General features: G+C 45.5%; 2 protein-coding genes and 1 non-coding gene across 9 annotated transcripts; 1 reads left to right on the top strand and 2 right to left on the bottom strand.

The window, feature by feature from the left end:
* Nucleotides 1–38,013: 38,013 nt before the first annotated feature.
* Nucleotides 38,014–38,085, bottom strand: TRNAY-AUA (transfer RNA tyrosine (anticodon AUA)). The gene has a single exon. It is a non-coding gene; the product is annotated as a tRNA-Tyr (tRNA).
* A 19,901-nt stretch (nucleotides 38,086–57,986) lies between these two features.
* Nucleotides 57,987–129,329, bottom strand: P4HA2 (prolyl 4-hydroxylase subunit alpha 2). 6 transcript variants are annotated; one of them, XM_070793202.1, is made up of 17 exons: nucleotides 128,899–129,329; nucleotides 94,782–94,911; nucleotides 90,294–90,440; nucleotides 81,813–81,912; nucleotides 81,096–81,192; nucleotides 80,650–80,801; nucleotides 77,552–77,689; nucleotides 74,071–74,310; nucleotides 72,637–72,830; nucleotides 71,679–71,855; nucleotides 68,017–68,087; nucleotides 67,681–67,780; nucleotides 63,852–63,905; nucleotides 63,259–63,324; nucleotides 61,475–61,543; nucleotides 60,995–61,091; nucleotides 57,987–58,448 (listed from the first exon to the last, which is right to left on the bottom strand). In XM_070793202.1, the coding sequence occupies exons 4-17, from the start codon at nucleotides 81,892–81,894 to the stop codon at nucleotides 58,378–58,380; spliced, it is 1,608 nt and encodes a 535-aa protein (XP_070649303.1). In that variant the 5' UTR covers nucleotides 81,895–81,912; nucleotides 90,294–90,440; nucleotides 94,782–94,911; nucleotides 128,899–129,329; the 3' UTR covers nucleotides 57,987–58,377. The 6 variants fall into 6 exon arrangements, with proteins under 6 accessions (XP_070649303.1, XP_019820129.2, XP_019820126.2 ...); XM_019964570.2 differs by lacking the exons at nucleotides 63,259–63,324; nucleotides 94,782–94,911; nucleotides 128,899–129,329 and adding exons at nucleotides 63,374–63,433; nucleotides 90,933–91,078; XM_019964567.2 differs by lacking the exons at nucleotides 94,782–94,911; nucleotides 128,899–129,329 and adding an exon at nucleotides 90,933–91,078.
* Nucleotides 113,578–128,025, top strand: PDLIM4 (PDZ and LIM domain 4). Of its 2 annotated transcripts, XM_019964565.2 has the most exons (7): nucleotides 113,580–113,743; nucleotides 118,207–118,358; nucleotides 121,888–121,969; nucleotides 126,527–126,708; nucleotides 126,917–127,080; nucleotides 127,464–127,581; nucleotides 127,701–128,025. In XM_019964565.2, the coding sequence occupies exons 1-7, from the start codon at nucleotides 113,651–113,653 to the stop codon at nucleotides 127,903–127,905; spliced, it is 996 nt and encodes a 331-aa protein (XP_019820124.2). In that variant the 5' UTR covers nucleotides 113,580–113,650; the 3' UTR covers nucleotides 127,906–128,025. The 2 variants fall into 2 exon arrangements, with proteins under 2 accessions (XP_019820125.2, XP_019820124.2); XM_019964566.2 differs by lacking the exon at nucleotides 127,464–127,581 and having other exon boundaries at nucleotides 113,578–113,743; nucleotides 127,701–127,909.
* Nucleotides 129,330–144,179: the final 14,850 nt, after the last annotated feature.

Here is a 144,179-nt window from a genome sequence, read left to right as displayed (position 1 = left end):
TCAGCAGCTGCAGCAGCATGTGTGATTTAATCCTTGTAGAGGTAGACAAGAAGTGTACATGGCAAGTGCCAACTAGTAGTTAACAGTTGCAAAAACTCCTGTATATCCTGACTCCCCCTTCTCCTCCTCATAACAGTTTTCTCAGCACTATCTGAGATGCTGTCTCCCAGGCTTGAAGTCATAATAATGTATGCCCAATAAAACTCTCAATTTTTAGGTTGTGCATTAAAAAAAATTTTTTTTACCTATTTGGCTGCAATAGGTCTTAATTTAAGTATGCGGTATCTTCAATCTTCACATAGACAGGCAGGATCTTTAGATGTGGCATGTGGGATCTAGTTCCTTGATCAGGAATCGAACCCAAGCCCCCAGAATTGGGAGTTTGGAATCTTAGCCACTGTATTATCACAAGGAAGTCCTTTAGGTTGTGCCTTTTTTTTTTTTTTTTCTGTTGACAGCTTATTGGGGAAAACAATTTAATAAAGGCAATACAGATGTAAATGAACTATTAAAACATAATAAACTTCTATGGTGAAGGGAATTCAGGCTACTATGGAACTTGCAGAAGGGAAGAGGAGAATGTCAGAACAGATTTATCAGAACAGAGAATGCCTCAGTTGTGAGCCCTCTTACTTAAAGATTGATTATGCCTGAGAAAGACAATACTGACTGCTGTATCGGTAAACAAAGGATGTTGCAGTCATCAGTGATTGTAGTCACCATGGAGGGTGAGCCCTGAAGGAGTTCACAATGGAAACAAGGAATACCGACCATCAGCAACCATTAGACTGCAGCCACCCTCAATGCTATAGCCTGAAGAAACTCGGCATGAGGAAACATGGGATATTGGCCTAGATAACTGATGTGCCTATCAAAGGAATGATTTCACTGGGCCCAGACTCCCATTTCTCCATTCACAGAAAAGCACCAAATTCCTTAACTTAAAGTATATAGTTTTCTTTTATTAACAATAGCTTCTTTGGAATTTCCTGGCAGTCCAATGGTTAGGACATGGTGCTTTCACACCTGAGGGCTGGGGTTTGATCTCTGGTTGCGGAACTATGATCCCACAAGCCATGTGGTACAGCCAAAAAAAAAACCACAAAACAGTAAATTGTACATGTTGTGGTTGCAAAAATTCCCATATATCCTGGCTTCTCCTCCTTCCTTTTTGGTACAGTTTTCTCAGCATTTATCTGAGAGGCTGTCTCCCAGGCTTGAAGTTTTAAGTTCAGTTCAGTTGCTCAGTCGTGTCCGACTCTCTGTGACCCCATGAACCACAGCACACCAGGCCTCCTTGTCCATCACCAACTCCTGGAGTCCACCCAAACCCATGTCCATCGAGTTGGTGATGCCATCCAACCATCTCATCCTCTGTTGTCCCCTTCTCCTCCTGCCCTTAATCTTTCCCAGCATCAGGGTCTTTTCAAATGAGTCAGCACTTCGCATCAGGTGGCCAAAGTATTGGAGTTTCAGCGTCAACATCAGTCCTTTCAATGAACACCCAGGACTGATCTCCTTTAGGATGGACTGGTCGGATCTCCTTGCAGTCCAAGGGACTCTCAAGAGTCTTCTCCAACACCACATTACTCTGAACTTTCAGGTTTTTTGTTTCTTTCCAGTTGACATGTCCCAGTAGAATTCTTTGTTTTACCTCTTATAACTTACCTCCATCAAATTTATATGCCTATATTTTAAATACAAATATTTATCAAAAGCTTAATTTAAAAAAATGGAACCATCTATTCCCCCACACCTCCTTTCCAGTCACATGTCTCAAAAGTGGCCACTTTCTTCAGTTGTTCCCTTTCACATTTTATTGCTAAATTTATGCTTCAGAAAATGATTAGTTTATCATAAGACCTAAGTTATCATAGAGGGACTGGAAAAACAAGAAGTTTCTATAGCAACGATGTCTTCAGGAAGACAATGCATTAACTGATTATGACCATATCAAAACACATAAGACATTTTCACTGTTACACAGATCTCCTTAGTGAATTTCCACTACCATATAAAGGCTAACTAGTTGTTCATCAACCTACTTCATGCTCCTGGAAACAGAGAAACTTTGTATTTTCCAAGCCTCCCTTGAAATGAGACGGGGGCCATGATAGCTCTGACAAGAGAATGTGGACAGAAGTAATGGATGCCACTTACAGGCCTGGCCTATAACATGTATCACGAAACCCTTCACACAGCTAGCATGAAGGGACTCCAAAACAGCAGAGCCATTCTGGAGTAGAAAAAAAAAGTCTCAATTTCTTTTTTGGGGGGTGGCCATGCCACACAACTTGCGGTATCTTAGTTCCCCCACCAGGCATTGAACTCAGGCCCCCTGCAGTGGAAGTGCAGCATTCTAACCACTAGACTGCCAGGAAATTCACTAGAAAAAAATCTATATTGAGTCAACATTTAGAAAAGCCACCCAACCTGCAGGAGGACTCGGCCTGGATGCAAAGTAAAATTTCATACCTTTCTTATCTTAAAGATTTGGGAGTTTATTTGTTACCATAGTGTAGTCTTCCCTGACTAACACAACTGAGTCACAAGAACTCTATGGAATATTCCACCTAAGGCGAGGGGAGGTGGGTCAGTTGGTAAGTGGGATGAAAGAGCAGCTCAACACAGAGCAAATGACTTGCTTTCCTAGCTCCCAAGGGTATTACCAAAGAAAGCAGCTGATGGGTGAAGTCCACTGCCCTGTACAGGTCCCCAAGCCAGAAGCTGATATCACTGAGATGGTCCAGGACTTGAACCTTGGAGATAGTGCTATGCTCCCCTGCATTCAATTGCTTTAGCGCTTGCTGCATCCAAAGCACTGAATGGTGAAGGTCACTGATGCTGAGGGCTGTCTGGCCCAGCCTGAAGCAATCACCAACACTCAAGGTAGAACGATACTTGGTTCCTAGAAGTAAGAACAATGATACTTCTGATAAAGGACACAAAGGATGATCACTGAGGTCAATAAAGAGATCATTCACCCACTCTATTCCCACTATCCAAATACAACCAGTCTTAAGTTGTTTCCCTTCATATTTTATCTCTGAGTACATGCTTCAGAAAATAATCAGATTATTTTTATAACTATGTTTGGTTAAGATAAGGGGTTTACCCCATAGAAGACACTGAAATGAGTTCCCACGGACCACCTTATTAGTAGGAACATACTTTATTTTTTAAAATATAAGGCAGTATGGGGAGAACAAGCATGAATCAGGAGATCTAGGCAGGTTCTAATTCAAGATAATAATGTAAGAATGAGACACCAATAAAAGCTATATTTGATGAAGCAGGTGTAGACTTTAAAAAATATTTACAATCTAGAAGTTGAGAGTTATGTTTTATTCAAATTTTTTGGACTTAAAGCCTGGGAGGCAACACTTCAAGTAACCCCGAGAGAACCCCTCCAAGGAGGAGAGGAAGGGGAGCTAGGTTATATAGCAGTCTTGCAACAGGGCAGGTAACATGCATGTCAAAAAAAATTACTGTTAATTAAAGGAAAAATAGGTATCTCGAGTTAAGGAATTTAGCACTTTTCTATGTATGGGAAGATGCAAGAGTCTGGGCTCACTGAAATCATTCCTTTGATATGCACCTCACTTATCCAAGGCCAGTACCCTATGTTTTCAAATCCTGAGTCTCCTCAGGTCTCACTGGCTCATGTTGGAGGGCTGCAATCACTGATGACTGTGACATCTTTGTTTACTGATACGGTAGGAAATACGCCATTTCTCACAAAGTTTTGAAAGTCATCTGCCTATTATACCAAATCCACCCAGACATAACTGTTCAATTTCTCTTCTACTTCCTAAAATCAGATCCCAGTTTCCTAGAACATGAAGTCTTTCTGGTTTTTATCTCCTAAATTCCCATGAAAGGTCCAGAGTTCTCAGAACACCTCACAGCCACATGAGGTGGCTAAAAGGCAAATAGTAGTTTCTTCCTCTGTATTTCTCAAGTCCTACAGGAAAAAAATTGCAAGTTCTAAAGACAAGAAAAGCAGCTCTAAAGCAAATGTTCACAAAGGGAACCCATGCATGTTGCTTACCTGGCAGGACTCCCCTGGAAAGAGCCGTCAGATCTAGTTTTTATGTGTGCTGAAGAAGCAGCAGAGCATTAGCAGCCCCAATTACATTCTCCTCTGTAGGGAAAAACCTGTGCAATGATGTGAGCCTGGAAGTAAACACTTCCACACACCAGAGAGGCAGAAAGTTAAAGGAGAAAGAAAAAAAGATCACATGAAATTACTGATAAAAGGAAATGATCCAGTAAAGGACAGACGGCAACTTGTGGGTTAAATTCCTGTCCGGAAGATTCCCTGGAGAAGGAAACGGCAGCTCACTCCAGTATTCTTGCCTGGGAAATTCCATGAACAGAGGAGCCTGGTGGGCGACAGTCCATGGGGCTGCAAAAGAGTCAGACACGACTTAGTGACTAAACAACAACAAAGAACAGACCCGAGCATACTATCAGACCTCAGTACTTTACACAAAATTGAAGTCATCTGGAAATAGTGGGAATGGGGGTGCTGGGGCAATGACTTTCTAAAACTATCCTCCAACACAGTAACTACTGGCTACATGTGGTTATGAAACTGTAAATTTATTAAAATTAAATAAAATTTAAAATTCAGTCCCTCAATCATACTAATTAAATTACATTTCAAATGCTCAGTAGCCAGATATGGCTAATAACTACCATGTTGGATAGTGCAGATACAGAACACTTCCATCATGAACAGTTCTACTGCACATGCAGTGCTCAGTTGCTAAGTCATATTCGACTCTTTGTGACGTCCTGGATGTAGCCCATCAGGCTCCTCTGTCCATGAGATTTCCCAGACAAGAATACTGGAGTGAATTGCCATTTCCTTCTCTAGGGGAACCTTCCTGACCCAGGAATCAAACACGCACTTCCTGCATTGGTAGGCAAATTCTTTACCACTGAGCCACAGAAATGCTCTAAAATAAATCCTAGAATTGAAAACAATGGATAAAATTAATAAATCATTGGTAGTGCTGCAAGGTAGCTTATTAATGCAAATGAAAATTGTTTCTAGAGGAACTCACTTTCAAGCAGATTTCAAAGAATAATTTCCGCAAAAAGAAGTCCAAGGAAAGCAAATATTAATAGCTCTCAGGAGGAAAAAAAAAAAGCAGAAACAATCCAAAAAATTTAAAATTCAGATGTTAGAATTATATGACATGCAATATGAAAGAATATATTTAATATATCTGAAGAAATGGAATGCTGCTAAGTCCTTCAGTCGTTTCCGACTCTGTGTGACCCCATAGACGGCAGCCCACCAGGCTCCCCCATCCCTGGGATTCTCCAGGCAAGAACACTGTAGTGGGTTGCCATTGCCTTCTCCAATGCATGAAAGTGAAAAGTGAAAGTGAAGTCGCTCAGTCGTGTCTGACTCTTAGCGACGCCAAGGACTGCAGCCTACCAGGCTCCTCCGTCCATGGGATTTTCCAAACAAGAGTACTGGAGTGGGGTGCCATTGCCTTCTCCAGAAGAAATGGAATAGGGACCTGAAATATGATAAAACTACAAGAAGGTGACAAACACTATCCAAACTGAAATACATAAAAATTGAATTAAAAGTTCAATAGATTTGGGACTTCTGGGTTTGGCCATGATAAAGAAGCTTACAGTGAAGTAACTTTACCACAAAAAGCAAATATAAAATATGAACAGAATCAATAAAACAATTATTTGAAGGCATTGGATAGCAGTTAATGTAAACTGACTTGGAGGCTATACTCGTTAAAAGAAGGAAGATACTAGAGGTAAGCTCTGCACTCAACCTAAATTTTCCAAAGCCATTTAACTGTATACTTGAAATAAATGAATTTTATGGTATGCAAATAGCTCCTCAACAAAGCTGTTTTAAAAAGTCAGAGTGTTGTTCTATAAGGAATTGAGTGTCCCCATGAAAAAGACCAGATACACTGGTATTTTGATGTTTCCTAGAGTATGATTAACACCCTCCCCAACAGCTAACCCAAATTCTACCAATATAAACATTCTGCTTACATTTTCAGTATTTTCTGAGGTTTTAAGTTTTCTCCTTCAACTTAGCCTCTCTGATACCAACCCTCTCTGATATGAACAAATGATTTTTAAAAAATTCACCAAGTATATAATGAAACCCTCCAACATGAGAATCCATGATAATACAAAAATGGACAAAAAGGGTTCCTGGATAAACACATAATAATGGGAACAGACAAAACTTTCCTTAAAACTGATAAATAACACTTAAGAGATATTTAAGTTGATAGACAATACATCAAAAACACAAATGCAAAACATTTTGTAAAAAGAACAACAATCATAAAAATAAAAAAGATTTTAGAAGTTCAAAATGACCGTCAAAAAATTAAATTCAAAGTAAAATGGCCAGTTCTAGGAAGTATAAAACACAGGCAAAGAAATGAAAAATATGAGAAAAACAGGATCAATGCAGGAGATCCCCCATCCAAGTAATGTAAGCTCCAGAAAGAAAGAAGAGAGAAAATACAAGAAATTATGAGAAATACAATTTTCCAGAACTAAAGAAAAACACAATCTCTTGTATTGAATGCACTCACCAAGTGACAATCTGAGAAAATGAAACTAACAAACAAAATTCTCCCAAAGTACCATTGTGAAATCTTAGCCCGAGGATAAAGATAAGACCTTGCAAGAGAGGGAAAAAAACAGGTATTCTACAAAGAAGAGAGAATCAGTGGACACTAAACAACAAAAGTTCTGAGGAAAAATTCCTTCAATTTTTGACATGCTTGAAATAGGGCTAAAAAATGAATAAATTCTATTTGGAACAGGAAAATATATGTTTTCAGAAAGATATTTTTAAAGAAACTCATAACAACTCATTTTACTAGACATAGAAAATCAAAATAGTAATATTCTGACTTCTGCTTCTGCCCACAAATATTAAATGCTACAAGACTGTTCTCTCACACCATAAGCAGCTAGAAAACTGGACAAAATAAATCAAATTTGACAAAAAGCAGAGCAGGGCTAATCCTTAAGAACAGTAAAAGAGACAATGAGAACCCTATGATAGCCCCATATTTCTGCCTGGAGACAAATTCTTAATATCACTGTTGGGGATGCCAAGGCGGTAAGAAACTGCAGAACAGAGTATCAAAGAAGAGGGAAACATACACACACACACACACACACACACACACACACACACAAAAGGTCCTGAAATCTAAAAATGGGTCTTCTCTATTCTTTGGCTATAATACTATTCTATACTTGCATTAGGCAAAAATCCAAAAAACTAGACAAAGAAATACTGTAGAGGAAAAATAATAATCAAGAATTTTAGATCTAAACAATTCTCATCATTTACACAAGGCAGGAAATCATTTGACTTCCCACTATCAAAATGGGGAAACTATGCTCAATATACAGAGCACTCACTAGAAATCCCACCAAAAATGGGTCTTGCAGGAGGAGTTAATCCACAGAATACAGACCACTCTAGATTCACCTTAACAAAAATTAAAAGCAAGCTTCAAAGGGATAAAACTGACCTGTATTTAAATGCTTGCTAGAATAAAAACACTCTATAAAGAATATCACAAAATTCAAGGTAAAATTCATAATCCTGGCACTCAGTAAAAAACTACCAGACCTGTTCAGACAGGAAGTGGACCAGGCACAACCTTTTTAGAAGAATAAATGACACAAACTGATTAGAGCCAAAAAGGTCCAAGTCCACATCCACTAGATCTTGAGCCTCAGTACACACCTCATTATGATAACACATCAACAAGCTAAATGACATACGCATAGGCGCCATGACAGTTCCAAGGCCAACTATAAAAGTCAAAAATTGGGTGGTGGTCCAAATCCTGAAAATGCCCATCCCCTGCCACAAAAAAACTACAGGCCAATATCACTGATGAATATAGATGCAAAAATCCTTAACAAAATTCTAGCAAACAGAACCCAACAACATATTAAAAAGATCATACATCATGACCAAGTGGGCTTTATCCCAGGGATGCAAGGATTCTTTAATATCCACAAATCAATCAATGTGATACACCACATTAACAAATTGAAAGATAAAAACCATATGATTATCTCAATAGATGCAGAGAAAGCCTTTGACAAAATTCAACATCCATTTATGATAAAAAAAAAAAAAAAAACCTCCAGAAAGCAGGCATAGAAGGAACATACCTCAACATAATAAAAGCCATATACGACAAACCCACAGCAAACATTATCCTCGATGGAGAAAAATTGAAAGCATTTCCCCTGAAGTCAGGAACAAGACAAGGGTGCCACTCTCACCACTACTATTCAACATAGTTTTGGAAGTTTTAGCCACAGCAATCAGAGAAAAAAAGAAATAAAAGGAATTCAGATTGGAAAAGAAGAAGTAAAACTCTCACTGTTTGCAGATGACATGATCCTCTACACAGAAAACCCTAAAGACTCCACCAGAAAATTACTAGAGCTAATCAATGAATATAGTAAAGTTGCAGGATATAAAATCAACACACAGAAATGCCTTGCATTCCTATACGCTAACAATGAGAAAACAGAAAGAGAAATTAAGGAAACAATTTCATTTACCATTGCAACGAGAAGAATAAAACACTTATGAATAAATCTATCTAAAGAAACAAAAGACCTACATATAGAAAACTATAAAACACTGATGAAAGAAATCAAAGATGACACAAATAGATGGAGAAATATACCATGTTCATGGATCAGAAGAATCAATATAGTGAAAATGAATATACTACCCAAAGCAATCTGTAGATTCAATGTAATCCCTATCAAGCTACCAATGGTATTTTTTAGAGAACTAGAACAAATAATTTCACAATTTGTATAGAAATACAAAAAACCTCGAATAGCCAAAGCAAACTTGAGAAAGAAGAATGGACCTGGAGGAATCAACCTGCCTGACTTCAGGCTCTACTACAAAGCTACAGTCATCAAGACAGTATGGTACTGACACAAAGACAGAAATATAGATCAATGGAACAAAACAAAAAGCCCAAAGATAAATCCGTAAACCTTTGGACACCTTATCTTTGACAAAGGAGGCAAAAATATACAATGGAGAAAAGACAATCTCTCTAACAAGCAGTGCTGGGAAAACTGGTCAACCACTTGTAAAAGAATGAAACTAGAACACTTTCTAACACCATACACAAAAATAAACTCAAGATGGATTAAAGATCTAAACGTAAGACCAGAAACTATAAAACTCCTAGAGGAAAACATAGGCAAAACACTCTCTGACATAAATCACAGCAGGATCCTCTATGACCCACCTCCCAGAGTAATGGAAATAAAAGCAAAAATAAACAAATGGGACCTAATAAAACTTAAAAGCTTTTGCACAACAAAGGAAACCATACGCAAGGTGAAAAGACAGCCTTCAAAATGGGAGAAAATAATAGCAAATGAAGCAACTGACAAAGAATTAACCTCAAAAATATACAAGCAGCTCCTGAAGCTCAATTCCAGAAAAATAAATGACCCAATCAAAAAGTGGGTTGAAGAACTAAACAGACATTTCTCCAAAGAAGACATACAGATGGCTAACAAACACATACAAAGATGCTCAACATCACTCATTATCAGAGAAATGCAAATCAAAACCACAATGAGGTACCATCTCACGCTAGTCAGAATGGCTGCGATCCAAAAGTCTACAAACAATGAATGCTGGAAAGGGTGTGGAGAAAAGGGAACCCTCTTACACTGTAGGTGGGAATGCAAACTAGTACAGCCACTATGGAGAACAGTGTGGAGATTCCTTAAAAAACTGGAAACAGAACTGCCATATGACCCAGCAATCCCATTGCTGGGCATACACACCGAGGAAACTAGAACTGAAAGAGACATGTGTACCCCAATGTTCATCGCAGCACTGTTTATGATAGGCAGGACATGGAAGCAACCTAGATGCCCATCAGTAGACGAATGAATAAGAAAGCTGTGGTACATATACACAATGGAATATTACTCAGCCATTAAAAAGAATGCATTTGGATCAGTTCTAATGAGGTTGATGAAACTGGAGCCTATTAAGTCAGAAAGAAAAACACCAATACAGTATACTAACACATATATATAGAATTTAGAAAGATGGTAACAATGACTCTATATGCGAGACAGCAAAAAAGACACAGATATAAAGAACAGTCTTTTGGAATCTGTGGGAAAAGGCAAGGGTGGGATGATTTGAGAGAATAGCACTGAATCACGTATATTATCAAATGTGAAACAGATTGCCAGTCCAGGTTCGATACATGATCAGGATGCTCAGGGGTGGTGCACTGGGAAGACCCTGAGGGATGGGATGGGGAGGAAGGTGGGAGGAGTATTCAGGATGGGGAACACATGTACACCCATGGCTGATTCATGTCAATGTATGGCAAAACCCACTATAATAATGTAATTAGCCTCCAATTAAAATTAATTTAATTTAAAAAAATAAAATAAAAACTAAAAAAAAGAGAAAATTCCCATCCCTTCCCCAAAATAGCTAAAATATTCCTCCCACTCATTAGCCAATGAAATTACCTACCTATCCCTATAAAAACTGACAACCCCATACCCTGGTGCCTCTCTCACCTTCTGAGATGGCCCATACTTTATTTATGGAGTGTATATATCCCTGAATAAACCTTTCATTTTACTATGCTCACTCTTGAATTCTTTTCTGAGCTAAACCAAGAACCTACACTTGATGTATTTAATCCATTTTATCTGCACCATTGGTTTATTAGCTGTCATTTAAAAAAAAAAAGTTGTAATGGTTGCTATGGAGTTCACAATATGCATATTTAACTTACTGTGAAAGACATTATATATTATTATGTCTCCTTACTAAATGTAGATACTTTATAACACTATGCCTCCATTTTCTGAGAGCTGGGACATGACTATCCTCTCTGGTCCCATTTCTTTCCTATAACAATGTGAAGAGATCAGGAAAATATAAACCATAATCAGGAAAAAATCAATCAACAGAAAAGGACCCAACAATGATAGATTATAAACTATTAAACAAAAACTTTTAGATAGTTATTATAAATATTATGAATAAGCACAAAGATATAAAGAAAAACTTGAATATAATGAGAAACGAATATTATTTAAAAAGAACTAAGCAGGGACTTCCCTAGTGGTCTGTTATTCAGTCGCTCAGTCATGACCAAGTCTTTGTGACCCCATGGATTGCAGCATACCAGGCTTCCCTATCCTTCACTATCTTCCCAAGTTTGCTCAAACTTATGTCCATTGAGTCGACCATCCAGCCATCTTATCCTCTGTCGCTCCCTTCTTCTCCTGCCCTGAATCTTTCCCAGCATCAGGGCAGTCTGTCGTTTAATTGGTGAACTTTTTCTTCTGAGCTAAAGGCTTTATTTCCTTTTTGAATAGTTATTATTTAATTCGCTGTGTGAGGTCTTAGCTGCATGATGGGGGAACTTTTTGCACTGCAATGAGAACACACTCTCTAGTTGTGGTGCTTGGACTCAGTAGCTCTGCAGCATGTAGGATTTTAATCCCATGACCAGCGACTGAACCCAGTCCTCTGCATTGCAAGACAAATTCTTAACCACTAGACCACCAGGGAAGTCCCTAATTGGAGAATTTTGACCATTCACATTTAAAGTAATTATTAATATAGTTGAATTCAGTTCAGTTCAGTCGCTCAGTCATGTCCAACTCTTCATGACCCCATGGACCACAAAGCATGCTAGCCTCCCTGTCCATCACCAACTCCTGGAATTTACTCAAACTCATTTCCACTGAGTCGGTGGTGCCATCCAACCATCTTATCCTCTGTCATCCTCTTCTCCTCCTGCCTTAAATCTTTCCCAGCATCAGGGTTTTTTCAAATGAATCAGCTCTTCACATCAGGTGACTAAAGTACTGGAGCTTCAGCATCAGTCCTTCGAATAAACACTCATGACGGATTTCCTTTAGGATGGACTAGTTGGATCTCCTTGTTTTCCAAGGGACTCTTAAAAGTCTTATCCAACAACACAGTTCAAAAGCATCAATTCTTCAGCACTCAGCTTTCTTTATAGTCCAACTGTCACATCCATACATGACTACTGGAAAAACCATTGCTTTGATGAGACGGACTTTGTTGGCAAAGTAATATCTCTGCTTTTTAATATTCTGTCTAGGTAGGTCATAGCTTTTCTTCAAAGGAGCAAGAGTCTTTCAATTTCATGGCTGCAGTCACCATCTGCAGTGATTTTGGAGCCCAAATAAATAAAGTCTGACACTGTTTCCACTGTTTCCCCATTTGCCATAAAGTGATGGAACCAGATGCCATGATCTTAGTTTTCTGAACACTGAGCTTTAAGCCAACTTTTTCACTCTCCTCTTTCACTTTCATCAAGAAGCTCTTTAGTTCTTCTTCACTTTCTGCCATAAGGGTGGTGTCATCTGCATATCTGAGATTATTGATACTTCTCCCAGCAATCTTGATTCCAGCTTGTGCTTCTTCCAGCCCAGCATTTCTCATGATGTACTCTGCATAGAAGTTAAATAAGCAGGGTGACAATATACAGCCTTGACATACCCCTTTTCCTATTTGGAACCAGTCTGTTGTTTTATGTCCAGTTCTAACTGTTGCTTCCTAACCTGCATACAGATTTCTCAAGAGGCAGGTCAGGTGGTCTGGTATTCCCATCTCTTTCAGAATTTATATTAAAAAAATAAAATAAAATACATAGACTTCTCTCTCAAAAAAAAAAAAAAAGAATTTTCCAGTTTATTGTGATCCACACAGTCAACGGCTTTGGCATAGTCAATAAAGCAGAAAGAGATGTTTTTCTGGAACTCTCTTGCTTTGTTGATGATCCAGCGGACGTTGGCAATTTGATCTCTGGTTGGAAGTTCATGGTTCACGTATTGTTGAAGCCTGGCTTGGAGAATTTTGAGCATTACTTTACTAGCATGTGAGATGAGTGCAATTGTGTGGTAGTTTGACATTCTTTGGCATTGCCTTTCTTAGGGATTGAAATGAAAATTGACCTTTTCCAGTCCTGTGGCCACTGCTGAGTTTTCCATATTTGCTGGTTGACATATTGAGTGCAGCACTTTCATAGCATCATCTTTCAGGATGTGAAACAGCTCAACTGGAATTCCACCACCTCCACTAGCTTTGCTCGTAGTGATGCTTTCTAAGGCCCACTTGACTTCACATTCTAGGATGTATGGCTCTAGCTGAGTGATTATCTGATTCACCATCACCATCGTGATTATCTGGGTTGTGAAGATCTTTTTGTACAGTTCATCTGTGTATTCTTGTCACCTCTTCTTAATATCTTCTGCTTCTGTGAGGTCCATACAATTTCTGTCCTTTATTGAGCCCATTGTTGCATGAAATGTTCCTTTGGTATCTTTAATTTTCTTGAAGAGATCTCTAGTCTTTCCCATTCTGTTGTTTTCCTCTATTTTTTTGCATTGATCACAGAGAAAGGCTTTCTTATCTCTCCTTGCTATTCTTTGGAACTCTGCATTCCAATGGATATATCTTGCCTTTTCTCCTTTGCTTTTCACTTCTTTTCTTTCCACAGCTATTTTTAAGCCCTCCTCAGACAGCCATTTTGCTTTTTTGCATTTATTTTTCTTGGGGATGGTCTTGATCCCTGTCTCCTGTACAATGTCACAAACCTCCGTCCATCGTTCATCAGGCACTCTATCAGACCTAGGCCCTTAAATCTATTTCCCACTTCCACTGTATAATTGTAAGGGATTTGATAGGTAGATTAAGATGTATCATATTTGTTATTCTACTCATTGCCCTTGTTCTTTGTTTCTTTGTCATCTACTCTTTCTTCCTTCTCTGGTTTTAATTAAGAATTTTATATAATTTTGTATTCCAAAATTAGAATATCAACTTTTTAAAAACTTACAGTAGTTGCCCTAGAGTTTTCAATATGTTTACTTGTATATTAACACTGTACTGTTTCTTGGGTATTGCATATACCTTGTAACAGAGTATTCTCAATTTTTCCTCCAATTCCTTATAACACTGTTCTCATTCATTTGATTTGTGTGTTAACTATAATCATTTAACATATTTTTTCCATTATTATTGAACAAACTAATATCTTCCTTATTATTTATTGAACTCTTCCTTTATATACAGACCCAAGTTTCTGACACATACCATTTTACTTCTCTCTGAACAACTCCTTTTAATATTTCCTCCAAGGTAGGTCTACCAGCAACAAATTTCCTCAATTTTTATCTGAGAAAGTCTTTATTTTACTTCCCTTTGGAAGGTTAATTTCACTCGATACAGCATTATAGGTCAATGGGGTTTTTTTCAACACTTTAAATATTTCACCACTATCTTCTTGCTTGCATGACTCTGAACAAAGGCCTGAAATAACTCTCATTCTTGTTCTTCAACAAGTAAAATAGTTTTTCCTTATGTTTTCCTTCAAATTTTTTTTCTTTTTCTTTGATTTTGTGCAGTTTGGTGTAGACTTTCGGGTATTTTTCCCGCATTGTGTACTCTGAGTTGTTGGATCTGTGTGGTTTGGTGTTTGTCACTAATTTTGGAAAATTCTAAGCCATGCTTACCTTAAATCTTCTATTCCTTTCTCTCTTTTCCTTTTGGTATTTCCATTATGCATATGATACCTCTTTTGTGATTTTCTCATAATTTTTGGGTATCCTGTTCTAACATTATTTTTCTTTTCTTTTCAGCCTAAGAAGTTTCTGTTAACATATCTTCAAGTCACTGTTTCTTTCCTCATTCCTGTCCAGCTGATAAGCCCATCAAAGGTAGTCTTCATTTCTATTACAGAAGTTTTTAAATTTCTAACATTTCCTTTATTAAAATTAATTTTTATTGGAGTATAGCTGATTTACAATGTTGTGCTAGTTTCTGCTATACAGCAAAGTGAATCAACTATACATATACATATATCCACTATTTTTAAAATTTTATCAACCATATAGAGTATTGAGCAAAGTTCCTGTGCTATTCAGTAGGTTCTTATTAGTTATCTGCTTTATATATAGTAGTGTATATATGTCAATCCCAATCTCCAAATTTATCTCCTCTCCCTATTAAATCCTAGAGTTTCCATCTCTCTGCTTACATTACCCATCTGTTCCTTCATGTTGTCCACTTTCCCATCAGAGCCCTTAGCATAAAGGAAAAACTGGGGAATAAGATGTCCAGAGAGAGCTTTGAAAAGCTCTGACACAATTTCAGGCTCTAGAATGTCACTCACGTGTACAGTGCACTGTACATTCCTAGGAAAGACCTAAGAAGGCCCTAATCTCTCATTTCCCTCTGTCCTTGAGTCTCTGTACCAGCAGGATATGAAAGATAAGGCATAGTTGTAAACTCTCTGCCTGAGTATTGAAAGTATGCCCTGATATCCACACAGAGTCCCTCAGCAAAAGCTGAGAAACTTTTGTGGCAAGTTAACTAAGAAAATCTTTGTTCAAAAATTAGCTGACCAACTAACAAAGCAGAGACTTAAGAGGCTACACAAAGAACATATACACTACAGAACAGAATTACAGTGTATAAGTCATTAAACAAACAGGACCAACAACAACAAAACCTGGGAGTAAGATGAAGGGGAATCTGATTTCCAGAGTTCCCATGTTATATTACTAAAATGTCCAGTTTTCATACCTCAAAAATACAAGACATGCAAAGAAACTGGAAAGTACAGTTTTTATACAGAAGAAAAGCAACCTGGAAACCCATAAATTGGATTTACTAAGTAAGACTTTAAATCAACTATTATAAATATTTTCCAAGAATTCAGGACAATTATGTCTAAAACATAATTAAAACATTGTTTTTTTATGTCTAATATGTCTAAATTGTCTAAATATTGTCTAATTATGTCTAATATGTCTAATATGTCTAAATATGTCTAAAACATTATTAAAGAATAATCATGATGTCTCATCAAAGAGAGAATACTATAAAGAGAGTAAAGTATAAAAAAGAACCAAATAGAAATTCTGGGCTTGAAAAACACAAGAAATGTAACACAAAATTTACTAGACGGGCTCACCAACAGATGTGAACTGGCAGGTAGGTCAAATGAGGTTACTTAGTGTGAGGAACAAAGAGGAAAAAAGAATGAAACAAAGCAAACAGAGCCTGGAGTGATATCAGAGAATACAGCAGGGTAAGAATAGCCAAGAATCTCTCTCTATGTAGCTAGACAATAATTGCAGTGTCAAAAAATGTCTAAACTAACTGTTATGGAACTCCAGAGTACACTTGAAAGTTTGCAGCTTCTAAGGAAATGCTTGGTTGGTAAACTGCAGTTGATATCATTTGATTTCAGAACTCAACAGAACTCCAACTATGTCAGGTGGCAACAGGGATAGCAACCCACATTTCTGGCATGGCTGAAGCCACAGTGGATAATAAAAATCTTGTCCTGCAGGTACAGAGACTAGCTGTAATTGTTCTAATCTCCACCAGCTAAAGCAGCTTCCAGGAGATTTAAAGGAACCACCTATTTTTATGGACATCCAAAAACAATCACATATATGGTGGAATTTAGAAAGCCACTGTGAATGCCCAGGGAAAGATGTAGGCTGAGAAAAAGACAATGAGAACTTATGCTTTCATTTTAGGCTACTCCCCAGCTAAGAGATACCCTACAATAATAACAACAACAAAATCTGCTAACCCTAGGGAAGAGGGAGAACATTTATATCCAGAACTACCAAATTATAAAATTCAAATATCCAGTTTTGAGCAAGGGAAAAAATTACAAGGCATACAAAGAAACAAGAAAGTATAGCCCATACAAAAGAACAAAACAAATCAACAGAAATTATACCTGAGTAAATGCAGATATCAGACTCACTAGACTAAAACGCTTTAATACACTTAAAGAGCTAAAGTAAGACATGAACAAAACAAGAAATGATATATGAACAAAAAGAGAGTAACAATAGAGATAGATATTGTATAAAGGAGCCAAAAAGAAATTATGGAGTTGAAAAGTACAATAGCTGAAATAAAAAAAAGTATACTACAAGGGTTAAAAGCAGACTTAAGCAAGCAGAAAAAAATAGACTTTAAATCCAAATACGTTAGAACAGACTAACAAGGATATTATATATTAATAAAATGGTCAAAACAGCAAGAAGATGTAACAATTATAGACTTTTACACACACCATAAAGAAGGCTGAGCACTGAAGGATTGGCACTTCTGAACTCTGGTGCTGGGGACTTTTGAAATCCCTTGGATTGCAAGGTGATCAAATCAGTCAATCCTAAAGGAAATCAACTTTGAATATTCATTAGAAGCACTGATACTGAAGCCAAAGCTCCAATACTTTGGCCACCTGATGCAAAGAACTGACTCACTGGAAAAGATCTTGATGCTGGGAAAGACTGAGGGTAGGAGGAAAAGGTGGTGACAGGGGATGAGATTGTTGGGTGGCATCATCAATTCAATGGACATGAGTTTGAGCAAACTCTGGAAGATAGTAAAGGACAGGGAAGCCTAGCATGCTACAGCAGTCCCTGGATTGCAAAAGAGTCAGACATGACTGAGCAACTAAACAAAAACACACACCTTATAACAGATTCTCAAAATTCAGGAAGTAAAAATTCACAAAACAGAAGGGCAAAATGGATACTTCTACAGAAATAGTTGAAGATTTCAATACTCTACTTTCAATAATGAATAGATCAACCAGACAAAAGATCAATAAGGAAACAGAGCCCTTGAGAAACACAATAAATCAACTAGACCTAAGAGATATATGAAGAACAATCCATCCAACAATAGAATATTTTTTTCAAGTGCATGTCTTCTCAAGTGTACACTGGACATTCTCTAAGCTACCTCATATGCTAGGCCACAAAATAAGTCACAACATAGTTTTAAAGATACATATCATACGAAGCATCTTCTCTGACTAGAAGTTGAAGCTCACAAATATAGAGAAATTAACAACAAAGTCTTAACCAATTGGTTAAGAACAAATCAAAAGAGAAATGAGAAAATACTTAATGACAAATGAAAATAAAAATACAACATACCAAAACTTGTGGGAGTCAGTGAAAGCAGTGGTAAGAGGGAAATTTTATAGCTGTAAATGCTTTCATAAGAAAAAGAAGAAAGATTTCAAATTAACTTTACAACTTAAGGAACTAGAAAAAAAAAACAAACTAAACCCAAAGATGGTAGAAAGAAGGAACTAATAGAGACAGACCAGGGACAGACAAACAGATAACGGAAAAACAACAGAGAAAATTAATAAAACCAAAGTTGGCTCTTTGAAATGATTAACGGAACTGACAAATCTTCAGATAGGTTGACAATGAAAATAAGAGACAGAAGATAAACTACCAAAATCAGAAATGAACGTGGGGACATCACTACAAACTTTCAGCAATAAGAACATAAAAGGATTCTATGACCAACTGTTAGATAGCTTAGAAGAAAGGGACAAATGTATAAATTAACTAAACTGACTCAAGAAGAAATAGAAAATCTCAGCAGACCAATAACAAGCAAAAAGACTGAAGCGGTAATCAAAACCTTCCAAAGAACTAAAGTCCTGGACCAAATAGCTTCACTGGTGAATTTTACCAAATATTTTAAAAAGCATTAATACCAATTCTTTTCACTGGTGAATTTTACCAAATATTTTAAAAAGCATTAATACCAATTCTTTTCAACTCTGTCCAAAAAGTTGAAGGGAAGGGAACAGTTCCTATCTCATTCTATGAAGCCACTACCCTGGCAAGTACTGCCTAAAACCAAAGTCAGATAAAAGCATTACAAGAGGAAAATTAAAGACCTGTGGTGCATTCATGTTGATATATGGCAAAACCAATACAATATAGTAAAGTTAAAAATAAAATAAAATATATATTAAAAAAAGACCAATATCCCTTATAAATGTAAAAAACTCAACAAAATATTAGCAAATAAAATCCAACAGCATATTAAAAGAATTATGTACCATGACCAAGTGGGATTCAGCCCCTGAATGCAAACATAGTTCAACCTAAGAAAGTGGATCAATGCAATATATTACATTAATAGAGCAAAGGGGGAAAAAACACTTGATCATCTCAATTGATAGTGGATTCTTATTAGACATAATCCAATACCCTTTTATGATTAAAAAAAAATCTCATAAAGCTAGGAATAGAGGGGAAATTCCTCAACACAATAAAGAGTATTCACGAAAAACTCACAGTTAACATAATACTCACTGGCAAAAGACTGAAAGCTTTCCCTTGAAGATCCATAAAAAGACAAGGATTTCCACTTTGACCACTACTATTCAACGCTTTTACTGAAATTGATAGCCAGAACCATTAGACAACAAAAGAAATAAAAAGGCATCCATATAGGAAAGGAAAAAGTAAAATGGTCTCTACTCACAGACAACATGAGTCTATACAAAGAAAATCTCAAAAAATCCATAAGAAAGCTACTTCTGCTAACAAACCAAACCCCAAGTTCCTGGGTACAGTATAAACACACAAAAAGCTGTGTTTCTGTACACCAGCAATGAACAATCAGCAAAGAATATTAAGAAAGCAATTCCTTTTATAATAGCATATGAAAGAATTAAATACTTAGGTATAAATCTAGCCAAGGAGGTGAAAGACTTGTACAATGAAAACTACAAAGAATTGCTGAAGGAAATTTTAAAAGATCTAAAGAAATGGAATCGATAGGAAGACTTAAGTCACTGGTCATCTGTTAATACTACCCAAAACAATTTATAGGTTAAATGCAATTCCTATTAAAATTCCTAGAGCCTTTTTGGCAGAAATGGAAAAGTTGATGCTCAGATTCATCTAGAAGTGTAAGGGTTCCCAAACAGCTAAACAATCTTGAAAAGAAGAATAAAGTTGGGGGGACTCGCATTCTCTGACTTCAAAACTTACTACAAAACCACTACAGCAATTAAAGAGTATGAATGAACAACAACCAAAAAACCCTAAGCCTTAAAAATGAGCAAAGGATTCGAACAGACATTTGCCCAAAGAAGATATGCAAATAGCTAATAAGCAGATGAAAAGATGCTCAATATCACTAATTACTAAGGAAATGCAAACCAAAACCACAATGAGATACCACCTTATACCCATTAGGATGGCTGCTATCAAAAAAGCAAAACCAAAAACCTAGTGATGATGAGGATTTGGAGATACTAAAACTCGTGTACTGTTGGGGGTATGTAAAATAGTGTAATAAATATGGAAAAGAGGACAGAAGTTATTAAAAATTTAAAAACAGAATTGCCATATGACCCAGCAAGTCCAATTCTGGATATATATACCCTAACGAGCTGAAGGCAGGGTTTTGAAGAGTTATTTGTACACTTACATTCATAGCAGCATTAATCACAAAAGTCAAAAGTTAGAAGCAATCCAAGTATTCAAAGACAGATGAATGAGTAAACACAATATCCATATGATATGTTACATATATATAATGTAATATTATTCAGCCTTAGAAAAGATGGAAATTTTGGCATATGCTACAATGTGAATTAACTTTGAGGACAACTGTTAAGTAAAATAAGCCAGTTAACAAAAAAGGCTAATAAATTCAGAGAGACCTAAAGTAGAAGAATGGCTGCCAGGAGGAAGTGGGAAATAGAAGCTGGAGTTTCATTTTCACAAAACAAATATATTTCTAGAGATTGGTTGCACAGATGTGAAGTGTATGTAACACTATTGAACTGTATGTTAAAAAAATGGTTAGATGGCAAAATATTTTATGTTATATGTATTTAAACACTATTTAAAAAAATTTAAGTATGTAACTGGCCTAAAGACGCACATAAACCAAGAGAATAGTATAGAAAGCCCAGAAATAAATGGAATTGTACACTCACAGGTGGTTAAAATGATAAATATCATGTTATGCATATTTTACTACATTAAAGAACAGAAAAAATAAAACCAAACCTGATTCTTTAAAAATATTTTATATAGTCAAAATGGTCAAGAACAGAAGACCTAAGTTAAACAGTGAGATAAGAATAAAAATAATTCACAATGCAAAAGGTATCTAATATTATAAAAGAATAAATATGAACAAATATAGACCAATAAATTCTAAAACCTAGAAAAGACAAAATGATAAAAGTGGATACAAGAAGGATTACAAAGGCTAAATAGACCAATAAAGATTTAAGAAATAAAAATACATCAAATACTTGTCTGTAAAATATTCCCCAGGTTTTAATAGTTTTATTTGTAAGATCTATTAAACTTTCAAGGAACACACTCTCAAGTACTCTCACAAGCTCAGAAAGAGTTTCAGAAATATGAGAAAAAGCTCACAGACATATGGGTATATACCCACATGTGCACATGCACATGTAATACACACAAAGCTAGCTTACCAGTGGATGGGTCCTGACGGACGAAGCTCTCCACTAATGACCAATCTTTATTTAGATGCTTCAGTACCTTGTACACATCCACTAATTTTTCCAAACCTTCCTTATCTTCAGGGATTACAAGGTTCAGTGCATCTCTTTTTTCAGCCCAGCTATAGAATGTATTGGGTGGAAAAATGAGAAGATAAGAATAATGAATCAAATTTAAGAGATTTTATCTTAACAAGTTTAAAATGCATCTCTCAAACACTATGACTTTACTATGTACCAGGTCCCAGAATAAGGAATTAAAAAATTAACTCCACTATCTTTCCAACTATCCCATATATCAAGTATTAACACCTCCCCTACCCAAAGATAGATAAAACCAGTTCAGAAAAGTTAAGTTATATGATTTCCCGAAGTCATACAATTGATAAATTATTAACAGAGTCAGGATACAAGCCCAGATAGGTGTAACTCCCAATGCTTTTAATGTTTTTAATCACTAAGCTGTAACTGCCTCACAGATCAACAAATATACCAGTAGTATCTGGCTGAACAGGTTAGGAATGATGCTAAATACATCCACAGTCAATGTGATATAATCTTTCTGAAGGACAACCCTACAAGTCTAGGATTCAGCAACTCCATTTGTATGACAACACAATGAGGAAGTGTGCAAAGATAGAATAACAAACACGGAAGTGTTTTTCCAGATATTCAAAATGTTCAATAGGAAGAACACTGTTAAATTAATTATGATGCAGCTGCAAAATAATATAGAATAGAGCACCATTAAAATGATAATAAAATCCATATCTACTAATAGAAACACATTAGCTAGCAAACCATGTTATAACATAGTAAATATTATGATCCATATTGCTTAAAATTTAACTAAATTTGGTTAGAAGAAATACAGGCATACCTTATTTTATTGTGTTTTGCTTTCCTTCATTCAACTGTTTTTGCAAATTTAAAGTTTGTGGCAACTCTGCTGTCATGATGGTTAATACTTTTTAGCAATAAAGTAGTTTTTCATTAAGCACTTTGCTTTTTTAGATATAATGCCATTGTGTACCTGGAGCTTCCCCCTGTGGCTCAGTGGTAAAGAATCTGCCTGTAATGTAGGAGACATCAGGTTTGATCCCTGGGTCAGGAAGATCCCCTGGAGGAGGGCATGGCAATCTACTCCAGTATTCTTGCCTGGAGAATCCCATAGACAGAGAAGCCTGGAGGTCTACAGAGGTTACAAAGAGTTGGACACAGCTCAAGTGACTGACCCTGCACACATGCACATACTGCATACTTAACAGACTACAGTATAGTGTAAACATAACTTTTGTATGTACTAGAATACCAAAAAAATTCATGTGACTCATTTTATTGCAATATTTGCTTCACTGCAGTGGTCTGGAACTGAACCCACCTGTAGTATCTCTGAACTACACCTGTATAAATTTTATGCCAGTGTATTTCGGTTCAGTCGCTCAGTTGAGTCCGACTCTTTGTGACCCCATGAACAGAGCATACCAGGCCTCCTTGTCCATCACCAACTCCCAGAGTCCACCCATACCCATGTCCACTGAGTCAGTGATGCCATCCAACCATCTCATCCTCTGTCGTCCCTTCTCTTCCTGCCTTCAATCTTTCCCAGCTCAGGGTCTTTTCAAATGAGTCAGCTCTTCGCATCAGGTGACCAAAGTATTGGAGTTTCGGATTCAACATCAATCCTTCCAATGAACACCCAGGACTGATCTCCTTTAGAATAGACTGGTTGGATCTCCTTGCAGTCCAAGGGACTCTCAAGAGTCTTCTCCAACACCACAGTTCAAAAGCATCAATTCTTCGGCGCTCAGCTTTCTTCACAGTCCAACTCTCACATCCATACATGACCACTGGAAAAACCACAACCTTGACTAGACGGACCTTTGTTGAAAAAGTAATGCCTCTGCTTTTCAATGTGCTGTCTAGGTTGGTCATAACTTTCCTTCCAAGGAGTAAGCATATTTAAGGAGGGAAAAAAAGCCTGTAAACATACAGACATGACAGTTACTTCTATCGGGTAGGTTAGAGGTGGATTTCGCGTCTTTATTATGACAAGAGTCATGCTGATTGCCAACTCTGCTGTTATGTTGATAATCTTCTAGTTTCCCATGAAAATAACTCTGTTATTTTCAGGTTTCCAACCCCCTCCACGTAGAAAAATGCTTCAAGGAAAGCTAGGGGCATCTACTGATCATGCACTGACTAGTTTAAGTTAATCACAGAAGTCCTGTTCCCCTTGTTACTGATCTGCCTCAGCAAGGGCAATTTAAGCTAATGAGACATAAGTTTAGTGGGAGACATCAGAAAATATTTCTTCAGTGTTATATTAATACATAAAAGTAAGAAATAGCTCTTTAGCCAGTTATTGTGCTGTCTCTAAATATGATACCTAAAACTATTAGATATTTTAATCAGAGAAAGCTAAACTGAGGAGCAGATACATTACTAGCAGAAGAGATGAAAAGAATCTGAGTTCATAACATGGTTGAGCCTCTCAATCAAGCAGCCCTAAAACTGCCTGATCTTTGGAGGATTTCTTTTTATATGTAGTATTACATTTTCCTCATTGTTGAAGCTATTATTGTCTGCCAAAAGTATCTCTAATTAAATGTTTTTGTATAATCTTAATTTTGTTTGTAATGTTAATGTATGATTTTGACATCCCTACTTAGAAGCATAATGCTATGCTAAGTCACTTCAGTCGTGTCCGACTCTGTGCGACCCCATAGACGGCAGCCCACCAGGCTCCCCCGTCCCTGGGATTCTCCAGGCAAGAACACTGGAGTGGGTTGCCATTTCCTTCTCCAATGCATGAAAGTGAAAAGTAAAAGTGAAGTCATGTCCGACCCTCAGCGACCCCATGGACTGCAGCCTACCATGCTCCTCCATCCATGGGATTTTCCGGGCAAGAGTACTGGAGTGGGGTGCCATTGCCTTCTCCAAGAAGCATAATAGATAACTCAAATTTAACTGCCAATCTTTGCCCTCAAACATGCTCCACCCACTCACTCCCCCATGTCAGTTAACTCTATTCTTCTAACTCTTAAGGCTAAATCCCAGATTTGCTCTCATGTTCTGTCTTTCTTTCCTTCTCTACTCCATCATGAAATAACAATGGTTCTACCTTCAAAATTACACTAGAGTATAACATCGTCTCACCAACTCTGTCATGACCACTCTGGTCCAAGCTACCACATTTTCTGTTAAGATTTTTTCCAATAACTTTCCCAACAGAGAAATTTATTCCCAATATAGATCTAGAGAGATCCTTTCCAAATAAGAGCAGAAGGATGTGGAGAAAAGGGAACCCAACTGCATTGTTGGTAGGAATGTAAACTGGTATAGCCAGTACAGAGAACAGTATGGAGATTCCTTAACAAACTAGGAATAAAACTACCATATGACCTAGCATATTAGGCATATAGCATACTAGGCAAATACCTGAGAAAACCACAATTCAAAAAGACACATGCACCCCAATGTTCACTGCAGCACTATTTACAATAGCCAGGACATGGAAGCAACCTAGATGTTCACTAACCTATGAATGGATAAATAAGTTGTACATATACACAATGGAATATTACTCAGCCATTAAAAAGAACCATTTGAGTAGTAATAGTGAGGTGGATGAACCTAGAGCCTGTTATACAGAGTGAATTAAGTCAGAAAGAGAAAAACAAATATATTAACACATATATATGGAATCTAGAAAGATGGTACTGATTATTTGCAGGGCAGCAATAGAGACGCAAAAGCAGAGAACAGTCTCACGGACACAGCAGGGTAAGGAGAGGGTAGGACAAACTGAGGATAGTATCATTTACATATATTATACACACACATACACACACACACACACACCCTATCAAGTGTAAAACAGGTAAAGAGCAGGAAACTGCTTGCAACACAGGGAGCCTAGCCTGGTACTTTGTGACAACTTAAGAGGGTAGAATATGGGGCAGGTCAGGGGGGAGGCTACAAAGATGATATATATATATAATTATGACTGATTTACACTGATATATGGCAGAGACCACCACAACACTGTAAAGCAATTATCATCCAGTAAAAAAAAAAAAAAAAATTAAATAAGAGCAAACCATGCTACTCCTTGGGCTTCCCAGGTGGTTCAGTGGGTAAAAAAGCTGCCTGCAATGCAAGAGACACCAGAGACATGGGTTCAGTTTCTGGGTTGCAAAGATCCCCTGGAGGAGGGCACGGCAACCCACTCCAGTGGTCTTGCCTGGAGAATCCCACGGACAGAGGAGCCTGGAAGGCTGTAGTCCATAGGTCACAGAGTCGGACACAACTGAAACACCTTAGCATGCATACTACATGCTACTCCTCTGATCAAAATCTTTCCCAAACTGCCAGTATCACTCACTAAAAATTAGCCTCCATGGTTCACAAGGTCCTACATAATCTGGCCCTTCACTGTCTTGCTGACCTCATCTTCTACTACTCTCCCTCTTGCTCACTCTGCCTTCCTCATTCTGGCTTTCCACTACTCCTAAACCCACCAAACTCCTCCTTTAGGACCTTCACTGTAGATGTTGCTATTTGGCTATCTTCCTCACATCACTGTATGGCTTAAATATCACTTCCCTGATGAGGATTATATTGACCATCCAATTTCAGTTCAGTTCAGTCGCTCAGTCATGCCCATCCGACTCTTCGCAACCCCATGAACAGCAGCACACCAGGCCTCCCTGTCCATCACCAACTCCCAGAGTCCGCCCAAACTCATGTCCATTGAGTTAGTGATGCCATCCATCTCATCCTCTGTCGTCCCCTTCTCCTGCCTTCAATCTTTCCCAGCTCAGGGTCTTTTCAAATGAGTCAGCTCTTTGCATCAGGTGGCCAAAGTATTGGAGTTTCAGCTTCAACATCAATCCTTCCAATGAACACCCAAGACTGATCTCCTTTAGGATGGACTGATTGGATCTCCTTGCAGTCCAAGGGACTCTCAAGAGTCTTCTCCAACACCACAGTTCAAAAGCATCAATTCTTCGACGCTCAGCTTTCTTCACAGTCCAATTCTCACATCCATACATGTCTACTGGAAAAACCACACCATTGACTAGACAGAGGGACCTTTGTTGGCAAAGTAATGTCTCTGCTTTTTAATATGCTGTCTAGGTTGGTCATAACTTTCCTATCAAGGAGTAGGCATCTTTTAATTTCATGGCTGCAATCAACATCTGCAGTGATTTTGGAGCCCCCAAAAATAAAATCAGCCACTGTTTCCACTGTTTCCCCATCTATTTGCCATGAAGTGATGGGACCAGATGCCATGATCTCAGTTTTCTGAATGTGGAGCTTTAGGCCAACTTTTAAACTCTCCTCTTTCACTTTCATCAAGAGGCTCTTTAGTTCTTCTTCACTTTCTTCCATAGGGGTGATGTCATCTGCGTATCTGATTTAGTAGCACAAATAGTCCCTGCTTCTAGAAGTCCAGATCCCCTTTACCCGGCTCTACTTTTCTTTTTTCCCATGATTTTTGACACTTTCTACAATATAATTTACTTATATGCTAAGTTTTTGGTCTCCCCACACTACTGGGGCTAGAATTATTTTTTTGTTTGGTGGTGGTGGTTGTTTTTTTTTTTTTCCTTTATGTATGTGCTGGGTCTCCATTGCTGTGCATGGGTTTTCTCAAGTTGCCATAAGCAGGGGCTACTCTCTAGTCACGTTGTATAGGCTTCTCATTGTTGTGGCTTCTCTTACTGAACAGCACAGACTCTAATCAAGTGGGCTTCAGTATCTGCGGGTTGCAGGGTTAGTGGCCCCGCTGCGTGTGGAAACTTTCTGGACCAGGGATCGAACCTGTGTCCCCTGCATTGGCAGGCAGATTCCCAACCAGTAAACCACCAGGGAAGTCCTGTTTGCTGGTTTTTTACTGCTGTAGTCTAGCTCCAAAAACAATGTTTGGCACATGATAATTACTCATTAAATATTTGTTACATGTTGAATACATGAATACATGGAGGAGAGGTGATGAAACCACTGTCATCATTCCAAAAATACCTCTCAATATTATCTGAGAAACAAGAAACTTAAGATATCCAGGAAACTATTCATGTATCTTAATAAATCAGACAGCTGAGTATATAGTTCAGGAAGAGTGCTGTGAACTGGCCTTTCAGGGTATAATCAGAACCCTAGAGAAGCAATAAGCAGACACAGAGCCCAGAAGGGAGTGTGGTCATCAGCAGCTTAGCTGAAGAGGTGAGCATTCTTAACGGAGCAACCATCTCCTTCTCTCCAATCTCAAGAACCCTGGATTCACACCCCAACTATCCAGGTATCATCCATGATACCAGGGGTAATATATCAAACAGGTGACAATAGGTAAAGTCCAAAACAGGACAGGGCAAAATGAGCAATTTCAAAGTAAGCATGTGAAATGTCAAATCCATACTTTTTGAGCATGAACCCTCAAGGGTTGGCTAGTAAGGACAGCCTCCTAGAGTCTCATCAAGTCCTTTGATCAGCTAAGATTTTAAATGAACCCTAACAATGGATAAGAGGAAAAATAAATGAAATGGAAACTTTCCAAGAGTAAACTATATCATTTCAAAATAGAGACTGAGGAAAAACTAAAGAGATTAGACTAACTAAAACAGAGGGTTGGTATAAGCAATGGAATTTAAAGCTCCAAGTAGCTAGGGGACACATAGAGAAGGGACACAGGCTCCAATGCAGTGACCCATGAACTCTTCCTTCACTGCTCTCACTAGCAGAGATAAGAAGGGCTGAAAGAAGAATGTGGGAACCAAAGCAACAACGGTTTTATCTTTTGGGGGCAGTATTAAACTTCAGAATTAATGTTTTTAATAATCATAGGTCTACTCATATCTTCAGTTTGGGTAATTTATATTTTTCTAAGATACTACTTCATTTTAACTTTTCAAAATTATTAGCATACAGTTGTTGATAATCTTAAAATTAATATTAATTAGAAGTTTAAATTGTGCTAAAATACTTACAAAATTTACCATCTTAACCATTTAAAACTTTTTAATCTATTTATTTATTTTTGGCTGCACTGGGTCTTTGTTGCTTTTGCTTGGGCTTTCTCTAGTTGCAGCAAGCGGGGGGTTACTCTTTGTTGGGTGCACAGTCTTCTCATTGCAGTGGCTTCTCTTGTTGCAGAGCACAGGTTCTAAGCACAAGGGCTTTGGTAGCTGCAGCACGCAGGCTCAGTAGGTGTGCACGAGCTTAGTTCCTCCATGGCATGTGGGATCTTCCCGGACCAGGGATCAAGTCCCCTGTGTTGGCAGGCAGATTCATATCCACTGCACAACCAGGGAAGTCCACCATCTTAACCACTTTCAAGTGTACAGTTCAGCAGTGTTAAATATATTCACACTGCTGCACAACCAATGTCAAGAACTTCTACATCTTGCAAAACTTAAAACTCTTTACCCACTAACCAACAACTCATTTTACTCTTTCCCTGCAGTCCCCTCAACCATCATTCCGCTTTATGCTTCTGTGAATTTGACTACTGTAAAAATACCTAATATAAATGGAATCATACAGTATTAGTCTTTTTATGATTGGCTCACTTCACTTAGCATAATATTCTTAAGGTTCATCCATGCTGCAGGATGTACCAGAATTTCCTTCTTCTTCAAGGCAGAATAAAATTCCACCATATGTCTATACCAAACTGTGTTTATCCATTCACCTGTAAATGACATTTGGCTTCCTTCCACTTTTTGACTACTGTGAATAGTATTACTGTAAACATAGATATAAGTCCTGGAGACTCTGCCTCCCATTCTTTTGGGTATACCAGTAGTGGAATTACTAGACCATATGGTAATTCTATTTAAAAATTTTTGAGTCATCGTCATACTGTTTTCCATAGGGACAGCATCATTTTGCATTCCCAAGAAGAGTGCACAAGGATTCCAATTTCTTCACATTCTTGCCTATATTTGTTATTTTCTGGCTTTGTTTTTTTTATAGTACCCATCCTAACAGATGTGACGTGGTATCTCACTTTGGTTTTGATTCAGTTCAGTTCAGTTCAGTCACTCAGTCGTGTCCGACTCTTTGCAACCCCATGAATCGCAACACCCCAGGCCTTCCTGTCCATCACCAACTCCTGGAGTTCACCCAGACTCACGTCCATCAAGTCAGTGATGCCATCCAGCCATCTCATCCTCTGTCGTCCCCTTCTCCTCCTGCCCCCAATCCCTCCCAGCATCAGAGTCTTTTCCAATGAGTCAACTCTTCGCATGAGGTGGCCAAAGTACTGGAGTTTCAGCTTCAGCATCATTTCTTCCAAAGAAATCCCAGGGCTGGTTTTGATTAGCATTTCCTTAATGACTTGTAATGCTGGGCACATCTTCAGATGTGAGTTGGCCATTTGAGTATCTTTTTTGCAGAAATGTCTACTCAACTCCTTTACCCATTTTTTAATCCCATGACTCACACTACGCATTTATTTTTAACCTCACTGTATGTAGAGCTATGTCCCAGTTTTTACTTCTAATATTATTTGCTTTCCTTTCTTTTTTTCTTGACCATCCCAGTCAGAGGACTGATTATCTTGCTAACATTTCCAAATATTACCAACTTCCAGTTTTGATGATTCTCTAAACTGCATATTTTATTTTTCTGACTTCATTAATTTCTACTTTATCTGAATGGTTTCCTTTCTTCTGCTCTCTTGGGGTTTTCCCTGTCATTTTTCTAACTCTATGACTGGCTCACTGTGGAAATAGAAAACTGTAAACCCTATAGTGGCTAACTCAATTTGTGTCAGTTCAGTCACTCAGTCATGTCCGACTCTTTGCGACCCCAATAATCGCAGCACGCCAGGCCTCCCTGTCCATCACCAACTCCTGGAGTTTACCCAAACTCATGTCCATTGAGTCAGTGATGCCATCCAACCATCTCATCCTCTGTTGTCCCCTTCTTCTCCCATCTTCAATCTTTCCCAGCATCAGGGCCTTTTCCAATGAGTCAGCTCTTTGTATCAGGTGACCAAAGTACTGGAGCTTCAGCTTCAGCATCAGTCCTTCCAATGAACACTCAAGATTGATCTCCTTTAGGATGGACTGGTTGGATCTCCTTGCAGTCCAAGGGACTCTCAAGAGTCTTCTCCAACACCACAGTTCAAAAGCATCAATTCTTCGGCGCTCAGCTTTCTCCACAGTCCAACTCTCACATCCATAGATGGACCTTTGTTGGCAAAGTAATGTCTCTGCTTTTTAATATGCTATCTAGGTTGGTCATAACTTCCTGCCAAGGAGTTAAGAATCTTTTAATTTCATGGTTGCAGTCACCATCTGCAGTGATTTTGGAGCCCCAAAAAATAAAGTCTCTCATCATTTCCACTGTTTCCCCATCTATTTGCCATGAAGTTATGGGACCAGATGCCATGATCTTAGCTTTCTGAATGTTGAGCTTTAAGCCAACTTTTTCACTCTCCTCTTTCACTTTCATCAAGAGGCTCTTTAGCTCTTCTTCACTTTCTGCCATAAGGGTGGTGTTATCTGCATATCTGAGGTTACTGATATTTCTCCAGGCAATCTTGATTCCAGCTTGTGCTTCTTCCAGCCCAGCGTTTCTCATGATGTACTCTGCATAGAAGTTAAATAAGCAGGGTGATAATATACAGCCTTGACGTACTCCTTTCCTGATTTGGAACCAGTCTGTTGTGCCATGTCCACTTCTAACTGTTGCTTCCTGACCTGCATACAGATTTCTCAAGAGGCAGGTCAGGTGGTCTGGTATTCCCATCTCTTTCAGAATTTTCCACAGTTTATTGTGATCCACACAGTCAAAGGCTTTGGCATAGTCAATAAAGCAGAAATAGATGTTTTTCTGGAATTCTCTTGCTTTGTCGATGATCCAGTAGATGTTGGCAATTTGATCTCTGGTTCCTCTGCCTTTTCTAAAACCAGCTTAAACATCTGTAAGTTCACGGTTCACCTATTGCTGAAGTCTGGCTTGGAGAATTTTGAGCATTACTTTACTAGCGTATGAGATGAGTGCAACTGTATGGTAGTTTGAGCATTCTTTGGCATTGCCTTTCTTTGGGACTGGAATGAAAACTGACCTTTTCCAGTCCTGTGGCCACTGCTGAGTTTTCCATATTTGTGTAGGAAAGTTTAAATGGAGTCAGAGGTTGGCAACCTACAGTTCTGAACAAACTTTCAAAGCACAGCAGAGCTCTTAAAGGTATTCTGAAAATATAAGTCATGTTACAATCACAACTAGTTTGATCAACAATGAAAAGATTTACCAAATCTTTAATGTCTATTCTTACAAAATTTAACTTACATGTATACTTATCATTTATCTTGTCATTACATATTGACAGGTTTGTTTCAATAATTCCAAAGTATGTTTAATTTATAACTTTGGGACTATAAGGGTTTGCTACAAGAAAGGAAGATTTTAAAAATAATTGCTATAGAAAGGGTATATGCTCATTAAATATGTAAACTATAATTGTCAGACATTGGTTATCTTCCTGATAATCAAGGCATTACGTCTTCATATGCTAATCAACAAAACTATTTGAAAGAATTATAAAGATTCTCTTAACATTCAAAACACAGATGAGATTTTCATACTTGTAAAACCAGTTTTACAATTAAAAAATAAAATGACTGCGGTTTCTGAATCTTAAAATACAATGCAGAATTTTCATTTACTTTCATAAAACTTACCTTATTAATTTCAGCCTCTCTCCCTTTGGAATTTAGGCTATAAATATCCCTCCAAGACAATACAGATGCATCCTTCAAGATTTGATACATTTTTATTAGTCATTCCACTCTAAATGTTTTCTAATTTCTATGATGATATCATTACTGATTCATTACATATATGTATACACACACACACACACACACACACATATAAACACACACATACATATCTTTTTAAACATGAACTTTTAAAAGTTATTTTTGTTGCTTTCTAATTTCATGGAATGGTGATTGGAAAACAGTCTGTCGATACATATTCTTAAAGGTGAAGTATGACCTAGTGTGTATGGAGTTTTTTTTATGTTCTATGTACACTTGAAATGAGCAAGCAAGGTTCTACACGCGCTCAGTATACCAAGCTTTTTGATTGTGCTATTCAAATCATCTACTACTTGAATGTGTTTTAATTTGCTTGATCTATCAATGACTGTGTGCATATGTTAAAATATCTCACAATAATTATGGCTTTACAATTCTCCCCAGAAAGTTTATACTTTAGTACTTGTATGGCATTATTATAATACACCCAAACAAATTCAGCATCCCTAATATCATTTTTTGCCTTAAAGATCATTTTGTCTGATATCAACTTGCCATACTGGTTTTAATAACTGCCTGGAGGACTTCCCTGGTGGTCCAGTGGTTCTGACAATGCAGGGGATAATCACTGGTCCGGGAGGATTCCACATGCCAAGCAGCAACTACGACCGTGTGCTGCAACTACTGAGCCCATGCTCTAGAGTCCGAGAGCTGCAACTAGTGAGCTCACATGCCACAATTACTGAAGCCTGCATGCCCTAGAGTCTGTGCTCTGGAATAAGAGAAGGAACTGCAGTAAGAAACCTGTGTACCACAACTAAAGAAAGCTCACTTGCAGCAACAAATACCCAGCACAGCCAAAAATAAATAAATAAATACAAATTTAAAAACAATTGCCTGGAATATATTTTACAATTCTTTTACTATTTAACCTTTCTGTATTCTTTGGTTTTCTGTCTCTTTTGTAAACATGATATAGCTAAATTTTTTTCAGAATATGAGAATGTATCAGTTAAACTGCAGCAAACTTCAGGCTTGTTTACCTTATTCCAGTTTTCTTTTTTTATAGCACTTGTTAATATTTTAACATACTATATAATATACTTATCCAGTATATTGTATTGCTTCTTTTCCTCAGTTAGAATGTTAGTTTCTGAGAATGGGAATTTTTGTCTATTTTACTCACTTATGTCCCAAGTGTTTACAATACAGCCTGGCATAAAGTTTTATGCACTCTATGAATATCTGATAAGTAAATGACTATTTCTCTTTTAACTGCTAAGTTTAATGCACTTTCATTTCTTGTGATTACTATTATATTCAGATTCATTTCTACAATATTATTTTTAATGCATATTAAAAACAGTACAGCATCTAAGGAAAAAAAGGTAGATTTCTGAAAAATAATGGCTTTTTCTTGCTTGCCAATCAGTTCTATCCTGACCAGGAAATTCAAGACTCAATGGAATCTTTCATTGAAATGTTATTTTGTCAACATATTTGCCTTGATGAAGTAAACAGGATCTCTCATTCACTATAATTGGGAATCTTTTATCTTATATGTAAACCTGAGTGAACTCACTTTTTAAAATAACAGCTTTATTGATATATAATTTACATACCAGAAAATTAATCCTTTAATGTGTATGACTGAGTAGTTTTTAGTATATTCACAGAATTGTACATTACCATGAACTGCAGAATATGTTCATCTCCCCATAAAGAAATGCTATACCCATTAGAAGTCACTCCTCACTCTCCTTCCTTCTGCCCAGCCCTGCTGCTGCTACTGCTGCTAAGTCGCTTCAGTCATGTCCGATTCTGTGCGACCCCATGGATAGCAGCCTACCAGGCTCCCCCGTCCCTGGGATTCTCCAGGCAAGAATGCTGGAGCGGGCTGCCATTTCCTTTTCTAATGCATGAAAGTGAAAAGTGAAAGTGAAGTTGCTCAGTCATGTCCGACTCTTGGTGACCCCATGGACTGCAGCCCACCAGGCTCCTCCATCCAGGGGATTTTCCAGGCAAGAGTACTGGAGTGGGCTGCCATTGACTTCTCTGCTGCCCAGCCCTAGGCAACCATTAATTGATATCTGTCTCTATGTATTTGCCTAGTCTAAACATTTCATATAAATCCAATCATATAGTATGTGGCCTTTTATGTCTGGTTGACTTCTCCAGGCAAATTTCTGGGATATCTATTCTTCGTTTAGCTGGCCTAGTCTGCTCTATATCTGTTGTGGAGCACACCACTGAATCAAAGAGAACTCACTATAGGAAATGAAAAGACAGAAAAGGAACACTGAAGTAATATAGTGATAGTAACTGCAGAAGCAACTCCTACCCCTACAACTAGGGGAACAAGGGAAAAGGTTTAAGGAGGACTCTGGTTTAAACCCAGGGACCATGCAGAACTATAACACTGACTTCTGAAGAAGACAATGCTGTCTGACTATTTCTGGAGCTGGAGAGGGAGGCACCAAAGGTCTGGGACTCAAGCCTTTGAAGTAAGAGCACTGACTTGATGAAACTGCCATCAATGAACACAAACTATGACTGCGTCTAGAAGACTGAGGAAAAAAACAGGGAACACCTATTAATGCTGAAGTTTACAACTACTGATGGATTGACATTCATGGAATGGCAAGCAAAACAGGAAAAGTACAGGTCACTTCTTCCTGTTGCATTTCATTCTACTTTTAGTGCCCTCCAGTTGGCAGAAACTGACAGGAAGCCAACTAATAAAAGAGAAATGAAGTTTGCCAACTCCCATCTCCAAGACCAAAGCAGAATATATTAATAGAAGGGTAAGTCTGAATCCAAGATGTCTCTTGGGTAGCTTAATAACCGGTACATGTTATTTAACCCATCCAGTGAGCCTTCAATTTCAAGAACTGCTTTTAACTTTTAGAACATATATTTGGTTCTTTTCAAATCTGCATGGTCTTCTGATGAATTCTGTTGCTTTCTTATGTTTTCTATTTCATTTTAAATATCTTATATGCCTCTATTATCTCAAGTTCTTGGGTGTCTAAATTCAATTTTGTTTTCTATTACTTCTGCTGACACAGTGAATAGGTTTTGAAATTTAGAATTGTGAACTCAGCAGCAGGGCCTATGTGAAAGTCAAAGTGTTAGTCACTCAGTCATGTCTAACTCTTTATGACTCCATGGACTGTAGCCCTCCAGGGTCCTCTGTCCATGGAATTCTCCAAGCAAGAATACTGGAGTGGGTAGCCATTTTCTTCTCCAGGGGAATCTTCCTGACCCAGGGATTGAATCTAGGTCTGCCACATTGCTGGGATTCCCTGGCAGCTCAGATGGTAAAGAATCTGTCTGCAGTGCAGGAGACCCGAGTTCAATTCCAGGGTTGGGAAGATCCTCTACAGAAGGGATAGGCTACCCACTCCAGTATTCTTGGGCTTCCATGGTGGCTCAGCTGGTAAAGAATACACCTGCAATGAGGGAAACCTGGGTTCGATCCCTGGGTTGGGAAGATTCCCTGGAGAAGGGAACAGCTACCCACTCCAATATTCTTGCCTGGAGAATTCCATGGACTGTATAGTCCATGAGGTTGCAAAGAGTTGGATACAACTGAGTGACTTTCATTTTCACTTTCTCCCACATTGCAGGAAGATTCTTTGGGAAAGCACTAGGGCTTACGTGGCCTGGATTTAAAGTGTGTCCCTTCAAAGAAGATTTGCATTTATTTCTGCTAGGCATGCTAGAGGACCATACTCATGTGAATTTCTACACCTGGAGAATAAGGGCAAGATCCTAGACTGTGGGAATAATGAATTATCTTTACCTTTTCATCATAGACAGTTTGGCTTCAGCCAAAACAATGTATTCTTTCAGAGCCTGAATGAGTTTTTCTTCCACAGAAATCAACCTAGCCATGCGCCCTACAAGGGGATAGAAGAAAGGGCCCATCAGAACTAGACAAGTGGTTTCCCTGCGTGCTTCACTGGGACAAAAGCTCCAATGAAAGGTGGGTCCCCTGAACCAGAAGAGAGAAGCTCCTTCTGGATCACTCAGTTGAGGAGCTTAAGGAGATGTGATGGTCACACTGTTCTAGCCTTTGGCTCCAAGACAGAAAGACACTCCCAGAGGGATGTTCAACACTTGATCCATACAGTGAACTCTGTCATCAGGGAAGGGCCTTTATCTCATCCTTTCACCATACAGCTAATCTTATCATGTGGGGCAAGGAAATCCTGGAGGATAAAACCACTTCAATACATAGGAATGAACTTTGAAGTTTCAGGTGAGGAAGAAAAGAGGAGACTGGATTCTCAAGTCATATAATGTACACCACCTATAATCATTATGCATGTATCCTCAAACATGGATGACTCTGTGCAACCCCATGAACTGCTGCCTGCCAGGCTCTTCTGTCTATGGAATTTTCCAGGCAAGAATACTGAGGCTTGCCATTTCCTACTCCAGGGGATCTTTCTGACCCAGGGATCGAACCTGCGTCTCCTGCATTAGCAGGCATATTCCTCACCACGGCACCACCTGGGAAATGATCACTAATGTGGAATCACTTTTGTGACACTCCACAAAAAGTACCTGAGCATTCCTAAAGGTTCTGAGAATATCTAGACTTCACAGAAAGGGTACACACCACAAACACATGTTTCCCAGAAAAAATCTTTGGGCAATGTGTGGTCAGTTCCTTGCCGCTGCTGCTGCTGCTGCTAAGTCACTTCAGTCGTGTCCGACTCTGTGCGACCCCATAGATGGCAGCCCACCAGGCTCCCCCATCCCTGGGATTCTCCAGGCAAGAACACTGGAGTGGGTTGCCATTTCTTTCTCCGATGCATGAAGGTGAAAAGTGAAAGTGAAGTCGCTCAGTCATGTCCAACTCTTATTGACCCCATGGACTGCAGCGTACCAGGCTCCTCCATCCATGGGATTTTCCAGGCAAGAGTACTGGAGTGGGTTGCCATTTCCTTCTCCAGGTCAGTTCCTTAATGGCCTCTAAAACAAAAAGTATTAATTTCTGGAAATTCCTTTCTCACTGTCCCCTAGTCACAGGTAAAAACACGTGGATGAGACTTTTCCACCCTGATAGAGAATAAGTCGGCCAACCTGATGCTGGGAACTAAGACTCATTTGCATAGAATACAACCTTCCCTGGTGCATACCAGCAGATGTGAAGATCTCAGCCCGTGTGTAGCCCAGAAAACCAAACGAGGCCATCACTAGCACAGACATTTGGAGTTTCAAGATTCCAGAAGCCAGCATCTGTAAGGCAGGCAGTAACATTAATTGGACCACTACAGTTAGAAAAAAGACTGACTAATGTGAGGAGATTAATTCAAATGAATGCACATATGCAAACACACACAACACAAGCCATAGTAACTGACTTATACTGTGAAAGCTTAAAGGAAACTGTCTGATTATATGCTCTTCAGGAAACCAAGCACTAGAGGGGAGCAACCAGTTGGGAAGTAACCAAATGTAGGTCAAGCAGTTTTTTAACGCCAGGATGATCAATATGAGCTGGTTGCTGGGAACCTAAAGTGAAGCATGCTACGACACTCGAAACTAAACAGTTCACTCTGGAAACAAAATGATCAAAGCTGAGCACACAATTCATTAAAAAGCCAAGTCCAATCCGTTAGCTGGTAAAATCTATAGTCTTCAGAAATGGTGAAAGTGAAGTTGCTCAGTCGTGTCTGACTTTGCAACTCCATGGACTGTAGGCTACCAGGCTCCCCCATCCTCCATGGGATTTTCCAGGCAAGAATACTGGAGTGGGTTGCCATTTCCTTCTCTAGGAGCTCTTCCCAAACCAGGGATTGAACCCGGGTCTCCCGCATTATAGGCAGACGCTTTACCATCTGAGCCACCAGGGAAGTCCAGACATTCAGAAATGGTATAGCTCAGTAAGAAAAATATGCTAGAACAGGCAAGGCATAATTCTAGACTTCACAGATTACTCTGCTGTTTTTATTTAAATTTGGTCCTCAAGGTCAAAAGAAGGGGAGCATGTCCTGGAAAGTTTCAGATTTCACTGGGAAAATAAGCAAAAACATATGTGAGTACATAATAAGAAAGTTGAACATTCAGACTCAGGAAACACAGATCAATTATTCACTTTTCAAAGGACAAATTTCTTCATCAACAAAAGATATAACTAGATATCATGATGTTTAAGGGCACCTCTAAGTTTCAAAGAGAGTCTATGATATTTATAAAATTTACCTCAAAGAAGAAATACAATATAGGTATATCCTGTGGTAACTATGGAGTAAGAGAGTTTATCCATTTACTAGCTATGATGTTTTGGACAAGATAATTTACCTTTCTAAGTTCTGTTTTTCACTCTGCACGTGGTTAGTGTAATGAGGATTAAATAACAGATTTAATGTGACTGGCACACAGCCGTCATTTCAATAAAGAAAACTACAGTCATTATTTGTTTCATAAACATAAAAAGTGTCTGTTTTTATGTTGCTGTTGGCCTAAATTCCGCCTTTGGTCTACTTCTCCCTCTCTAACCTTTTAATACTAGTAGCTGGCACTTGCTGAGTGATTACCACTCTTCTACATACTACCATGTGTTGCTGCTGTTGTCTGACTCTTTGCGACCCCATGGACTGCAGCACGCCAGGCTTCCCTGTCCTTCACCAACTCCCAGAGCTTTTTCAAACTCACGTCCATCAAGTCAGTGATGCCATCCAACAATCTCATCCTCTGTCACCCCCTTATCCTCCTGCCTTCAATCTTTCCCAGAGTCAGGTCTTTTCCAATGAGTTGGCACTCTGCATTAGGTGGCCAAAGTATTGGAGCTTCAGCTTCAGCATCAGTCATTTCGATGAGTATTCAGGGTTGATTTCCTCTGCATGTAAGTTAAATAAGTAGGGTGACAATATACAGCCTTGACGTACTCTTTTCCCAATTTCAAACCAACCCATTATTCCATGTACAGTTCTAACTGTTGCTTCTTGACCTGCATACAGGTTAATCATGAGGAAAGTAAGGTGGTCTGGTACTCCCAACTCTTGAAGAATTTTGCACAGTTTGCTGTGATCCACACAGTCAAAGGCTGTAGTCAATGAAGCAGATTTTTTTCTGGAATTCCTTGCTTTTTCTGTGACCCAACAGATGTTGGAAATTTGATCTCTAGTTTTTCTGCCTTTTCTAAATCTAGCTTGTACATCTGGAAGTTCACAGTTCACATACTATTGAAGCCTAGCTTGAAGGATTTTGAGAATTATCTTGCTAGCATGTGAAATGAGTGCAACTGTATGGCAATTTGAACATTCTTTAGCATTGCTCCTCTCTGAAACTGGAATGAAAACTGACTTTTTCCTATTCCCTTAGGCTGTTTTATTTTTCTTAATAAAAGAAGATAATCAGAAATAACTGTTGTTCCTGTCCTGTAAAAATCTAAGTGAACTCATGCTCAGAGCTTTTGATGAGAACAGAAACTGAGCAACTTCTCAAAACAGAAAAAAGGTCAATAGAGAGGGGAAAAAGACAAAAGTCTAGTTAAGAGAACTGAATACTACACTTACATGCAGCACCCCTAAGAAAGAATAAGGCCTCAGAAATGATGGATCTACAGTACACCAAAAAGAGTACTAGGATTCTCAGTCACAGATTCCTGAATCTACGTGTGGCACAGAAACAGAAAATTGTCATTGTTTAAATGCCAAAGAATGCTCAAACTATCACACAATTGCACTCATCTCACATGCTAGTAAAGTAGTGCTCAAAATTCTCCAAGCCAGGCTTCAGCAATACATGAACTGTGAACTTCCAGATATTCAAGCTGGTTTTAGAAAAGGCAGAGGAACCAGAGATAAAATTGCCAACATCCGCTGGATCACTGACAAAGCAAGAGAGTTCCAGAAAAACATCTTTCTGCTTTATTGACTATGCCAAAGCCTTTGACTGTGTGGATCACAATAAACTGTGGAAAATTCTGAAAGAGATGGGAATACCAGACCACCTGACCTGCCTCTTCAGAAACCTGTATGCAGGTCAGGAAGCAACAGTTAGAAGTGGACATGGCACAACAGACTGGTTCCAAATAGGAAAAGGAGTACATCAAGGCTGTATATTGTCACCCTGCTTATTTAACTTCTATGCAGAGTACATCATGAGAAACGCTGGGCTGGAAGAAGCACAAGCTGGAATCAAGATTGCCGGGAGAAATCTCAATAACCTCAGATATGCAGATGACACCACCCTTATCAGAAAGTGAAGAGGAACTAAAAAGCTTCTTGATGAAAGTGAAAGAGGAGAGTGAAAAAGTTGGCTTAAAGCTCAACATTCAGAAAACGAAGATCGTGGCATCTGGTCCCATCACTTCATGGGAAACAGATGGGGAAACGGTGGAAACAGTGTCAGACTTTATTTTTTTGGGTTCCAAAATCACTGCAGATGGTGACTGCAGCCATGAAATTAAAAGACGCTTCCTCCTTGGAAGAAAAGTTATGACCAACCTAGATAACATATTAAAAAGCAGAGACATTACTTTGCCAACAAAGGTCTGTCTAGTCAAAGTGATGGTTTTTCCAGTGGTCATGTATGGATGTGAGGGTTGGACTGTGAAGAAAGCTGAGTGCCGAAGAATTGATGCTTTTGAACTGTGGTGTTGGAGAAGACTCTTGAGAGTCCCTTGGACTGCAAGGAGATCCAACCAGTCCATTTAAAGGAGATTAGTCCTGGGTGTTCATTGGAAAGACTGATGCTGAGGCTGAAACTCCAGTACTTTGGCCACCTCATGTGAAGAGTTGACTCATTGGAAAAGAGTCTGATGCTGGGAGGGATTGCGGACAGGAGGAGAAGGGGACAACAGAGGATGAGATGGCTGAATGGCATCACTGACTCAATGGACATGAATTTGAGTGAACTCCGGGAGATGGTGATAGACAGGGAGGCCTGGCGTGCTGCGATTCATGGGGTCGCAAAGAGTCGGAAACGACTAAGCAACTGGACTGAACTGAAGGAAACACTGTGAAAGTCAGCAAACATCCATATACTATTAGCAATGATGAGGACAAAGTCAAAGTTAGAAGGCTTCCTTCTATTTTCTGTGGATCTTGTTGGGCTGCTACACTTTTATGGAAACTTTGCAAAGGAAAGAGCTCCCATAGTGACTGACAGTAAGTTTCTCACCAGCACAGCAGTAAAGAAACTCTATCATATTTAATTTAAATTAATGACCTCCTCTTTTCTTCAGGAAAGCAGAAGACAAAACTCCTCCATGAATGATGTCCTCTATATACCAGGATGAAAGCAACTCTCGAATTCCCAGAGACTGGGAACAGAGGCCAAGAGAAATCTGTACAAATAGATCTTGTTAAAATAACTCTTAACTTCCTTTAGTCTCCCCATATACTTCATTCACTTTTTCATACTATCTATTCTTTGTTCAACCTGGTATATAAGAACTTGGGCCTATCCATTTTGGGATCTTCATTTTCCTATGGGGACCCTCAAGTACATTTAAAATTCTGTATGTTTTTCTCCTGTTAATCAGTTTTATATTAATTTGATTTTCAGGCCCACAGAGAGGCCCCAAGAGAGCAGATATAAAATTTTGTTTTTCTTACACTATTAACCAACTCAACCTGGTATCTACAGAATACTCTACCAAACAACAGCAGAATACATATACCTTTCAAGGTCACACAAAACATTCTCCAGGATAGATCATATGCTAAGTAATAAATAAGTTTCACTAAATTTTTAAAGGTTTAAGTCATATATTCTCCAATCAAATGGAATAAATTTAAAAAATGCACAAAATCCTAGACTTCTTCAAACATTTGGAAACTGAACAACATAACCTATAGGTCAAAGAAGAATTTGAAGTGAAATTAGAACATATTTTGATCTGAATAAAAACAAAATTACAGTATGTCAAAATATATGGTGCTTAGTTGCTCAGTCCTGTCTGACTCTTTGTGACCCTTTGAACTGTAGTCCGCCAGGCTCCTCAGTCCATGGGAATTCTCCAGGCAAGAATACTGGGGTGCGTTTCCTTGCCCTCTTTCAGGGGATCTTCCCAACCCAGGAATAGAACCTGTGTCTCTGGTATCTCCTGCACTGCAAGTGGATTCTTTACCTGCTGAGGCATCAAAGAACCCCTCAAAATCTATGGGGTATAGCTTAAAGCAATATACAGAAGGAAACATACAGCTTTAAATGCCTATACCAGAAAACAAGGTCTCAAATCAGTAACCTAAGCATCTACCTTAAGAAACTGAAAAAAAATGGAGGGGGAAAATTAATCAAAGCAAGTAGAAGGAATGAAATAATAAGGATAAGAACAGAAAGGCATGAAACAGAAACCAGAAAAACAATAGATAAAATAAAAGAAGTTCCAAATACTGTTTAGTTGAAAAGATGAACAAAGTTAACGAACTTTTGGTTAGAATGACAAGGAAAAAAGAGAAAAATTTTAATTAGACAAATAAAGGAATAAAGTAATGAAACAGAGAACAGCAATATAAACCCTACAGAAACTTTAAGGATTATAACGGAATATTATAAACATCTTTATGCCAACAAAGCAAACAACTTAGATGAAAGAAAAACTCCTAGGAAGGTAAAATTACCAAAACAAACTCATGAAGGTATAGAAAATCTAAACACATCTATAACAATTAAAGATACTGAATTAATAATTTAAAATATTAATATTAATATATTAATAATTTAAAATATTACCACATATTGATATTTGGCAAAACTAATACAATTATGTAAAGTTTAAAAATAAAATAAAATTAGAAAAAATAAAAAAAAAATAAAACAAATACTTTCAAAGTAAAAAAAAATAAAAATAAAAATAAAAACCAGGGTAATGAGATTATTAAAAAAAATAATAAAATAAAATAAAATATTACCACAGAGAAATAGCCAGGCCCAGATGGTGAATTCTGGTGAATTCTATCATTTAACTGAAAAATAGTAATAATCCTTCACAAACCCTCTCAAAAAACAGAGAACGCATCCAGCTAAATATATAATGTCAATACTACCCAGATACCAAAGCCACACAAAGACATCATATGAAAAGAAACTACAGAAGCCTCAAGTAAATTCTAAATTATCAGCAAACCAAATGTATGCAAAAAGAATTAAATATGTAAAATGTGTAAAAAGAATTTAATGGATATTCAATTTAATATCCAGCAATATGCAAAAAGGATTTAAACACCATGATTAAGTGAGATTTATCCCAAGAATATAAGGTTGGCTTAACATTCAATTAATGTACAATACTATGTAGAATAAAGGACAAAAACCACAAATACTCAATAGATACAGAAAAAGCATTTGACAAAATTCAATACTCATTCATGACTTACAAAAAAAATACAAAACCTCAACAAAACAAACGGAAAAGAATTTCCTTAACCTGATAAAGACGTGTGAAACTCTCGTAGCTAACCTGCTATTTAAGGTGAAAGACCAAATGCTTTCCTGCTAAGAACAGGGACAAAGTAAGGAAGTCTACTATTGCCACTTCTGTTCTAGCCAGAGCAATAAGATAATTTTTAAAAATCAGAAAGAAGTCATAAAACTGTCATATACAGACTACAGGTAGAAATTCAAGGAATTCACAAGAAAACTACTAGAACTAATGGAAAAGTTTAGCAGGGTGAAAGTTGCTCAGTCGTATCCAACTCTGCGACCCCATGAACTGTAGTCCATGGATTTCTCCAGGCCAGAATACTAGAGTGGCTAGCCTTTGCCTTCTCCAGGGGATCTTCCCAACCCAGGGATCGAACTCAGGTCTCCCATACTGCAGGCAGATTCGTTACCAGCTGAGCCACAAGGGAAGCCCAAGAATATTGGAGTGGGTAACCTATCCCTTCTCTAGGGGATCTTCCTGACCTAGGAATCAAACCAGGGTCTCCTGTATTGCAGGCGGATTCTTTACCAACTGAGCTATCAGGGAAGCCCAGGTGACAGGGTATAAAATCAATATACCAAAATCAATTGTATTTTTCTATATTAACAATGGCATATACTACAATATTGTAAAGTAATTAGCCTCCAGTTAAAACAAATTAATTTAAAAAATGGCATAACAAAATGGAATTAAGAAAATGATTCCATTAACAATAGAATCAAAAAGAATACACTATATAGAATCAAATTTAACAAAAGTATAAGACTTATACACTGAAAACTACAACTGCTGAGAGACATTTTTAAAACTCTAAATATGAAAAAGACATTCCTTGTTTGTGGACTGGAAGGCTTAATATTAAGCTGGTACTACTTCCCAAATTGATTCAAAGATTCAATACAATCTCTACTGAAATCTCAGCTGGTATTTTTGCAGAAATTGACAAAGCTGATTCTAAAATTCATATGGAAACACAAGGGACCCAGAGTCAACCCAGATAAACCATAGGAGGCAATAATAAAGCAAAAAGCATTTATTTGATATCAAAGAATTGCAATAGGAGGCATACAGATTGGGTAGCAACTGAGTGTCCCATTAGGCAGTAACTGGAGATTTTAAAGGCAGAGAAAGGAGTTCTCATTACAAAGTATTGTAACTGGAGTTGGAGGCAGAAGTTAGTCTTGGCTAAATATGATTGAGTGCTAACACGAACACTAGAAGGAAGTAAAAGTTCAGGTAGTCTTCCAGAGTCCTTGAAATATGTATGGTTTGGCCTACTACAAAAGTTCAGTTCCACCTGGTGAGGACATAGGTAAGGTTCACTTGCTAAAATGACCTCCTTCCTCCATTAAACAATTAGTTAACATAAGTTACTCCAGAATAACCAAAATTTTGAAAATTTTGGATAAATCTTGAAAAGAATGAAGTTGAAGGACTTACATTGCCTGAAGGACCAGGGATGTCTTCCCTAAAGGACACCTATGCTTAGCTCCCTGAAATAAATGGGCAGACCACTCATTTCCCTTTCAGTAACCTGAGGTCAGACTCATGAATCCATCCTCATCCACATCTATACCCAAGAAATACTTCAAGAACATCTAACCAGGAGTAAGAGGCTGTCTTTATGAGGTGACACTATAATTTCATCTAGAACTCTCCCCCTTGAGCTTACCAATTAGAAAAACTAAATCATGTTTAGTTCTTTTTTAAAAAAATAATTTCTCTCAATTGTCTTATCTAAACAAGAGACTACTTGTTGTAACAACACAGTTATGGAATTGATATATGATCCAACTTTTATAGTGAAGGAAATAAATGCACAGCATCATTAAGTTAACTTGCCTAAGTCACACAGATAACTAATGGACTCAGGTTATCTTACTGTCTAAGAAGGATATGAAGCACTTTAAAAGTGACTAATCATGTTCCAAGTATTAACTAGCACTGATAGAGCATCCAGTAAACTCTATCAGGCAGATAAGAAAGATAAGACAAGATCTTTCCTACTATTTGGAAGAACCCAGTGCTCTAAACACTTAAGTGATATGTCCATGTATAGACACTTGTTGACAATTTACTGGTGGCTGTCTTCAAACCTGGAATACAACATAAGGGAACAGAGAAGGCTTAACTAATTTTTACACAGACCATCATTTACAGAAATATTTTTCTTTTCACAGATTATATTTCACAGTCAAACTGAACAACTAAACTCACTTAAACTAAAAGTAGTTTCTGATTGTTATTTTACTATTGCTGAATGATCTTAGGAAGAAACCTTGGTATTTCTCTTCCAAAAAACAAAAAAGTCACGATTAAGAGAAAGGAAGAGCCACTAAAACAGGAGAATATTTTTATAGCATAACTACCAATAAAAGAAGGAAGGAAATGACAACCCACTCCAGTATCCTTGCCTGGAAAATCTCACGGACAGAGGAGCCTGGTGGGCTGCAGTCCATGGGGTTGCAAAGAGTCGGGCGTGACTGAGTGACTAATACCAACTACTAACTAACTACTACTACCAATAAAAAGCCTGTATCCAGAATACATAAAGAATTCCCACAAATAAGTAAAAGACTCAATAGTAAGTGTGCTAGAGACTCAAAAAGAACTCATAACAGAAGATACCCATGTGGCCAACAGAAATATGAAAGGTATTCAGTATCATGCACAATCAGAGAAACACAAAATACAACTATAGGATACAACTACCATCAGAAAGTCTGAAATTTAAGAGTCTGTTAAATACAAAGTATCATTAAGAACTACAGTGCAATGGGAACTCTTACACATAGCTGGTGAAGTGAAAATACAACTATTCTGATAAAGTAACATAATCTAATAAATTTCAATAATCTAGTAATTCCACTCTCATGAAATAAATAGTAATTTCACTCCCATGAACTGAATAGAAGTATGTGTACCATAAGCAAGTACAATAAACAAGTCCCTCTAAAAACAGAAGGACTTCCCTGGTAGTCCAGTGGTTAAGACTCTGCACGTCCACTGCAGGGCATGCAGGTTTGATCCCCAGTCAGGGAACGAGGATCCCACTTGCCAAAGAGGGCAGTCAAAACAAAAAAGAAACAAATAAAAAACCCAAAACTTAAAAACAGAGCTGCTATATGATCCAGCAATCCCACTCTTAGGCATATATCCAGAAAAAAACATTAATTCAAAAAGATACATGCACCCCAATATTCATAACAGCATTATTGTCAACAACCAAAAACAGAAGCAATCCATTGACAGAGGAATGGATAAAGAAAATGTGAGATACATATGCACGTGCGTGTGTGCAGGCACACACACACCCACACACACACACACACATATCCACAAACATGGAATATTACTCAGCCATAAAAAAGAATGAAGTAATGCTATTTAAAGCAACATGGACAGACCTAGAGATTATCATATTAAGTGAGGCAAGTCAAAAACAAATATCATATAATATCACTCATATGTGGCATCTAAACAATGATACAAATGAACTTATTTACAAAACAGAAACAGACTCAGAGATATAGAAAACAAACCTATGGTTACCAAAGGGGAAAGGCTGTGGGGGGATAAATTAGGAGTTTAGGATTCATATATACACACTAGTATATATAAAACAGATTACCAACAAGAATCTACAGTATAGCACAGGAAGCTCTACTCAATATTCTGTAATAACCTATGTGGAAAAAGAATTTGAAAAAGAATGTATATATGTACAACTGAATCATTCTGCTGCACACTTGAAACTAACACAACACTATACATCAACTATATTCCAACATAAAATAAAAATCAAATTAAAATTTCAAAAAGAACTTCCTTGAAAAAAAAAACATTCACACCAGAGTTTACTGTATTCCCAAAGTGGAAGAAACTCAAATGTCTATCAAAAGTAGAACACATAAAGAAACCATGGTACACGAGTTTCTATCCAATTAAGTACCATGGAGTACTTAAAAGGAATGAACTATACAAACTACAGAAGATACACAAAAATAACATTGATGTATCTTAAAAACAAAGCACGGAGTAAAATAAACTAGACCAAATAAAACACAGTGTATAAGTTCATGAATATAAACTTTTAAAATTATATTGCTAAATTATAAAATTGAACTATCTCACAAAACCAATACATTTAAAAATATAGTTCTATATATTAAGAACAGAAAAATCTTCAAGATATACTATTAATGAAAGTAAACTGTAGAACAATATGTTTAATATGATTTTATTTATGTAAAACAGATAACTTAGGGACTTTCCTGGTAGTCTAGAAGTTAAGCATTTGGGCTTCCCATGCAAGGGGCCCGAGTTCAATCTTTGGTCAGAGAACTAGATCCTACATGCCCCAACTAAGAGTTTGCATGCTACAGCTAAAGATTTCACACGCTGCAACTAAAAGATCCCATATACTGTGACAAAGACCCCAAGTACTGCAACTAAGACCCAGTGCAGCCAAATAAAAAAATTCTTTTAAGGTAACTTATTTGCATGACATATATCTGAGACATTGTTCAATAAAACTTACTGCAATAATGAAAATTTCTAAAATCTACCATTTAATTCAGTAGGTAAGTAGCTGTTGAACACCTGAAATGTAGTTAATACCACTGAGGAACTGAATTTTTAGTTTAATTTGAATTATTTTCAATTTAATAATTGTGGCTAGTGTCTACAGTTTGGACAGTGCCTATGCTCACTCAGTCGTGTCCGACTCTTTGCAGCCCCTTGGACTGTAGCCAGCCAGGTTCCTCTGTTCCTGGGGCTTTTCGCTAGGCTCCTCTGTTTAAGGGATTTTAAGACAAGAATACTGGAGTGGGTTGCCATTTCCTTCTCTGGGGTCTTCATCCCAACCCAGGGATTGTACCCACATCTCCTAAGGCTCCTGCATTGCAGGTGGTTCCTTACCTGTGGAGCCACTGGGGAAGCCCCACTGTTTTAAATTTTAAAAATTAATTTAAATTAATATTAAAAATCAGAGACATTACTTTGTCATCAAAGGTCCATCTAGTGAAGGCTATGGTTCTTCCAGTAGTCATGTATGGATGTGAGAGTTGGACTATAAGGAAAGCTGAGCACCAAAGAATTGATGCTTTTGAACTGTGTTGGAGAAGACTCGAGAGTCCCTTGGACTGCAAGGAGATCCAACCAGTCCATCCTAAAGAAGATCAATCTTGAGTGTTCATTGGAAGGACTGATGCTGAAGCTTCCAAGCTGAAACTCCAATACTTTGGCCACCTGATGCGAGGAGCTGACTCATTGGAAAAGGCCCTGATGCTCGGAAAGATTGAGGGCAGGAGGAGAAGGGGACGACAGAGGATGAGATGGTTGGATGGCATCACCGACTCAATAGACATGAGTTTGGGTAAACTCTAGGAGCTGGTGATGGACAGGGAGGCCTTGGGTGCTCTGGTTCATGGGGTTGCAAAGAGTCAGACATGACTGAGCAACTGAACTGAACTCTGTTTTGCCTAAATTGTTAGCAGTAATGTACACGATCTTTATATAATTAATAAATGTAAAAACTAAGGCTCTTTTTCTCATGGGTAAAATGAGAAGTACATACCTCAACTCCAAGATTACTATAACTACTAAGAACAAAATGGAAACAAATCATCAATTTCCTGATGCATTAAGAAAAAAAAAAAAAACAATGGGGAAAAAAAGTTCACATTAGTTATAAATAATAGTGGAGAGAAGCTGGAATCTGGGATCACACAGGAGTTTGTAGCTCGGAGAAACGATCAGTTACGTTTGCCATTCACGAAGACTGGCAAAACAAAAACAGGAACCACTTAATCAAAGTATAATGAATCCAGTTTGGGATATATTAACATGGAAGAACCTGTGGGCATTGTAAGCAGAGCTGTAGCTGCTAGCCAGAGAGTAATAAAAGCTGGAATTAAAGATTTAAGAGTTGTCAATACATAGGCAGTATTTGGAAATCAGAAGGCTTCAGGAAAGCAAAATGGCTACAAAGCAATTCTGAGCCGTAACTGAGAGGTGACAAAGAAGGACCAGGGGAGTCAAAAAGAAGAAAAACCAGTAGACAATTGGTTTGGCCTCTCACGGAAGAGAAAGTTTTGTTTTTAAGTGGCTAATGTTTCTTTAGGTTTCATTTCTATTAAAAAACAAAGCAAAACAAAACACAATGTACACTGGGACTTCCCTGGAAATCCAGTGGCTGAGGTGTCACCCTGCCAAGGCAGGGGCCCAGGTTTAATGCCTGGTCAGGGAACTAAGATTCTGCATGTGTTGAGCAGCATGGCCAAAGACAAGAACAGAAGAAACAACTAGATCTAAATCAGGAGTGTGGTCAGTCTCAAAGCAGCCCTCAGTGACCATCAGGGGAGTAACTCTGGAACTGAGAAATCACTGATCACTCACCCTACAAACCATCAAAGAAGGAAGGTTCTGACAAAACAACAAACTTGAACCCTCACTCACGTCTATCATTCTTGCCTCCTTACTCAGGGCTTTTACCAAGCACCTGGCTTCAGACCTGTTCTGAAAGGAGAAGAGCAGGCTACACTCTCACTCATAAGCACTTTCTGAAAGGTCTACATCAGACCCTGATCTCTGACCAGGCTAAGGTAGATCTCATGTGGACTGTGATACACAAAATCTACATGGTTAATCGGAAATCCTCTTCTTTGGATTCCAGGCTTATCATTCTTGATTCTACTTCTAAAGACCAAGTTTCTGTAAGTTAAGTCTGGTGATGGATTGATTTGAGTTACTTGTCAATGGAGACTGGAATACAATGCATTCTCACAGAAAAGCTGTAAATCTGATGCATATCTATGAAAACACACTTTTTCATTTTATCATTTGAGGAAATTCTAACTCAAAATCTGAATTGTTGAACTGCAGCAGGTCTGGGAAACTTAGAAACCATAGGCAAAAATTAGTGTGCACCTTTTAAGGGAGAAAGTCCTTAATTTTATAAGATTCACAAGAGGGTCTGTCACTCCAAAGGTTAATAGCCACAATAACTTTTTTTTTTTCTACCTCAGGCCCTATTTATGATCATTCATTGAATAATCTGTGACACCCATTCCAGAGTTATATGCAAGTTCCAAGTAGATATGTTCACTAGGAAGCTGGACCTAAGAGTCTAGAACAAAACTCAAGACAGAGATGTGAGTGAAGTTTAAGAAATCATAAGCACATAAATGATTGTTACAGCATTGAGTAAGAAAGCGCCTTCCTTTTAAAGTATAGTACTGTGAAAAGGAAACATGGACATACACAGGAGAAATGTGGGCCAACGAAGAAAAGTTAGCAAGACAGTCTGGGAAAGAAAGAAAAATCAAGAACCATGAAGTTATTTTTCCTTCATTGGATGAAAAAAAGTCAAAAGTGTCTACTACCGAGTATGACCACTAGGAGGACCCTTAACACTTCACCAGACAATTTCAGGGAATTAGTTATGGCAGATTTACCATGTCAAAAAATAAAGAATGGGAGGTGTGAGGACAGTAAATACAGGATAAAGTTTTAAGTAGCTTGCCAGTGAAATCAAGACAGACAAGAGGACAGCTGTGGGCCCATCAGGGGGTTTGGTCCTGACTTCAGTGAGGCCTGTGCTGGGCTGTGCTTAGTCGCTAGGGTCTGCATTTCACGAAACAAGGGAAAGAAAGAGGCTGTCTTTTCAAAGAGAGTATTATCAGTAACAAGAGACCACCTAGTGGGTTGCTAATATTATAAAACCACTTTCAGAAACACACTGAAAAAGTCCTTTAAAATACTCAACTTTGGATTTGCCAAATACCCGTGACCTTCCACTTACCCTTAGCCCCGAAACATTTCTCACAGAAAAAAAGTTTTCCCCTAGTTTAGAGAAATAAAAAATCTTCACAAAAGTTTAAAAACCTCTTCAAAGTGGCCTCAGCCTTGGAAATGACTTCCCAGACAGCGCTGGACACTCCCCGACCCTCCCTCAGGGCGCCACCTCCATGCCACCTGTGCTGTGAGCGCTTCCTCATGGGGACACAGTGCCTCGGGAACACGCACCAAGACGGCCATTGCTCGGTCAGGACTCGCCTGAACGGAGAGGCGGGCTAGAAGCCCTAAACAACAGCTGCTACGGAGACTGCATAAGCCCCAACGCCAGCAGCACCACCGCTCACCTCCTCAACTGCGGAACACGCACCTCACGATCAATGCCTTTCCAGAAACCTCTGGCCCCACCCTTTCCGCAAAAGCCCCGCCCCTTCCCTAAGACTGCCCACAGGACCTGCCCCATCCTGCTACTTAGCTTGAGGGAAGACTCGCTGGTAGAAAAGCGAATAGAGACGTGGGAAAATAAATTTCCTTCCCTCAGGGGACTTCCGTTCAAGTTGAGTCAAAACCTAATACACAAATAAGAATATCATGTTACAGTGGCGGTGTGTGCTAGGAAGAAAGCAGAGCAGGGGGCGGGAATGAGGATGCAGATGTTCAAGGAAGTTTTGAAAGGCCAGTATGATGAGGTGTCTAAGATGGGGCTTGGTCAGACTGAACGGAATGAGGATAGAAACTCTCTGACCACGTTGGGGAGGAACTTTTCAGGCAGAGGGACCAGCAAGCACAAACACCTGAGTAGGCCAGTGTGCTGGAGCGAAGGCTGCGGGCGTGTTGTGGGAACCGAAAGGTGCTCTCAGTCTTCCCCAGCCATTCGCCCTACCGGGAAGGATTCAACATGCCCACAGGCCGCTCAGCGAAACTCGAAACTCGAAGCCACACGACTGCCCCTAGGAGCCCCTGTGACCTCTGCATAACCAGCGGCCACGGTGTTGAGACGGCCTTAGTGAGCCCAGGAGCAGGCAGGCAGCTTTCTCCCCCGTGTGAAATAATGATGTTTAGGTTTGGAAGATAATATACAGGATGCCCAGTTAAATTTTAAGTTCACATGGGCAACCAATAATTTTGTAGTATTTCTCGTACAAAATTATTGGTTGTTCATCTGAAATTAAAGTTTAACTGGGTGCCATGTATTTTTGTTTGTTAAATCTGGCAACTCTAATTTAGAGTTCAGATGCTAGGTTTGAAAACAAGACCCGTGGTATGCCAAGCCATATTAGAGACTGAGGCAGAAGAAATTCTGTGCAGCTAATATACGTTTTTGTGTATTTTTTGTTAGTGTTATCAAGGTAGTAAAATTAGTTGAAAATATTGCAAAGTTGAAAAGATTGGTGTATTAAAATTAACATTTTTAAGTTTAAATATTTATACTAAAAATGAAAATTACTATGTTCAATTTTCCTGGTTTAAATGGAAGCAAACTCGTCAGTAAAAATTTCAAAACTTTGAAACTCTTGATCAACTTTCTTGACCAAGTGCAATCTTAAATTATCTTAAATTAGCTTCAGTTTACTGATTATTCTTTTGTAGGATGCCACTGTGACTCCTATTTAGAACAAAATTCCCTAGACCACGTTCAAGTTTGGAAAAGATTATACTAAGAAAACACGTGAATCAGTTTCAGATGATTCAAACACAATGCCAATTTTATATTACAAGTCATTGCTATTGTATGCGGCTTAAAATTACTTCAGGTGAAACTGCCACAGGATTTAAGTTATCAGACTTATAACAGATGTATTCATAGAAAATAACTTTTCTTCAGTAAAAGTTCAAAATATCTGGACACTTCACTTGCTAAGTCCATATCTAGGATATCTATAATCTATTTAAATTTCTATTTGATAAACACTTCTCCTATAATAATTAATAGACTCATCCAATAATGTGTACATTTCCAATCTCTTTGTTTTCAAATTCAGGAAGTATATTCATGTCTCTTCCTAAGTTTAACATGAGTCAGACATACTTTCAGTTACTTGCTCTCATTTGTTATAAGCAAAATACGCAACCTTTTAAAAACTTTTTCTCAGTTCAAAACATCATCCCAAACCAGTAAGCTGCAAAAAAACGTGTAATGTATTTGCACCACAATGCAATGTTTTAGCATGTTGTCTGAGCATGTTGTATTTAGGTTTCAGGATGTTGTATTTTGTCAATTGATGTTCTCTCTCTTAACATTTAACAAACATCTTTAATTTGTGCGTAGTGCTGTGATTGAATTTGATCTTAATGCCCCTCAGGATTAGTATTTGTGTTTAATGTAGTTTTTAGACGGACTTCCCAGATAGCTCAGCGGTAAACAATCTGCCTGCCCATGCAGGAGACACAGATTAGATCCCTGGGTCAGGAAGATTCCCTGGAGGAGGAAATGGCAACCTGACCCAGTATCCTTACCTGGAAAATCCCATGGACAGAGGAGCTTAGCGGGCTACAGTCCATGGATTCTACAGACAAAGAGTCAGGAATAATCATAATTTTGTAACTGCTCAATGAATTTTATGTATCTATCAATATATCTGTATCTTCTGTAAAGTAGCTAAAAAGATTATATTTGAAGTCATTGAAAGTAGTCTTTTTGAACATTAAATTATGAGCTGAGAAAGGCAAAAATTTGGCATAATCATTTTGAGGGAAAATAATAGCTTGTGTACCCTGCAATATTGGTTCCATTAACATAACCCTGGCCTCAAAGATTTTTTTATTAAGAATGTCATAAGATAACTCATATTCCCTAATCTCTTCAATAAAATTAAAATGTCTATTGTTATAACATTCTTAATGAAAACATACTAATCTGACACACTTGCTTAAAATGGGCTACATCTGGTATAGAGAGTAAGGAAAAGAATTTTATTTATTTCATTCCAAATAGTGTTCCAAATCTAATATGATTTCCTAGCAGCATTATGTATCTCCCAAAATTCATAAATTTAAATCTTGACCCTCAGTACCTTGAAATGCAACTGTATTTGGAATTAGGGTCTTAAAGAGATATTTAATATAAAATTAGGTCATATGGGTGGGCCCTAACCCAATATAACTGGTGGCCTTATAAGAGGAGACCTGGACACAGACAACACATCCAGGGATGACCATGTAAGAAAGTGGCCATTTAGAAGCCAAGGAGGAAGGCCTCAGAAGAAACCAAACTTCCTGAAACCTCGATCTTGGACTTCTAGCCTCCAGGAACTGTGAGAAAATAAGTTTGTTTCAAACCATCCAGTCTGTGATATTTTGTCAGCCCTAGCAAACTAATACATGTTATAAATTTGTTCTGAATTTTATTAGACAAATAAGGCACAGATTCCTTTTTATTATAGCTATATCAACATTATAATGACTATAAGTTCAATTAAATTAAGCTACATACATAGTTTTTGGTTTTTCAACTTTTAAATTCAGCTTATCCTGGATATTAAAACAAGCATCCAAAGTATAAATGACAGAAGTTGGGAAGTTAAAAGGGCATGTGAAAGTTAATTTTATATGTTAACTAGGCTAGACTGTGGTGACCAGTTGCTTGGTCAGACACTAGATCTTCAGCTCACATAGTAAATTATCAGAGATGTTACCTTAGGCTTACAAAACAAAAAGGACGTTTGTGATAGTGTTACCAGGTAACCAGTGTACCAGGTACAAGTGTAACCAGTTTGTGTTACCAGGCAAAGAAAGGACTATAAAAAAAAAATTAAAAAGTGACAAAAGGGAGAGGGCAGATGTAATAGAGGATAGTGAACAAAGCTAGATGATCATCTGTTAAATTTCTAAAGTGGAAAAATCATGAGATATCTTTGTAAATATACAATTATAGTCAGAAAAATTAGACAATTGAAAAAGGTTCCCTTAAGAATAGGGAATAGAGGAGGAGAGAATAGAGTAGGAAAGCATTATTCATGGTAAACTCTTCTGTTTCTTATTTTTAAAGCCATGTGCATGTATTTTAAACTGAGGTTAGCAGACAAAAAAACAACTCCTACTTATTCTTCAAGACCCAGATCTAACAATGTGGTGCCAACTCCTGGTTAAATGAGACCTCATTCTCCTGTGCTACTCAAGCACTAGGTTCTCTGTTACCAAGCCTCTCAAACTTTACACATCTATTTATGATCCTGGAGAAGGATGAATCTCAGGTAGGTGAGCCAAAAGTCTGGTTTCTCTTATTCTTTGATTATTTACTGATTCTACACATGAGATAAGAGACTGGGAAACCAGATAAAGAACCCAAGTAACAGGTAACTGCTAAGAGAGAAACCAGCAGAGATCTTGGTGGTCTCAAAGGGCACTGAAAGACAAAAAATTAGATTGTATTTTTTTAGAATACTTAACAGGAGGGAGGAGTACAGAACTCAGTCAGCCACTCACCCTGTTTACCCATTAGGACATTTAGTAAATTCTGAAGCCATGCACAATGGAAAATTAAGAAGCTAAGCAGAAAACCTCTGGGGAATAAAATGGATTTGAGGAGCAGTGTCTAAATACTGAAGATACAAGGATTAGAATTATAGAACTGCCAGTGAGACAAATCCAGAGAACACTCTAGGCAGAGAAGTTGCAACTGTCTATTATTTCTCAGATTCCCTTACTCACTGGCTTCCTGTTAGGTTCTGATAGTGGAAGCCACTAGGGGGAGATTGTATGGCAGTCGATAGATAACAATTGCCTTGTTGCTGCTGCTGCTGCTGCTGCTAAGTCACTTCAGTCGTGTCCGACTCTGTGCGACCCCATAGTTGGCAGCCCACCAGGCTCCCCAGTCCCTGGGATTCTCCAGGCAAGAACACTGGAGTGGGTTGCCATTTTCCTCTCCAGTGCATGAAAGTGAAAAGTGAAAGTGAAGTCGCTCAGTCATGTCCGACTCTATCGATCCCATGGACTGCAGCCTACCAGGCTCCTCCGGCCGTGGGATTTTCCAGGCAAAAGTACTGGAGTGGGTTGCCATTGCCTTCTCCTAACAATTGCCCTAGAACCAGTGATTTTTTGCATGAGAGATGGTTTCATTAAGCCACTAAGATTTAGGGGTTATTTTATTACACTACCACAAACTTAGTCTATCCTAATAAAATACATAAAAAGAATCTCTTTAAGTAGATTCTTGCACCTCATACCATATACAAAAATAAAACCTAGCTGTATTGTATTAAAGATATAAATGTAAAAGATATAACTATAATGCTTTTAGAAAAGAATACAAGAAATATCTTCATGATCTTGGGATATAGAAGAATTTTTTAAACAAGGCATAAAAGCATAAATCTAAAAGGAAAATCCTGATAAATTTGACACAAATTAAGAACTTTTGTTCAAAAGAACTAGGAATGAAAAGACAAAGTAGAAAAAAGATATTTGCAAAGCATCTAACCAACAAAAACCTTGTGTCCATAGTATGTTAAAAATTTCAATGAATTAGTAAGAAAAAGATTTGAATACACAAAACCTAAAGACGAATGAACATACAAAAAGGTGTTCAATGTCTAATCTAATGTTATCTAATCATGTTAATATAGATAAAACTATCTATATAATAAGCTAGCTAAAATGCAAAAGTGTGACAGTATCAGATATTGGAGAAGACGGGGATAACAAGAACTTTTACTTACACCTGGCAGCAATGTGCATAACCACTCTGGAATACATTATATGTAAGGCTGAAGACCCACCTACTAAGAGTCAACATTTCCACTTCTAGGTATATATTCTAAAAAATGTGTTTATTTGCATTAGAAATCACATATAAAAATGCAACAGCAGCCTTATTAATAAAAGACTGAAACCAATTCAAATATCTATCAACAGTATATTAGTATATTATGATACTGTCCTATGATAGATGCTAATAAGACTGAACTACACAAATTAACATAAACTACAGCTTCACAGCAACATGAATGAATCCTACAAACAACTATCAAATAAAAGAAGCCAAACACCCCCTAAAATATACTCTTGTTTCCACTACAAAAAAGTTCAAAATCAAGGACAACAAAATAACTACTATTTATTTAGGGATATAGACCTGGATAGTAAAACTACAAAGAAGCAGAGGCATGACTACCACAGATCACTTGACAGTGGTTACCACCGAGGTACTGGGGGCAGGTCAGAGATGTGATCAGAGGGGCTCACAGGGGCCCCTGAGGTACAAGTCTGAAAATAATCTCTTCTCTAATCCAGGTGATGGTGACATGGGCCTTCATGCTCTCCATCATAGTCTTTAAACCGTACATCTATGTATCACAACCAACTCTATGTGTATGTCTCAAAATTTTAAAGTAAGAAATTTCAAATTATAACAGCATCACAACCATGGATATACATGGTCTCTATGTTCTCTGAGATGCAAGGAGACTGTCTCTCTCACTTTCCAGAAAGAACACTGAAGCTTAGAGGAAAAATAAGTGTTGAAACCTGGTCTGGAACATCAGGGTTTGCCTCTCAAGTATTCATTATCCAGATTCATTATCCAAATGGTGAACTTGGTAAAAGCTCCCCATCTTAAAAAAAAAAATACTTCAAATACGGCTCTTTAAGGCTTCTGGCAGGGACGTTTTATTTTGGTTAAAGCCACATTAATAGAAATTCCATAAAAACAAGCATGTAAACAAGGAATCAGAACTTTGGTTCACTGAAACATCTCACACCTAAAGCATCTGAGGTACAAAAGCACCTTGCTAGGTGCAGACCACCTGACTCTGCTCCAACCCTACCCGAGCGTCCAGAGATAGCACGGGCTGGTCAGAGAGGCTGGGGCCCAGGTCGTCCAGGACCTTCCCTAGTCCACTCTCTACTCCACACAAAACATTTATGCCTCCAGAGACCCGCCTGATGGGACTGGAACATAGACAGGAGTCTGTCACATTGAACTTGAAGACAACACGGACTGTGGGGCCAGGAAGGCGAAGGGCAGAAAATGATGTCAGTCAACTTCTGTCGATCCACACGGCCTCAAGAATTCCTGTCCTCGTTCATGGAACCACTTATTGGAGACTGTGAACAAACAGAAAGTATGTTACATTCCTGTTGGTTAATTTAGCAGCCAAAATTAATGATTCCTTCATGATGACTCCTACACTAGGCCTGGGAATCAGACATGAGTAAGACTTGGTTTCAGTCATCAAGTTACTTATGAGCTGGTAAGGAAAACAGATAATTGTACAAAAGTCTGTCAGTGACACGATATATGTGCGTAGGTTGCCACAGAAACAGAGCTAAAGAGCGTTTAACCATGTGGGGGAAGAGGAAACCCTAAGGCTGGGACAGAAAGCTGAACAGGAGTTATCCAGGGAAGGAAATGGACAGAGCAGGTGGTTCCTATACCAAAGGGGGTCTGGGAAGTGGGAACAGGATAAGAAAGAGAGCAAGGCACAATCCACGCTGGTGTGTGTGTCAGGGACCCCAACAAGCTTGGCACTGCTGGAATGCGGTGGGTGGGCAGTGAGATGCAAGAGACAAGGAAGCCTGTCAGGACTGTGGCAGACCTCAGTCAACCTCTGGGAGCCTGTCAGGACCGTGGCAGGCCTCAGTCGACCTCTGGGAGCCTGTCAGGACCGTGGCAGGCCTGGAAGCGACCTCAGGGAGCCTGTCAGGACCATGGCAGGCCTCAGTCAACCTCAGGGAGCCTGTCAGGACCATGGCAGGCCTCAGTCAACCTCAGGGAGCCTGTCAGGACCATGGCAGGCCTCAGTCAACCTCAAGGGCTCTAGGCAGCAGATCTATCCTGTGTGTTGTGGGCAGCGGGGAAGCAGAGCCGGTGCTAGCACAACCACCTGAAGTTGTGTCTTAAACGCTCACAAACCACGCTTTTCATTTCATAGACTCATAATGAATTGAGAAAATTGCTTTTAATGTGCGAATGAGGTCATTGCACTTTTAAAATACACTTTGTGATAATTAAATAATACATGTACTTAGCTGAAAAAATCAAATTGTTCTACAAGGCTTATAATGATAAATAGCAATCTCCTACCCATCCCTTCCCACCACCAATCCCCACTACCACTGGACATTTAACTCCTTTGTCTCTTCTGATATTTATCCTCATTTTTCTAAATAACATACTTACAATGTTATTTCTTGACTTTCAACTTTAGATCTTATATGTTGATAGTCTACCACAGAAGATGGGAGCTTTGGAATTTTTTACACCACTCTTAAAATACATATTTCCCCTTCCTATCTCCCAATATAGTTATATCACAAGTTCTAGTTAAATTAATATTCAGTATTTACACTACTATGTCATGTAAATATTACTCACACTTGAGCTACCTAATAGATTGTGCAGCTGACCCTTGAACAACACATTTGAACTGGGCAAGTCCAGTTATATACATGGGTTTTTTTAAAGATTTATCACTTTATTGTTAAAATTAAATCTATCTTTTGCTGCACTGGGTCTTCACTGCTGTGCGTGGGCTTTCTCTAGCGGTGGCAAGGCAGGTGCTAGTCTCTAGTTGTGGTGTGTGGGTTTCTCACTGCAGGGGCTTCTCTTGTTGAGGAGCACAGACTCTAGGTACATGGGCTTTAGGAGCTGTAGCATGTGGAATCATCCTGGACCAGGGATCAAACCTGTGTCCCCTGCATGGCAGCCAGACTCTGAACCACTGGACCACCAGGGAAGTCCTAGTTTTTTCATAGTAAATACTACAGTACTACATGATCCACAATTGTATGAATTTGTAAAGGTAGACCCGTGGATATGGAGGAACCGCATATATAGAGAGCTAACTATAAATTACACATGGATTTTCAACTGTGTAGAGGGTCAGCACCCCTACCTAACCTTGCTTTCATTCAAGGGTCAACTGTATTTTCTTTCTGGTACAACTTTTTTCCTTTTTCTTATTTTCTTTCTCATTTGCTTAATTTTCTGTGAATCTATCACTATTTATCCCCATAACTCTCCAAGAGGTCTATAAATTCATCTCTTTGTGATCACTTCCTGTCACATCCTGCTTCAAGCCTCTCCATGACTCACCACAGCTGCTTCCAAAACAAAGCTCAACTTTCAGCCTCCACAGTTTGATTTCAGCCTCAAGCCTCATCTCTCAGTCTCTGTGCCACAAGCCTCCCCTTGTGCAAGAGACAAAGGCAGCTGGTCCCCACACTATGATGTTGGTTTTAACCTGAGCCTTGTTCCACGTGGGCTTTGCTTGCCTGAGACACCTTTTCCTCTTTTTGTTTCCACTTCTCCCCGCTGTGACCTCAGAACCCTTGCCAGAGCCCACTCTTCTGGGGGCCATCCTGGACCTAGGATGCCTGTATAGCTATTCTTCCTTGGGCTTCCTCAGCTCTCTAGGCACCTCTGAAAGTGTTCCCAACCAAATGTCTTAGCATATAACCAGCTGAGTGGACAGCTAACATGGCTGCGCGGGACTACTGGTTATCAAGGAAAAACAAACACAAAACCCCAAAATCTCCAAAAGGGAGAAGGTTTTGACTCTGTGAAAATTCAGCAGCAAGTATCTCTCAGTTCAGAGTCTCAGGCTGACCACCAGAGCCCAGAGGCTACCACCACAACTTAAGCCACTCACCCCACTTGCAGCCCACAAGCACAGGGCAGGCAGCATGTCTTGTTCGATAGTCACCTTCCCCACTCCGTAGGAGGTTGTACCAGAATACAGCTGTGCCCTGGAAAGAGAGAGCCTGTCATACCCTTAGATACTGGGCTCAAGGATCTGATGCTGAGTACCACAGAGCCCCCTCTGAGCAGAAACACTCTCTCTCTCCTGTGTTCAGGGGCACAGGACTCTGGGACTCCAGCGTAGAGAAGTTCCCCAAAAAGCTCCTACCCTTCATGGTGGGGTAGATACTGAGAATCCCACCTGGCCCTCAAGGAATTTCCCTCTCCATTCCATCTCCCAAGGTGAAAGCCTAGACCACAGGTCAGGGTTCAGGAAAGGGCTAAGCTCCCTCAAAGTGACAGTCAAGCAAGCCAGGGAACTGGACTAGGAGACAGGAATGAGGTCTGGGCCCTGCACTTCAACTTTTGACCCCCAAGAACCAGAACTTACCTTCTTAGGCCAAATTGCAGCCCCCAGATCAGGAAAGACGGTGGCACCACCAGCTTCTACATCACTCATCTGGGAATACAAGACACAGAGCTTGGCCCTTCTACTCAATACTCTCAGAGCAACTGAGCCACAAAGGACGTGATGAAGTATGTGGATTGTCCTTCTCTGAGCACCAGTAGCTCCACCACCAGCCCTCTGGCCAGAAAGGCTCTTCCCACACCCTGCCCTTCCCTAAACCCTGCTTAATCTGAGTGGTTCATTAGGACAGTCCACGCCATGGAGAGAGGTAGGCCTAAGGAGACCCATACCCTGGCTGTCCTCGAATGGGGAAAATCTGAGTCTGTGCTGGGAAAATGCCTGGCTGACCCCCACGCCCCTTATCCTCGTCCAAGCTGGCCCTCGCCTAACCTGGTGTGCCTTGTGAGCGGCCCTGTGGCTTCTATTACCATTGGTGGCCCCAACTCTGCACTGTTTTTCTGGCTTGGGTAACCTGCAGCTCTAGTCAGACTCTCACCTTCCCACAACAGCCACCCTCCCAGGGCCAGCTAGGGTACTCTGTCTCCAAAGGGCCTGCATCTCCCGCAGTAAAACCTCAAACTAAATGGAACACAATTTCCATAGCAGCAAGGCTGCACTCATGCCCACAGAGCTCAGCTCATGCCCAAAGCACCACCTCTTTCTCATCTGGCTCTCTTACTTCAAGTTTTTTGCCTGTAAGGTAATAAAACGTGGAGCTAAAATATTTCCACAGGACACATACCAGACAGACTGAAGGGCACCCAACAGATGAATGGTAAATGTGGAAAATGACAACCCCTGATGGCTTCCCACCAGAGCGAGGATCAAATCCAGGCTCTTTTCTAAAACCTGAAGGCCCTGGCAGTCTCACCAGCCTCTCCCTTTGGCCACCCCAGATTAACACACTATCTCTGAGACACACCACCCTTTTTTCTCTTTTTCCAACATCCCAAGTTCCTTCCCTTTTCCAGGCCTCCACACATTCTCCTCTCTACCAGAAATCATGTTCTACCAACAAATTTCCACTCAACCTTTAAGACTCAACTGACATGTTACTTCTCAAGGGAGGCTTTCTCAGAACCTCCACTCTGCATTACTTCTTCAAAGCATTTACCACTATGGTAACCAAACAATGACCTCTCCTATGTCTAAAGTCTTTCATATTAGACCATAAGCCCATGAGAAACCACACATGCCCTGCTCACCAGCACATTCACAGCAGTCCCCAGCACATAATAACCACACAATGAAACTTAAACAAGACACCAAAGGGGAAAATGGACACAGGCTTCTGTCTTTAAGTTACTTCTATGCCTCTTTAGGGCTACCTCTTTCAGCCAAGGGGAGAGGAACCTATTCCTCATGTGAGAGGTAAACCTAACCCTGGCTGGAGTACAGGCAGCAGGTGGGAGGCAGGCAGGCCACTGAGCTTCGGGGAAATGAAGGCCGGTTCATCTAAGAGCACTTCCGGGCCACCTCCTCACTCTGACGCTAAGCAGAGACCTCTCCAGGACACCCATCCCCTAAGTCCAGACTAGCACTGGGCCCATCAAAAAGGAGCCAGGGATGTAAATCACAGGAGCTGGGAGAAAAATACAAATGGAAACACGGGGCAACACTCTACTCCAGCGAAGAAGGGTGCTGAGGGCCAGGAGGACCCAGCCATTGAGCAACAGCCGGTGGTACTGGCTCTGATGGGAACATATTTGAGAGCACTCTGGACCCAGGCTCCCCTTAAGCCCACACACTGCAGGCGTCATACTTACGTAGTTTAAGAACGTGGCCACACGATTCCCCGTCCCTAAACGCTTGAAAGCATCTTGCTCATCTTTCTATAAAATTAAGTGAAAGCACACAGGTGGGCCTGTACCCAATACTTACATAGTTAAGAAACGTCGCTAACCTATTCCCCTCCGTTTTGAGGCCGCTGTCAAAAGGTCGCTGCAATAGACAACAACTTTCACCCAAGTTTGCAACTGACTTCCCCTGCCACCCACAGGACTGGGGCCAAATAGGTCGAGGGAAGGTACCAAGGGGGGGTTCCATACACAGGCCTGGACCAGGGGCCAAAGTTGCAAGGGAAATCCTGGCTGGGCATGGAGGACAAGGGGCAGGAAAGAGTTCACAGAGACCTAGTGATGTCCTCTGCTTCAGAGTCAGGGCAAAGAATGGCAGGGTTGGGTCGGGGGACCACTCCCAATATCACAGGGGAAACAGCCGGGCTGCACTTGGCTCTGGACTTGGGCTTCTCCAGTAACAAAGAGTGGGCCCTGGTGAGGTGAGGGGGCTACGGTGAAGGCTACAGCCTTCTCAAATCAGCTAGAGCAGGGCCTTTGAAAAAACCTGAGCGGGGTCTTACCCTGGAGAAGTCAAAATGTGGCTCGTACTGTCCTCCCATTCCATAATTAGCAACCTGGTAGGAAATAACAGCATTGGACTTTGTCAGCAGCATGAACCACCCTGAAGCAGCCCATCTCCCAGGTAACAACCAGAACCCCAAGGAGCAGCCTCTCTGAGGAGGGTAGCTATGCCCTGCCAGTTTGGGCAGAACAAATGCTGCAAACAGGTCTATAGTTGTGTCCAAGAGGAAGGGTGCAGCACAAATGTGGTTTCCAAGAAAGGACATGATGGCAAGCTGCAGATGGCCACCGTGGAGAAGCTCCAGCCCTTGAGGGACACATGAATTGCAGCAGAGGGAGCCCTCCTTCAGGCAGGCCATGATTATTTGCAAGATAATGAAGCGGTAATCCAGAAGAATACCAACAATAAATTCAGAACTGGTTTGGGTAGGGGGTTTCTTTTTAGTACTAGTTTGGGAGCTACTCAGTGCCTGGCCATGCTCCTGCCACCTCCGTCACCAGGCCCCAGAAACTCATCTTGGTCAGGCTGAATAGGACAAACAAATCCCACCCCATCTCATAGTGGTCCACTGCATGGAATACTTCTGCACCCAAGTGCAGCAGCAGGGCTTGGGCGGCTGGCTGCAGGGGTCCCAAAACTGCTGCTCTACCTCAGTGCCCCCAAGTGGAGTCTGAACCCGGACCAGGGCCTGAGCCACCTCAGGTATCACTAATTGGATCAGAAGTCACAAACACCTTTGTGAACAGTTTACCAGCACAATATAAGTTCTAAGTCACACTGGTTCTTTTAGCTTCAGTAGTTAGATGAGAGACGAAGTTCAAGATGAAATGCAGAATCTGACATGAAAGCTGACGTACTAAATGGTACCACCAATGTCTATCTGGGAACACTTGGCTACTGTGTCTTAATGAAACCATAAACACTTTGAAGATTCAACTATTAGTCCTCAGAAAAGTGGTTTCATACAAACTTTGTGGTGATTCTAAGAGTCGGGAGAGAGATGCTGCAAAACTGGCAATAATGGCCATCTATTAACAGGATGGAGGGAGAGGGAGGATGGGCTCTACAAGAGAGAAAATCCTCCTTTTGGAGTATAAAACAGTATTTATTGAATGTGATGAAACTCAGATTTGGGGCAGAATGATTTTTTTCAATGTCCATAAAAATAAAAACATTGATAAGGAGAATCGGAATCAGTGGAAGAAAACATGCTGTCACACACTGCTTCAGCCGTCAAGTGTCCCACACCAAAAATACTATCAACAGTGCGAGGAGGCCCAGTTCAGCAGGTGACCCTGAGACTGACGATGCATGTAAGGAGAGAGGTGCTAGAGAAGCTGATGAAGTGATATCACAAATGATTTTCCTTTGGATCCACTATAGCCAAGAACTTGAAGAAAACTTTAAACATGACTGTGATCAGTTTTCCAGCGCATTCAGGAGAGTTCATTTGCTGCTTGCTGCTGGAGGTGCAAAGGTATGACTGCATTTTCCAACACTCCCACTTGCTGGATGGAGGGCTTAAACTTTCACTACCTGGGGATAATGAAAGAAGCTGCATTGTTACAGGTGGCTCATCTTTTAGCAGTTTTGAGAATCATGGTGATTCTCACATTTGATCATAGTGTTCAGGCTACTGTACCTGTAGTATTTAATACCATCCCCAAATAGTACAAGTGCCATGGGAACTTCTGGATGTGCAGCCATCAGAATCACCATCTGGGCAACTCCAGGCCCCAGACTCATACCTCACATAACAAGAAGCTGTACATCAAAACTGATTCCTGAGAGGAGGTATTCATTTGTCACAAAAGTATTAAGAGTCAGTCCTTTGAAAGATGTGGGTATTTACAATACTGAGGTCAGAGTGAAGGGGGAAAAATAGTTAGAAATCACTTTTTTGGTGAGACTGAGACATCAGCAGAGTCTTCAACCTTCAGGAATTCTGGCAATGCAGAATCTCTTCCACTCTCAGACAGGCCCTCATCCAATTCAAAAGAAAGCCTCGATCACCCTTTCTTCCAAATGATCTAAAGCAAACACATCAACTACAGGTGAGGATGTCAGCAGACAGCAGAAGAACCAGTTCCTTTCCAGAAGCCTGTAATGCCCCCATGCGGACCCTGGTGGGAAGGCTCTTGCTGGTGCCTAGGCATGTATCACACTATGTGGAATGAACACTAGGAGACAGGTTCTGAAACCTAGTTTCCTATCCCCTGTCCGTGTAGGATCAAAGCTTTGAACAACACCGGCTGGCAAAGAAAATGCCAAGACAGCTCCCAGAGAACGAAAGCAAACAACAATGGTCTTCTGGAAGACCCTGACCATAAAAGGCCATACGCTGGGAGCTGCGGCATTCAAAGCCCACTTATCAACTGAGTCACAGCATTACAAAAGGTCAGTTAAGAAGAAGCCAGACCAAGGACAAAGCTGCGTCTTCTGGGGTTGCATGTGAGATAGGGTACAGCCTGGCATACACAGTCATCCAGGAGAGCAACAGGAGTACAGGCCTTGTACACTCTTTTCAGCCTTTTGGTCCAGGGTATGGAGTCAGCAACCAAATGGAACATCATCCTCAGTAAGGGCCATGATGGTCCTAACACTGGCTCATTTGCAGGAAGCAATGGCAGATGTCTTAACAACAACACAAAACCTGTTCCAGGAAGGTATGAATTACAACTACACCAACAGGAATGCACTTGGGGCATGGAGACCCTTTCGCTCCTGAAAGGGGTGTGCTCTCCCACGTAACGGGAGTGGGAGATGTGGCAGAAGTCCTCTCTTGATGCGCTTGTCTGCAGATCTTACCTAAAAATTAGACTTTCAAACTCAACACTAAGCTCAGTGGAACTGAAAAAATTACATAAAATGTTCACAAGACTGTAAGATAATCAGCATGCTTTAAAAAAAAAAAAAAAAACAACAACTCTGGTAGACTTCACACAAATCCATAAAGACAACCTTCAAAATTGGTTTTGGTTGCTGACCCAGCTATGGAGTGGGGAGTAAGTGCTGATTTGCTTGGATGTGTCCAGGCAAAAGTTCAGAGAATATTTTCCAAGTGATCTCAGTTCAATATTCTACTGAGAGCTATGGTTGATCAGTTAAAGTGTGAGATCCTTAAATATACAGAACCTCTGGCCAAACAGATCCAAGAGACTCAAGAAAAATGCCAGTGAAACTTTTCTGGCAGCGTCTCAGGGCATCACTTTACAGCAGAATTCAGAATCTGGAATGTTCAGAAGGGAGCATGTCCAGTGCTGATTTGAATTCAATAGAACAGAGGACATATTAGTAGGAACTCTGCCCATAATGTTCAGTATGGTGCTGCCGTGTGTCTTCACCTCTGAAATAAAAAGCAGGAAGCCAGGGTCCCACAGAATTACTTAAAATGGAGTATTTCATCTTCACCATCCAACCAATCTAGGCCTCTCCCTGCTAAAGTATTATAGAACATTTTACCTCCAAATGGACTTGACTAAGACTCAGAACCATACCTCTGAATATATTCACAGCTCTTAGAGGTGTCCCTGGAACAATTCAGGGTATCAGCTTCTGTAGTTAGGATGACGTAAATGGGCCCGCCACACCCACCAACAATCCCTAGCACCTAGTGTGATACTTGGGCACAGAAAAGATATTCAGGTGACATTTGTGAACACTAACTGTAGGCATACTTAATTCTGGCTTCCCAATAGGAGGCCACTCCATACTCGTGGCATCTTGTAGTCATACAGTTACCCTAGGCCCAGCCCTGAGCACCCTGGGAGATGATCTAGCTAGAAACACTCCCTTCCCAACTCCAGGGTCCCAGGAACAAGCCATACCTGCAACAATTCTGCAGTCTTCACTGTTAGCCCTGTGATGTGCTGCATCCGCAGATTCACCCGAGCCACAACGGGGTCATCGTCCTCCTCCAGCCAGGAGCTACACCGAAACAAGAGGGAGAGAAAAGCAGGGCAAAGCAGGCTTCGATGAGGTCCTCCACTCTCCCCAGCCTCAGGGCCAGCACTGAAGGCAGCACAGAGTGAAAGCTCCCCGTAGGCAGGTGCAGGCGCCAGCAGGGAGGACACCCACCCAAGCCACCGCCCTCAGTAGGAACTAGGAGGCCCCGGAGTTGGGGCGTGAGCAGCCATCCCTCTTCCACCATCACCTTTGCTAACCTTTTGGAAACCCTGTAGCTGGCGACAGTAAGCACACCTGTCTTGGGATCACGAACAGTGGCTCGTGCAAGCTGGAAGGCAGGAAGAAAGGGCACACTTATCATTCTTTGCCTTGAGTGTTTTCCTGGAGAGACTGGGACCTGATCTGCCAATCAGACCAGGAAGGGAAGGAGCTCTGCAGGTAGTGGCTCTAGCCAAGGCCCCTTGATCCTGCAAGCCAGTCCAGGGCAGTGGTCTCCAAATTCCTGTTCTGCTGTCAGAGCCTGGCCCCTGCCCGCCCCTGGTTCCCAGGTCCATGCTGTCTTCAGAATTATGCCTATGGAGTCTGTCTAGTCTATTCACCCATCTACCTAGACAGCCCCTTTCTCCCCAGGCCCACACACCACACCTGCCCACGCCTGGCCGCTCCCACCATATTCAGACTATGCTGCTGTCCCTGAGTCTCAGTCCTGCATGCTCCTCTCAACACGGTCAAGTCCACTGTCCTTCTGAACCTCAGCAACCTCCTCTGCCCAGAAACCTACCCAAACACTCTCCTACTGCACAGCCTCTGCTGGCCTCCTGCTGCACAAGGAACAAAAACAGAAAGCACAGTTTTCACTCCCTTGGGAGCTTTGCAAGGTCAGAAGATAGTCAGGAAAGCAGTCTACAAGCAGCAATAAGTGAACGGCGCTGGAAGCCACCCACCTCCACATGCTCACTCATAATAAATACACACCTATCTCACACCCCCCAGTTTCCACAGACTGGTGCAGTGATACTCCCAGGAAGGGCCTGCTGCCTGGAGCCAGCCCCCCATGCTCCAGCTGTGGACTGTCTTAACTAGTGCTTCCTCATGTGCCCAGCACAATACCAGGAGACCAAGACACGGCTGCTATCCTCATACAACTCAGTCAGGTGGGAAGGCAAAAAACCAGCTGCGTGGTCACAGCACAGCATGTAGAAGCTGGGAAGGGGGACGCTCAGTGTCCGGGGCAGCACAGTCGACAGGGTCAAGACTGGTTTCCTAAGAGGGTGATGGCGGAGCCACCTAGCTGAGATTTGAACAGTAAGCAGGAGCTAGCCAGGCAGGAGAAGGTTACAGGAACAGGGCAGGAACAGCAACGCAGGGACCCAGAGGTCAAAATGGATGTGTCGTATGACTGTGGATTTGAAGTGAGAGGGAAGAGATGAGAACAGGCTGAGGAGGCAAGAGGGGGTTGAGTTGGATCTAACCTGTGACCAGTGAGAAGCAGGGGAGGGACACCACAGCCTGAGTGTAACAAGGATCACTGTGGATACATCATAGAGGGGTGATTAAGGAGGGGTCAGAGCAGGAACAAGGAGGCCAGTGAGGATGTCAGAGAGAGGTCAGGGCAAGAGGTGGCAGAAGGGATGGAGGGAGTGGATGGACCAGAAGGCTGGCCAAGCTGGACAGGTGCTGCTGCAGCACGTTCAGGTAAGACCCACTGCACCCAGAACGGAGGGCTTCCCCGAGATCCACCCACTGTTCTTTCCTGATGACAACTGCAGCTGTGGCCAGATCCCATCCAAACAAGTGAACCACAGCACTGGCCTGACGCCCACAGGGAGGCTCTGGGCAGCTGTGCTCGGCTCCCAGGGACAGACAGAGCTATTTTGAAAGCAGGCCAGAGACCTGAGGGCAGCTGCCAGGCATTCCCCACAGGCTAAGTTAAGCTCATGGGCCCTACTTCAAAGCCAGGATAACATCTGTCCCTCACAGGCTCCGGAAAGGAGAGTCCGCCTGTAATAGCCAACATGTTTGGCCCTTCACGGGGCTTCTATTCAAAGACTAGCTTCCCAGCCACTCTCCTCTTCAGCCACACCCATGTGCACACACGCACCCAACATGAGCACATACACACAGAGCAATGTTTCTGCCTTGGACAGAGGGACAGGGAGGAATCCCTCAGGAGGGTCTGGCACCACAGTGCCTCCCTCACCTGACAGCCAAGAAAGCAGTTTTCTTTCCCGCAGGAATTTGGAGCTGGTCCAGGGAATGGAAGAGAGTGGGGGTCTGTGGTCCCCATTCTCCACACACTCTGGCTAGACCCTCCCTCAGTAATATCAGTGACACTAACAACTGGCTCTGAGCCCTGGAGGTCCTAGTACCTCAAAGCAAGGCTGTTCCAAGATGCAGTCCAGGGCCCAGGATGGGAACCTATCTTAGGCCTCTCCAGGAGTGCTGGCCTCCTGGCCTCGACAGTTCTCTTAGAAGCAGAGCAATAGAGGATCTCCAGCTAACTCCTCGCTCCTGATCACCAGTGACAGGAGAAGGGTGGGGACATGGCAGCAAGCAGTTCTCTTTGAAAGATGTCAGATGGGAGAAAACCTTTTATGAACTAGAAATAGAAGAAGAATTTTGTAACATGATGACATATATACAAAACCAACAGCCAACTTGCACACTTACCAGTGAAACACCAAAGGCATTTCTAGGAAATTCAGGAACAAGACAAAGATTCCTATTATAAAAATGCTCTAGAAGCTCTGGACAATTCAACAAGACAACAGAAACAGAACTATAATGACTAGAAAAGAGAAAACAAAATTTTTCTAATTTGCAGGTGCTAGTACTATATGGCGGAGAAGGCCCTGGCACCCCACTCCAGTACTCTTGCCTGCAAACTCCCATGGACAGAGGAGCCTGGTGGGCTGCAGTCCATGGGATCGCTAAGAGTCAGACACGACTGAGCGACTTCACTTTCACTTTTCACTTTCATGCATTCGAGAAGGAAATGGCAACCCACTCCAGTGTTCTTGCCTGGAGAATCCCAGGGACGGGGGAGCCTAGTGGGCTGCCATCTATGGGGTCGCACAGAGTCGGACACGACTGAAGTGACTTAGCAACAGTAGCAGCAGCAGTACTATATGGACAACCTAAGATAATTAGCTAAAAACCAAAAGAATAAGAAATGAGTTCAACCACTAGCTGTGATCTGCACCGGGTCTAATTCCTTGTGGGTAAAATGAAGATGATGACGGAGCCTGCTGAGCAGACATAGCAGTTAACACATGTTAAGGACTTAGAATAGGGCCTGCCACACTTCAGAACTCAGTACACATTAGCTATTATGATGAAATATATTTTTACAATCAACAGTTTAGCTTATGATGGTACGCTAATTTAATAACATAACCAGTAAAATCATAATGGTGAAAGAAACAAAGTGAAGTTACAATAACAATAATAACAACAACAACAAACAACAAACTGCCTAGGAATAAATTAACAAGAGAAGTGCCAGGCTTATGTGAAGAAAATATTTAAAGGTGTGAATAAACAGAGAGACCCAGTGTGCTGCTAGATGAGAAGACAGCCCTGCAGACACTCACGCTCCTCCAAGTCAATCACTTCTTCGCAGTCCTCATCAGGAGCTCCACAGGACCCAGCCTGGCAGTACCCCATGGCATACTTCCTAAACACTCACCCACACACCAGCCACCAACCTGCCCAGGGTGCCCTTTTTTCCCACCCTTGTCTGTCCACATTGCTTCCCCCCATGGACCATGACTCCTCAAGGTCAAATCGAGTCTGCAGTACCTTAGTACCCGACAGTGGACTCATGCAAGCCATCAGCAGAGGCCACCTGGGTGAGCAGCCACACTGCCCCATGGCACCTGGACTAAGCGGCCTGAGAAGGAACAGCGGAGACACCTACTTTGGGTTTCGCAATCTCCTTGATCCTCTCGATTTCCTCGTCAGACATGACGTCGTAGTACCTGACGATGTGCGGGCTGTCCCACTCATCCTCCTCTTTGAAGGGGGCGATGAGCAGCTGCGGCACCCTGTTGCCATGGTGATACCTACAGAAGAGCCTCTTCTGCCTTCGGGGGGTCTGGGGAACACAGAACAACAGGCCCTGAACCGAGTGAGTCCTAACCCTCAGTCCCAGACTAGCTGGCTGCAGACACTGGTCTCAAACATCGTGTCCAGCAGTCGCTCCCTCCCACCTCACCAGACAAGAAAACAAAAGCCCCTCAGTTTGGCTGGCATGAAATGATATGCCACAAATCATGCAGAGGTTCTCCTCTCCCAAGAATTCCTCATTTGACAAGCCCTGTGGCAGGGTGTAATTCCTGACCCTTCTCACAGAGACATGAGTAGGTGAGGAGGGCTGGGGCAGGGGAGACGTCTTTCTAGGCAGAAGAGCCAGCGGGAGCAAGCAGACACCGGCACGGAGAAGGCCAACAGACTGACTCACATCTGAGCCTCTGTGAGGAAGCACCGGGGTCCCAGGGCTGTCCAAGGCCAGTGATACCTCATACCAAGTTCTAGCAACTGTCTTGTCTTTGCTAGAGATCACGACTTCCGTTGGGGCCCGAGGCACATCAAGTCCCACGGGTTTTCTTAGAACAGTAAGTCAAGCAGAAGCTGGCCTCTTGGGATGGGGAGGGGTGCTCAGCAACAACTCAGAGGACTGAAGCTCTGCCTGGGACCTCAGGGAAGACAAGCCTCCTACCCTGTACCTCGGAGAACATCCACATGTCAGCCTCAGCAGATACGACCAAGAACTGAGAAAACCACCTACAGACAGAGTAACATCTTCCTCACATCTGTCTGTCCAGAGCTGAAATCTAGGTCCACTGCCTGGGCCCTGACCCAGCCACGTGTCTCACCAGTTTGACACCCTCCCCACGACAGAGGCTCTCGTAGACATCCCTCTCCGGCAGGTAGTCCACAGGCCTCTCGTATATGCCTTGCTGGGATGCAAGCTCAGCTTCTGTGTGATTCGATAACATTTTTTCTCTTTCTTCTTCCAACAACCGTTCAAAGTAGTGCAGATTCCCTCCAGCTCGTTCATGGCTCGGGTCTACAATAGGAAAGAACATGAAGGAAAAGGAAACCACAAACATCTGTTAGGTCATTTAGAGAAATTATTCTGTAAGCGGTTTTCTCTCCCAGCAGCTCACTTGCACGCAGCATTCTGGCTTCCACAGCACCTAAGCGGGGTTTGCTGGTCATAGAGGAAAACCCAACAGAGGTTCTCTCCACTCTGGTTAGAGATGAGAAAGGAGCAACAAAGTGGGGGGTGGAGGGGATGCCGCGTCACTGATGCAGATCTCCTCTCAGACTTCCCTGGAAATCCTGAGGACACGGGTCCAGAGAAGCAGTCCAGAGTTCTGCCTCCTCCTCCCAACTTGGCTGTGTGCTAGCTTCATCCGTGCCCTAGAGTCCATCTGCTCCGTTACTGATGAGCGCATCACGCCCTGGCCACAGCGAGAAGGCAGGCTGAAACACCAGCAAGAACAGCCACATGACACTCCCACGGCTTTGTCCTATGGACCTCACGACACAAAGGAGCAAGCCAGGCAGGATTACTGAGCCACCCCTCAGATGAGGAAACTGAAGCCCAAAGATGTGAGGAAATTAACGTGAGGTTATTCAGAGGAGGAATCTAGGTGACCCGACTCCCTGTCCAAGGCTCTTACTAACATGACAGAGTCTACAAAGCTCTCTTCCCACATCCGTCTAACATCCACACTAGCTGGCCTCAGACGCAGGACCCGTGAAAAGCAGCAGCAAAAGGAAGTCTTTGCTGGCCACTGAAAACCCAAACTATGATATCCCAAATATTAATAAGAGGAACAAATAGGTTCTTGAGACACAGTGCTTTGATCTCCTTCAGTCTAACATCACAAGACACTTAAATGCCCAAAGCCGTGGCAAGTCCATCAGTTAGACCTCAGGCCCCTAATAACAGGTCAGGTCACTGTCACTGCAGCAACCCTGAAATACAGCTTGCCTCTCGAGCTATTGTGGATGTAATAAAGGCTCCACCCTGCAGAGCAGCAGATATACTGCAACCCTGGATTCCCATTTATAAATGAAATAGAAATCTATGTGCAGGCCTGAGCGTATCCATCAGTGACTGGGCAAGGGTTAAGGCCAGAACAGACATAGGTAAAGAGCAAGCTGGCAGCTAGCCTGGGCCTGAAAGCAGCAAAGGATTGGTCACCGGCTAGGCAACTGGTCAGACTGGCTTGGTCCCTGACAGCAGCCACCCCTGCCACCTCCCATCTGCACCTGACCTTCCCCCAAAGGCTCCTTACCAAGGGAGAGCAGGCGGCGGGTGAGCTCCACGGCACGGTGCAGGTCACCCAACTGGAAGACAGCGTAGCTCAGATAGTCCAGCACCTGGGCCTTGGATGTGGTGGCCTCCTCCCCAGCATCAAGCTGCTTTAGCACCTGTTCCATCCACAACACCGTGTGGTAATAGTCGCCTTCGTTGTAGGCCGAGCGGCCCATCCCAAAGCAGTCATCCACACTCAGCATGGCCTGGTATTTGGTTCCTGAAGCCAGAGAGGCATGTAGTCAGGCTCCAAGGGCCTCTGGGTTAGGGACAGAGATTTCCCCCATTGCAGAAGCCTGGGCCCCTGGGATGTGGGGGCGTCACCCCAGCAGAGGCCCACTAGGATTTCAGACCACACACCTCCAAGGGCCATGAGTACAGAAAGCACAGCCATGCTGGCCCTGCCTCCGGCTGGGGTGCACAGCCTGTCTCCTATCCTCAGACTCCCCTCTTTCCAAGGGGGAAGGGGCCTTTATTATGGAGGAGCCCAGGATGCCCAACAAGTAGTGTTCAGGAGAGTATAAAGGTCCTAAGTGCGGCTCAGGAGATGTCTGCAAGGTAGCTGCCCATTTGAGACTGGAAGTTTAGAAAAAATAACTTGAATATAAAAAACAGAACTGAGGTGGCAGGTAAAGCCATGGATGAAGATAAATGCTTCCAGAAATAAGTGTCGGGAAAGAGAGACACGGTAGTTGAGGCCAGGGCCCCAGAGGCCACCTGTACAGAAACGGTGGAGTGAATAACATTGAGAAGCATCTAAGAGGTAGAAGAAACGGAACAGGAGTGGTGCGACAGATGCCAAGGGAGGTCAAGAAATAAGACTGCAATGCCAGCTTTGACCACTAGGCGGTGGGGCCCTTCAAAGTCAAAGTGTTCGTCACTCAGTCCTGTCCCACTCTTTGTAAGTCCATGAACTATAGCTGCCAGGCTCCTCTGTTCACAGAATTCTCCAGGCAAGAATATTGGAGTGGGTAGCCATTCCCTTCTCCAGGGGGGTTTCCCAACCCAGGGATTGAACCCAGGTCTCTCACACTGCAGGAAGATTCTTTACCGTCTGAGCCACCAGGGTGGGGCCCTTGGTAAAGGTCGATTCAGCAGGTCCTCTGATCATAGGTCATCTGCTGTTAGTTCATGCTGGAAGTGACCATGAAGAGGGTTTCAAGTCAAGAAGGAAATGTGGTGTGTAAGCTATGGGGAGATGCAGGGTTTAAGCTGTGACCCTCCTGGAAAGCAAAGGAACTTCCCTACAAAACCATTAATGGCAACCCAAGCATGGCTGACAATGGAGAGTTGCCTCAGAGTGGGCTCTTTCTGCCTGATATCCAAGATGTCCAGAATGAAACCCCTGCTGCCATGGGTTGGCTTCAGGGGCTGCTCACCAGGATGGCTCAAGAACAGACAATGTAGGACAGGATAGGAAAATGGGGGAAATAAACACCAGACAGAGTTAGCAGGAGACCATGGATGGGAGAAGGGAGGCATCCTTGAGTCCTTGTTCACTCTCCAGGAACCTCCACAGATCTCTGGCTCTGTGGATGCACGAACTCAACACTGATGGAAGCAGCATAACAGGTGAGTGGGCTGGACAGAGCAGGGCCTGTGTGGGCCTACCTATGGCACCCAACAGCTGTGTGACTATGGGCAAGTTACTTAGCCTCTCTGATTCTTAGTCTGTTACCTCTAAAAAGAGATAATGCCATCAATTTTAGAGGACTTGTGCCAAGAATTCAAAAAGACAATGTCACATGAAAATGTCTCCTATGAGTCCTTTGAGTGTAATAAACAGTAGCTATTACCATATGTCTCACAGATACCAAGAATGTCAAGAATGACTCCCAAACACTCACTATCTTTCCCAGAAACCAGTGTGAAAGTCTGCTCTCTGGAGAGTGCTCTCGGGAGAATACCAGTTGAGCTGAATGCTGAAGGGCCATAAAGGTAAACCTGCAGAGTTTGTGGGATGAACAAAGAAGCCAAGCAGTGGTGATGCTTAGTACAACGGGCAAGGAGACCAGGGAGACAGTACCCACACAGGACTGCAAAGACCATATGTTAAGAGGAATTTGGATTTAGCCCTAAAAGTAAAGCATTGTAAACAGGCTTCCCTGGAGAAGGTGCTTAGGGAGACACCAGGTAGGAACAGCACCCTGGGGAACAACTCCCATCCACCCCTCACTGCCCCTCCAGGATACACATGGGGCTGTTACCGAATGTGAAGGGTCAATGCCTGGCTGTGGCTCCCTCTTCCCACCAACCATTCTCATAGCTATAGGGTGAACGGATCCTGCAGGTGCCCCAAGCCACCTTCTCTCTCTGGCCTCCTGGCCTTGATCCAAAATCTGATTGAGTGAGGATTAAGGAGACATCCCCAATCTTCCTGTTGGCTCCCTGGGCTTCCCAGTGCCAAGACTCTAGGCTCTGACTAGCCAACAACACAGTTCCTCCCCCTCCCCTACACACCATGATTCCCTCTGCTGTGCCTCCAAAAGGGTCCCCATGGGTGAGGGAGCCTCCAAGATCTACCAGAGTCTAACTGAATCCCTGGGTTTATTGCCCTTTAATAGCCACCAAACCACTACACGTCTTCTTACAAACATACTGAGGCAGCCAGTTGAATTGAAACAGGGCCTGTAAAAGAAATGAGAGAGAGAGGTGCCAAAAGAGAAACAGCTGAGATCAGTGTCCCAGAATTCAAAGGAGGGGAGAATATCAGGAAGAATCAGGCAATTAATATGCTGAACACTAGTGAAGAGCTAAATAATATTCAGCCTGAAAACTGTCTGCTGGCTTTACCATCCAAGTGTCCCCTGTTGGTCTTGTAGGGGCAGGAGGAGGCCAGACTGTGTGTGTTCAGGAGAACACAGGAACCAAGGAAACAGGAAAAGAGTGTAGATGACTATCCAGCTGCCTAACCAGGAGGGAGAAGAGATCAATCAGCAGCAGAGACTCAAACAGGCCTGGGATCCTGAGGCAGGGGTATGTAAGATGAGCAAGAACAGAGGTTTCCAAGATGAGCTCAGGGGGAAGAGTCCAGACAGGTGGACAGAGAAGAAACAGGGGCAGAGACTGTAACTGAGGGTACACAGGCCATGGGACAACAAGTTCCAAGATCAGTCCTGGGCAAGAGGACCCTGGAAGGTGGGAACGGAAGTGGGTCTGGATACAGACCTGAGTGGTACTCTGGAGATGCAGGCCAAGGAGGTCCTGAGCGGCAGCCTTGGCCTTCCCTGAGCTGAGAGAGGGGAGGCCTGGGCTAGAGGGAGGTGGGGGGAGAGGGGCTGAGGGCAGGCAGCTGTCATAGACTAGGGGACTGGCACCAACTGGAAACAAAGAGAGAACCACTGCCAGAGGTGACAATGCCCCTGAGGGTAGAGACCAAGAGTCAGCAGTGGCTCCAGCCCTGTCCAGACACCATAGTAGACACACGGGCTGGACAGCCTTTGTCTGGAGTGGTGAGTTACCTGGAAGTTCCCCTTTGGAAATTGTATCTGGGTCCAGTTTGTATGTGTCCTGAAGTCTCATCAAGGCCTTGGCGGCTCCTGTTTCATCTTCATCGGTGGGGAAGAACTGTCGCTGCACTGACAGGTTTGCAATAAAATCTTCCAAAGGAGAGAATGAGGACAAAAGGTTACCTCCATCCAGGAACAGAATTTCACCTGGAACCAGACGGGCACCCAGAGGAGGGTCTCTGGCTAGTGCACTTCCCTGCCCCTCCTCATGAGGGCCGTTTCCCTTTTCTCCAGGAAGCCCTTCCTAGTGGCTCCGGTTCAGGGAGACCTCTCCTTTCTTACTCCCTCAATGTACCAACTGCCTGTGCTGCTCATCTGAACTGAACAGAACGGCCCCCTCATACCAATTAACATGTGGGAGTCTGAGAGTCTTGGATCCAAAGCACTCAGACAGACCTGGTGGAGACAGAAGGGACAGAGAGGGTAACTGACTGGGACACAGGAAAGGACTAAGGGAGGACTTGCTGACCACTCAGCAGAAAACAAATCACACAGTAAACCTCGATCTAGGATTATTAGGCTGGCCAGGTAATCACAGATTCCTGGCCCACATCTCAGATGGAGGAGCCCAAGGGACAGAAGAGAGCCCAGCTGACCACTCATTACTGACCACTGGTCCTAATCATCCAGAAAGGTAATGACGACAGTCCTGGAGGTGTATGGCACTCTCCCCTCACCAAGATTAGGGATTAGAGGATCATCTGAGCAGGCCAAGTACTGAGATGGGCCGCCCATGCCCTGTTGTGCATGATTCCCTCACCAGACCACACTGTCCAGCTCTGCTTACTAGGATAATTCCTGCCACTCCAACTCACATTGAGCTCAGGGCATGAGCTCCCTGACTGTGGTGCTCAAGACCACAGCCGGGAGTCTGGGAGAGCCCTAACCACAGAGGCAACCAAGGAAGCTATTCTGTGACTCCAAGATCCGACTGTAAAGCAAGATATACATCTCCTGCAATCTCAGGACTCCAAGTGGGGGCCAGGCTCTCCCATGCTGATTTAGGGGCTTCAACTGTGCTCTGGAGCTGAGAATTGGAAGGGAAACTCCAAGGCCATTTCTTTTCCAGCCTCTTCTTCCCACAGCACCCACAACCTCAGGCACAAACATCCACTCTAGCCATGCCTGAGGACCCAGGAGCCAAGATGCTGCAACCCTGTCTCCTTCATGGCTGCATGGTCAGGGACACTAAGGGCTTACAATCCAGAGAGAAAAAAATGCTTTCCAGAAAAAGCCACATTGTTAGTGTTATCTCCCTGCCTCCCCACTCCACATTTCAGGGGCAAGAACTCTGAAAGAAAGAGGTAAAAACAACCTACTGCTCTCTGGGGCTGTCCTATCTCCCTCTGGCTAATTATAAGGTTTTCCAAAGGAACCAGATGTTGATGGTGGGGGCTGGGTATAGAGAACAAGACTGGAGAGCAGGAGATCATCTGGGCGGGCTCATTCTCCTGTGGTGCAGGCACAACGGCCAGTTCTGAGCTACAGGCCCAGGCTGGGAGGCAGGGTCTGGGAAAGACAGCCACAGCTTCTGGAGGCAGTGAGCTCACCGGGCACAGCTCCAGCCCGGCTGAGTTCACCAATCCCTCCCTAGAGGCCACTCTGCTCCCAGCCAAGCCAAGCCCAGCCCAGTCTGGCCACATGGGCTAAAATGCCTCGGCTTGAGAGACAACGAATCTGAAGTTAATCAGCACTTCCAACTCTGGGAGGAGAGGCAGTGAGTCCAGGGGGCTGGGCCCAAGGCTAGAAGGCCCACCTCCAGGCCTGCCCCACCATCTGCTGCTGAGAGGAAAATATTAGAGCACAGAAAGTACTATCATAGTAAAAGCACTAAGCAGAGTTGAAGTTTTAAAAGAAAAGTTCATACTCTGACCTGCAAATCCCACTTATGGGAATTGATCATAAGAAAATAATCAGAGGTGGGCACAAAGATAGGGGTAAGATTGCTGATAACTTGGGAACAATTCCATGTCCACTGATGACCATTTTTACACTACATCAGTGTGACATATCACTGCTGCTGCTGCTGCTAAGTCGCTTCAGTCGTGTCCAACTCTGTGCCACGCCATAGATGGCAGCCCACTAGGCTCCCCTGTCCCAGGGATTCTCCAGGCAAGAACACTGGAGTGGACTGCCATTTCCTTCTCCAGTGCATGAAAGTGAAAAGTGAAAGTGAAGTCGCTCAGTCGTGTCCGACTCTTAGCGACCCCATGGACTGCAGCCTACCAGGCTCCTCCATCCATGGGATTTTCCAGGCAAGAGTACTGGAGTGGGTTGACGTATTACTGAGCCAGACATTAAAATCATGTGGCAGAAGAACATTTAAAAAACATACACAGCAGCTGAAAAATTCAGGAAAATAGTGTAAGCTATGTCACAAATCTGCCAATGGATATGTCTTCCTTCTAAAAGATATGAATGGGAGTGAATTTAGAGGAGGCCCACACCCCCACCACTTAGCACACTTAACCTTTGTTAATTCGTTTGGTCCCTCAAATATTCCCTGGTATCGTTCCATTTTATCCACGTGTTAAAAAGACTAGAATTTTAATAGTAATTATAATCAGGCAATTGGATTAAAAACTGTATAATTTTCTTATATGATTGTTTTTGTATTCCAACTTATCTAGAAAAATGTATTACTAAAGCATAATTAGAAAAAAGTCACTACCCCCACCCCAAAAGGGACACCAAAACACTAGAAAAAGGCAAGAACTGATTTTTTTTTTTGCCATGCTGTGTGACATACAGGATCTTAGCTCCGTGACCAGGGGTCAATCCCATGCCCCCCTGCAGCAGAAGCACAGAATCCTAACCACCGGACCACCAAGGAATTTCCAAGAACTGATTATTATTAATATCACAATTGAAAGCAAGGACAGCCAACTGCCAGGTCCCCACAGAGTTAAGAGCCACGGGACTGGCAGCTGCTGTTCACACACTGCACGTGCTCACCAACATTCCGAACCAGGACAGGCTCAGACCCACATGCCGCAGGCCAAGCCCAGGGACACACCAGCTCATGCAACCACCTGCTCACAGTCCCTCACCTGCGGCCGAGTTCTGCAGGACAAGGTCCTCCAGCGCAGGCCAGTCCGTGTTTAGCCGCTTCACCAGTTTATAGGCATTCACAGGGTGGGCCAGGTAGCCCTCAGGGTCAGCAGCCGACTTGCTGGTCAGGGCTTCCATTTTGTCAGCCCAGCTGTAGAACCACAGAAAAAGGTAGACTAAGACACCCATTCATGTGGATCTTGACCTATGGTAATTTCCCTGGTGAGATTCAGGGGATCTCTATCCAGAAAGGAAAAAGCAGTGATCCTCAGCCCACATATTTAGCTACTCTGGGGGACTGGCATGAAGTACACTCCAGGCCAGGCCCATACTGCCCCCTCAAGGGCTTCCCCTTATGGGCACCCTGGCTGGGTTCCTGGTGGGGGCTCCTGCCACCCCGCCACCCTGGCTCAGGGTGGCTGTGGGAACTTAGGACATCAGACACCTCTTAATCTTGGAGAGCTTGGCTTCCTCCACCAGGATGTACTCCTTCAAGGACTGCACCAGGTCCTTCTCTGCATAAATCAGGTCTGTCATGTGTCCTGCGAGGGAGAGATAAAAGGGCCAGTAAGAAGTGGATGAGGGACATCCAGCTCCCAACCTTGAGGCAAAACACATCAGCACAGAGGCGAGCTGAGCCAGGCACATGTCAGCTCTCTTGGGGTCATGGGGACCTAGGGTTAAAGGAGGCCTGGGCACTCATATGGTCCTGGTCCCCAGCTTTAGGAAGAGAGAGGCAGAGGCTCCAGGCGGATGGTAAGTGCACGGAGGACACCTTAAGCAAGAAACCCCGCATCTCACTCTCCCACTGTCACCCAGCTGGGTCATGCTCCTGGGACAAGGATGTCCTGAGGGCTTCTCTGCTCAGGACCATTCTCTAGTCCAGGAGAAAGTTGGACAGAAACACCAGGCAGCCCAGGAGCAGCCTGCACTTTCCAGGGTGGAGGCCCAGCTGAGACAGCCACCTACCAAGAAGGACATCCAGGTCATCAGGGGTCAGAGGCGGAAAGAGCAGCTCTGCAAGCCTGACTCTCCCCAGATCTGGTCAAAACCAGTGGACGAGGCCACCCCACCCTGAAGGAGAACAGGCCTCAGGCAGTGCCATCCCCTGGCACTTGAGCCAAGGACTGCCCAGGCAGACGACAGTCCTGTTGGCACATACCAATAGAAGTGAAGAATTCAGCCTGCACGCAGCTCAGGACACCAAACCAGGCCACCAGCAACGTGGACTCCCAGGGTTTCATGGTCACAGAGGGCAGTGTCTGCAAGGCATTCAGTGACAGTCATTAGATCAACAATGGCAAAAAAGCAACTTAGGAGAGGACACATCACATGTGCACATATACATAGACATTCAAACATGCCAAACTCTGACCCAGCACACAGAAGTGAAGGAAGATATTCGGGATCACCAGTGGAAAGACACCAGGGTGTACAACCAGGGATGTGCACTTAATTCTGTCCCCTGCTCTGGGAGGCTGAGTGCCCATGGGAGAGACTCTACCCTCTCAACTTCCGATAACCACTGTCAACATGCGAAGGCTAAATGGGGAGGAGGGACAGTCACGCCTGGTTCTAAGGGTCTGTCAGTTCAAGATTCTGACCCAGACTTCTTCTGTTTGTCTTTCCTTCTAACACAAGTGCCAGGACAGTGCCCGGTGCTGAGGACCCAGATGTAACACACCGCCCATAGGCAGAAAGAGAACCGGACACAATATGCCCCAGGGGGTCCACACCCAAAACAAGGTGTGCAGCAGATGGTCAGCCAGAAGAGAAATCAAACTGCTCCCTGCTGGTCTGCACCTGGCCATCGTGAGAGCAGGCTGGGCAGACGCTGCTCTTCCTGTAGCGAGGCTGCTCGGCAGACACTGTCCTCATGGAGAATCACCATTTGCAAATATTTACCATGCCAGGCACTGAGCTAGGCGCTTGGGATACAAAAATGAATCAGCCACACAGGGCCAAAACCTTAGACTGGGCTGGGCTGCTGACATAAGTAAGACGCTGTCTTCCCATCAGCCTAGAAATAGCCAGACGCAGCTCCGAAGGCAGAAGGCACACCATGGGGCGAGCGCACTGGCAGTGGGCCCAAGTACACAACGTAAGCTTCAGACAGCATCTCCCAGCCTGGCCACGCGGCCCGGAGCACGCAGGAGGAACATCCACCTGAACGCCAGTTCTGCCAGTCCCTCCTCTTCCTGCTCTACTTCAGCCAAGCCCCACTGGAAATTTACTGAGAGAAAACAAGGAAAATAAAGGACATACAAAGGCCTTCCCTCCAAACTTCAAGCCTTATCTGACAGAATTCTAAGGCTGAGCCGACTAATGCCAGCTCATCAGTTTTTTGCCTGCAAGGGCTGATTGGACGCACAGTCAAACCCATCATTCCTCACTTCACCCTTCCAGGAGAAATTCCAATCCACTGTGGCTCCCGGTTAGGCTCAGAGAAGCCCAACCACAACCCTCAACCCGAGACGGGTTCCTGTGTGAGGAAGATGGGGGCTTCCCTGGTGGCTCAGCTTGTAAAGAATCCGCCTGCAATGCAGGAGACCTGGGTTCTATCCCTGGGTTGGGAAGGTCCCCTTGAGAAGGGAAAGGCTATCCCTTCCAGTATTCTGGCCTGGAGAATTCCATGGACTTTATAGTCCATGGGGACGCAAAGAGCCGGACATGACTGAGCAACTTTCACATGCGGAAGGGGAGAGAATAAGCGAGTGCCCGCCTTTACCCCCTGCCAAATGTATGCAGAGCTGACATCATGCCCATCAGTGCCCTAGGTGTTAGGGGCCCAGAGATACACAGGACAAGACTATTCCACCCAGAACCTGCGGCAGGGTAGGGAGGATGAACTAAGAGGTCCACTATAAAGTTAGGGCAGTAGAGGAAAGCAAGTCCCTGAGAAGAGGTGACAGGGCCCAGGCCAGCCCCAAGGGAGAGCCCAGATCCTCCTTTTTCTAGTCACAGATCTGCTCCCAGACCTCAGCACCCTGCATCCACCCCCAGGATTATAGAAGGCCTTTCTTCTTGCTTACATAAGACCCTTTCTCAGGGAATGGGGTCTGCTCCTTGTACTTCAAGAGGCTTCATCAGCTTAAGAGAGCACCTTCTGTACACATGTAGAGAGGGAACAGTAAAAACCCAGAGCCAGGAGGCTGCGTCTGCAGACAATTCAGCCAACTGCCTGTCAGGCTGGTGATGGGAGAATAGTGCCCAGGCAGGAGGCCAGACTACACACGGCTGGAAGTTGGGGGGCAAGGGTCACCGTTTGTCCTCTGCTCCATCACCAGTTGCAGTGGCATGCCTCCTCAGAGATCAGATAACAAACTCAGGGAAGGGAGAAACCTCACTTTTTCTTTCAAATTGGTGATATTGGCCATGGTTCATGCTTTATAGCACTCAGGAAAAAACAGCCAGGTTCCTTCATTACATGAATACCAGCTGTCATTTCTCTGGAATGTGCTATCTGGCTTAGACTGAGACTATCCATGAATCCCAATCTGGAGGCAGAGCCCAAAGAATCACAGATCGGTTTCTGGGTGACCAAGGGCTTACAAAGTCCTCTTCTGATGGAGAAGGGGGCTGACGACCCTGCTGGCCCAGACAGCTAGGCACTCCCATGCAGCCCCCAGACCACTCAACCTAAACTGCCACCCCATCCCATTTCTCCTGAACACTAATTTGTATTAGGTGTACAAAAGGTCATCTAATCAGGGTCAGGGTGGGAGGCGGCAGCCTCCAAGAAGGACTGCAGGTCCCAGTGTGGGAAAAACCAACCAGCTGCATATCCCCCCTCCCATCACATCCCTATAGCAGAGCTTGCTGACGACAGAGTAAGTGGGGCCTGTATGCCTGCCAGTGCTGCCAGAAGCTCTCCAGGAACCAACCCTCAGAAATCCACGCTGAATAGGCCTAGAAATGGGCAACACTGAGCCCCCTTTCATGAAAATAAAGTAGCACCAAGCCTGAACAGAAAACCCATACTGAGTTTTATGTAAGCTGCATCCCGAGTTTTGAACAAATTCTGGTCCGTATCTGGCACCCAACAAAAAGGAAAACCTCACGACAGATTTGTTCGTGCCAGGAAATTGTAACATCAGAAGATGTTACATTTCTTCCATACAATGAATGGTTATGGATTGTGTAGGAATGGATACTGTATGCTTTTTAACACCAAGAGAGACCAACGCATCTTGTTAAGTGAGAAGAATAGGCTCCCAAACAATATATACGCTATGCTTTCATTTTTATAAGGAATAAATTTTATATATGGAAATTTACATACCTGCATATATATGTAAGCAGAGAGTCATAAATCTAGTTGTTATCTTGGTTAAATAATTCTATTTTTCTCTTTATGTGTATTTGTATTTCCTAATCTTTCCACAAGAAGTTCTATGGGAAATTTGAAATATACTTTATATAATATCTAAAATGAGAAGAAAATAAAGCAAGCCCTCTCCAATGGAATCCAAAGAGACCGAGCAGCCTGAGTTGGGACCCCCACAGGGAGGTCCTTCAAAGCTTGCCAACACCCCAGTGACAATAATTCACCCACCAGGCAACCGGCACTATTTCTAAGCACAGGGCGGTTCCAAGACATACAATCACAGGCCCCAGCAAGCCGGCTCTTTGGAGAGGATGTTCACAACGGGGCCAAACAGCCATGAAAAGATGTTTCCAACTGCAAACCAGCAGCGTCCTTAGCTTCTCCCCTTACCTCATCAGGCAGGAACCTATGCCAAGCTCCCAGCTGCAACCCAAATGCAACAGCTTGAGTTTTAACAATGTATTTAACAGCCTAGAGACAGAACATGGGTTTACCAAGAACAAACAGGTCTCGTTTGGCTCCAAACAAGAGGATGCCTGCCTTCTGCTAAGGGGCAAGATCTGCCTGAACAGGGCTCCCTCCAGTGGCCTCGCCTCCTGGTAGTGAGGCCAACTCTGCACGGCACAGCGAAGAGGACCTGCGTGCTCAACCGAGCAAGAGTTGACAGAGGCTCCAGAGGCCCTACCACCTATGCACATGGACGGCCACTGAGGCCCATAAGCTGCTCTCCCTGGCACCCCAGGGGAGGGATTAGAGGTGCCCGACTCTCCTCACCTGATGTCATGCCTCAACTATCACCCTGATCTGAGCCACCCCTAAGTCGTCCTTACAGCCATACTGGCCCCTGCCTGCAGTGGTCTCCCATCTTTATGGCCTCCCTCCCACCTCTGCTCTACAAAGTAGCCAGCACAGCTTACTGTATCCCCCCGTTTGGTCTCTCTATCCCTAAGAACCCTCCAAAGGCTCTCCACTATTCTCAGAATAAAGTCCAAATTCCTTAGCACTTTTTGACTCTGCATGACCTGGCCCTACTGCCCTCTCCAGCCCCATCTCATGACTCCAGATTTCATAACTTCAACAACCACATCACATGAAAAACAATCTCCTTCACTGAGAACCTACAGAAGCCTAGATGTTCCTGCATATCTCTCCTTATGCAGCTGTCCCTGAGGATCCACAAGGGATCGGTTCCAGGAGACCCCACAGACACCAGCATCCACGGATGTTCAAGTCCCTTATACACTAGGCATTGTACAGTCGGCATCGATGGGTGTCACGTCTGCAGACAGGGAGGGATGACCGTAGTCTCTCTATCCAGCACCTGGACATGCTGACTTGTACTACCCACGTGGGTACCCTCAAAACCACAAGGCTCCTGCTTCAGTAACTAGACAACAAAGTAGCAGACAAGGCTGTACAAATCAACATGCAAAAGCCAGCTGGGTTTTCGATCAGAGTCTTGGCAAAGACTCGGCAGTCTAGGCAAGACTACCTTATGAGGAACTACAGGAAAGAAAAAGACCCCCACACTGCTATACTGGATGCATCTACAGGACCACCTTGTACTCTCTTGGCCTCACCTGCCTCCTGGGCCACTTGCTCTACCTCAGACCCAGTGAAGGACACTGCGCAGGCTCCAAATCTCAGACACTTCCTGCAACTTCTAAACTCCAGTGAAGTGCCTTGCTGGCCTCTCTGGGGACTGCTAGAGGGCCTGGGAGTGCAAATGAGGACTGAGCAGGGTTGCAGGGGGTGGGCGGAAATAACTCCTCCTTGGGCAACTGTGACCAATGAAAAACAGAAACAAAAGGACATTGGCAGATAAATCCCCTCTCCAGGCCTCCACTGAGAAGCAGCAGAGCTCACCCAGAGATGCCCTGCACAGCTGAACAACTAGAGCACCTCTGTGCAGACTGGCCAGCTTGCTACAGCACCACCTTGGATATGCTCCCCTTCCTTCTCAGCTGCACTTTTCTTTTCCCTTACACTTGCTACTCTGCAACTGTACCTTCTAACAGAGCATCAAGCACTTAAGATCTGTTTTCTGGGAACTAGGCTAAGCTAACCACTATTCATGTTTCCAAAAATCTTTCACTTCTACCATCTAATCCTCACCAACACCTTGTAAACTAGACAGATTTTCATCCCCATTTCAGATAGAGATATGTAAAATACATAACTGAAGCTGCTCAACTCACATGCTACAGCAAATCAATGGCAGAGCTCAGACTCAAAGCCAAAACATATATTCCACTATTTATTGCCGCCTTCAATCCTACTCAGCAACATCTGTTGCCATATAGCATCCTAAGGACTTCCCAAAAGGAGGAGCCACACTTCGGCCTAGCAGAACAGGCTTGCCCAAGTCAAAGACTTTATTGTGATTCACAAAGCAGCCTTATGATACCCATGGCTGGATCCCAGCAGAAGGCAGACAGCAACATGGGCTCAGAAAGACAATAAGCATGGCGCCTCCAGTTCAAGTGAGCAGTCACTCCTGCCGTCTGGGAGGAGCACTCACAGCACTCACAGGTGACCAAGAGGCCCAGCTCAGGACAAGACAACACAGTCGAGCAGGCAGACACACCAGCCCTGGAGTCAGAGAGTCCCAGAGTTAAAGCTCAGCTCCACAATCACTTCCGGGTTTCAGAACCTTAGACAAGTTACAGTCGAAGGAGTTACAGTTCCAAGTTACAGTCTTGGAGCCTCAGTTTTCCCATCTATTTAACAGTGATAACATCTCATAGGGCTGTTCTGAAGACTGAATGTGATGACATGTCAGCGGGCAGCCTAGCACCAGGCACAACTTCCACCAGTCATCAGCACCAAGGGTACTAGAGGGATGGCAACAGACCTGAAGCAGCTGACCCCTGGAGGGAAAGCAGGTCCAGTCTATGAGACAGTGACGATGAGAACGAAACAGAAATCGGAGAACCTCCACGTCCCAAGAGTGTCAAAAGAGATTAAGGAGAGGGTGGAGTCAGGCCTAAAGCAGCACACCACTGGCCAATCACTGGCTCTCTCACCAAGGAAGGAAAGTTCTCTGGGAAAAAACAGGTGACCGGATCTACACTCTGGAATCTCACCTATTCCTATGTCTCTGGCCTGCACACTCTGAGTTCCTACAAATACCAGGTCTCAGGATCTTGGCCACACCCTGGGCCCTCAAGAGTGCCAGGTACAGAGCAGGGTATATTCTAGCAAACACTTCCTGAAACGTCCAGAGCAGATGTTGGTCTGTGATCAGAGTCACATCCAGTAAGCTGGAGAATTTGCTGCTGCTGCTGCTGCTGCTAAGTCGCTTCAGTCGTGTCCGACTCTGTGCGACCTCATAGACGGCAGCCCACCAGGCTCCCCCATCCCTGGGATTCTCCAGGCAAGAATACTGGAGTGGGTTGCCATTTCCTTCTCCAATGCATGAAAGTGAAAAGTGAAAGTGAAGAATTCACTACCCAAACATTTATAACCCTCTGCCCTGCAATGACACCACTTAAAACACTTTCTCCTAGATCTCCAAGAAGTCTAATCCAGACTTTTCAGCCCCCTCTGCTCCTTCTGAGAATAAAAACGATATCCCTCATTCCACATCCGCAGCTCAAACCCAGCGACCACAGGAGCCACCAGCCCTCTCTGCTCAAGAACAGACTCATGTCCCACCCTAGCACTCCAAAAGTCCAAAAAAATTGCTAGATTTTTCGAAGTTTAACTCTCACTTCAGCACCCTGTCTGGGCTTGCACGTGCCTGCATCACAGCATTTCCTGCCAACCTCCATCTGCATAAAATTAAACTTTAGACAGATCCCAGGAGCCAGGGACACACCCAACAGCCCAACGCACACCATGGCCAGCGTGGCCACACACTGGCCAAGGTCTTAACATCCAGTCTCAGGCCCTCCCAAGGATGTGGGAGGGCAGAGTCAAAAAGGGAGGTTCTCTCAGGAAATGAGCAGACCCTAGATTTGCTACCCTACTCATTCCTCAGGGCTGTACCCATGCAGTCGCTCCTCATGAACGCTCACACTCTTAGCTCCTCCTTGGCATGTGACCAGCTGCCAGCACGAAGCAGCAATCTCAGAGAAATTATGAGTTACCCACGGGCAAGCACTATACCACCATCATTGTCTCCTTCCCCTCCTCCCTCATTCCAGCCCCAGGCACACTGTAAGCAAAAGTACACAGGAGATACTCCAGGAATGAACAGAGATCGGCCAGGCTAAAGCAGTGACAAAGTAGGCACTCTCTGGGGTACACCATTTCAGAGCATTAGACAGGATAGAAGGGCCTATCACAAGCCACAGATAATGCTCAGTTGCCACCATGTCTGCCTGCAGATCTCTCAGAGAACTAGGGTGGCCCAGTATGACAGCATCTCTGGGATGAGGCCCCCAGCCAACTCACCCCATCTTTGCTACGTGGCTTCCTTGGCTGGGCCACACAGTGGACAGAGTTGGCCGTCTACAAATGAGGCTCAAGAATAAAATGATACAAAGCCCAAATATCCTATGAGTAGGGAGAAGTGAACAGAGAGGCTGGACCTGGAAGCCCAGAACAAAGTGAGAAACTGCATCCTGGAAGCTTCAGAGACTCTCTGAGCACAAGCCAAAGGAAACCACGGTTCATTTAACAGAGAATTAAATCATGGAATCTGCTATCCCAGATGTGACATGGGCAGCAGCTTTCAAAACTGTTCTCTAAATTCTTAGGGGGACAGTGGATCTCTGCAGAATCAGGAACATCTGAGAATGCCCTAAGCTGCAAAAGCAATGTTCCCCAACTCTTGATCTCAGGGCCAGGATCTCCTCCAAAAGGGCTGAGGTTGTTGAGCTTCAGATTGTTTACATCAAGCAGCACAAGCCTCAGGTATCACTCTACAGCAGAAGACACCAGCCTCAGCCTTGGGAGGGACTTTGATATTCTTCTCCATCTGAAAGGTGTCAAGTCGAAAACAGAGACCAGGGGCCTCTGCCCTGGAAAAGGAAACTCCGCATCCACATTCATGCTGCAAGGGTTCACTGAGCACCCTCCACATACAGGACACAATACCAGGCACTGTCTTCTCATTTGAGCTCTCTGGACAGGGTCTGTAGGCAGCTATCCACTAAAGCGTCCCTCCCCCCATTTCCTTGCTTCCTCTAGAGTGCCCAGGTCAGCTTCCATTCACACAGGCTATTCCTCTGTCTGGGTTACCCTTTACTCAACCTTCATCTGACCACTCCAGCTCATGGGTCACCTCCTCCAGGAAGTCCTCTGGCCTGAAGCATCCTGTCCTCTACCAAGTACCCACAGTCCAGTGCTCCCTCTGAGCACAGCACTCACCACACTGACCGGGGCCTGGCCTTTCCTGGTCTCCAGTCCGCGTGCCCCACTAGGCCAGCAACTCCTTGCAGTTTCTGATTAACACTGAAGGGTTCGTTTCTTGAATTAGTTAACTAGTTACAAGTCTCCGCGGCTGCTGAGGCAAAACTGGAGAGAAGAAAAAAAAAAAAAAACTTTATCATCCAGTAGCCTGTCTTAATGGGAACCAAACAGGCCAAGGCTACAGACTCCCAAGCATCTGGATGGAGGAAGGTGGACCTAACACCAAGCGGCCCCTAGAGGCCTGCCCGGAGCCCCTGCCTCCTCCAAGCTCCGGGTGCCCTGGGGCCGGGCCGCCCCTTCCCGGGAGCCTGACCCTCGGGGCGGCCACTGTCCCCACCCGGTCCGACCGCCCCGAAGGGACCGGCAGGAAAGGCGCCGCTGACCTCACCGCCCTTATCTCGGGGAGGGGACTCGGCGGCGGGACAGGAACCCATGCGGGTGCAGAAACAGGGCGGACGGCGCGGGGCTGCGGCCCGGACGGCGCGACCCCCGGCCCCCAGCTGCCGGCCCCGCGCGGGCAGAAGGTTCGGCCCGGTGACCCTGGCCGGTACCCGAGCCCCGCGGCGGACCCGGCTGCCAGGCAGGCGGGACGCTCACCCGGACACGCGCCGCTCCCGGCGTTTCCAGAACCTCCCGCGGCGGCGCCGGGCCCACTCGGCACCTCCTCCTGGGCGGCTCCACCTCCCGCCGCTGCCGGCTCCGCCCGCTTGAGCCGCCGCCACGTCCCCACCTCCCTCTCCCCCCGGGTTCCCTACCTCCCGCCCACCCCCAACCCCGCTCCCACCAGCAGCACCCCCCGCGCGTCCCAGGCCCCCGGTTCCGCGCACCGACAGCCTCAGCCGGGGGCGCCACCGCCGGCGATCCCCGGGAAGACCCGGGCCGCCCGGCCGCGCGGGAGCCGGGAGCGGGGAGCCGGGAGCGGGCCCGGGACGCGGCGGGGGCCGGCCGCCCGCGCCCTTCATGCGGCCGGCCGCTCGCCGCACGTACGCGGCGCCCGCCTCCCCTCGGCGCTCCCTTGTGGGACTCTGCCCGCCCTCCTCCCCCGCCCCCTGGGCAGCTAGAGAGGCGCGCACGACCGGAGATTAGTGCGGTGGGGGGAGCATCCCTGGATGCTGGCCGACTCCCCTGGCCCCAGCTCAGGCCCGTTTCCTCGGTGGTCCTGCTGGATATACCGCTCCTACCCTCGCCTCCCCATCATCATCACCATCAGGTGACGGGGTCTGGGGTCACCCGGCCCTGGAGCTGGATTATCAGGGAAGGGAACAGTGGAGAAGGACCTGAAAAAGATCTGGGATCCACCCCCAGGACCAGGTTCCCAAAGGGATTCAGGCTGTCCCCAGCTCCTGGATACGGCACTCCTGGTGATGAAATGTGTGGCTGAATAGGTTGATGAGAAGGGAGACCATCGAAGACTGGTCAAAGCGGGGGGTGGGCAGGGGGGCACATTGGAGTCAACCTTTGTTTTTCCCGAGCCCTTATATACAATACGGGCCAAAAATAGTGGACGCCACTTTCAGCCAATCCAGTCTGGGAGGGAGTGAAGGCAGGGATGCTGCAAATCTCGGCCTGAGCTAGCGGAGGCCCTGGCCACAGAGCAGGTTCCCACGCCTGTTCTGTGAACCTTTCTGCTCATGAATGAGGGGAAACACTGTCTGAGAATCTCATCAGGGAGCTAGCCCGGAGTGGGAGGTGCCCAGCCTCCGCCCAGACAAGTGTGGGGATATTCCCTGTGGCACACCGTCCAGGCTGGCAGCCCAGACCTGGGGAAGGCCTGAGCACACACAGAAATACACACAATACATAAAACACGGAGTGAACCACTGTTCTGGCCTTCCTCAGCCACCAGCTGATCTCCCCAGAGCTCAACTAAAACCAAACAGAGAGACTTTCCTGCCTCTACTATACCCTGTTATACCACGGGGAGCCTCCCTCTGTTTGCCCAGGTCCTCCCATCCTCTCCCCCTTCTCAGGAGCTTGCTGGATGGATCATCCCTTCTCTATCTTGAATGTTCAACCTCCTCCTCTCAAATGGCTCCACCCCTTGACCTATAAATATTGACAGGCCTTGGGACCTCCTTAGTGGTCCTGTGGCTAAAGACTCCGTGCTCCCAATGCAGGGGGCCCAGGTTCAATCCCTGTTCGGGGAACTAGATCTTGTGTGCTGCAACTAAGACCCAGTGTAGCCAAATAAATAAATAAATATTTTTAAAAATATTTTCAGACCTCTACTGTGGAAACCGGAGAAGGCAATGGCACCCCATTCCAGTACTGTTGCCTGGAAAATCCCATGGACAGAGGAGCTTGGTAGGCTGCAGTCCATGGGGTCGCTAAGAGTCGGGCACCACTGAGCGACTTCACTTTCACTTTTCACTTTCATGCATTGGAGAAGGAAATGGCAACCCACTCCAGTGTTCTTGCCTGGAGAATCCCAGGGACAGAGGAACCTGATGGGCTGCCGTCTATGGGGTCGCACAGAGTCGAACATGACTGAAGCGACTTAGCAGTAACTGTGGAAACAGTAAACGGCTTCCCTTGTGGCTCAGCTGGTAAAGAATCTGCCTGCAATGCGGGAGACCAGGGTTCGATACTTGGGTTGGGAAGATCCCTTGGAGAAGGAAAGGCTACCCACTCCAGTCTTCTTGCCTAGAGAATTCCATGAACTGTATAGTCCATGGGGTCACAAAGAGTCGGACACAACTGAGCGACTTTCACTTTCACTATGGAAACAAAACCGCATTAGACCTCACCAGCTACTGCAGTATCTCTCTCCTTCTCGACCACAGCAAAATTCTCTGAAAGAGCAATCTGTCCTCACTTTTCTCCCAAACCTCAGAACCCTGCAGTGGGCCTTCTGTCCCCCTCACAAAACCAAACAAATTCTCCGTAACCTCCAAGTCTAAATTCAACATCCCACTCTCCAGTCCTCATTTGACAAAGCCCCCAGCACCACCTGACACCCAGCAGCCTTTGGTCACTGCCTCCCGGAAACACTCTTGTCCCACACTATCCTCTCTGGCCAAGTCTGCCCATTTTCGCCCCAACCTCATCCCCCTCCCTCCCTATTAGTCTAGGGGTTCCCTAGAGTTCAGGCCTAGGCACTCTACTTTCCTATTCTCTTTCTTACTAGAACTTCTTCCTACACACAAATGAAGCACATTTGTCTCCCTACCCTTGCCCCTGACTCCTGAACTCCAGACTGGCTGCACAGTCTACATCCTGCTGAGTGTCCACAGGTTCCTCAGTCAAAGCATGCCCAATGTGGAGTTCATGCTCTTTCCCCTTCTCCTGCTCCATGCCTCTGGTACTCCCTGCCTCACTGGGGAACCCACCCCCACCCCCACCCCCAGTTACCTCACTGGAAGTCTGGGAATCACCCTCAGCACTTCCCTCTTCCCTAGCCCAGGCTGTGTCCTTCCATATCCCACGTCTGTTCAATTCTACCACCTAAATCTCTTTCTAATCCACTCATTTTTCTCCATCCTCTTTGCTTTTTTTAATATATGACCATGGGATGCCATCCTTTAATAACTTGGCACAGGCGTCTAAATATCAAAGAGATGTGTACTTAAAAAAAAAAAAAAAGGCAAAACGTGAGAGTTGCGAATTAGGTTTTATCTGGGGCAAAATGAGTCCTGCAGCCCGGGTCTCCATCCTCTCGCCCTTGAATGACTGCAGCAGTTTCCCAGCTGACTGCCCCCTCCATTGCTTCCTCCTGTCTCTCTTCCATACAGTGACCTCCTCAGAATGCAGCTCTGAACCCATCACTTTCAGCTTAGTAAACTGCATTGCTCTCAGGAAAAAAGTCCTCAAAGTGACCCACAAGGCCGCGAATGGTTTGGCCTCTGCTCACTTCTCCACCCGCACTGACTTTCCCCTCCAGGCCCTCTAACTGGCCATTTCCCCTCCCCATTCCACTCCCAGGCCTTTGCACATTCTTTTCTTTCTCTCTAGCAAAATGTCCCTCCTCCCCAATTAAATCCTTCAGATCCTCCCAGAAGGAATTTCCTCGCTTCCCTGACCAGGTCAAAACCTCCTGTAATAGCCTTTCATGCCCTACATGCTTTGTAACACTTGCAGCAGTTGCTATAGTTGAATGATTGTTTAGTTTAATGTCTGTTCCCCCTGCCTTGCCCACCACTACACACACACACACACACACACACACACACGCTGGCCTGGGGTCTCCAGGACTACATAAACAACGTGTGTTTTTGTCAATCATCACATCCTCAGCAGCTAACACAAAACTGGGAGTCAATAAATATTTCATGACTACATGAAGGGATGGGTGTCTCCTTAAAGCCTTGTTCCATAAAACTGTAGCCAAAAGCCTGACTGAGGCCCCAGCAGAGCCTCAGCGTCCTGGGCCCCAGTCGTTCCTAAGTGTCTCCTTCTACTCCTCCTCTGTCTCATAGAAGGCTACTTACTGTTGGACTTTGGACTCACCTGGGTAATCAGGATGATCTGACTGTCATGTCTGCATCCTTCACCACTTTGCCTTCCTAGGGATGGGAGCTGCTTCTGGCCTGTTTATCACTGTGTATCCAGGTCCAGCACAGAGCCTAGAACCCAGAACCTAGACAGAGAGTGGGAAAGAAAAATACAGGAATGAATAAATGGACATGTCCCACTAATGTGGCCTCCACAGGCTTCACTAAGTACACACATTTTGGGTCACTTAATAAATCAAGAGTCACTTTGAGCAGCCATGTCACACCCCCTTCCTCCCAAATCTGCTGTGTAAATAAAGCCACACCTCCCTTCTGGTAATGGCTCTATCCTATTCATTCGTGCATTCACTCCACAAACATTTGATGGGCACCAGCTGAGGCCCTGGCTAGGGGTTCAGGGACCATGAAGATCAAAGGGGCTCTGTCTAGTGGGGAAAACTGGCAGGTGAACAGACGCCCACCTAGTCCCAGTCTTAGAAACCCTTCTTGGGCTCAAGATCAGGTGACTGCCAACTTTGACCCCAGCCTGGTTTCATTTGGGGCATCACCAAATGAAACCCTTCCCCCATGCTGTCTCTAAATGGTAACCCTGGCCAATGGCTCTTCAAAGCAGGCTAGACATGTCTACCCACCACCCCCACCCCATAGAAGGACCTGGCATCTCTCCAGAAAGAGATGACAAAAATATCTGTGCTAGACAGACAGGTAACTGGATGAATGGGAAGGCAGGTGTGATGCAGCCTTTTGCTCTAAACCCAGGGGGTCCCCATCCCCCGAGCTAAGGACCCATACCGGTCCACATAGCAGAAGGGTGAGTAGTGAAGCTTCATCTGTATTTACAGCCACTCCCCATCGCTCACGTTACCGCCTGACCTCTGTGTCCTGTTAGATTCTCACAGAAGCATGAACCCTACCAAGAACTGTGCATGTGAGGGATCTAGGTTGTGCGCTCCTTGGAAGAATCTAATGCCTTATGATTCTGCATTGTGGTTAGTTGTATAATTATTTCATTATATATCATAATGTAATAATAAGAGAAATAAAGTGCACAATAAATATAATGTGCTTGAATCATCCCGAAAACATTCCCCTCCCTCATCCATGGAAAAGTTGTCTTCCACAAAAACTGGTCCCTGGTGCCAAAAATGCTGAGGACCCCTGCTCTAAAAGGCAGGGGTCTGAAGAGGCATCCTGAGCCTGCCCTGCTCCTGCCTTTCCCCACTCACCTGTGATCCCTGACCTGGGAAGCAGGAGATCTCCCAGACTGGAAACTACCACAATAGCCGGAAACGTGGCCAGGGTTTATGAGCGCCTGGTCCCTCCATGGAATTCCCCAGAGCAGGGTTCCTGAGATCAGTGCCGCAGAGGGTATTGTGCATGTTGACACACATCTCTACCCTTCAACACAGTCAGCACGCACCTGGACTTTGGGTCCAACCCTCCTCTCCAGGTTCCTCCCTTTAGGGACCAAGAAAAGACTAGATATAGCTTGACTCAGGGCGGGGGAGAGAGGGCAAGAAGTGCAGCTTGAGTGGGGCCACCTAGTGGTGGCCTTGCGTGCATGCCAAGTGGCTTCAGTCGTGTCCGACTCTGTGACCCTATGGATTGTATAGCCCACCAGGCTCCTCTGTCGATGGGATTCTCCAGGCAAGAATACTGGAGTGGGTTGCCATGCCCTCCTTCAGGGGATCTTCCTGACCCAGGGATCAGACCCATATCTCATATGTCTCCTGCGTGGGCAGACAGGTTATTTACCTTTAGCACCACCTGGGAAGCCCAGTGGTGGCCCTACTGCTTCAGAATTAGGGCCTCGCAGATAGTCTGGTCTTACAGCCTGGTGTAGGACCCTAGGGTAGATGCAGAGAATCTGGCAGAATCCCCAGGAGCCTGCGGTGCCAGCCCTGGACAGGGCCAAGTGGGTCCCCCCAGAGCGTCCACTTGGTGCATGCAAAAATGAGACAGACCCAGTGGAATGGCTACAAGTCCCCTCCTAGCTGCCTCCTCCATGGACCCTTGCAACTCAAGACAGCAATGCAAGCACAAGCTGGGCTGTCATTACAGGGTGGAGAAAGGCATCCAGGGCCTTGCGAGCTATAATTACCCAGCAGGTCCAGGGCAGGCCCTCAGGGTGGAGACAACGGGCTTAGACTTGGTCTTCCCTCCTCACCACACTCGTCCCACTTCCATCTTGAGCAAGAAGCTTCTGGGCTGGTGCCAGTACCCAGAGGGCCAGGAGTTAGCTAGGTGCAGTGCTTAGAAATCCTGATATTAGAAATATGTTTTTTAAATTATTGTTATTACAACACAGAGCCCCATCCTACTCCCACTGTCATCCTGTCTCTCCTCCCCCAGCCTTGGGCTGGGGGAGGGATTAGGGATGAGTGAGGATGAGGTGAGAGTGGGGATAGCTCTCGAACATCTGACTTAGCTACTGTTTAAAAGGCTGAACATTCAGTGGTTTTACTATTTTTTTTTTTTTAAATCCTTGTCAAAATATCAGGAAGCCAGTAGAGCAGAGGGCACAGGAGAAACAAGAGGTGAGACTGCAGTGTCCTCGGGACAGAGCACCCTTGACTTCGTGGGCCCCCAAAATGGGTTTGGATATGATGCTGAGGGCAGGGGGCAGCCACCCCAGGGTGAAAGCTAGGGAGGAGCAGGATCCCATTTGGGATCTAGGGAGAGCATCTTGTCTGCCTGCTGTCGGGAGGAAGAGAAGAGGGAGCAGAGCCTGGGAGTGACTGGGGATGGGGGTGGTGTAGGGTCTACATGACAGCTGATGCTGGTCTCAAGTAGGGAATGGCAATGCATAGAGAAAGAAGCTGGCAGATTTAAGAATTAATAAGGAGGTAGACCAGGAAGCCTATGTTCATTCATTTATTCAGCAAATATTTATTGAAAGTTCTGCTCCCCATTCTGTGCTCCTTCTTCAGGCTGAGGCCTTAATTCACACCCAGAACAAGGTCTTTTCATCCTTGGCTCCCCTGACCCTGCCACCCCAAAGTAGGTCTTGCTAAAAGAAAACAATGGCAGCCCTCAGAAAACACGAGAACGGGGAGAGGGTTGGTTACCCCTAGAGATCATAGCAGCACCCTTGAGAGTTTCAGACTGACATGGAATCCTTAATCACAGCGTCTGGTTTCCCCCATGATGAGGCTCCTTCCACAAACCACCCAGTTAATCATGGTCTTGGCACTAACTAACATCACCCTTCCTCACCCTGTGCTTCATTCCCCCCGCCACGCTCCTATTTTTAAGTGAATGCACTTCTGCTCTAGTGATGCATGTTTCTAAGGCACCTCATATTCTGTCCGGAATGAGGTGGATATCCATCCACGAGTGACCCTGGCCCAGTCAAGTTGTGCAAAGTCTGTACTGCACAAGCCTGGGGCTCCATTCCCATCACAGACATTGTAGATTTGATTATTTATGACAATGTACCAGTAGATAGAAATAAAACGAATTGCAAATGGGGTATTCTTTGCTGATTTGTACAAAACAGTTGTATGATTTGGTATGTCTGCTTCCACACAATCACAGGATCCTGAGTCACCCTTGTGGATGAGGCCTTTAGGAGTCCAATCCCTCCTGTGGGCTCTCTCCAGCCCTCAGCCACCCGGCCTGTATCAGCTGTGGTTGTGGCTCTGACTCTCCCCCAGCGCCTTGAGGAGATGCAGTCATCTGATCTTGCTGGTGAGCCCCGTCCTCTGTCCAAGGAACGCTGCTCCAGACTCTGACCCTCCACAGGGAGGCCAAGGCATTCATTCCTCTGGAGCCTCTCACTACTCCACACCACATCAAACTTACTCCAGCACACTCACATCTCATACAAGCACATTTTGTACTTACCCAGTAAAAACACGGCTGAGTCGCAGTTAACTAGTTTCCATGACATAATGTTATAGTTACTAGCATTTCATATTCACAATTTTACTTTTTGTAGTTTTCTACATTTTTCCCTGTGTCCATCATTCGCATGAACCTGTGAGAAGCTTGACTGACCTGGCCACAGCCTTTGGTGGGAGGATCCTTACCCACTGGACACGCAGGCACATGCACACAGGCACATAGAGGTGTGCACGCGTGCACAAGCTTGCGGGACTTGGCCTCTCACACGAGAAGGAGAAGATTCTGTGCTCTGTACTTTGGCTGTGCCCTTAGCCTTGACTCTGTTTCACAACTTAATGTTAACATTGAACCAGAATCTGACTTTATCCCTAACCGTGAACCAGTCAGTTGATGCTTGGAATCAGAAAGATGTCCGCTTCTATCACCCGCAGGAGTCACACCTCCAAGGCGAGCAGGGATAGTTTGGACAGGGTATCTCCCTGGCTGAAGAGTGAAGGTAGAGACGTGGCTATCGTGCAGTGTCTGGCCATCAGACACGGTCATGTGTCAATAGTCTCGGGAGCAAGCTTTATTCTCTCATTCCAACAGTCACCAAATACATCTAGGCGAGGCTGACCCGTTACCTTCATCAAGACCTGGAATTTTTTTTCTTTACTTCATCCCAGAACAAGAGCAGTTATCTGTGTCCCTGGGCTGACATGCAATGAGGCCTCAAATCTCTTTGGAAGAATTCTGATGCTCTGGTCTTGCCCCAACAGCTCCAGCTGCAAAAATGAGGATGGCCAGCAGAGGGCGCGTGGAACCCACCATGGGCCACCCAGTTAAAGGAGCAGTCCCAGTTTTGCTCAAAAAGCCCCTCAGTTCTTGATCTTGGGCTCTATTCCTACAACCTGCCAAGGTTTAACAGGAGCCCTTGCCTAGAACTGCATAAACAGGAGCAACTATAAACATGGGCAGATAGAGATGTTTTCCAGGCCATATGGAATACCTCCAATGCTGGGACCTCTGGTAGTGGGAAAGGCAGCGAGAGTACCATGGGTGACCAAGGCCCTTCACAGCCAGTTAAGTTGACTTGCAGCCTGGGGGGAGCCTCAGGCCATAGGATCCAGTAGGCCTAAAGAAAACCCAAGGGCCAGTAGCTCAGCGAAGTTAGGTAAGGAGATCAGGAGGCCACTGATAGGACTCTGAGCGTGCATAGAATATCATGGCTCCTATTGAGGTGATTCCTTGAAGAGAGGGGCCACAGGAGAAGGGATGGGCCGTCCTCTTTTGGGTTCCCCTGATGCTCCAAGTGCTTCTCTGATAGGGCAGCTAAGGGATGGAGCACTCTCTCCGTTCCAGGGAGTGGAACCTAACACTTCACAGACAGCATCTGAGGAGGACACTTCTGCTTGCTCCTTCAGACCCTTGTCTGTCTCTCCCCTCCTGCTTTGTGCTCCTGACTGCCAACCTACATGATGACACAGCAGATGCTCCTGCCCTATGACTTTTGGTTGGATTCAATCTATGGGAGCACCAAGCCAGGAGGAAGACATGGACTTTGGGAAAGCTGCCTGCAGCCTACACTTGGGGGGCCAGCTCAGTGACCTACCTAGTTTCGGGACTGCCCTGGCTATACTGAGGGGCAGCCAGGCCTATCTGCTTTCTTTCACAATAGGATCACTCAGCCTAAGGCTAATTCAGAAGCCTTCTACACCCTCACTTACTTTCAGTAGGTCAATAAATAATTGCTGACACATTCTCGGTGCCAAGTCCTCGGTGCCCAGGGACAGACACAGAGCTGAGGTGAGTCTGACAACAGCCTTTGACAGAGCTAATGGGGTTCTTTTTTGGCAGGGGAGGGGGCAATGACACAGACAAGAAAACTGATGATGAGTCACAGGGGCTGAGGGAACCTGCAGAAGGGTATCTCACCTCCTAGTGGTCAGTTAAGGGAGTGGGGTTTGGGCCTCTGAAAAGTCAGCCAGGGGGAGTAATGGAGGTCTGGGAGACAGAAGGTCCAAAGGCTGGGGTGGGGGAATTCCCTGGCGGTTTGGGTAGACTCTGGCAGCTGGTGATGGACAGGGAGGCCTGGCGTGCTGCACTTCACGGAGTCGCAAAGAGTCAGACACGACTGAGCGACTGAACTGAACTGAACTGAACCAGTGGTTAGGACTCCATACTCTCACTGCTGAGAGGCCAGGTTCAGCCCTGGTTGGGGAACTAAGATCCCACAAGCCATGTTGTGTGGCCAAAAATAAAAAAACAAAAAGGCTGGGGGAGGGGGATGACTAATTCACATGGAAGCCTGTGCTGGCCAGGCAGGGCCTCCTTCTGCCCACTGGAAAGCTGCTTGAACTTCAGAGACTCCTGCCAGCAGGCGTGGAATGGCATGTGCAGCCAGGGCCACTTTAAACTTTTATTTAAAAACGTATTAAGATATAATCAGGTGGTACTACGTAAGAGATGTGGGTTTGATCCCTAGATTGGGAAGATCCCCTGGAGTAGGAAATGGCAACCCACTCCAGGATTCTTGCCTGAATCAGACACAACCGAGTGCACACACACACACACAAACACACACAATCAACAAAAAGAAAACTGCTTAACATATAGCCCAATGTGTTTCAAATTCATGTAAATTCATATTACCATCACTTAGATCAAGATATAGACTATTTCCATAATGTCCCTTGTAACCTGATGATAGTCAATAAACCTTCCCAAAGTTGACTACTATTCTTTCTTCTTTGATTATTTTTTTCAGATTTTGAATTTTATAAAAGTGAACTTATACACTATATACTTTTATGTCTGCTTCTTAAATTGAACATTATGGTTGTGGTAGTGCCCCATCTTGCTGTTTTTGGTGGTCTATCATTCTGTTTCATTGCTGTAGGTATTCCATTATTTGAATATGTCATAATTTATCCATTGTATTGTTGGCAAACATTTGGACTGTTTCCAGTTTTTAGTTATTTTAAATAAAACTGCTTTGTATATATTTGCACACGTACATTCTTATTTCCTAGTGGAAATAAACATTCACTTATGTAGAATATAAACCCAGAAGTGGAATCGCTAGGTCATAGGATATACACATATTTAGCTATAGTTGTTACTTCCAACCATTTTTCTAGATGGTTGTACAAAATTACTCTCCCAGCAGCAGTGTATGAAAGTTCCAGTTGTTCCACACACCAATGTGGGAAATCTTCAGGGGAAAAACCAGGGTAAATGTGAAACTCACTACACATTATTCCCTTTTCTCAAGGATCATAATCCTTCAATTCTTACCTGCATTAGTTGTTCTCCAATGTCCTCAAAGAGTTGTCCTTTATATTTCATCCAAGTTTCTTAATTGTTTTTGGCAGGAGTATTATTCTGATACTACCTGCCACCATGGCCAGAACTGGAAGTTTTATTCGGTTCAATTCTGACACCAGATTAGAAAATACTGGAAAGGGATAGGCCCCAGTGGCCCAGCTGTTTTCAGCTCCAGCTTAGAGTCTCAGACACCTGTGGCATCACATCCACATTCTGAATTAAGGCTCCCTATTTTCCTTTCTTCTTTTAAAATTTTATTAGATTCCAACCATGGGTGAGTAACTGGTAATAAACTAACTTCTCCACTGTAAACAAATACAAAGCTAGATAAAACATTTACAGTAACTGATTACAGGCATTGGACATCAAACAACCTTCATTCTTGAGAGAAAGGAAACACAAGAGGTGAATTCCACTTTCACTAAAGTTCTTTTCCTAGGGCATTTTCCAAAATAAGGCAGAAGGAAGTGGAGCCCAAACAGAGCAAAGTAGATGAGTAAAGGAAATAGAGATCAGAGATAGAGGTTACTGAGGTGGCTGAACTTGTGGGGCAGGATATTAAAGAGTAAGGAGGGAGCTGCATGGAGAAGGAGCTCTAGAAATCTGCCCAGATACACTCTTTGTCTAAGTTGCACAGTTGCAGAGAAAGACTCTTTGAAGCCTGATGGATAAAAAAAAAACTCTGAGTCTGTGAACTAAACGGAGCTTCCAGAGTTCACACAGGGCTGAGACCTGATCTGGCCAGGGTGGAAAGACCTTGCTGAAAACCCTGAACATTTAATTAAAATCTTAGAAAGTCCATACCTTAGGAATAGGGCCACTCTAGCCATATAGACATTCAGAAAACGAAGATCATGGCATCTGGTCCCATCACTTCATGGGAAATAGATGGGGAAACAGTGGAAACAGTGTCAGACTTTATTTTTTGGGACTCCAAAATCACTGCAGATGGTGACTGCAGCCATGAAATTAAAAGACCAACCTAGATAGCATATTGAAAAGCAGAGATATTACTTTGCCAACAAAGGTCCATCTAGTCAAGGCTATGGTTTTTCCTGTGGTCATGTATGGATGTGAGAGTTGGACTGTGAAGAAAGCTGAGCGCTGAAGAATTGATGCTTTTGAACTGTGGTGTTGGAGAAGACTCTTGAGAGTCCCTTGGACTGCAAGGAGATCCAACCAGTCCATTCTGAAGGAGATCAGCCCTGGGATTTCTTTGGAAGGAATGATGCTAAAGCTGAAACTCCAGTACTTTGGCCACCTCATGTGTAGAGTTGACTCATTGGAAAAGACTGTGATGCTGGGAGGGATTGGGGGCAGGAGGAGAAGGGGATGACAGAGGATGAGATGGCTGGATGGCATCACTGACTCGATGGACGTGAGTCTGAGTGAACTCCGGGAGTTGGTGATGGACAGGGAGGCCTGGCGTGCTGTGATTCATGGGGTCGCAAAGAGTCAGACAGGACTGAGCGACTGAATTGAACTGAACTGAGCCATATAGAACTGTGGTGTTGGAGGAGACTCTTGAGAGTCCCTTAGACTGCAAAGAGATCCAACCAGTCTATCCTGAAGGAAAACAGTCCTGAATACTCATTGGAAGGACTGATGCTGAAGCTGAAACTCCAATACTTTGGCCACCTGATGCAAAGAACTGATTCATTTAAAAAGACCCTGAGGCTGGGAAAGATTGAAGGTGGGAGGAGAAGGGGACAACAGAGGATGAGCTGGTTGTATGGCATCACTGACTCAATGGATATGAGTTTGAGTAAGCTCCAGGACTTGGTGATGGATAGAGAAGCCTGGCGTGCTGCAGTCCATGAGGTCACAAAGAGTTGGACACGACTGAGCAACTGAACTGAACTGAGCCACACAGAATACATTACTTTACTTATTGAGGCCCTAACAAAGCCTCAATAAGATCAAATTAAGCCTCTGGTAGATTTACTGCCCAATGAAACAAACTCAACACTCCATAAAGAAGAGCATAATCCAGACTCACCAATGTACTGTCCACAGTTCCCAACATACAATCAAATATTACCAGACATATGAAGACACAGGAAAATATGATATATAGCCAGGAGAATAGAAACAGATTCAGAGATAACACAGTTACTGGAAATAGCAGATAAGGACTTTAAAACACCTATTATAAATATGTTTAAGAATTTTTCAGTGATAAGATGGACATAATAAATGAACAGATATGCCATCTCAGCAGAGAAATGGAAACTGTAAAAAAGAACTAAATGGAAATTCTAGAACTGAAAAACATAATCTATAAAATGAAAGTTTTACCAGGTAGTCGTTAAGACTGGGTTCTGCAAAAGAAAAGTTCAATAAACTTGAAATCAAGTCAATAGAAACCATTTAAATGCAAACACAGAAAGAAAATAGACTGAAAAAAAGTGAACAGAGCTTCAGGGAAATGACCTGGAAACAATATCAGGCAGACTAGTATGCATAAAATTAGAGTCCCAGAAGGAAAGGAAAGAGATTATGGTGAAACTTTAAATAAAATAGTGACTAAAATTCTAAATTTTATTTTAAAAATTATTAACTCATCATCCCCAAAAGCTTAGGATTATAAAACCTCAACCAGGATAAATACAAAGGAAACCACATCCAGGCACATCATAATCAAATCTCTTAAAACCAAAGAAAACATCTTAAAAACAATGAAAGGCACAAATACGTTACATTAAGAGGAACAATGATAAGAATGAACACTTATCAATCATCAGAAGTCATGTAAGCCAGAAAACATGAAAACATAAAAAATATATAGCATATTAAATATGCTATTAAAAATCAACCAAGAATTCTATATCCAGAAAAACTATCTCTATAAAATAAATGAGAAATAAAAATATTTTGAATTTTTAAAAAAGCTGAGAGAATTTATCACCAGTGAACCTGCATTACCAGAAATGTTCAAGGAAGTTCTTAACGCTGAGGAGAAATGATACCTGATGGAAACTTGGCTCTAAACAAAAGAACAAAGGTCTGTAATAAGTAGATATAAAATATATTTTCTTGTTTCCTAAACAATTTAAGAGACAACTGAGTATTTAAAGCAAAAATAACAACTCTTCATTATGGAGTTCATCATGTTTGTAGCAGTAAATGTACAACTCAATCGAAAGGAAGGGAGGGCCAAGTGGAAGTATATTATTGTAAGGTTTTCACATAAAAAGGAAAGTTTATCCTTTTCTTCTTTTCTTTATTTTTCATTTTATTACCTTCCTCTTTCTAGTTATAAATACAATACAAATTTATTTACATAAAATTAAAACCCCGACAAAACACGTAACCTAGAAAATGTAAATGTTTCAAAGCACTATCACCAGCGGTAAGTATCAGTAGTTGTGACTTAATCGTTTTAAAAGGTATTAAAAATCTGAACACATATACGAATATACCTTATTCTGCTCCATCTGACTAGATCCCTCTACTAGTCATGGGAGTTTTTCAATTGATTCTCCCGGATTTTATGAAGACACAACTATGATAACATCTGCCAGCAATGACCCTCTGACTCTCCATTACTTACTTCTTTTACTAATCCATTATTTCTTTTTTTTCCACCTTATAGTCCTAGTAAGGACCTCCAAGCAGCACTTCACGGCAGTAGTGAAGCGACATTGTTTGGATAATGTCCGTTGTTTGGACGGTAATGGGAACTGTAGAGTTGGAGTCCAATATTGGCTCTTGGTTTCCAGTATATGTCATTTAGGGCTTCCCCAGTGGCTCAGTGGTAAAGAATCGCCAGCAATGTGTTAGAAGCAGGTTTACTCTCTGGGTTGGGAAGATGCCCTGAAGGGGGAAGTGGCAACACACACCAGTATTCTTGCCTGGAAAATCCGATGGACAGAGGAATCTGGTGGGCTACAGTCCATGGAGTGGCAGAGTCAGACACGACTGAGCACACACGCACACATATGGTATTTAAAAAGTTAATGTTTCCTCCTCTTCAATTTTCCAACTTTTTACTGTGAATAGCTGGTGAGTTTTATCAAATGTCTTTTGGGCTGATCACAATGTTCCTTTTTTCTCTTTAATCTATTAATCAATGGATTTTATAATGTTAAATCAAGCTTACAATCCTAGAAAATCACCAAGTCGATAACTATTTTAACATACTATGGAAATCACTTTGCTGTATTCACAAATTAGATGGATCTGCGATTTTCTTTGCAGGGGGCTGCCTTGGTGTTAGCATAATAAATAGATCTTAACAATAATTGTGGGAACTCTGGCTCAGGAACACCACAGTTCTCAGAGGGAGAATGCTTGTGTTCCTTGGCTGGGCCAACAATGCTGCATGCTTGAACGCCCAATGTCACAGCTCTTTGTGGTCAGCTTGTTTAATCCTAGACACAGCTACCTCTCAGGGCCTGCTGGTTCCAGAGTTGTGGGCAGAGTCCATTCCAACATTCAGCGCATGTCCAGTTCCAGATCTGCCATTTTCCCTTCCTCTTCCCTGAGATGAGACAGTTCTTGCTTAACTCTCAGCACGTAGAAAGCTCATTATACATTCTCTTTGAGCAATCCTGGCTTCCCGAGTGGGAGAGGCACCCCTCTACACCCCCTCAACCCTGCCTCTCCTGTTCCTTAGGCAATCCTACCTTCCTGCAAATAAGATGATCTCACAGGCAGCAAACAATCTGATCGGGTGTTCTCTCAGCAGGGGCCACATCACATGTACACTCTTTGTAGGGGGTGGGAACAAGAGATGTGGGGTGTGAAGAACTCAGACCCCGACACTGAGGACTCTGCCCTCGTCCCACTGCTGAGCCTGGGTCTGCACAGCTATGGGCCTAGCCTTGGGAGGAAAAGTAAGTGGAAAAGGATTTTTGAAGATTCCTGGGAGCCAAAAATATAGCCACCCAGGACATGAGGCTGACTCATGAATGGGCTTCTCCTGCAGCCCATTCACCCCATGGGCCTGGAGTAGCCTGAAGCCAGCTTCACCCTTCCAGGCCTGTATATGGCTTTTTCTGCTCTAATCCCCATGGCCCCCTGCACCTGGGTTCCCACACCCTGGGGCCAGCTGGCAGCCGCTGCACTCTAGGGGCACAGCTCTGCTCCACTCTCGTAGCAACACAGACGGCCAGGCTCACACCAGGTGGTCACAGCTGGGGTGTCCCAAAGCCAGGCCCGGAGGTGAAGTCAGCCTGAACAGTCCATGCCAGCCTGTGACTCAGTCGCTAAAGGCACCACAGGCACCAGTTGGCAGTGCTGGGCACCACCAGGCAGGGCATTTCATCAAGACAAATCAGAGACCAAAGTTGCTGGTGCTGTAGAGGGGTGGGTGGCCCTTAGAGACAGAGGATGCAGCTGGGACGACAGGCTGGAAACAGGGCCATGCTTGCTGGAATCTTGGGGAAGTCTTTGAGGCCTCCACCAATCTCATCGTGGTCTCCAAGACTCTTGGGTAGTAGGAGATAGAGACTAAATCTATACCAGTAAGAAAGGTATGAGGGGTAGGGGCTGCTAAGGTTCATCTTGAGGAGAAGGACTAGGAAGTCTGGAATTTAAATCTTTGAAGTTATCTCCAAATTAGGCTATACATTTTACATGTGTGTTACAAGCATTTAGTCATTCAATACTCAGGCCTAAAATAGTGCCTGACTCATAGGAGGCTCTCAAAAATATTTGTTGAATAAATGACCAAAGCATAAATATTATAAACCATGATTCTTGAAACACAATTTTCAGGGACTTCCCTGGTGGTTCAGTGGTCAGCCCGCCAATTCAGAGGACACAGGTTCAATCCCTGGTCCAGGAACTAAGACCCCACATGCCAAGGAGCAACTAAGCCTGTGCGCCACAACTACTGAGTCCATGCACCTAGAGCCTGTGCTTCACAACATGCGAAACCACCGCAATGAGAAGCCTGTGCGCCCCAAGAAAGAGTAGCCCCCGCTTGCCTCAATTACAGAAAGCGAGCACACAGCGATGAAGAGCCCATGCACCACAGTGAGACCCAGTGCAACCATTAGGTAAACAAATAAATAAAAAAATCCTTACAACAAACATTGTTCTCACATTTTTTCCATATTTATTTCACTGAAAGCCTAGAAATATGGAAGTGGCCTGGCCTTCTCTCTGAGTGGCCCCAGTGTCAGCTCTAATGGTCAGAAGAGGAGGAAAGTCTTCAGTCAGGAGAACAGAGTGTCCTGGCCAGGTCGCTGCCAAACGTGAGTGTCTGTGGATGTGTGGCCTGGGGCAGAGCACAGAGCTAAGCTGTGCCAGGACTCCAGGCCCAGGGAGCGAGTCCCAAGCTGACAGAGGAGCAGTGGCATGTGTCTCAGGAGCCTCAGTAATTAGGTTCCTGGGCCGCCTCCCACGCTTGTTCCTCTTTGTCATCCTTGCACTTTCAGTAGTCTGACCTGCCCCTGACAGCCATGTCTCTCCCCCAGAGCTGCAGAGGGATGGATCCTGAGCCCCTGCTTATGCTAGAGTATGGTGATGGTCACGCCAAGGCCGAGAGCGTCTAGGGAACAGAACGGACCATCCAGTTGTTTCCTGATCCCTCTTCTGTTCTGCCTGGAGAAGCTGATTTGTAAAAGAAGGCAGCTTCTCTGCTCAGGGACCCAGTGTGGCTGGCTGATAGAAGCCTTCAACTTTCACGGGAAGCTGGTGAGAACCCCAGCATTGGGCCTCTATTTGGGGGCTACAGGTAGCAGCACTGAGGCATTTGGTGCTAGGAGAGGCTGGGTGATTCTAGGGCAAGCCGACTGTACCCTCTGGGCTGAGCAAGAAGCAGGAGAGAGGGTAAGCTTGTGGGTGTCTTTGAGGCAGGGGCTGAGACCACAGGGCCTTTGTAAGCTGCTTTCTTGAAGAAAGCACTCAGTTACATGGGCCTCACTCCCACCTCCATCAACCTGTTCTGTCACTTCCCTACTTGGGCTGGGCTGCCCCTGGCTCTCCCACCTGTCTGCTGCCTCCCTCCATTCCTCCCAACACTCTCCACTCCCAGGCCTCAGGGCCAGAGCCTCCTTGGGCCCAGCTGGGTAAACCTGCCCCTACCCTGCTGCCGGCAGTCCCTTTGTTGGGTCCCAGAGCAGATGGGTTTTCTCTGTAAAAACAGAGACAAAGCAGGTCCGACAGGGGTGCTATTGGGGACTGCAGGCATGATCAGGACATGTCTAGACTCTGATGCAAGGGACATGGCATAAGTCACCAATGCAGGGTCTAAACCCCTGATTGAGTGCATAGAAAATATGTGAGCTTGGGGTGGACGCTCACCCTTCCCAAGGCTGAGTTTCCTGATGAGAATTGGTTCAGCTTTCGTGTCTGCCCTGGAATCTGGCTCAAGGCCAGTAACTAGGCTCCAATTGTCAGAATTGGCTTTGTCCCTGTTTGGATCTTCAGAGGCTGGTTTTCTGTAGAGCCTCTAGCCTCTCAGCCCCCAGGGGGGTTGCGCCAGGGTGGGGAGTCCCCACATCTCCAAGCCTACTTAATCAGGTCTAGGCTAAACACACAGCATGCATTCAAAAAGTTTGTTGAGGGATCAAATGGCACAAAACTAAAGCTGGGAAACTCCCTCTGTCACAGGCACGCCCTCCCCTGAGTTCTGCTGCACCAAACACAGCTCACAGGCCAGCTTTGTTCCCTCCTTGACTAGCCCTGTCATCCCAGGATATGTGGGGCATTGCCTTTAGTTCACTTCAAAAGCTACATCACTTCAGACCTTCTTTCCAGATGTTACCTGGTGCCCATGCCCCTGGCTGTCTCCTCCCCTTTGCTGCTGCTGCTGCTGCTAAGTCACTTCAGTCGTGTCCGACTCTGTGCGACCCCATAGACAGCAGCCCACCAGGCTCCCCTGTCCCTGGGATTCTCCAGGCAAGAACACTGGAATGGGTTGCCATTTCCTTCTCCAATGATGCATGAAAGTGAAAAGTCAAATTGAAGTCTCTCAGTCGTGTCCAACTCTTAGCGACCCCATGGACTGCAGCCTACCAGGTTCCTCCATCCATGGGATTCTCCAGGCAAGAGTACGGGAGTGGCCCCTCGAATATTGCTAAGGCCTGCCTTGCTCCCTATCACTATAGGGCCAAGCTCTGGCCCTGCAGAAGGTCCCCACAGCCCCTCCCCATCCAGCCCTGCCCCAGACTGCTGTTCTTTCCACCCCGCACACTCACAGGTTCCTAGCCTTGATCAACAGACTGCTTAGTGAACAGACCCAAAGAAGGCCAGAGGCCATGGGTCCTGGAGTCGGGCCACATAGGCTACACTGAAACGGGAGTTTCTTGGGTTCTTCTTTGTGTACCCTCTGGGTCCTGGAGTGGCCAGAACTGTGGAGTGGGCATCCCGTGAAGACGAAGTGCCCCTATCAAGACTCAGATCTCCTTGGAATCCAGGCTATTGACTGACAGGAGAGGGCTGGGCCTTGAAGGAAGGCTGTATTGGCCTGAATAGAGCAGACTGTATCTAGAGATTTGTGGCCCCAGGGCCAGGACAGGGCAGGTTAGGGTCTTGGTTCTCTGGTCAGCCCCTGGCACTTCACAGGAAGGTATCCTCAAGGGCTGCTTCATCAGTTTCACTACACACCCCACTCGGGGCTGCTTCCAACTCTGGGCGGTCCCCTGGGTTGGCCTCAACTTCAGCCGGAGATTGTTCCTGTTTCGGCCCTTCCCTCAACCCCCACCCTAGGCTGAGTCCCAAGGGCATCTCCCAAGGGCATCTGTTCCTGCTAGAGCCTGCCAGTCCATTGAGGAAAAAGAATTGTAGTTTCTCCTGACCTTGGACAGATCTGGCCTCATACAGCAGGCCTGGGCATAGTGCCCTGAGCTACTTGAGGCTCCCCTGAAGGACAGGGCCCCTGAGCATGCCTCCAAGACGACAGGAACAGAAGAGCACAAGTCTCTGCTTCCTGGATCCCCTCATGCCCTGCCTCTCTCTGGGCCATGGCTGAGGGATGAGCTGTAATCATAATTCCTGTAACAACAATAATATTGTTACTAAGGAATGTTTTTGAACACCCTCTCTGTGGCAGGCTCTCTGTGGCTGCTGGGGAAACATAAATAAATAAGATAAACACAGTCTTTGTCCCTATAGATCTCTCTACCACAGCCTTGGGCAGGCATGGGCCCTGGCATATGGAAAAGCACTCAATATGTTTTTGTTGAATGAATAAAGAATGCATGAAGTGAGCAGTCTGGTTGTATTGAGCAGCAGAGATGCCTGGTGGGGTGTGCAATGAATAAGTGAAGGCCACCAGGGCAGAGGTGAGGCATGACCCAGCTGCCATCATCCCCACCTTGGAGAGGGCTCCCAGACCCTGTAAACTGCCCTGTGACCTGGTGCTTCGGCATGATAGGGATTCAGGAGTACAGCAATCCCCCAGGGAATAAGAGCAACAAGCCTGAAAAGGAAATTCTGAGAGTTTCCTGGAGGGCGCATTGGGGATGGACTGAAGCAGCTTGCCTAACTCACTGTCCAGAAGCAGGGCATCTCAGCAGTGAGCCTACAGTGTGACTCCTAAGAAGGTCTGCCTCCAATCTCCAGGAACACAGCCTTGCCCAGGCCTGTGTCCTGTTGGAGGGTGATGTCCAAAGTGGGCCTCTGACGTCCCCTCAAGTCAGGGGTGCCATCAAGGACCCACTGTTGAGGATGACTGCCATGGACCCTGGAACTACCCCAGAAACTGCTCAATGAAATGGAAAAGTTTATACCTCTGATTTTGGAAGAGCCACTCCCCACCACACCCCTGTCTTTGACCCTAGGGGAGAAGCCTTCAGAGATGGATTATCCAGCCCAGAGCCTGAAGGGCTAGGAAAGACATACTCAAGTGGACCACCCCTGGACAGGGGTGATATACTTACCCCAAAGGAAGTAAAGAGGAAGGCGGTGAAGGAATTTCAGGATGGGGGTGGTGGTCGGGAGTCCTGGGGGTGTGTAAGCTGGGAGAAGTCTAAGGAAGAGTTTCAGGAATCCACTATGGGATCCCTTGGGCAGGAACTTCCTCAGCTTCCTGAGGTCCTGCCTCCCCACAGCAAAGATCTGCACCATTTACATTCACCGTGGCTCTTGGAGTGCTGATGAGGCGTCTGATCACCCAGTCATGCTGTGCACTTAGTTCTCAGACGGTCAGTGACAGTGTCAGCTGCTCCCAATCTCCACATCATTCAGTGGGGTCCAAGTCCTAGGGATCCTCTGGCCTAAGGGCCCCTGAGAGACCATCCAGCCACTGACTCTTTACTAGCCCTTCTGCTTGGTTGGTCCCTGTTGGACATAAGTCTGTACGGAGTTGAGCAGAAACCTCCTTGCTCACAGAATTGAAAGTCCGATGGCTGGCACTCTCTGGTTATGTCCCCTCAACCAATACATTCCCATATATATCCTCCAACACACACACACATACACACACACCACTGCCACACACACCACTGCCACACACACCACTCATGTTTCTCTGCCACCAGAACAGACAGCAAACAGCACCTCTTCTCCCAGAGAGGCATCCACGTTCCACCTTGAAGAGCACACCCACTTCCTTGGACTACCCTAAGTACGTGCCTCTCAAGTGTCCTCTTCTTGAGGTGTTATAGATCCGACAGATCTGTCTTACCCCATAACCTGTTAGCCTCCCAAGGGCAGCGTTCTTAACAGAAGTTGGACAAGAGGGCACACAGAGTTATCAAGAATGGCTAAATGAGGGGCCTCCTCAGGGTCTGGAACAGCACACAGTGCTTCCCTGATGTAGCCAGGCCGAAGTGTCCATGGTGGCCTAAGAGTGGTCAGTGGGGCCCTTACCAGGCCATAGCTCCTGCAAACGTGGCACCCTGAAGGACAACGGCACCCTTCATGGCACCCTGAAGGACAATGGTTGAGAGAGAAGACCAGGAAGGTCCCAAGTGAAGGGCTGCCCCAGATTCCACTCCGCTCAGGTACTTCACACCCCTGCAATGTGGCACAGCCACAACCCGAGCCACACTAGTTGCTCCTTTCCTAGGTAGGTAGCTTTCCAAAACTCCTTACAAGGGAGGATGGAAAAGGGCCATGAATGCAGAAGAAAGCCCGGGAGGATAGGGCAGCCGGAGAAGGCCTGAGTGTCCTGGGGAAGCAGTGACACTTGTAAGGATAAGACAGGGCACCCAAGAGAGCCTTCCTGACCTCCCCAGACGAGGTCGGGTACTTTTTTGTCCCCCCTCCCATACTCGGCACTGCCCGCTGTCAACCTGAGTCTGTGACACTGGCCCAGGTGTGCTCAGGGGCAGGGCTCCCTCCTCGCAGAGGTGGGGCCCAGAACTGCCTGCCAGGACCCTGAGGAGGTTCGAAGCAGGGCGAGGCCCCATCCCCCATCTGGGCAGCCCCTGCCCCGCATCTTTCCCCGGGCTGGGGCGCCGCCCCTCAGAAGCAACTTCAAAGGACCCGGCTTGAGCTTCCGCAGCCGCAGAGCTGAGGCTCGGCCAGGATCTCGGACGTTGGAGCCTTCAGGGTCCGGGGTCTTGAGAACCTGGTCGGGGTGCCGGGCTGCAGGCGGTCGGGGCTGAGGGGCGGGTCCTCAGAGCCCCCCGAAGTGGGAGGGTCGGGTCAGCCGCGGGGCCAATCCCGGCGCGCAGGGAGCGGGGGCGGGGGCCGGGAGGAGGGGGGGTGAGGGGGCGGGCGGGCCGGGGGCGGGGCGCGGCGTCCAGGCGGCGGCGGGGACGGCGGCGGCTCCTCAGTGTCCGGCTCAAGCTCCGGCTGCGGCTCCGGCTCGCGATGCCCCACTCGGTGACCCTGCGCGGCCCTTCACCCTGGGGCTTCCGCCTGGTGGGCGGCCGGGACTTCAGCGTACCCCTCACCATCTCGCGGGTGAGTCCAGCGACCACAGGGCGGCGGGGTGGTCCTGAATCTTGAGACCCAGCCCTTGAGGTCCACTCGGGACCCGGATCCCCGACGTCCTGGAGGCTCGGAGGCCAAGCGTTGGCCTCGGTGACACACAGGCTGTAGAGGCGGCTTCCAGGCTGGGCAGCGCCGCCCCAACCTCCTCCCCCTCTCCCTGGGCCTGCCTGCCCTGTCCCTCGGAGGACCCCTCCAAAGAGTTCACAAAGCAGCCTCCCTGCTGGCCTCATTTGGGGGGACTCAACCGCAGGCCATGGAAGGACCAAAGTCATAGGCCAGGGATCGGGACTGGTCAACAGAGGCCCAGAAATGCTGCTTACATTTGAACCCCTCCTGAAGATTTGGGGCAAAATGACTGAGAGACCCCCTTCCCTATCAAGGGTCCCTGCCAGCAGAGCTGTGTGACCCCAGAGAGGTCTGGGGTTCTCTCTGAAACTGAAGAAAGAAAGATCCAGCCAGTTCCCCTCTCTGGTTTTGGTCAGTCTCTCATTCATGACCTCAGTTGTCCTAAGGGGAAGTGACCAGGAATTTTTGGCTTCCAGGGGAAGGGGAAGCCTGTCTGTGCAGTTGTGAGACCCCTTCCCCACAAGACTCACAAGGCCAGGGGTCAGGATAACCTCAGCCCAGTTCCTCAAGTTTCCATGGCCATGCACTGCCCCAGGCTTAGGACAGCGGAGGAAGAGGAGGGGGCACAGCCCTGGGTGGTGGGTAATCCAAGGGGAACAGGGGAGCAGAGGGGAGGACTCGGGCCCTGTTAGGGGGCACCCAAACTGGGAAAGACGGGATTCTGGCCCAGCCTTGGGGTCCTGTATTTGAAGGGCCAGAAGAGGAGACCCAGACTCTGCCCTTGGAGTCCCAGTGTAGGGGACCAAGAAGACAGAACCCTGCCCTTGGAGGCTCCCAGTATGAAGGGAAGAAAGGCAGGGACCTGGGGCCATCCCCTGACCCCACACAGGCTACTTTGGCCTTCGAGACCCTGTGTCATGGGAACTGAGAACACCTTCCCCCACCCTTCCGCCACTTGGGGGCTGGACCAAGCTGGCTGGGCTTTCCGAGATGTCTTTCTAGTTCTTGGGAGGGGTTGGGCACCTGGTGGAGCATGGCATCATGGAATACTGTTTCTGGGGGCCAGGGTGACAGGCAGGCCCAGCTGTCCTGGGAGGATTCCTACATCTGCCCTCACCCCACGGCCACTAGGTCTCTGGGCCTGAGTGAGGTGGGCCTTCAGCGCATCCGGGAGCCTTTCATCTCCCACTTTCCTGAGAGAGCCCTGCGGGGTGTGGGTGTGTGTGTGTGTGAGGGGGCGGGAACACATCTGTGTCTGCCTGTGAACGTCATGCTGTGTGTCCACCCACCGAGGCAGGCTCGTGGGGGCGCTAGGCAGGCCAGCCGGCCAGGCACCCTGGGTGTGAGGCCGCTGACAGGCTCAGCGGCAGCGGCTGACGGCCGCAGGCGGCAGGGAGCAGAGACATCTGTTGCCCACGCGGCTGCCTGCCCGCTGAGGAAAGGCCTCCACACGTCACAGCGGCAGCAGCAGCGGCCTTGTTTGGAGGCGATCAGGATGCAGGCCGCTGGCAGGCAGACAGGCTGAAAAGAGTTTGCCGGGAAGAACCCCTTCTTTGTCCCCCAAAGTCACACAGCAGCAGCTCAGGCCTGAGGAGCCAGGATGGCTAAGCCTGGATTTGGGTGGGATCTGGGGAGATTTACAGGACTGAGGAGGCACAGGCCACGGCTTGCCCAGCAGGTACCTCAAGGGTAATTCTACAGACACTGATGATATGTGGGAGTGTCCTCACCAGGGGGGTTCAAAACCCAACCCCTCCCATGCTCATGGGGCTTCCCCCACCCAATGGAGGCAGCCACACTCAGACAGAGAGGAGGCTGGCTGGCTGGCAGAGCCGGGACTAGGCAACCTCAGCCCACAAAGCCTCGGGGAGCCCCCCCAAAAAAAACACTGTCCAGGGCTCCTTCCTTGCAAACTATAGTGACTGCTGCCTTGGCATCCTAATGGGTGTTGCTACTACCAGGTCCCTAGATGCCCCAAACAAATACCACCAACTGTATGCCCAACTCCCTGGAGGGGCTTTTTGCCTCTAGACCATGTAGAGTGACACAGGGGCTTGAAAAGTAGCTGCTATAGGTGAGGCCGCTGGTTCATGCCCCAGTCTCCCAGTTGACCTCCCTGCTCCTCTGTCTCTTCCCTTTATCTGTCTATCCTGCATTCAGCATCCAGAAAAATCGGCCTGCATTCAACTCTGTCCTGTGATTTCCCTGTTTAGAATCCTCCCTTTTCCCCAACTGCCCGGGAGAGATGCCAGCTTCTCTCCTGGGCCTACAAGGCCCGCAGGTCTGGTTCCTGTGTTTTTTCTGATTTCGTCTCTTCCATTCTCTGCTCACCAATGATATTTTGGCCACAGAAGCCTGCGTTTACTCTCACTCCAAGATGAGCCATTATACTTGCTGATCCTTCTACTCAGAACACCTCTCTGTTTTGTAGAAATGCACACTGTGGTTAAGAGCAAAGGATTTGGAATCGGTTGGCCTGGGTTGAAATCCTAACTATGCCGGTTATCAGCTGAGTGTCCTGCGCTTCTCTGGGCTTTGGTTTCCTCATCTAGGAAATAGGCTTGCCTTGAGGACTAGTGAAACAATGCATGTAAAGGCAATTGGGAGAGTCACGGTTTCCTGGCCTTGCGCCCTCTCTGACCAGAACTCCCGAGCTAGCAGCGCTGGCAGAGCCCCAGCCACCCCTGCTTTCGAGAACTTCCTCCACCCACAGGGGCCTGAATGCACCCCTTGTACTGGCTGAGTCATCCTGCCACTAGCCACCCCCTGAGGAAGAAGACTCCTCTCCAAAATGGGGAATGGGGCAAAGTACCCCATACCCCAAACCTCTTTCTTCATCTGTAAATAAGGATGAGAACAGCCTCTGTCTCATTAGGTGGTTGAGAGGTTGCCATGAGCTAGTTATGGCTAAAGCACTGAGCCCAGGCCATGCCACAGAGCAGGTATCCATGAAGGAGAGGGGCCTGGCAGGGCCTTGACGGGGGAGGGTGGGATGGTGCCAAGCAGGTGCCTCCTCTGGGAAGACAGACTTCTCTTGGTGCCAGTGTCCCAACAAGGGAATATTAATGGTGGCTGAGGGTATCATGCTCTAGAAGAATATTCCTTGGGGCAGCCTATTTCAGGGCAGGTCAGCTTGGCAGTGCCCACACCAGAACTCCAGCCAAGGAGCTGCCAGCACCTCAGCTTTGTCTACTCACTACAGAGAACTGGCTAAGCGGAGCCTGGCCAGGCTTCCAGGAGCTCCCGCCCCATAGGAACAGTGTCACTGACAGCTCTTGAGCCATAGCTTGACACTAGCAAAGAGGCTGGGAAGAATGAGGGTTCCTAAAATCTCTCTCCATAGGCTGTGCAGGGACCAGAAACAGGGTAAAGGACGTCCTATTGCCTGAATTCCCCCCAGGCTGCTTACTCAGGCATCCCATGAGTCTATCCCCAGCCTCATGTGACTCATGTCAAGGGATCAGCATTGAAGGAGGCTCCAGTGTGGAGGCTGCTGACCCTCTGGGGTCCACAGTGGCACCAGGGTGGCCTCAGTGCCTGTCCTCCAGAGGAAAGGGAGCTGTGATCCAGGAATGCAGGTTGGCAGCTGGAAGTAGATGGCCCCCAACTTGCCTGGGGAGGTGACAACACAGAATGAGGTGCTAACACTGTTAGGGGAGCTAAGTGGTAAAGGGGACACACAGGGTACAGTGGGGCCCCAGATGAGAGGCTCCAAGGGGAAATGCCTCTGTGGAGAGCCTAAGACCTGAAGGATGACGCGGTAACTAGGGTTTAGGGGCTCAGAGGAGTGTGTTCCGGGTAGAGGTAACAGCACCTGCAGAAGTGTGGCGGTAAGAGAGAGCTCTCTGCTGCCTGTGAGTAATTCACGTGGTCTGGATAGGGTGTGGGTAGGTGGAGGTAAATATGGAGGGATGGGGATGAGAAGAAACAAGGTCACTAAGGGTTTGCGTGTCAGGTCAAGGGACTTACTATGTGGTCTGGCTGGATGAGGCAATGTAGGCTATGTGTCCATGTTTTGTATTAACTATCTATTTGAGAGCACATATCCCTGCGTGTCCCCTGCATGTCCATGGGCATATATGCAGGCTGCAAGAGTGACATCGTACTTGTTCCAGCCCAGAGGAGTCTCCTGTCTTATGCCATCATATCCTACCAGACCTCCATGAGCTGGAGTTGGGGCCTTTAGCGCAGAGGCTCCAGCCAGGCCATGTGGGAACTCAGTCAATCTTATGGTATGCCCACCCACAGGTCACACTGGCAGAAGGGCCACACTGGCATGGTTCTGGGGTTGGCAGGGGTCTGCAGCAGAGCCTGCAGCAAGGCCATGTAATGACCAATGCCCAGCCATCTGGCTTGTCCATCCACAGGTCCATGCTGGTAGCAAGGCTGCCCTCGCTGCCCTGTGCCCTGGAGACCTGATCCAGGCCATCAATGGTGAGAGTACAGAGCTCATGACACACCTGGAAGCCCAGAACCGCATCAAGGGCTGCCGTGACCACCTCACACTGTCCGTGAGCAGGTACGCACAGGGCAGACTGAGCCAGAACGGTGGGGGTGAGTTAGGGGAGGGTGCATTCTGGGTCACCAGCACCCTGGGTGAGCAGGGCCTCACACAGCCTTTCTGCTTCTGTTCCCTGGCACCCCAGGCCTGAGGAGCAGCGCTCTCACAGGGGGTTGCAGGCACTGTTTAGAGATGTGGGTGGCTTAAGAAAGGAGGAAGCCCCCATTTAATCTATTGCTGGAACTATGTTGGGGTCTTATGGCAGGGAGTAGACAACCCCAAATCAGGGCTGAAATAAGACCTGGGGTAGCCTCACACTGGAGGTGTCTGTGGTGTTGATATCTGTCCTTTCCCCACCCAGGAGTGACCAGCTTGATGAGCAGTTGAAAAAATTTTATCGACCAACACCTTGTTTAACCATCAAACTGATTTGATACAGTAAAATCTAATATAGGCTCCACTTTACATGTGAGACAACTGAGATTCAGAAAGTTTGGAGGGTGCTTCAAGTCACACAGTGGAACAATGGGGAAGCACGATCTGACTGACCTCAGGGCTCTCTCCCTCTCACCAAAGACGCCACTCCCTCTGCTTGACTGCTGACCTGTCAAGCCTTGCTGAGGCTGATGGCAGTTGGCTGGGTCCTGCCTCAGCGGGATCTCCCTCCCCCTGTCTTCCCTGGATCCAGAGAAGTCAGACGTAATTACTCAGCTCTGCCACGTTCCTTGTTAACAGGGACTTTCCACGACCCCCTGTGGATGTATGTAGGCGAATCCTCCCCAAACCACAACGTGGCCAACCAGGCCTTAGAGCCGGTGGGGCAGAGGGTAATCCATTGGCTCAGAGCCGTTAAACATGGTGGGAAGGCTTCTGAAGTAGCCCCATTTGAGTCTGGCTCTGCTCTGGGCTGAAGTCAGGACCTCTGACTCTTCTCTGGGCTGAGTGGGTCCAACTGCAAGTCCAGGGCCTGGTACACTCCACCTGGCTCGCAGTGAGGAGGCCCTGGCCCAGGAGTTCAGCAGAGCTGGCCCTCTTCCAGACTCTGAGGGCTCTTAGGTACACGAGATGACCTCCATGAGCCTGCATTTCCTTCTCCATAAAGCACGATCACATTCATCACCCTCTCTGAGACAGGGGTACAGGCTGGCTGGGGGAAACATCAGCACTGCTCTGCCCACGAGCCACCCAACTTGGCTGGGTTCCTGGGCCCTGACTCACCTCTGGCCTTGACTCTGCTTGGCTGTATAAAGGAAGCCCTGGTAGTAGTGGGGTGAGGGGCAGGGAAGGCTCACAGGGGGCCTGATTCAGGAGGTCCACAGAGGGAATAATGTCAGGGGAGGGTGGCAGGATGGGGGCAGGGTGGAGGTCCCCCTTCCTTCCTTCCTTCCCTGGTCATTTGTTCCGAGCCAGGCATGGATGGAGCCAGGGGTCCCCTGACCTGTTCCACTCTGGGTGTTTCAGCTCCTAGATGCTGCTGGACATGGAGCCAGGGAGAGCACATTCTCTCCTATCACAGATTCTGGGCTCCAGCCCCAGCTCTGCACTTGAGAACTGTTCTATTCTCCAGCTGGTGACTTAGTATCAGAGCCCTTAGCTTCCTCAACTTCAAACGGAGGATCTGGGATTGAGTGATCATGACATACAAGGTCTGCTCAGTCAGGATGAAAAGCTGGGGTCCTTTCCCGCAGCCCCCTATCCCTAATTCTCACGCATGCAGATTCTGGGGGATCAAGACAAGGACCACCTTGACTTTCCGGGCCAGCATCTCTTGTCCTGGGGACTTTCTCACCTACAAGGCCCCTGATCCTGCTCTGTCCTGCCTGTTGTGCCAGCACTTATGCCTGAGGCCCCGACATGGGCCTGGCGAACTGGCTGGAGGGAGCTTCTGTGTGGTGCTCTGCCCAGGCCATCCTCCCTACCTACTCTCTTGTGTACAGAGAGCTCTAATCCTCCACAGACTAATTCCAGTTCATCACAGGATGAAAAGTAAAGTAAAGGCCCAACTTCCCTGCTATGCTTACTTTGTCTGGAACTCAGTCAGATATCCAGCAGTCCAAGCTAACCCACAGTGTCTGGGTACGTTCTGTAGGTTCAGGACCTTCCTGGCATCAGCTCCAACCCCAGGGCCTCTGGTCAGATCCCTGTCACCTATTACATGTGACACAAGATGGATTTGCACAGCCCACCCTTTGGGGGACTTAAAGATGGTAGATAGAGCTACCTGCCCAGCCTAAAGTATGGAGATCTGGGGGTGGAATTTGACATACAAATAAGCCTTTCATTCCAATCTGATGCCTTGGGCTACTCTCTTGGCTCTGGGTACTTTGTACCCTCTGATCCTTAGACCTCAAGTTTGTACCTCTCTTCTGGGCAGGACTTCAAGGAAGTATAAGGCCAAAGAGCCACACGAGATGTCCTAGGTTTATCCCGGCAGAGTTCTGAGTATGCCCAGGCCATAGTTAGAGCTGTGAGCTAGGGCAGTAACGGGAGCATGGCTGAGGGTGCTGGAGCCAGATGCCAGTGGGGGTGGGACAGCAGAGCCTTGATGCCACAGGCCTCTGAAAAGCTGTGGAGGAGAGAGGTAGCCGGCAGGGGACCAAGGAATGGGCAGTGGTGGGCAAGAGCAGAGGGACTGTGGACTACAGGTGTGGTCAGATCGTTAAAATCCTCTTCTGAGTGGAGGGAGAGGGGCAGGGTTGAGCTGCTAGCCCAGTGGTGAGACCCCTGAGAAGTCCCAGGAGGCCCTGTGGGGTGGAGTTGGGACATTATTCCCCTTCGATGTAACCAGCCTCACTCACATTCACCTGCCAGTCCAGGGTCCACACACCCTCCTGGCCTGCCTTCTCACAGGACTAGTTGGTGGCAGGACTGGGCCCCAGGCTTGTAGCCTCTCGGCCCCGCCTGCCCCACTGATGGCAGGTTTATGATGTTTTTCTCCCTCCTGAGTGGTGTTTGGCTTTTGGTTTCTATGGCGAAGCAGGAATTTCCTAATGGCCTGTTTCCCATCTGGGCTGGGCAGACATTGGTGATGACTCTGCCGGCGGCTACAGGAGGGGAGGTGCACCCCACAGAGCCTCCATCTCACCTCCCCCCACAGTCCCCGGGTGCCTGACCCGCAGGCCTGGGCAGAGCTGTGGATGGAAGAGAATGAGCGGTGGGCTCCCAGCTGATCAGTGTGTGAGGCCTGGCTTGCCCCACCCCGCCATGAGCTTGGCCCTCTTTGTGTGGAGCTTCCGTAAGCGACAGAGAGGGTGGAAAAGTGGGGAAGCTGCAGGGCTTCCCTCCTAGGAACCAGACCAGAGTGGGAAGGAGCAGCTGGTGGAGAAAGGACACACAGCCTACCCCAGAATCCTGAGCTGTGTCTCCTTGCCATAACGGCTGCCATTCTGGTGCAGGGGAAAGTGCTGGGGTGGTATCCTTATCCATGCAGAGTAACAAGCCTGGTGCAGGGTGGCCCTGGGCCCAGACCCCAACCCTTCTTGGTCCGCGTCCCAGGCATGGTGGGCTAATAAGCAGAGATTTGTGACCATCCTAATTTCTGCCACAGGCCTGAAGGCAGGAGCTGGCCCAGTACCCCAGAGGACAACAAGGCTCAGGCACACAGGATCCACATCGACTCCGAGGCCCAGGTTTGTACATATTCCACTTGGCTGGCCTGGCTCAGAGCAAGCCCGGGGCAGAGAGGCTGGGCCTCACCCACAGGTGTAACTGCGGATGTCCTCACTGTAGTTCTCAGGTGCCCACGCCAGAGACTGAAGCAGAAGGCTTCTCTGAGCCCTGTCAATGCCCCTTCAGGTGCTCCCCAGGTGATGAGTATCTGCAGTGGGCTCTGCCGGTACCCCAGGCAGTCCTGGATTCTGAGATAATAGTGCCCGTGATGGGCAGAGACTGGGCCAGGCTTTGGCTCAGGGCTACCACCTACCCAGCTGGGTTTCACTCTGTTGCCCAGTGACGCCAGATCAGGAGGAAGTCACCAGGCTTGGGGGCAGGGTGGGGGACAACCACAGGCTGTGGAGTGACCACAGGCTATGGGGTACTCTTCTGTCTCATCCTAACCTTGGGCACCTACCTGGCCAGAGCCAACCTTAGAATATAAGGCACTGCCCTGCCTATCCAAGACTGAAGTTTTCTCCTGGCCATTCTGCAGTTGCAGCTAGCAGACCTCATGCTGCAGGCCTGTCTGCTCAGTTACCTTTCTGTGTATGACGAGAGTCACAGCTATGGTGTTGTCCTCAAGGAGTGTAAGGTGGGGCCAGGCTGCTTTAGGGCCTCATTTTGCCATGGGCCTGAGGAGTAGCCCAGGTGGCAAGGCTGAGGTATCCAGAGTGGACTTGACATCGCTGGGGCCACAGAGTTTAAACAAGGTGGAGACTCGACTGGTCTGTGATGGATCCAGAACTTGGGACCTAGCATGTGGGACTATCTGTCTCTCCATGGCGGTTTTGCTGTATGTACCAGAGGGAAGGGTGTGGCCTCGCCCTCACCATCTATCCCAGTCCCCATCTTTCTCTGATGTTTGTTCCCAATCTTGCTTTTACTGGCATCCCTGAGGCGAGATATATACCATATGCAGGAAGTGCCCATTCTGGAAGGGGAGAAGCACCTAGCAGTTCCGGGATGGCAGAAGCCAGGGGTCGAAGGAGTCCAGAGAGGTATAAAACTCAATCAAGGGATCAGAGAGGACTGGAGGAGGTCATCCAAGCCATGACCTGAGGGTCTGGGAAGAATAAGGCAAGCAAAAGGGCTTGGAGAGAAGTGTGCCACATACAAAGTGAAGCACATACAGAGGCTCAGAGGTGAGATTGTGCACCAGAGGTTCAGAGAAAAGTCCCAGGGGTGGCTGGGGGCAAAGGGGAGGGCTGAGGGCTCTCAGTTTCCTCTGCCCCGGACCTCAGCTGTTCTTGCAGAGATCTGTGGCCACACCCGCGTCTCAGGAGCTTGCACCTGGTAGTCCCATGGACCCATGGGGACAAGGGGTGGGAGACACAGACAAGTCAGCCAGGCCTGATGTGGGGCTGAACAATGGGGACAGCGTGGTGCAGGCCCCCAGCTCATGTGTGAGCCCGGCACTCACGTGTAAGTGCCAGGCTTTGCAATGTGAAGCTCAGGTCTGCTGAGTCCTCAGGGAGAGGCTCTGGGCCAGGGGCGCTGGGGTCTGGAGGGCAGTTGCCCCTGCCCCCACACTTCCCCTCACTGACCTCCTCAAGGGCCAGGCTGCTGTTGGCTGAGGCTGGAAGCAGAGGGATTTTCCAGGAGCAGCAGGGCAACCCCTTAGCTGCTGCCCCCATTTTGTACTTAAAAGGTCATGAGCTCTGTGGGTGGCGACAGAAACATCCCCACCCAGCCCCTGCCCGGTTGTGTCCTCAGTAACACAGACACAGGGCCCATTGTCCCCAGACTGCTCCCACCCTCTGCCTGCAGGGGGGACGGGGGTGGGCCCAGCTGGAGCCATCACAGGAGGGGAAAACCACAGCTGGGCCTCAGACCAGCACAAGGTACCCTGGCACTCACCAACTGGGGTTTCAGGCCCTCCTTCCATATAGGGTCATAGAAGACTTCTCTCAGGCCTCACATGGGAACACAGCCCAGAGTGAAGGAAGGATGGTGATCAGGAAAGGTTTCCCAGACAGGGTGGCATTTGAGCTGAGAACCAGGTGATGGTTTAAGGCAAGCCAGGTGCAGCAGGCAGTGCAGGACTCAGCCTGTCCTCTCCAGACAAGCAGAGAGCCGAAGCTCAGCCTCTGGGAGGTACCACCCGCTCACATGGATTTAGTGCTCACCTCTGTCCCAGTTGGGTGTCCCAGATTCTGACCACAGGCACGTGGGAGCTGATGAGCAAGCCCATGGTTACCCCCATGCTGTGGAGTGACACATTGAGGCTTCAACAACTAAATCAGCAGCTGGCAGGGACTCCGGCCCCGACAGCACATGGGCACATCATGGAAAGGGGAAGTTCAGGAGTTGGGGCTCAGGAATGCTCATGAAAGCCATTCATCCAATGATGGATGCATGCCAGGCACTACGCTCAGCGCTTTATATGCAAAGGTCTCATTTTATACCCACCAGGAACTTATGATATAGAAACCATCGTGCTCCCCTTTCACAGGTGAGGAAACTGAGGTTCACAGAGGTAATATAACTGGCTCAGTGAGTGAGTGAGAAAGTTGGGACTCAAACCAACACTGAGGTCATCACGTGTGTCTTAACCGCTGAGAGGCTGCTGCATGGGTGGCCATGGGAGGGGCAGGGGCTCTGATGACCCTGCAGTAAACCCCCACACCCTGCTGGGCAGGGGTAAGTGGAGGGCCTTCTTCCTCTAGGTCCTTCCAGCCCTGCATCCTGTTGAAGCCTCCTTTGTATGGGGCCCAGCCCTGCCCCCACAGTCCATGGCCCATCTGGTCCCCATTAGAAGCCAAGCCAGCCCCGGCCTGCCTGCCCTGCAGACACACGTGGGAGAGTGCTCAGGTTTCTCAGGGGCTTTTCTTGGACCCAGTGGGGTAAAGGTTTTTCTGCTGCTGTTGCCTCATTGATGGGGGCCCACCTGGGCAGCAAGAGACCCTCTCCTTTGTCTTTTAGGGTGGGAGAAGCTGGGACTCCAACCCTACCCAGTCATTCAGCTGCTAGTTCACCCATTCCTCTTGCTCCTGCCCAGCTCAAAGCCTGTAGAAAGCAGCAGCTTGGGCAAAGCCCTGCAGGCTCAACTGTGCCCCAGCTGGAGGCTGCCCGAGTCCTAGGCTTGCTCTTTCCCCCGGTGGTAGGCCACCTCTTCTCCCACCTGACAGCCCTGTTCACACTGTAGAGTGGAGGGACAATTTATATGTCTCCTCCCAGACTGAGGCTGAGGACACCTTCACAGCCTGGGCTCTTGGGCCCTACCCTAAAGTCAGGGTGCTCTGGCCACCAACTGTGTCCCTGTCAATGGATAGGGACATGGTCATCCCCAGCATGACCAGCTCTGGCTCCAAGTACACATAACTCTGTGTGATTAGGTGTATGTAGGTGGACTGGCTGATCCATGTATGTTGCCTTCCTGCATGGGTATGTCTGTAAAGGTATTGTGAGAGTGTGCATGCCTGTTGTAATACTGCTGAGGACAGGCCTGTGTGCCTACAAACTAGAGGCAACACAGCCCTGAGCACTGCAGGGACAAAGGTCCCCAGTCCCCATTCAGACCTGCACCTGCAAAGAAACTTCCCTCTTCTCTTGGGTTGAGGAGGCATATTCAGGGCATCCCTCCCCTAGATGACTCTGTCATGGGCATCAGGCTGGCTGTGGGGTCGTGGGATGGGGAGCTTTGAGCCCTGGCCTGCTTTCTGCCCCTCATCTGCTCTATCTATGGAAGGCCACCCATTTTTTGCCTGGGAAGCAGGAAGTGGGGGTGAAAATACAGGCCTAGAGGGGTTTGACCTCACAATGGTACCTTTTCTTAAAGAAAAAAAAATTTATTTATTTGGCTGCACTGGGTCTTAGCTGCAGCATGAGGGATCTTTGAGCTTTGTTATCATTGCTTGCTGGATTTTTAGTTGTAGCAATCAAACCCTTGGTTGTGGTATGTGGGGTAACGTTCCCTGACCAGGGATCAAATCTGGGCCCCCTGCATTGGGACCCCAGAGTCTTAGCCACTGGACCACCAGGGAAGTACCACAATGGTACCTTTAAACCTCCTGCTCCTGCCGAAGGGTCCTGGGACACAATGATCGATGACCCTTCCTGGCTGTAGAACGGGAGTTCCTGTTTTGCATTCCCAGCCATGGGCCCATCTAGTACCCAGCGCGGTTCTGACAGGTAAAAAATACCTGGCACCAGGACCACCTTCGCAAGGAAGCCACACACTGTGCAACAGACACGCTGGCCTTAAAAGGCTTCTTGGGATGGTCCTGCCCAAACACCACCCACATGGGCACTGGGAGTCAGAACCACCACAGGGCTCATGAGCCAAGGTTGAGTCTCAAGGATTCAGGGCTTTTGTGTCTGACTTTCCATAAGCATTTCTCATTTCTTCAGGGGTTGAACCAGGCCCAAGGCTCAGCCTTTCCTCCACAGACCTGTTCCCTGACTAGACACCATAGCCCAGAGATGCCTGAGCAAGAGTAGCCAGCCAACACCCAAGAAGGCTTGGCGTAGCTGGGCATAGGTGGGTGTACCACAGAGGGTCTCCCAGTGCCTCCGTTTTCTCTCTCTCCTAGGATGGCAGTCCACTGACAAGCAGGCGGCCCTCAGCCACCGGCCTTGGGCCAGAAGACGGCAGGCCAGGCTTGGGATCTCCTTACGGGCAGTCACCTCGCCTCCCAGTCCCTCACAATGGCAGCAACAGTGAGGCTACTTTACTGGCCCAGATGGGTGCCCTGCACGTGTCTCCACCCCACAGGTAGTACAGAGGCAGGACTTTTGATGCCCTACCCAGTTCCCATCTTAATTCCTGATCCCTCAAAATCTCACACCAGGTCCCATCTTGACCCTTAACCTTGGGTCTCAGCTGGTTGCATTCTGACTCATGAAACCTCACCAGAACCCTGAACTGGCAGGGGGAAGGCTAATACTGCAACCCTGTCCCTTCGTGCATCTCTTTCGTCCAGCACTGACCCAGCCAGAGGCCTTCCGAGAAGTCGCGACTGCGGAGTCGACCTGGGCTCAGAGGTGTACAGGATGCTTCGGGAGCCAGCCGAGCCTGCAGCTGCGGAGCCCAAGCAGTCAGGCTCCTTCCGCTATTTGCAGGGCATGCTGGAGGCCGGCGAGGGCGGTAGGACTCTTTTCTTTACCCCACCTGCCTTCCCACTCCTTGAAGTAGCAAACTCCGCCCTCCGAACCTGTCCCATCCGGGCTTTCGCGACCCAACATCTTGCTTCCCAGCCATTAGCCCCTCCCACGTGTCCCGCCTGACTTAGCGACTGAACAACAACACGTGTTCTCTGCGCCTCCTCACACCCCTCGCTGCACCGGGGCTTTCTGATTACCACTCCACTTGTATCGCAGCTCCTCCTTTCACGCCCTTCTAACCCCCTCCCCAATCTCTGTGCGGGTGGCTCCGGAAGTAGGGTGCAGCCCCGCACTCCGCAGAAGTGAAGTTTCCCGCTTTTTCTGACCTCCGCAATGGGCTCTTGCAAATCGCTCTCTGTCTTTCAGGGGAACGGCCCGGGCCTGGCGGTCCTCGGAACCTCAAGCCCACGGCCAGCAAGCTAGGCGCTCCGCTGAGTGGCCTGCAGGGGCTGCCCGAATGCACGCGCTGCGGCCACGGCATCGTGTGAGTACCTCCCCTGCCTTCCCCACCTGCCCCCAGGGTCCTCCGTCGGAGGCCCTGAGTAAGGCCGTGCTTTACGGAGCTGTCAGCCCCTGACGCCGTCCTCTCCGATCACCCACTAGGGGCACTATCGTCAAGGCGCGGGACAAACTCTACCACCCCGAGTGCTTCATGTGCAGCGACTGCGGCCTGAACCTCAAACAGCGCGGTTACTTCTTTCTGGACGAGCGGCTCTACTGCGAGAGCCACGCCAAGGCGCGCGTCAAGCCTCCCGAGGGCTACGACGTGGTGGCGGTGTACCCTAATGCCAAAGTGGAACTCGTCTGAGCCGCTCCCAGAACGTCGCATCCCCGCCTCTGCTGCTTTTAACGTTCCCGCGTGGTCCGTGTAAATATGTGTTTGCGCCCTGGCTCTCTAATAAACTTCCTCCGCTCCGCCTGCGCTGTATCGGTGCCTTGGCCTGCCTCCTTCCAACACAGGCTCTGGCTCCAGAGTGCTGAACTGGTTCAGATGCCAAGCATTTTCTCAGGCACTAGGTATAACGGTGAGCAAGATACATACTGTGCTGTCTGGCTCAGATGGTAGAGAATCTGCCTGCAATGCAGGAGACGTGGGTTCAATCCCTGGGTTGGAAAGCTCCCCTGGAGAAGGAAATGGCAACCCACTCCAGTACAGTTGCCTGGAGAATCCCATGGACAGAGGAGGCTGGCGGGCTGCAGTCCATGGGGTAGCAAAGAGTCGGACGTCACTAAGCACCTTAGTATACCTGTCCTTAAGGAAGCCACAGCCTGGGTGGATGGCAGACGTGAATCATAGGCGCAAGTCTATTAATAGGGAGGGGAGGTCTGAGGTGCTTAGTAAGGGGACATCACTCCAAAAAGGTTTGATCTGGATGGAGTCAAGGAAGGTGTCAGCTGGGAACTAAGGGATGAGGGAGGGAAGAGCTCTTCAGGGTGAGGAACTGTGTGTGCAAAGGAATGTTAAAAGCGAGCACAGGCAGGAAAAGCCCCGTGTGGGCACCACCAGGAGCGCGGGCGGCCCCTAGCAGCCGCAGAAGGGACTACACCGCGGGGATATGCCGGGAGATCACCGGTTTGGCTGCGGGCGGTATCTGCCTCCCGGCCAGCTCAGCATTCTCTCTTCCGGGTCTGCCCCCCACCCCCGCGCCACCACCTCCCGGCCCCGTCGCTGTATTAGTTCCTTTCCTTCTCCTTCCCCCGCCCCTCTGCCCACCAGAGGGCGCGCGGAGTGAGTGAGTAAGTGAATAAGCGTGTGCGTTTGTGTGTATGAGAGAGGAAGATTTTAGAAAAGAACACTCGCCTCCAAAGTCGAGAGAAAACGCCACTCTTCCTCGGAGGCCCGGCGGTGACAGCGTGGTAGGGCGGCCCTGAGCCTTTCCCTGCTCCGTTGCACAGTCCGGTACAGACTCGCACTTTTAAAAAATATGAGTGGTAGCAGAGTTGATGAATCCTGGCTATTCACACACGATGATGACGCGTCCTGGACTCCGGGTCACGTGGGTTAGCCCTCTTGTTAAGTTACTCAGGACAGGAAGCAGCGTTGTTTATTTAGTGAGCCCCGAGTAGTGTACGTTTGTGCTGTTTTCAATTTTGTACTATCACAAACCAACCACAAAAGACTGCTATCAGTTCACACTCTCACCATCAGCATACGACAGTACTCATTTCCTCATGCTCCTGCCAACTCGGGGTATTACCAGGTTTTTGTTTTTATTTTTGCCAATCTGATAATAAAATGAGATATGTAGTTGCTTTAATTTGCATTTTTCTGATTACCCCTGGTGGCTCAGATGATAAAGCCTCTGTCTACAATGCGGGAGACCTGGGTTGGATCCCTGGGTCAGGAAGATTCCCTGGAGAAAGAAATGGCAACCCACTCCAGTACTCTTGTCTAGAAAATCCCATGGACAGAGGAGCCTAGTGCAGGCTACTGTCCATGGGGTTGCAAAGAGTCGGACACGACTGAGCGACTTCACTTTCTTCTGATTACCAGGGATGAGCATTCATTCAACAAATATTTGTTGTGTTTGCTAGTGAGTGCTGAGTGAAGAGGAAACAGAATGGTCTTCTCCTTCCAAGAATTCCTCTAAACCCTTCACTCATTTTTCCGAGGTTTAACTGCTTAATGATAGATAAGAACTTTTTATATTTTTGCAGGAATCATTGTTACTGGACTCTATTCCACTGAACTGTTTTCTTGTTATTGAGACAGTATCATATTGATTTAATTATTACTTTTTAAAGAGGTTAATGTGCCAATCTCTCCTCCTTGTTCTTCATTTACAAACATGCCAAGATTATTCTCGTACATTTCCATTTGTCCAGCAATTTAGACTCAATATCAGGTTCTGGAAAAACAGACAACAAACCTCTCTGAACTGTGACTGGGGTTGCCCTGAATCTACAGACTCAGGTAAAAACTGGCTACAGTCCTTTCCTCCCAGAGAAAGCTGTGATCTCTGCTTATTCTGCATTTTTTCAGGTTGGTGAAATAAAAATTCAGATCTTAAGGCAAGACCAAAAAAAAAGTAAAATATAGAACTTTCTCTGCCCTTTGGCCTCCTCCTTTCTCTCAAGTGTGTATTGTGCTGCTGCCAGGTGTTTAAACAGACCTCCACACTGGCAGAAATGCCTGCTCAACCATAAAGATCAGTTTTTCTCCAGGTACCAGCCATGCAATTCCTTAGAAAGTAACATTCCTTTCTCAACCTTCTAAGGGTTCATGCTGACCCACCAGCACTTGCCTTGTGTGTGCAAATATATTTGGGGAACTTTATATGCAATGCCAATATATAATTTCCCTTAAAGATAGCGACCAGTGCAGAATAGACTGGTCAGACCACCTGGGTAAATACTGTGCCACAACCTAATAGACATTCTTAGCTTAAATACTTAACTTATGAGCTTATTAAGTTACTAGATATATATCTTATATTCTGCTTATTTTACCTGATTATTGTTTCTTGCATTATCAAATGTGTGACTGAGCCTCAGATAAAATCAATGATGATTAGGCAACTTGAAATGACTGACCAAATATATAGTTCCATAAGATTCATGATAATGCTAGTGTAACTAGATACGTGAATAAGCAACAAGAGGAAACAACTTCCTGGACCAAAACAGGCTAGTGAGATATGCGGTCCAAAGGCTTTGGGTTACTGTTAATAGGGCCTAGTCCAGTAATAGCACACTGAATGGCTCATCAGTGAAATCTCCGACTGACCTGGGAATGAACATTCCTAGTGCCCTGAGACAAATTGGTCATGAAATGTACCCCCACCTCAAACCTTGGTTGAAATTAAGACCGAAAGGGATTGTAAAATCAAAAATGTTGCCATTCTACAAAAATGAAGTCAGTAGCCACTGCAGTCACTGACTTAAAACAGACCCTGAAAGAAGGGGAAGATCAGGATGAGGCAAGGCACTCTGTGTTTTGGAAAAAGTGGCAGAAAAGGCCTTCAGATTTCAGGAGAAAATTTTTATGAACTCGGATTCTTGCATCTTCCCATACTAAGAAAAAGCACTAAAACCATTAACTAAGATGTCATGCTCATGACTAGCAGAAACCTTCTCCTGAGATGTGAGCTGGATTGCTAGTAGCTCCTTAACGAAAATCACACGTATACTGCCCTCCCCACCTTTCCTTGTTGAATGGTCCTCATAGTGCTCTCAGACTGTCTGTTGGGGATAACTCAGTTTAACTCAAATAAAATCTTTCATTTCTTTCTTAGGTTGACTAATTTTTTTTTCCATTCCCCAGAGTGCTGTATAGTACTTTTGTATGTTTTCATTTCCATTTTCTTCTCATAGATTTTGTGTTCCTGCTTTACTTTGTTTTCAAGAATTCCTTCTAAGGCTCCTTCCACATACCCCGCCCCTCCCTCAAGGAGCACCGTCCAGGGCAGTAGGCAAGTGTTCCCTTGAGAAGTGAACTCCCCACCACCCCTTGGGCCACACCCAGTAGGGTGGGGGCAGTGAGGAGTCTGCAGTTCCCTCCCCACCCGTCTCATCTGCAGACCAGGTCCCAACAGCACCAGGCTGAGCAGTGGCCGACATGCATCCCCAGCCAGGTAAGTCATCCGTCTCAGGAGCCCCTGTCACAGGCCCCCCACACCTCTCCCAGACTCAAACTTGTAGAGACCTGGCTCCTCACTCCCAGAAGCTGCCCTTGCTCACCTTAATCCCACAGTCACCACCACCCCACACATGGCCTACCCAACCAAATTGAGGGGTTCTTGAGTTGCCTATGTACCAACAGCCCCTCATGATCAAATAGGGCTGCAACAACTATTGCTAGAACTCTGTTCACCAGTGCCAAATGGAAATTTGGAAACAGAGTTCTGGATAAAGTAGGGAAGAGTAACTTTTATTGCTTTGCCAGACAAAGGCTAATGAATGCCCTCAAGACTGTGTGACCCACCCTGGAGGAGGTAGTGAGGCGTTTAATAGTGTTCAAGGGGCAGGGTGTGATCAGCTCGTGAATAGTTCTCTGATGGCTTGACATTAAGTTGAAGTTTCAAGTATCATCAACCTTCTGGTTTCAACCAATGTAGGGTCTCTGTTCTTGGGGTCAGTGGTTTTCATCTGGTGGGGGTCTGCTTCCTGGTAAAAATCCTAGAAGTGTGTGTCAGGCCTGTATCTGTATCTTTCAGGGAGCTAGGCCTTTGGAGATTCTGCCGTGTGGCAGATTTATAGTCTAATTGTTACCAGTTCCCCAGCCCAACAGCCATTCTTTGTTTCTACAGCTTCACATTTCCCAATCATTAACTTGTGAGTCAGCCTTTTACTCCAAAAGACAAGGGCAGCGGGACCTGTACATTGTTTTTCACAAGCAGATCAGCCCTTGCTGAGGTAGGCATCCTGGTGAGGGCTAGGGGGACAAGAGCCAAGGGGAGTGGCACCAGAGCTGCCAGTCTTCCCTATGAGGCCCAGGCTCTGTTCATTCCCCCAACTACCAGGCAGGGTCCCTGTGGAACAGGATCTCTGTGACCCAGGGTCCCAGTCCTGAGACAGAGCAGCTGAGTCTCCAGGAAGAGACACAGAGCCAGGATCTGCAGTTCAGAGTGCCCAGCCCACCAACCCCGCCAGACCGACCTCTCATTATTATCCCCAAAACTGCCCCTCTTCAGGTCTTCACCTCAGGAGCCTTCAAATCAGAGACTTGGACATCATCCTTGACATCTCCCCAGCCATCCCATCCCACCCATCACTGTGTCTGGGGTTCTGCCTCCTAAGTATTTCTGGGGTCTGTTTCAGGACTCCTGGAGGATTCTCTCACTCTCTTGCTTCATGGACCTCCTTCCCTGGCCAAGGGCATGGAACTAGGGCCCTCAGGATGGAGCCCATGACCGATCAATTACTGGCCTACCAGTTAAGGCCTCTCAGACTTCAGGTTGCTGACCAACTGCCTGTTTTTACTTTCTCTGCTACACAGGATGGGAGAAGGCAATGGCACCCCACTCCAGTACTCCTGCCTGGAAAATCCCATGGACGGAGGAGCCTGGTAGGCTGCAGTCCAAGGGGTCCTTAAGGATTGGACACGACTGAGCAACTTCACTTTCCCTTTTCACTTTCATGCATTGGAGAAGGAAATGGCAACCCACTCCAGTGTTCTTGCCTGGAGAATCCCAGGGACGGGGAAGCCTGGTGGGCTGCCGTCTATGGGGTCGCACAGAGTCGGACATGACTGAAGTGACTTAGCAGCAGCAGCAGCAACCACACAAGACAGTTCACCATTCTCTGAGCAATCCTGCCTTTTCATACCCTCAAACATTTTCTCAAGCTCAAAATGCCTTTACTCTTTCTTCTTCATTCAGGAAACTGCTAATCACTTTTGACGGCGCAGCTCCACTCTTTCCTCCCAGAGTAGAGCATTGGCTAGCCCGTCCCCAGGCAAAGTCAGTAGTAGCTCCCAACCACATGCCCTTCCTCCATCCTACCCCTTCCATTCCTGTCGGGTGCTTCTGGCACAACCTGTTGTCTCCTCAGTCAGAGCGTGGCCCATACCTCTCTCCATAGCCCAGATTCCACCCAGGCATGGAGAGGTGCAGGAGCCCTGGGGCCAGCACCTGCCCTCTCTCTCACACACACATACCCTGGGCCTCCCTGCCTCTTACCTCCTTCCTCCTCACCTTGCTGTCCTGGTTTCTGCTGGCATACTGCCTAAACCCTGAAAAGGAGGTAAGGCCACCTCAACTCATTCATTCAACTATTTGGTAAGAATCTACTATGTTCCAGTCATTGTGCTGTGTAATAGGAAACATTTTGAACAAACATATTTAAATTTTTTTCCTTATTTTTTTGGCTGCACCATATGGCATGTAAAATCTCAGTTCTCCAACTGGGAATCAAATCCAAGTCTCTTGCAGTGGAAGTGCCAAGTCTTAACCATTGAATCACCAGGGAAGTCCCCTGAGTAAACACATTTTAAAAGCACAGATTATAAGCAGTGCCATAAAGGAAATAAATAGGATTCACGGTAGAGAATAAATGATCCCTTCACATCAGGAGTGGAGGAGCTTCTGTGAGTACATCTGGGAAAACTACATTTCAGGCAGAAGGTACAGCGGACACAGAGGCCCTGAATGGGGCAGAATGGAGGAGACACAGGCTTGTGTGTTCTAAGAACAGAGAAGCCATGTCTGGAGTGGTACAAGTGAGGTGCTAACAGAAGCAGATGAGCTCAGAGAGAGGTGGGTGGAAATCCTGCCCATGTTGACCTTGTAAGCCTCAGGAAGGACTTTGGTTTTTACTCTGAGAAGAGAAGCCAGAGGAGTAGCATGACCTGGGCTTTTATGTTTTAACCAGGATGACTCTATCTGCTGTATGGAGAACAGACTGTCAGGGGCAAAGGTAAAAGTAGGGAGACCAGTTCGTAGACTTGACTGCATTCATCCCTAATTAATCCCTAACTAGCCCACTTCCTTCTGCCTCCATAGCTCCAGCTCCAGTTCAGTTCCCCATCTTCTCCTGCCTGGGGCTGTATCAGCCTCCTGCCTGGCTTTCCTGTCTCCTGTCTGGCTCCTCAATCCTTTCTCCACACAAGTCAAAGAGTTTTTTAACATGCAAATCTGATTATGTCACTCTTGTTTTTTAAAGCTTCCATGGCTCCCCTTTGCTCTTAGGACAAAGTCTAAATTCCTGTACCCTGCACGCAAGGCCCCAGGAGGTGTTCAGTCCAGTCGCTCAGTTGTGTCCAACTCTTTGCGACCCCATGAGCTGCAGCACACCAGGCCTCCTTGTCCATCAACTCCCGGAGTTCACTCAAACTCATGTCCATTGAGTCAGTGATGCCATCCAGCCATCTCATCGTCTGTTGTCCCCTTCTCCTCCTGCCCCCAATCCCTCCCAGCATCAGGGTCTTTTTCGATGAGTCAACTCTTCTCATGAGGTGGCCAAAGTATTGGAGTTTCAGCTTTAGCATCAGTCCTTCCAATGTACACTCAGGACTGATCTCTTTTAGAATGGACTGGTTGGATCTCCTTGCAGTCCAAGGGACTCTCAAGAGTCTTCTACAACACCACAGTTCAAAAGCATCAATTCTTCGGCGCTCAGTTTTCTTCACAGTCCAACTCTCACATCCATACATGACCACTGGAAAAATCATAGCCTTGACTAGATGGACCTTTGTTGGCAAAGTAATATCTCTGCTTTTGAATACGCTATCTAGGTTGGTCATAACTTTCCTTCCAAGGAGTAAGCATCTTTTAATTTCATGGCTGCAATCACCATCTGCAGTGATTTTGGAGCCCAAAAAAATAAAGTCAGCCACTGTTTCCACTGTTTCCCCATCTATTTCCCATGAAGTAATGGGACCAGATGCCATGATCTTCGTTTTCTGAATGTTGAGCTTTAAGCCAACTTTTTCACTCTCCTCCTTGACTTTCATCAAGAGGCTTTTTAGTTCCTCTTCACTTTCTGCCATAAGGGTGGTGTCGTCTGCATATCTGAGGTTATTGATATTTCTCCCGGCAAGCTTGATTCCAGCTTGTGCTTATTCCAGCCCAGCGTTTCTCATGATGTACTCTGCATAGAAGTTAAATAAGCAGCATGACAGTAAACAGCCTTGATGTGCTCCTTTTCCTATTTGGAAACAGTCCATTGTTCCATGTCCAGTAGTCCCTGCTGAACTTCACTGACAGCCCTGACGCAGGCCGCTGTAATCGCTGTTTTGTTAATCTGTAAATTCAGCCTCTTCAAGATCCCTTGCCAGATTCTAACAGGCTTCCTTGACCCTCCAAAGAGTTAGCAATGAAAACTGACTTCTCCCTTTTGGTTCTATTGACAAACTTTATTGCCCTCAGCTTCCACCTTGAGAACCAAGGAAAGGGGTGAGAGCAAGAGAAACTTAGATGTTGCTTCATGCTAGCTCTCCTTTCCTGTCCAAGGACTCAGACCCTCTGGGGGCACTGCAGCCTGGCCCTGGGAGCATAGCCCATGAAGAGCTGAGTCAGGGGTGTTGTGACCCACACTGTAGTGCCCAGAAGCCTAGGCTATGAGCCCAGAGAGTCTCTCTGACCACTCGGGGAGTGCCCTGCCCCTCCTCCACCTGTGGGTCTCCTTGTGTAGCTTATCTGCACTCCAGCTCCATCCTGGAGCTCATTCTTACCCAAGGTAATACCTTCTTGATTTTGGGCCCCTGACTTGCTTTCCACAGCTCTAGGTAATTTCCTGATTTATCCTTTTCTTACACAATATTCAAAAATTTCCCACAAAATAGTCCTCGGTATCTCTAAAAAGAGGTGGAAGTCTAAAAAGAAACAGGTAGTAAAGGGGTCTCTCTAATAAGCATGGACTGTCCTTCTGTCCCCTTTCTACCACAAGTAGGAAACTATACTTGGAAACCAATTTTATCTTTGCTCCTGTCTGATGTGGACCAGTTGTGGCTGAAGGCAGAGTCTAGAAATCCCAGGAAAGGCTGCCAGAGGCCTCACTTCTTCCTGCAGGGTCTGGTGTTCGCCTCAGCCATGTGGGCTCAGGGACCTGACTGACCAGCCCTGAGCAGGTCTGTCTCCCCTCTGAGCAGGTCTGTCTCTGCTGAAGCACCACACCACACACCAGCTTCTTTACCAACATAGGTAGCAGCGGAAGGACACTTGGCTGCTCCGCAGGGTATTCTTGGCCTAAAGGCACATTTCATGGTAAGCCAGAGCAATGTTACGGAGAAGAAGTCTCAGGGGATGCAAATTTTGTAAAATACAATCAGACCTAATATGTCCCAGGCCTTCATTTTCAAGTCCTTAGTGAACTGATATTACTCTTCTTTCATCCTCACACAAACCTGAAAGGAGGTACAATTATTATCCTCATTTCATGAAAAGCTGAGAAACTCACCAAGGTCACATGCTGGTTAGCTGATCTCATGGCGAGGACGCCCAGAGCAACTGCAAGCACGCGTCTTCCCTGGAGAATGTTGCCTGTCCTACCGATGGTCTGGAAACCCTCTGAAGGGGGCTGACCTATCTCTGCTTGTCAAGGTCCCCAGAGCAGCCCAGAGTGCAGGTTCAGATTCACCAAGTCCTCACAGAGCCAGGCTCCTCCATGGACCATGAAACGGTGGAAAATGAATGAGTCAAGGGCTTCCCTGGTGGCTCAAATGGTAAAGAATCTACCTGCAATGCAGGAGACCTAGGTTCAATTCCTGGGTCGGGAAGATACTGTGGAGAAGGGAATGGCAACCCACTCCATGGACAGAGGAGCCTGGCAGGCTATACTCCATGGGATCCCAAAGAGTCAGACACGACTCAATGATTAACACACACACACACACGCTTTGGGACTGCATGTAGACAAGGCTGATGCCCACAACACTTGTTCATAAGCTCTGGTCAACACGAAACCACCCCCATACGTGCCTGACTTGTGCTTGAGGTCAGGTCCTGATCCCTGTGCTAAAGGACTACTCTGACTCCTCACCCCTTCTCCTCCTACTTCCTGTGATGCCTTCTCAGCCTGTGTTCCTGTCCACTGCCCTGCCTGTCCCTGACCCAGCTTCTCCCTTCTCCAAATGCTCATCCTCAAGAGTGATCCCTTCTAAACTGCTCCTCGCCTCTTTCTATAGTCTTGCCCAGTCCCACTGAAGTTGGTCAGGGGGAATAGAGATCAGAGGCCCAGCCAAGAGATGGTTCTTCCTCTACAGGCTTGATGTTAAGCAGGCTATGATTCCAGTCAGGTTTGTCTACTTCTCAGCACTCAGAACCACTTCCACAGCAGATTTCTGCTTTTCCCTACCAGATATCCAACTCTCCCATCAATTCTTGGAGTTCTGCTCCTTGAAGTCTTTGTCCATGCACAGGGCCTCAGAAACTCTGCACTCAAGACCACTTCAAAACATTATACCTCCAGCCCAGGCCTCTAAACAACTGGCCATCTCTACCTGGATGTCCCAAAGGCACCTCAAGCTCAACATATCCCGAGTGCACTTCATCATCTTCTCTCCAACACCTCTTATTCCTGTGCTTCTCAGACAAAGACACCACCATCCACACAGCCATCCAATTCTCCAAATTTGTCGTCATCCTTGTCTTTCCCCCTCCCTAATCCCCATATCTAGTTGGTCATCAAGACCTGTCCTTGCCACCTCTTTAACAGCTCTGAATGCATGCTCAGTCATTCAGTTGTGTCTGACTCTTTGCAACCCCATGGACTGAGCTCTGTAGAGCTCTGAGCTCTCTCCTCCCAGACCAATCCCAGTGGGGCTGGGTGAGGAGCCCACCAGGCTCCTCTGTCCATGGGATTCTCCAGGCAAGAATACTGGAGAAGTTGCCATTTCCTCCTCCAGGGGGTCTTCCTGACTCAGGGATAGAACCTGGGTCTCCTGCATCCCCTGCATTGGCGGGTGGATTTTTTTTTTTTACCACTGAGCCACCTGGGAAGCCCCCTTAACAGCTCTAGAATCTAATTTCTCAGCCGCCACCACCATCACCCTCTTGGACAGCTAATCATAGTCTCTTCCCTGGTGTCTCTGCTTCCATTCTAGCTCCCTCCTTTGCATTCTCAACTTGGCCACCAGAGGGAATCACCCTAAAACATAAGGTTTTCCTCTGACTTCACTGCCTCAGAATTAAATCTAAGGCCATTTAACAATTCAGAATTTTAAAAAGATGTTCAACATAACTAATTATTAGAAAAATTTAAATCAAAACTACAATGAGGCATCACCTCACACCAGTCAGAATGGCCATAATCAAAAAGCCTACAAATAATAAATGCTAGAGAATGTGTGGAGAGAAAGGAGCCTTTCTACACTGTTGGTGGGAATATTAATTGGTAGAGCCACTATGGAGAACAGTATGGAGGTTCCTTAAAAAACCTAAAAATAGAACTACCATATGGTCCTGCCATCCCACTCCTGGGCATATATCTGGAGAAAACCATAATTTAAATAGACACATGAACCCTAATGTTCATTGCAAAACTATTTACAATAGCCAAGGCATGTAGGCAACCTAAATGTCCATCAACAGATGACCGGATAAAGATGTGAGATACACACACAGACACTCTCTCTCTCTCTCTCTCTCTCTCTCTCTCTCTCACACACACACACACACACTCACACACACAGTGGAATATTACTCAGCCATGAAAAAGAATGAAATAATGCCATTTGCAGCAACATGGATAGACCGAGTTCAGTTCAGTTCAGTCGCTCAGTCGTACCCAACTCTGCGACCCCATAAATCGCAGCATGCCAGGCTTCCCCGTCCATCACCAACTCCCGGAGTTCACCCAAACTCATGCCCATCAAGTCAGTGATGCCATCCAGCCATCTCATCGTCTGTCGTCCCCTTCTCCTCCTGCCCCCAATCCCTCCCAGCATCAGAATCTTTTCCAATGAGTCAACTCTTTGCATGAGGTGGCCAAAGTACTGGAGTTTCAGCTTTAGCATCAGTCCTTCCAAAGAACACCCAGAACTGATCTCCTTTAGAATGGACTGGTTGGATCTCCTTGCAGTCCAAGGGACTCTCAAGAGTCTTCTCCAACACCACAGTTCAAAAGCATCAATTCTTCGGTGCTCAGCTTTCTTCACAGTCCAACTCTCACATCCATACATGACCACTGGAAAAACCATAGCCTTGACTAGACGGACCTTTGTTGGCAAAGTAATGTCTCTGCTTTTGAATATGCTATCTAGGTTGTAATTTCATGGCTGCAATCACCATCTGCAGTGATTTTTGGAGCCCCCGAAAATAAAGTCTGACACTGTTTCCACTGTTTCCCCATCTATTTCCCATGAAGTGATGGGACCAAATGCCATGATCTTAGTTTTCTGAATGTTGAGTTTTAAGCCAACTTTTTTTACTCTCCTCTTTCACTTTTTATCAAGAGGCTCTTTAGTTCCTCTTCACTTTCTGCCGTAAGGGTAGTGTCATCTGCATATCTGAGGTTATTGATATTTCTCCCAGCAATCTTGATTCCAGCATGTGCTTCATCCAGCCCAGCGTTTTTCATGATGCACTCTGCATATAAGTTAAATAAGCAGGGTGACAATATACAGCCTTGATGTACTCCTTTCCCAATTTGGAACCAGTCCATTGCTCCATGTCTGGTTCTAACTGTTGCTTCTTGACCTGCAAACAGATTTCTCAGGAGGCAAGTCAGGTGGTCTGGTATTCCCATCTCTTTCAAAATTTTTCACATTTTGTTGTGATCAACACAGTCAAAGGCTTTGGTGTAGTCAATAAAGCAGAAGTAGATGTTTTTCTGGAATTCTCTTGCTTTTTCAATGATTCAACAGATGTTGGCAATTTGATCTCTGGTTCCTGTGTCTTTTCTAAATCCAGCTTGAACATCTGGAAGTTCACCGTTCATGTACTGTTGAAGAATTTTGGAGAATTTTGAGCTTGGAGAATTTTGAGCACTACTTTGCTAGAGTGTGCAATGACTGCAATTGTGCAGTAGTTTGAGCATTCTTTGGCATTGCCTTTCTTTGGGATTGGAATGAAAACTGACTTTTTCCAGTCCTGTGGTCACTGCTGAGTTTTCCAAATTTGCCGGCATATTGAGTGCAGCACTTTCACAGCATCATCTTTTAGGATTTGAAATAGCTCAACTGGAATTCCATTACCTCCACTAGCTTTGGTTGTAGTGATGCTTCCTAAGGCTTATTTGACTTCACATGCCAGGATGTCTGGCTCTAGGTGAGTGATCACACCATCGTGGTTATCTGGGTCATGAAGATCTTTTTTATATAGTTCTTCTGTGTATTCTTGCCACGTCTTCTTAATATCTTCTGCTTCTGTTAGAGTCATACCATTTCTGTCCTTTATTATGCCCATCTTTGCATGAAATATTCCCTTTGTATCTCTAATTATCTTGACAAGATCTCTAGCCTTTCCCATTCTATTGTTTTCCTCTATTTCTTTACATTGATCACTGAGGAAGGCTTTCTTATCTCTCTGTGTTATTCTTTGGAATTCTGCATTGAAATGGGTTTATCTTTCCTTTTCTCCTTTGCCTTTTCTCTTTTCTCAGCTACTTGTAAGGCCTCCTCAGACAACCATTTTGCCTTTTGTATTTCTTTTTCTTGGGGATGGTCTTGATCCCTGCCTCCTGTACAATGTCATGAACCTCTATCCATAGTCCTTCAGGCATTCTGTCTATCAGATCTAATCCCTTGAATCTATTTATCATTTCCACTGTATAATCATAAGTGATTTGATTTAGGTCATATCTGAATGGTCTAGTGGTTTTCCCTACTTTCTTCAAGTCTGAATTTGGCAATAAGGAGTTCATGATCTGAGCCACAGTCAGCTCCTGGTCTTGTTTTTGCTGACTGTATAGAGCATCTCCATTTTGGCTGCAAAGAATATAATCAATCTGATTTCAGTATTGACCATCTGGTAATGTCCATGTGTAGAGTCTTCTCCTGTGTTATTGGAAGAGGGTGTTTGCTATGACCAATATGTTCTTTTGCAAAACTGTTAGCCTTTGCACTGCTTCATTTTGGAGTCAAAGGCCAAGTTTGCCTGTTACTCCAGGTGTCTCTTGACTTCCTACTTTTGCATTCCAGTCCCCTATGATGAAAAGGGCATCTTTTTTGGGTGTTGGTTCTAGAAGGTCTTGTAGGTCTTCATAGAACCATTCAAATAATACTATTACTTAACTTGTATGACAACCTCACCCCTAAAATCAAGAGCTAGTGATCAGAAGGCTGATGACAACTGCCACAACAGAAAATAGTATTTCCTTATAAATTTCCCAGATTCAGACCAGCTCACAAGCTCAGAACCTACTGATCGAAAAGGATGCCAAGTCTCTTTAAGAAATAACTCTCCTAAAAAAAAAAAAGAAAGAAATAACTCTCCTATACTGCCAAAAGTATATATGATAATTATTTCCCTAATTTTTCCCCACAAGGGATCTGTGACTGTCTCAGGTTACTCAGGCTGCTATAACAAAATACCACAGATTGAGGGGCTTAAACAATAGAAATTTATTTCCTCACAATTCTGGAGACTGGAAAGTCCAAGATCAACTGCTAATCAATTCAGTTCCTTGTAAGTCTTCTTCCTGGCTTGTAGATACCTCTCTGATATCCTTTTTTTTATAAGGGCACTAATCCCATCATTAAAATCCCACCCTCATGATCTAAACCTAAGTATTTCCCAGAGGGCCCATCTCTAACCACACCTCTACACTGGAGGTTAGGGCTTTAACATATGAATTTTGAGAGGGCACAATCAGTCCATAGCTGTGGCCTTTTACCTAAATAACTCTGGCCTGAGGAGAAGGAAAGACCCAGCCTTTTTGGATACAGAGTATGAGCTGGCACTGATACCAAGGGACAGCAAGCAACATAAGTATCCCCTAGTTATGCTTGGGGCTCATGAGAGCCAGGTGGTAAATGGGGTTCTCCTGCAAGCAAGTGTGATGGATCCAAAGATCCACACTGGATCTTTAGTAGTTCCCTGGTCCCTAAGTGCGTAACTAGGATAGATACACTTAGCAGCTGGCAAGACCTTAACATTTACTCCCTATTAAATAAGAGCAATTATGGTGAGAAGGACCAACTAGAAGCCTCTAACACACCCACATTCTTGACCAATTTATTTCATCAGAAGTAAAACCACCTCCTGGGAAGAAATGTAGAGATCCACACCAATAGAAGGTTTTCTTCTTCATATCCTTCAGGGAGGATAAAAATCTCTTCGCTTTTATGTGGAATAAATAGCAGGACATATCACTGTCTTTCCCTGGGGTTATGTTAATTCTCCTGCTCTGTCACAATATAGTATTTAGTGACTTTGATTGTCTTGATATTCCATGGAACATCATGATGGTCTATGGAATTGATGTATTGATGTATTAACGACATAATGCTAATATGTCATAACCTAGTGAGCAGATGTCCTAGAAGATGGGAGATAAAAAGTATGATTGAGGGCTTTCGATGCTGATGAAGTTGTGTTTTTTTACTTTTTTTTGTTCCAGAATGAGTTAAATGTATAAAAAGTAAACAAACTAGTAAAAAATGAATCCCTCGGGCTACTATTATGGCCAAACTTATTTCTTCTATATCCTTGCCCACTTCTTTCATTCCATATGATTTTGAAGCTAACTGGTGAAGTTATTAGGGATCCAGTTGTCTGGAGCATGCCAGGCCATCTTCTGTAAGGTAAAGGCAAGTTGTTGTACCTTGTATCCTCTACCACTAATAAAAAGACATAATGTTTGGTGGGAATACTACTGTAACCCACTTAATGGGTATTTTGGGAGGCTCCCACTTTTGAGTGAAGCCCAGAGCAAGAGAGAGTGCTACAGAGTATCCAAGGTTCCCTGCCACTTGGACTATGTGACCCATCAGAATCAATGGTGCTAGAGATGTTCATGGTGATAACGATGCTGGGCAGAGTCTCTGATAAGCCCTAATAAAATAATTTCAGTAAGATCTCTAGGATGCCAGAGCAAGGTCATGCCTTCTGCAGCAGAGAGCTATTTGCCTTTAGAAAAGCGGCTATTTGGCTATAGTAAAAACTGAGTACCTGGCAATGTGACATCAAGGGTCTATGCAACTAGAAATATCTAGTAAGAGCTGGGCATTATCAAATTCTATCAAGTCATAAGATTAAGCAGGCACATCAGCAATCCATCATATAATAGAAATGGTAGGGTCAGAATCAGGACTGAGCAGGTCCATACAGCTCATGTAATTTAATGAACAGTAGCTCTAACTCCATGACAGCTACACCTCAGCTCTACCAACATTTTTCCTCAACTCAAACCTATGGTTTTATGGGGGTTCTCTATAACCCACTGACAGAGGGAAGAAAATACTCAGCCCTGTCTCATAGATGCTATCAACCAAAAAACGGATTGTTTACTGCAACATAGCCCCACTTAGGAGTGGCCCTAAAGGACAATGGTGAAGGGAAATTTTCCAATGGTCCAGGTATAAGTAGGGTACTTGGGCATTCATTATGTATGACAGGCAAAGTGGTTTAAGGTATGGATTTACATATACTCATTGTCAAGTGGTACCTGTTGACTCTCACATACGTGTACAGCCTGGAAGTACAGGGGAGTTGACCAATGGAGCCAGAACTAGTTTTTTTTTTTTTTTTTTTAAGCCTCTTC

The sequence above is a fragment of the Bos indicus genome, chromosome 7 (assembly GCF_029378745.1).
Source record: "Bos indicus isolate NIAB-ARS_2022 breed Sahiwal x Tharparkar chromosome 7, NIAB-ARS_B.indTharparkar_mat_pri_1.0, whole genome shotgun sequence".
Taxonomy (NCBI): Eukaryota; Metazoa; Chordata; class Mammalia; order Artiodactyla; family Bovidae; genus Bos; species Bos indicus.
This window is presented reverse-complemented; position numbering and strand designations above follow the sequence as displayed.

Excerpts from the sequence above, each read along its gene's own strand:
- P4HA2 (XM_070793204.1), bottom strand. The coding sequence starts at position 81,894 with ATGAAACCCTGGGAGTCCACGTTGCTGGTGGCCTGGTTTGGTGTCCTG. Across the intron at positions 74,311-77,551 it reads TTCCAAAGGGGAACTTCCAG|GAACCAAATACCAGGCCATG; the intron begins GTAACTCACCAC and ends CTCTGGCTTCAG. Across the intron at positions 63,434-63,851 it reads CACATTTTGACTTCTCCAGG|CGACCTTTTGACAGCGGCCT; the intron begins GTAAGACCCCGC and ends TGTCTATTGCAG.
- PDLIM4 (XM_019964565.2), top strand. The coding sequence starts at position 113,651 with ATGCCCCACTCGGTGACCCTGCGCGGCCCTTCACCCTGGGGCTTCCGC. Across the intron at positions 121,970-126,526 it reads ACATCGACTCCGAGGCCCAG|GATGGCAGTCCACTGACAAG; the intron begins GTTTGTACATAT and ends TCTCTCTCCTAG. Across the intron at positions 127,582-127,700 it reads CGCTGCGGCCACGGCATCGT|GGGCACTATCGTCAAGGCGC; the intron begins GTGAGTACCTCC and ends ATCACCCACTAG.